Here is a 121,896-nt window from a genome sequence, read left to right as displayed (position 1 = left end):
TGCCTACATCTGGAATCAACTAAAACCCAAACAGTTGAGCACACCTGTGGAAGGGAAGACCTCCCGTAAGACTGGGCCATGTTTTCTGGAATGGAAGAAGGAAGCTTGTTGCTGGCTTGCCCTCCCTCACACTGGCAAGCTCATCTATCCTGTTGCTGAGGAATTCCTTTACTCATTTTAGTGCCCACTTTCTTCAGGATCCCAGTGTAGACAGAAGACCAGCAGCTCTCTAGGAATTCTCTGGGATTCCAGCATCAGATTGAGACTTCTAAGACGGTCTTGTGGACTGAACAACTACTGGATTCTTAGCTTTTGTGTTCAGAGACACCCATTGTTGGACTACCTGGGTCACAGTCTATAAGCCACCCTAATAAATCTCTTTTAATATATACCTATTCTTACATAGATAGATAGCTACAGGTATATTCAGATAGATAGCTATACATAAATTCTTTTGTTGTTTTTGAGACAAAGTCTCTCTGTGTAGCTCTGGCTGTCCTGGAACTCACTCTGTAAACCGGGCTAGCCATGAACTCAGAGATCCACCTGCCTGTGCCTCCTGGGTGCTGGGATTAAAGGCATGCACAACCACCTCCAGACTAGATATATTAATTTTATCAGTTATGGTCCTTTAGAAAACACTAACATAGCTATTTTCTGTTCTCCCTAAAGGTGTGTGTGTGTGTGTGTGTGTGTGTGTGTGTGTGTGTGTATAAGCACTTAGGCATACTTGTGTGGAAAGCCAAAGGACAATCTTGAGCATCATTCCTCAGAAGCCACTCACCTTGCTTTTTGAGACAGGCTCTCCCAGTGATCTGAAGCTCACTGATTGTTTAGCTAGCCAGTGAGCCTCAGGGATCCTCCTGTCTCCACTTTCCCAGAGCTGGGATCACAAGTTTAAATTACCATTCCAATCGGTTTCTATTGCTGTGATGAAACACCATGACCAAAAGCAAGTTGGGAAGCAAAGGGTTTATTTGCGTACACTTCCACACCATACTCCATCACTGAAGGAAGTCAGGACAGGGACTCAAACAGGACAGGAACCTGGAGGCTGGAGCTGATGCAGAGGCCATGGAGAGGTGCTGCTTACTGGCTTGTTCCCCATGGCTTGCTCAGTCTGCTTTCTTATAGAACCCAGGACCACCAACCCAGGGATGGCTCCACCCACCATGGGCTAGGCTCTCCAACATCCATCACTAATTAAGACAATGTTCTACAGGCTTGCCTACAGCCCAGTCTTATGGAGGCATTTTCTCAACTAGGGTTCTGTCCTCTCAGATGGTTCTAGCCTATGTCACGTTGACATAAAATTAGCCAGCACATTAGCCCCTTGTCAACTTTACACACAACACTTTTAAAACATAACCTTTACTTTTTTTACTCATCCCCAAGATCTCAGATTAATATATGTAAAATAATGTAAAACATATTATTACAAACTTAAAAGTTCCACAGTCTTTACCAGTTCAAACACTTTAAAAGTTCAGTCTCAGCCGGCACAGTGGCACACACCTTTAATCTCAGCACTCGGGAGACAGAGGCAAGTGGATGTTTCTGCCAGGGCTGTTACACAGAGAAACCATGTCTTGAAATAAAGAAAAAAATATTCAAAGTCTCTTTTAAAATCCAAAATCTCTTTAAAAAATTCAAAGTCAACTGTGGGCTCCTATAAAATAAAAAATAAGTTAAATACTTTCATACTTCAAGAGGGAAGAATCAGGGCACAGTAACAATCCAAACAAGCAAAACCACATTTCAATAGTGTAAAGAATCCAATGTACAATATTTGGGATTTATTATACTCACGATCTTCTGGGCACTCCAAAGTGCTTGGGTTAGTTCTCTAGTTCACGGTCTGCAGCACACACAGCCTGTCTTCTAAGCTCTGCTGGCTCCACTCCACATTGCTGCTGGTCTTGCCAGTCATCCATGTTACTGGCATCTCCAAAATGCTGAGGTCTTCTGAGCTTTCTCCAACAGCTTCTCCTGGGCTCTCTTCAGGGACTCCAGTTCTGCCACACAGTGCCAAGCCTCAGCTGCTCTCCATGATCCCTTCATGCCTTCAAAACCAGTAACACCTGGATGGCTCTTACACTACGAAGTTCAGCTGCCAGTACAAGATATAACCTTGGCCACCTCTGAACACAGTTTACATATGCTGACCCGGAGGAAACACTTCCCAGAAGACTTCACCTCAACGATGCTGGTCTTTTCTCAATCACTGCTGATTCTTCAGCCCCAGCTGAGCAGCATCCATTGTCCCAGCAAAGCAAAGGTTTCACTTTAGTGGTTCTGGTCTCCTGTTAATCACAGCTGATTCTTCAGCCCCAGCTGACCAGACACCACAGATGCTTCACACAAATGGCCCTGTAGAGTCTTTGCTTCCCTCAGAAACTTCACAAGCCAGGCCTCCACCATCTGCACTGCTCTCAACATTCTTATCTTCCAAGCTCCTCAGAACAGCTCACTGAGCTCTCAATACTCAGTGGCATTTCTAGTCCAAAGTTGCAAAGTCCTTCCACAATCCTCCCCAAAGCAGCGTGGTCAAGTCTGTCCCAGCAATACCAGGTAATATCCTAGTACCAACTTGTCTTAGTCAGGGTTTCTGTTGCTGTGATGAAACACCGTGACCAAGGCACTTGGGGAGAAAAGGGTTTATTTGGCTTATACTTCCCTATCACTCACTGTCCATCACTGAAGGAAGTCAGGACAGGGACTCAAACAGGGCAGGAACCTGGAGGCTGGAGCTGATGCAGAGGCCATGGAGGAGTGCTGCTTACTGGCTTGCTCCCCATGGCTTGCTCAGCCTGCTTTCTTATAGAACCCAGGACCACCAGCCCGGGGGTGGCCCCACCCACAGTGGACTGGGCCCTCCCCCATTGATGACTAAATGAGAAAATGCCCCACAGGCTTGCCTACAGCCCAGTCTTATGGAGACAGTTTTCTCAATTGGGATTCCCTCCTCTCAGACGATTCTAGCCTGTGTCAAGTCGACATAAATCAGCCAGCACAGCTACCATGCCTGACTTTATGTGATTCCGAGGCTCCCGTGCTGGCTGTGTATCAGCTGAGTCACCTCCTTACTCTTGCGTTTTCGTTTTCTACTGGTATAGTTTGAGACTCATTTCTTTAACCCTGCAACCTGTTCTTCTCCCATTCTGAGTTCTTTTTCAGAATTCTACCCACACAAGTTCTCCAAGGACGTTTCTTCACTTCTGTGCAGTGTGTTTTCTTCCGGCCCGGTTCTTTGTCTGTCTTTTGTCGACATCCCCCATCGTCATGCCTGACCTAGCAGTCCAGGTCACATCTGCTAGCTGAGGTACATGGAACAGGGTCAGGGAGCAGTCAATGCAATTGTGCTCAGATGCAGGGGTGGTCCCAGAGCTGCAAGTTGTCCAGCATCTTCCTGCTGCCTTGACCTGACCAGGGCAGGCCACTGGAGCTGCTTGTGGGCCACTGAGATGGCTGGATTCAGTCCCTTAAGCGCAGCGCCCTGGGTCCCGTGTGACCCCTCCCACCTGCCTCCCCTGAATTCTGTGTGAGCATGTGTGCAGAATGTGGCTGGTGGAGTTTGAAGGAGGTATGGGGTCTGGGAGCAGAGGGCTTCTCGGGCTGGGGATGGGCGGGAGGAGGCACCAGGGTGCACAGCTGCCAGATTCACCTGAGCCCAGCACTCACCCTCGAAGGAAAGGGAGAGCGACCCTGGGTGGATGCACAGAGACAGTCCTGGGAAGCCCTTCATTCTCCTGGCTCTGCACTGCCCTGACCCTGCCAAGCTTCAAAGGGAGCATTTTCAGTATATGAAAATCCCTACTGCCAAAGTTATCACCTCCAAAAAGCTTTCTGCTAGGGAGAATTTTGTCAGTTTTTAGACAGAGGCATCATGCATCCAACATCACCACATCTTTTGGTTTTTATTAGAGATTCATACTTTAGTTGTTCTTCAAATCAATCATTGTAATGTGCTAGGTGATGGTTTGGATTTGGTTGTCTTTGTCCTAATAAATTACTAAGTTTGGAAAAAAACCCACCGAGGTGACTTTTCCTTAGCTTATGTGAGGACACTGTCTACATAGCGCAGACCTGCTCTCATGTTATGGAACCACCCCATGGAAGGCTGAGAGGAGAAAATGCCATCCCATGGAACTGTGGCTCACCTTTGAGGGGAGAAATGAACTGGACTTTGGAATTTGTCATTCAAAGCTGGTAAACATAGCCTGGCCAAGTCATGCCTCCATGAGGAATGTCAGCCGTCACAGCCGGCCAGCTCCACTCAGCCGCAGAAGAAAGATGGCCTGTCGATTTGTGTTAGCACAGATAAGCCATTTAATTTAATTCTAAAAATGACTATCGGGTGCTTAAAAGAGCAAAAAGAAATAACAAACAAGCCTTCTCGTGTTATTTTCCCCCAGGCAGTTAACTGAAGGACTTAGCGAGATTGTGAACTTAATTAACTCTGGCCATGTGGAAGCTGTCCTCAGCAGCATGAGGAGGCCGCACTCGGTGCAGGCACCAATTCCTTAATGCCTACTCCAGCAGCTTCTCTAGGGGTCTTTGGGTCTTTGGGGAATCCTGCCTCGGGCACAGCCTGATGTTGCATTCTTCCCAGCTCCACTCTCAGGTTCCTGAGTTCTGGCTCTGCCTGCCGCGGTGAAACCCAAATGCACAGGCGTCAGTCCCCAACCTCAAGGCTTCTTGTGAGCCACGTACTTGGGAAATGCCACCCTGTTTCTTTAAACTCGTAACTTGTGAGACTCAGTCTTCTGCGTGGAGAAACATAGCTCAGCTTTATCTGGGAGCTTCCAACATGCAGTCCAGGGTCCAGTCTTCATTCACCAGGGAGCCGTCTGACTCCCAGAGCCGGGCAGTGACAGTGCCCCCAGGCTGGCCCTCTGCAACTGTCAGCTTGGATAGGCACTTCATTATCTCACTAACTTTAAAATGATGCTTGGAGTTCCTTGATGTCAGCAGGGATGGCACACCTTAGAGTCACTGTGAACACCACAGTAGTGGATATAGATGTTCTTGGGGACACACAGGGTTCCTGCAAGTCTGTGACCACCAGAGGTCACACAATCACTGATGCTGGTCTTGTTTGTTGGAGACGGGGTTTCTTTGTGTAGCCCTGGCTGTCCTGGAACTCACTCTGTAGACCAGGCTGGCCTTGAACTCAGAGATCCACCTGCCTCTGCCTCCCGAGCGCTGGGATTAAGGTCGTGTGCCGCCGAAACCCGGCTACAGCTCTCCTTTTGAGATGGAGTCTTACTAAGTTACCCAAATTGGCCTTGAACTTTCCACTATTCTACCTCAGTCTCCTTGGAAGTCGGGGTACAGGCTTGGGACACCAGGGCCAGAGCACAAAGACACTCCACTCAACTCACGGCCCTGTTACTCCTCGGTTCCTCTGTGGGATCAGGAAAAGTTTCTGGGTTTGTTCCAAAAGGAGAACATAAGCATGCCGTCTTCCCCATACTGTTCTCCAGCACCTCACCTCAGGATAAGACCTGACTTAGAGATAGGATCTTTTCAAATGTGAGACAATGAAGGTCAAACTGGAGCAAGACAGCTAGAGGCTGATGTCCTTATGACGGTAGAGGACACAGGCCCCAGGGAGACAGACAGACACGGGATGATGGAGGCAGAGCCTGGAGTGCCACAAGCCCAGAGGGTCCACAACCTCTGGAAGTAGGAAGAGGATCCTGCCTGGGGCCTCCAGTGGTGCTTGGTCCTTACCATCCTTTTTTTTTCAAGACAGGGTTTCTCTGTGAAACAGTCCTGGCTGTCTTGGATGGAACTCGTTCTGTAGACCAGGCTGGCCTTGAACTCAAAGAGATCTGCCTGCCTCTGCCTCTTAAGTCCTGGCTCTTCCCATCCCTTAGTAGGCTCTCAGCCTTTGGAATAGGGAGAGGCCACATTCTTGTTGCTTTGATTCCACAATGGGTGGACCTTTCTGTGGCAGCCCCAGGATATCTGTGCAGGAAGGAGGCATTGGAGGCTTTTGAGCTGGTCCCTGTGGGAGACGAAGGGTGTGGTACAGGTACAGATTGCGGGGCAGAAGATGGGCACCAAGAGATTCCCCCTGGGAAGCCTGCATGCCACCTGGGTGCCACCTAAGTGCCAGATGCCAGGTGGGATTTGCCGCTGCTAGTCCCTTGTGTTCGCCCTGAGTCTGGTTGCTCCCCCTGGGGCCCAATCCCAAACCCAGTCTGAGCTGTCAGAGAATCTTGGCTGGCAAGCTGAACATTTGTATTAGGCAGCATCACATTCCGATGCGTTGTATCTACCAAGAGCGAAGGAGAATAGCAGCACCCCGCGCGCGTTGTAAGGGCTCTCCCCTGGGAGTCTTCCCAGTTCTGTCTCCTGGAGCAGCCAGAGCTCTGGCTACAAATGAGCCGTTTTCTGCCCAAACGACATGGATTCTTCTACACTGGCTGTGCAGCCAACTTATAATTGAATTAATGAAAGAAACAGACTCATTCAGTCTTATTCAATTCTATTTGTTTGATTATTACTATTTAAAACATGATTGTGGCCTGAGAGAGAGGGGGAGAGAGAGAGAGAGAGAGAGGAGGGGGAGGGAGCGAGGGAGAGGGAGGGAGAGAGAAAGTATGTGAGGCAGCCAGGCAGGGTGGAAGGAACCCAGTTAGAGCATGGAAACCTGTACCCCATGTTCCCTGTGACTGTGGCCACCTCATACACAGTCATTCTCTTCCTCTGGGCCTCTGCTTAGCCAGCCATAAAGTGTGGTCAGATGTCCTCAATGCTACTTCGATGGATATAGAGAACTGAATCTCACATCAGTGTAAACGATGTCCTTTTTCTTCTCTTCCTCCTTTTCCCCCTCTCTTGCTGGCTTTAGTGCTGCTCACAATGGTATTAGATGTTATTCTGAGCCCAAGATTTATGGTTGAAGAATCAAAACACATGCATGCCACATGTCACCATGAATTCAAGATTCGAAAGCTGGTCCCAGCAGGGAACGTCTCTGGGACAGACAGGGTCTAGACAAGCAAGTACATCCTGTTATAATTTTAAAAAATGGCGGGAAGGAGTCACACCATCCAACAGGGCCCACATGGGAGGTTTATTGAGGGGAGGGAAGTGAAGGGGCAGAGAAGGGGGCAGAGACTGGTCCCTGGGGACAAGAGCAAAGGAAGAGAAAGAGACAGGAGGTGGGCAAGGCCCGCCTTTTATAAGGAAACGTAGCACACACGCATAGGGGGTGCTCATAGTGGCTGCAGCTGAGGACATATCCTGTCAGGTCCCTAAGGGCAGGCCAGTACAGATGCCTAAATGCTAACACATCCTGCTGGCCATGGGCAGTACTGATAACAGCAAAACCATAAAGCGCTAAGCTCTACAGCAGACCCTCCCACACATTCTTTCTCCATCTTTGGCTTGAACCGTCCCTGAGCATTCCTGGGCAGGTAGGTGTCGGAGAAGTGTGTACCCATTTGTGAGTAGGTGAGGACTGTAAGACATGAGTGTACCTCACAAAGCAGGTGCTCTACTATGCCTGTGCCATAGCAGATGGAGAGCCTCAGCCCAGGGACATGGATGCCTTGGCCCCTGCCTTACCCCCCACACCACCCCCATCCCCTACAGGCCAGGAAGATGCTGAGGAACACAGGTGTGGGGTTTGCCAAGGTTTGAGAATATTTTTTTGGTGAGATCCTATATGGCTATAGCGTGGTGACCTCACCTGACTACTAATTTGCCCAGTGGGTACACACCAAGACAGTTCCATGTCTATGAACCTGCAATGTTTGCTGGGTGAAGGCACGGGCTATGTTTAGCCACTAAATGATGCCAGTATCAACCCCCCACCAGGTGAACATCAGACCTGTGGACTTCTTCCTGTCCTCCCATGAGAACTCTGGGAAGATTTAGACCAGAAGGAGGTGTTCCTGTGGTTGGTGGGTAGTGAGGGTCGCCTGTTGAGAATGATAAAATGAAGCCCACAGCTTCTCACAGCTCCAGGAGGGGAGGTACTCAGGGGCGATGTGCTGAGGTCCCAGCTTTGGAAGGAGGACAGGGACATGTGTCTTGTGTCTCCCCCATAGTAAGAGAGCATCGTGGTGTACCTCTGGACTCTTCCTCCAAGAGGTCCGGAGCCTGGACTGTGGAACTTGGCTCACAGCAGGTCAGTGGGAGGTGTCCTGCTGTTTGCTGGCCCTTGTAGCAGCTTCCTTCCTGAATCTGGTGTCCTGAGCAGGGGGAGGTAGCGACAGCTCCTCTCCTGGAAAGAAACCTGTTAGGAAAAGGACTGCTAGGCCCATGGCCCCTCTGAAGTTTGGACTGCTCAGCTAAAATAGGTGTGGACAGGGCTGTGACAGATGGGGGCTCTGCTGTATAGAAACCACTCTTTCCTGCTGACCCTATGGAAGGGCACAGGGAGCCAACAGTGGCCCATAGTTCTACCTCTTTGAAACCAGCAGAGGGGTCAGAGGGCCTCTGTGTGGGCAGAGCTAGCTGCTTTCAGTAGCCAGCAGAGAGCGGTAAGTTCTGATGTGTCACGAGGGCTAAGGGACAGCCAGTTTTCAGTCTACTTCCTCCTAGCAAGGAACAAGCTGCTCTCACTGCTCTTAGTTAGGAAGCATGGCTGCTAAGGCCAGTTTGGTAGCCCTGGAATGGGGGTTTAGGGTAGTAGCCATAACCAGAGCCTTACCACAAGCACACTTACCTCCAGCTGCCCGGCCTGTGGTGACTGGTCAACGTTCATGGGTGCCAGTGACTTCAAATAGAATAAGATGAGCCACTGTGTCGTGAGGTCACTGTCTGTGAAGACATTGGCTATGTTCATACAACTCTCCTGCCTTCTATCTTAGAAACTCTGGCTTTCAGCTGAAAATGCAGCTGCCCAGTGATAGGCCACATTTTCCAGCTCTGACCACCAGGGGTGATTAACAGAGGCAAACAACTCCAAAGGCCAGTGCCTCCATGCCTATCTTCCTCCCTCGCCAACTGGGCAACAACATTGGGAGGCCAGCCCTCCTGGACTACAAGAGTGGACACATCCTAGCAAAGACATCTGGAAGCGTCCCCTAAAATTCAAGACATTAAGAGTGTTTGACTTTGCTAGCCGTGAAGCATGGCCTCCACTCTGTGCTGCAGCTCAAACACTGTAGCCACAGATGATCTCAGACAACAGGTATGGCTGTGTGCCAATAAAACTTTATTTATAAAACAAGTGAGGGGCCGGAGGGATCATTTGATGATGCCCACTGCAGAAATGGCAGAACAACAAGAGACTCACTTCCCAGGCTGAGACCCATGCCCCACGACTGCCAACCTGGTCCTCAGGAAGAAAGGTGCAGAGGTGTTGTTCACTTAGGTCTGTCTATCCATGTGATCTCTTCCCATTGCTTTGTTACCAGAGCACAAGGGGCCACCCTCTGAGTTTGCCTTCCATTATGGTGAGGTTGAGCGGGTGAGCGAGGGGCAGCTGGGCTGGGAGGCCTGAACCTGCTAGGAGGACAGGGTGCTTGGCATGAGGATGCACCTGTCCTCAGCACTGAATAGCTGAGTTTCTTTCCATGTGGGTTATGTACAGGGACTTAGCACATGCGTGGAGGCTGTCCTCGCAGTCAGTTGGGGAACACTGTAGAAAAGGCACGTGATTTGGCATGGGTGTGCGCTGTCCTCAGATGTCCTCCCTCAGGCAGAGCTGCCTGTTCCAGGAAAGTCTGGTTCCTAACTCAGACTGAAGCTGCTGCTCCCAGGCCTCCTCTGCTGTCCCAGGTGACAGGGCCCAGCCCTGAGGTGTGCAGGGCCCACGTTGCTCTGGGTCTGTGGGGGTGGGCGAGAAGTTTCCATCCTGGCTCCAGTCCAGGATCTTCTGAGTGCTAGAATACTCAAGAGTCTGAGGGCCCGAGTGTGTGGAGGTGGGGTGGGGCAGAGGTCAGTGCCTGGTGTGTTTGATCCAGTTTCGGATCATCCACTTCTGTCCCGAGCAGCGCTGCACCACCAACCGCAGCCCAAAGTTGGCATCTTTAGACATCTCTACCTCCAGACACCGGCCCGTGTCTCGGCTCACGATGGGGCCACTCTGTAGGACAGGAGAAACAGAGTCAGAAGGGAGTCCAGGATGCACTCCCGGCAAGGGCTGATCCAAGCCCCACTCTGGTTCTTGCACTATCACCATGGAGACCTAGGTACCTGCCTCCTTGGATTATGTGCATTTCCCCCTCCTGCTTCTGCCGGGCTAGCAGCTCTGCTCAATGCCCTGGGTTTCGAAGAGGTTCCAAGAACATATCTAGGGCCTCCAAGACTGTCCTTTTTCTAGGTGCCCTTTGGTCCCCTTAATTATTTGGTATCTCTGTGGTTCCCAAAATTCATGGGCCCTGGCTCAAGCCTGGTGACTTTGGAGCCATCTCTAGCATGTTCTTCCACGCTGGCCCTGCCTGTCCACCGGGCCAGCCTCCCGAGAACCTTAGACTCTCAGTGGCTTAGTAAACAACAGCAGCAGCTTATTCCTACAGCCAGAGCAGCTAGAGCCCACCTCTTCCCACAAATTGCCCAGAGTGACGGAACAACTCCCAAGGATCCCCTGTGTGGGAACCCTGGAGGCTAGGGGCCAGGAGAAAGTCAGAGGATGGGTGATCCGTAGAGGCTAATGCTGAGTGGATCGGGGTATACAGGAAGGGATGGTAAGGGGGCTGGACCTGGATCAGGGCCCAGAGACCCAGAGGAACGGGGCTTGAGGGGGCAGCAGGGCAATGGTCAGCTTCAGAGCCCCGAGGAGCTCTAGTGGTCAGGGCTAGTCTCACGCTCTCCTCTGCCTGAGCCTCTCTCTTCCCGTGTAACTCAAGTCCAGCTTCACAACTTTCTGAGCCACAGGACATGAGGTGACCAATCTTGACTATCAACCCGATGTGATTGAGAAGTGCCTAGGGTGGTAAAGCATACCTCTGGGTGTGTCTGGGAAGGTGTTTGCAGAGAGGTAACTAGACAAGGGCAGCCAGCACACACCCCACGGGCTGGGGGTCCAGATGGAATAACAGATGGAAAGGAGGAAGCCAGCCAGTATAGGCTCCCTCCCTTCCTCCCTTCACGATCTTAGCTGCCCTGTTCTGCCGCTATGGTGAACCCCGCGAAACCATGAACCAAAGTAAGTCTTTCCCTTCAGCTGTCTCTCTCGGTATTTGCTACAGCCATGAAGTCTGACTTCCCAGGGCTGTTATTAGCCCCGTCCACTGACCTGGGTGAAGTCCCACAGCCTCTGTGTGGGCCTGGCTACATCCTCACACTTCTTCAGGGCGGGCATGCGCCCCCGGCCGTCATCTACCAGACACTTGGAGTCCGGCAGAAAGGCGGTAGAGCCCAGGGGGCCCAGCTGCAGGAGCCCATCAGCACTGTAGCGCACCAGCTGGGGAGACAGCGGGAGTGGTGAACAGAACTGAGGCTCGAGGTCAAGGTACCCTATCCTGTCTATGCCCAGCTTTCACCAACACCCCAGCCCACACCTTTCCTCTCTAGTAGGAGAACGTGGTGCTGCTGTGACCTTGTAGGTGCTCAGGCCCCACTAGCACACGTTTGCTCATCTTGGACCAGGTGCCAGCCAGGGGCTGAGCCACAAGTGTTGACGAGGCTGGAGGGGCAGCATTAAGAACTCCACCGATGTCCCCTTTTGCCCCCAGTCAGAGGCCACCGTGCTGAAAACCCACTGGGAGAGGTCAGTCCAGAAAGCTTAACTCTCCCAGAAGCCACCACAGTGGGTGGCATGGAGGACAGCAGTCTCCCACTCACTGGGCCATTGTGTCAAAGCAGGCACCTTGCAGCCTGAAATTAAGAAGCATCCAGCAGACACTGGCTCTCTCTGTCCATGTTGGAGGCAGCAAACCCATGGGCTCACAGAACTCCAGGTCTGCCCAGATGGATGTTTATGAATGAGGCTCAGGCTCAGAGAAGATAGGTCTCCCGAGCTCAGCACTTGCTGGGGAGATGTCATTATCGACAGCATAGAATGGCATTCACTTGTGGCTGGGAGCAGCCACCTAGAGGGATGAACAACACTAGCCCTGAGCTGCACGAGGCATTTAGTCTGGCAATCCTTTCTCTGAGTGATCCAGGCTCGCAAGCACAAGGCAGGGCTCACCTAACAAGAACGGAGTGGAAAATACAAATTTTTCCCTCCATCATATCTAGACCAGGTGACACCTCACCATGACTTCTATTAATCCACAAGACCACCCAAGAAAACACATGCCGCCTCTGTCCCATTTAACTGATGAGTAAACCAAGGCATAGGGACAGTTCATGTCTTGCCAAGGCCCATTTGACTTAATGGTACCAGCTGCCTTCAGAGTCCTAAACTGCTCCAGTCTCTTCTGAACTTCTCCCCAACATCACAGGGACTCTCCATGACCCCGTCCCATGCCCAACCCCTCCCTTTACTATGAGGTCTAGGTGCTGCCTACCTGTGAGGACATGCCATGGCAGGGGTAGAGGATGGCCCGGTCATCGTCTTCTGCCCCCTGGTCCAAGCAATAGCCACTGGCTTTGCTGTTTCTCACCTAGATCCAGAAGCAACAGAGAAACTGCAGGTCACTGAGGAGGGTCCCGGGGCCTGAGGGAAAGCATCCAGGAACTCTCCCACCCTGTCTCCCACTAAGGAGCAGAGGCAGCCATGTTGTAGCTGTCTGTGGGCTGCTTGCAATGAGACAGGTATGACGTTTATATCCAACATTCCTCCCTTGGGATAAAATCCTGGGGGATTGGCATCTGCCTGGGGCAGGGCAGCAGGTATGGTGTGTGAGGGTGCCTGGAGAGGAGGTGGAAAAGATGAACGGGTAAGGCAACTGGGGCTCTCTAGGCAGCCTGGGAAGAGACGACTGTGCTTGTCACATAGACGTGTTCTGTGAGTGTGTGGAGAGTTAGCTGGCCCCCAGCAGGGGAGGCTGGATTTGGTCACTAGAATGGCTTGTGTTACTAGCTTGGGGACATCCCTGGGTTAGCATCTTCCTCCTGTGCAGATGCAGAGACTATTCTGCCTCTAATACACTTTGGCCAAGGACTGCAGTCAAAGTGGCTGTGTATAGCCCTGACTGAGCTCAGGAGACAGTAACAGGTTCTCCCAAAGCACACACTTGGAATGCTCACTCCAGTCCCCAGCTGGTGGAGGGGTGACAGGATCCAACCAACAGCCAGCTGATCTCTATGTAACAAGCACAGGGCACCCACTCTGCAGCCCCCAGGAACAGTGGTGACCTCACACTCTGACCTAGGAGAATTATGTTCTGTTTCAACCCACTGGGTTTCAGGCCGTGGAGTTTGCAATAAGTCAATCACAGAGCACACAGCCCCGAAAAGGACCCATGGGCCTGACCCTAGGACGGGAGAAATCCGAGGGTCACAGCATCTAGAGTTGGGTATGGACCCTACAGCAGGCAGAAGTAGGAAGAACACCACAAAAGACAGAACAGTTGCTTCCCTTTCCACCTGCACTTCCGGGAAAGCTCCGTGCCCAGTGTCTGCACCTGACTAAGGGGTGACGAAGCTCCAGGCATTGATGGGTCTACAAGGACTGCCCACCAGGCCCCTTGACCCTACCCTGGGTGCTGTCCCAGGGCAGTATGTCTACCACCTCCCTGCAGGGAAGCTGGACTGTCCTCATGCAGTTGAGAAGCTGGGACAGGAGGGAGATGCTGTCTTTGGGGATGCCCTCCCCTCTTCCTGCCTGTTCTGTGCTGGGACACCTGATTCCAGACTTGGGCCAAGGTAGGAACACAGTGCCTTCTCCGGCTTTAGAGAGGGCTCTGTGTGCAGCTGTGCACTCTGGAACTCAGGGTGACACATGGGTCTCGGTACGGCTGGTGTGCCAGCACTCAAGTACACACGCTTCTGCACATGCTTATAATGTATGCACTGTGGTGTGCACCAATGTGTGCATGTCCATGCTTGCTGGAAGCTTGTGCACATGGGTGAAAGTGAGTGTTGAACACAGTGACAGTGTGCACTCGTGTGTGTGTGTGTGTGTGTGTGTGTGTGTGTGTGTGTGTGCCTGTATATGCACGTGAGTGAATGAGCACATACAAAAGCTCATGTATTCACACATGTACGGATGCACATTCCTGTTTAATAATGCATTCATGTGTCTTGATATGAGTGCATGTGAATATATACACAGATGTGTGCAGATGTGTGAATACGTGTGATGGGCATGCGAGTTTATGCATATGTCAGCACGTGTGTGATTGCATGTCTGCATACACATGTGTAAACACGTGTGAATGTCTGTTTATACGTGTGTGTGTGTATATATATACACAGGCCTATCTATTCGGGTATATTTCTTTTAAAAAAATGTATTTTTGCCAGACACAGTGCTGCACAGCTTTAATCCCAGCAGGAGGATCTCTGTGAGTCTGATACCAGTATGGTATGCACTGAGATGTCTACAGAAAAGCCAGAGACACTGCCTCAAAAAAAAACACAAAAACTAATTAATTGCCTAGCGTTTATTTTGTGTGTGGCTGCGCACTGGCCATGGTGTGCATGTGGAAGTCAGAGGACAACTTGGGGGAGTTGGTCTGCTCCTACCATGTAGGTTCCAGGGATCAAACTCAAGCCATCAGCCTTGGCAGCAAGCATCGTCACCTGCTGAGCCATCTCAAAGACCCACTCACTTGGGTATATTGCCACACGCGAACGTGTAGGTATGTTTCCATGTGAACGCACTAGTGTTGCTGCTCACGAACACGAGCATACCCATGTCATTTGAATACACGCTTATGCAGGTGGACTTCTGGTGTTAGGACACGGGATGCTGGGGTACGGGATCCCGGGGTACAGGTGCCGGGGTGCTGGGCAGAAAGCCCACCACCCCAGCAGGGCCCTGGTGCAGAGGCGGTACCTCTCCGTACGTGAGGGTGTTGTTGTAGACCCTCATCTCAGGGTACACGTTCTCCAGGTACCATTTAAAGCTGCGGCATTTTAACTTCTGGCGCAGGGCCAGCCTCTCAGACACGTCGCCGAAGTCCACTCCTGGGTTCTGTGGGGCACAAGCATGCAGGAGAGTGTAAGTGCCGCAGATCCATGCTACCCTAGGGTTAGGTCTTTCTCCATGTCAGGGATTCCAGGGACCTGGGTTCCCTACCCTTAAGAGTGGCCCTGGTTGCAGCCTTGGGCCACCATGTCCTCATCTTGGCCTCCTGAGGGATCTGGCTGTGGGGACAGACTTGGCCTGTCCACACCTGCCCTGCTTTGGGGAAGAGACCCGAGCACTGTTCTTCTGCCTGATCTGTGCCTCCGCTTCAGCGACACTCATAACGGGGCCCTGGACTCAGTTTGACTTCTGGGGGGTTGTCACCATGACTGAGCCCCAGACACAGAAGCTCAGTGAGCTACAGGGCAACCACACTTGGTAGGATGTTATGTGTTAGCGCTCGGAAGGCTCAGGAGGGGATCGTGGGTTCTGTGAATTCATGTGTCTCCACCCGGGCTGTGCAGACACAGCAACTCTGCTGAGTTCGAGGTCTTTCCAGTGAATTGTGGAGCTTGAGTTGCTGTGGGGCCTAGAACCCTGTGTGGGCCCTGAGCCATCAGGTGGCTTGGGAACTTCTGCCCCATCCAGGGCCTGCTGAAGCACCATCTCCCCATAGGTCTAAGGGTAGAGCAGGCTCAGGCCTGGGCTGGTTTGAGTCCTGTCACTTTTCACATGTGGCCATGGAACAGTCTCTTACCCTCACTATGCCTCAGTTTCCCGACTTACAAGTGATACTAGATATATGTATTGCCTTATTTTGAGGATTAAGTTAGTTGGAGTACTTCTGACTGACCCTAGGATCACAGGCCATACAAAGGCAAATCACATGAGGGACATGCTTCCCTCCAGCTTGACTGAGAGGCTCTGGGGCTGGTGAGCCTCACGTGTGGCCCGGGACTGGCTGTGATTCCTATGTTCCTTTCCAATGTCAACAGAGATACAGTTGTATATTCTCCAAATCACCCTGTGGTACAGACAATGGAATCCTTAGGCTTTTGTCTCTATTGGGGTCCTGATCCATGAGGCTGGAGGGAAGCCTGGAAGGGGGCCTTGCAGGTCCTGGGTTAAGGTGGTCAGTCCTGTGCATTTCAGCAGGGTGGTAAGGGATGAGGGTGGTCTGGTCAGTCTGGTCCACATGATTATCCAAATGCCAGGTGTGCTGCCTTAGTGGCAATGAGCCAATTTAAGAGGATGAAGAGAGACATTTAGAAAGGTTAAGTAGGCCAGGTGTGGTGAGGCACATCTGTGATCCCAGCACAAAGGAGGAAGAGGCCAACTGGAGCTGCAGAATGAGAACCATTTAAAATGAATGTATAAATGCAAGAAAGCACACATGTGCCCTGAATCAGGATATAAGACCTGGTTCTGACTATGGGACAATGGAAAAAAAGGGAGTCTGTTTCCAAGAGGCTGGACCAGCTGGAGAAAGAACACTGGGGTGAGGCTTAGCGGACCTTTACTTACAACCTTTGGTGGCCACTTGTAGCCTGGAACAGTTACCTATGGTGAGGGGAAGGGTGTGGTCACTGTGGCTGGTCCAGTGAGAAGAAGCCCTTTCCTACAGGACCCACCATGCAGGGGAGGCTGCCCAGATGTGGCCCTGTGTTCCAGAGTCCCTTACTTCAATTCCCTCCCCAGGGTCTTCGAGCTTCCCTGGATCTGTCCACCCCTCCCGGTACCCCGCCTTACCGTCATAGGAATATTCCAGGCCATGTACACGTGGGACTTGAAATCGTCCATCCACACCTCGGCAGCCCTCAGCGCGTTACGTTTGGCATAGTAGTCAATGTCGTTGTTGTATGGCTTCTTGGTGCGCTCAATGTGGGCTACTCGGGAGCAGGGGAGTACCTCCATGCTGCCGCCACACTGCCACACCTGGGGTGAGAGGATTGGACCTGGTGAGAGGCCGAGAGGGCCACTTGACATGCCAGGTAACCCAGCATACCATGGGAGGACACCTGGTCCACTCAAGTCTGGACACTGGGTTTGTTAGAGGAAGGTTCTAAGAAGGAGTCATGAACTATGGGCTGTATCCACCAGGTCTTGGGCAAGAGGCTGCCTCCCCTTTGGGATTTCCTGTCATGTCTGATTTCTCTTCCACGTTGTATGACTGTGGATTTGGATCCTATCTACCCCACTCAGCGCTCTGGGTAGGGACTCAACCACCTCCCTAGCCCAGCTTGCCAGACAACCTATAGTTACCCAATGGCAACTGAATTGAAGCCCCCACCCCCGACCCAGGCTCACTTTTAGATACTTTCTTCCCAGTGTGTGGTGCTGTCTTGATAGCCTGTGAAAATACTAAGAGAAGGAACTGGGCTACAGCAAGTCAGTCACTAGGAGTAAAGCCTGCTTCCTGCTGCACTCTGCTTCCCATCAGCCATGATGTGAGCACCCACCTCAGGTTCCCGCCATCACAGACACACCTGCTTCTGCGGCCACACCTTCCCAGCCATGGGGGACTGAGACTCTAAAATCGCACACCCAAATAAATGTTTCCTCATGTAAGCAGTTGCTGGCGGGTGCTTTAGTCACAGTGACGTGACGAGAACACACGCAGCCTCTGGTACTGTAAGCAAACACACGATCCCAGCAGAAAGCAGAGTAGCTTGCTTCCTCAGCAAACAAACACCGAAGCCCCTCACCATCTGCGGTTCTGCAGTAAGAATGAATTTCACACTCTGGTTCCCAAGCACAGGCTTGCTCCAGTCATTTCGATTATGTTTAGCTCTCCCCAGCTATCCGGCAAATCTCCACGATCATCTCAAGCTGAGCGAGCAAGTGGCTCATTTTTTATGTTGCCCTCTCTCTGCCCAGGAACGGGGTGTTCGACCAAGTGTTGTTTGGAGTGTACTGGGTAAGAGCTACAACACGCCGGCATGGTGAGTAGGCCAGAGAAGATGCAGACTGGGGGAGGAGCTCGCTCTCGGCCTGTCCCTGGGACTGATTGCATCATGTCAACATTTTGAACTGGGTCTTGTACCCTTAGATCCCCAGATCCTGGTGCAGACACAGACCTTGTGGTTTCTCAGCATCCACAACTGTGAGCTGGTTTCTAGGTCTACCTGGGTCTTGCTGGTCTGTTTCTCTGGAGAACTCTGGCCAATCCCCTTTTGTCCTACGCCAGTCCTCCCACTTCCATCAAAATAGTGTTCTGTGACACACACAAACACATGACATCACATGAACTCAATCACAACAGATGCAATGGGATTGTTTTGCTTGTTTTTCAGGGCAGAGTTTCTCTGTGTAACAACCCTGGCTGTCCTTGAACTCTCTTTGTGGACCAGAATCTCAAATTCACAGAGATCCTTCTGCCTCTGCCTCCCCAGTGCTGGGATTGAAAGTATGTGTCACCACGCCCGACACAATGGGATTATTTTTAACCACTGCCAAGTGTCACCGACACAATGACAATGCCCGAGAGAAGTAACTTCAAGGAGAAGTACAGTCACCACCCATGGCCTCAGACGTTGCAATGCCTCCATGGCTGTGGGCCTGAGGTGAGGCTGAGCAGCAAGGTGGGAGCCGTGCTGACTGCCTCATGGACAGGGAGACACGGGAAGGAGCCCAGGGCAGCTGTGCCTCCTGCCAAGGGTCTGTGTCCTGTGACCTGCTTCCTCCAGCATGGTCCCGCCTCCTGGACAGCTGGGGACCAAGCCCTCAGTATACAAACCTGTGGGGGGACATTTCATTTTCAAACCATGACATAGGAGTGAAAACGAGAGGATAGCCAAGGAAATTCTAGACGGATAATGAGGACACATTCAGTTGCTAGACGTAAAGTATTTTATAAAACAATGAGGGAATGGCTGAAAGTAGGAAGCTCAAAATAGACACGACATATATATGGACACACACATATACACACCAACACACACACATACCACATACACACACACACACACACACACACACACACACACATATATGTACATACCACTCACACACCAACACACATAGCACACACTGACCCCTATGCATACATACCAACACACACTTGCATGCACACAGAGAGAGAGTACATAACAGGGGCTGCTGTCCTTGTAAAGAAGGATGGAGGGACCTCTGTTTTACAACAGTGTGTAACAGGACCTCACTTCTTTACAAGCACTCACTGCACGCTGACCACGCTCTTAGGGTGGAAACGGTGTTTAAAGGGCTGCCAGCTTCCAGTTGTCCCTCCAGAAAACACCAGGAAAAGCCCCGTGCCCAGAGGAAGGCCAGGTACAGCAGGAAGGGGCTTGCCAACCACACGGGAGCTGATGTCAGAAGAGGGCACCAGATCTCATTACAGGTGGCTGTGAGCCACCATGTGGTTGCTGGGAATTGAACTCAGGACCTCTGGTAGAGTAGTCAGTGCTCTTAACCTCTGAGCCATCTCTCCAGCCCTACACATCACGATTTCATAAAGGGAATAAAACAGTGGGTAAGAAAGTGGGCAAGCGCCTGCCACAGCCACCGTCAGCTCCCACCACACTTAATACTCACACGGCCCCAGGAGTTGGTTCTCATGTGCTCCTCTACAATGCATGGGGAAACTGAGGCTGAGACAGTGGTGCAGCATATGAGCAAGCACAGGCAAGCCTGAATGCAAGTCTTGGGGTTCTCAGAAGACACAGTGCCCATGACGCTGCTTCCATGCCTGAGGCAGCGGCTACGCGCCATCCTCTTCCCCGAGGCAACGCCTGCTTCCCACAGCTGGGGCTTGTCGACGTGTTGACAACTGGCAGGTAAGGAGGCTTGGCGGCTTGGGGTCACCCCTGTCCAACACCCAGAAAGCAAGGGACCCCTCTGCCCTGCCTCACACAGGCATTCTCCATGATGAGGGCAGCTGCGTGTCAGCCATAGTGTGGTCCAGGCTAGCTCTGCTGCCTGAGCAGTAGAGTTGCTTGGGATGTGTGGCCAGTGCTCCTGGAAAGCCCTTGGCAGCCTGCTGCAGTTAACAAGTTGGAAGCAGGCTCCTTCTAGGCCACCCTCTGAGACACCCCAATGTGAGTAGCGTCAGTGCGGCAATGACCTCAGATCTGACACACAACTCCAAGGTGCTCTCCTAGCCCTCCTCGCCTTGGACTCAGAGCAGACATGCTCTTGGGCCTCAAATCTCATCCTCAGACGCACGCCTTGTTAGTGATCATCAAATTAACTGCTCAGTTTCAACTTCCTGCCTCCTCTCCTTCCTCTTTGACTAGAATTCTGTTCTCACAAGGCCTGGAGACACAGCTCAGTGTAGAGCATTTGCATTCTCCCAAGTCTGAAGGTCCTTGGTGCCACCATGGGCTGAGGGATTTCCAAGAGGAAGGCTGGGAAAATGGGAGACTCTGGGGATGACATCTGAACAGAGAGACGGGAAGGAACAGGGGGAGCCAGCCAAGCTGCGAGGCCTGTGGGGTAAAGTGTCCCTGGTAGAGAGACTGCAGCGTAGAGGCTTTGGGGTGTGTACCTGTTCAGGATGCTGGTTTGCAGCCACAGGCCCACGCTCTGCCAGCCGTTCCCCGTTCCCGCCATCACTGACCTGTGATTAATACAATGGCCCACACAGCCTTTCTAATCAACTCAACTCAATTAGAGAAACTCTGTGGTCCCGAGGTCGATTTTCATCCCTGTGATTGTGGGGATGCCATCTGCACGTCCCCTAATGAGGAAAGTCCTGGAGCCAATTAGGGGGAAATGATTCTGTCTCGTCCATTAGGTTTAATAAAGGTCAGGACGAAATCTAACCAAGTCTGGTCTGGAAAGCCAGCTGCAGAGGGGAAACTCAAGCGCTTGCTCCTGCATAGCAAACTGCCTGCAGCTTGCAGAGCGGGACATGCTTTCCGTCCTACACAGAGAATCACGGCTGGCCAGGGCCCATCCCATGGGGACTGGCCTAAGCCTTGGAACTGATTTTTACAAGGAAGGATGAAGAACAGGGTCTCTTATTCTGTAGAGCCCCTTTCAGGAAGTGTGTTCTAGGGGCTGGAGAGATGGCTCAGTGGTTACAGAAGGACTGTGATAGGCGCAGACATCATCATCCATTTGCACAGGACACGGCTGGTGCAAGAGGAGTTTTGCCACGACTGGAGTAAACACAAGTCCCTCAACTGGTACAAAGGACCGCGGTTAATTGGAACAAACACCCTGGCCACACACACTTCCTGGCTATAAAAGCAAGCTGTTCAACTCACTTTGTGAGTCCCTGGGAGAATCCCTCCTCTGCTGTCCCCTGGATGTGATAGCAACAGGCCGAGCTGGCAACATGAAGACAAGACTGTGGTCATGGGACAGGAGAGGCAGCTCAGCAAGACTTCCCTGGAGGGACAGGGCCCAAGTGACAGAAACGAGAGAGGGGAGCAGAGGTAGCAGGCAAGTGAGAGCAGGTGGAGTTGAGACTGGAAAAAGGAAGAAAAAAAGAGAGCCATAGACGAGAAGCATGGGCCGCAGTTGCTGGAAGAACCGCAGAGAGCTACAAGCCTTAAGAGCTAAAAGATCCTGACACCCAAGGCTCGAGGGCTGTGACTCTTGTCCCTCTAGGCCAAAGGGCCCCGGCCCCAAGGCTTTCTTGGGAGCTGTATCACCAGAAGGTGACACTTTCAGCTGCTCTGCAGCTGTCTGCTGCCACTAGATACCTCGGCCAGAAGCCGAGGATCACAGAAGCTGCTAAGTGATCGGGCTGCTGGTAGTTAAGGCCCAGGGCAACAAGCCTCCATCTGGAGAGTCCAGAGCAATTCGGCCCTGCAGTTTAAGGTTAGACAAACATTTCAATTATGAGGTGTTACGTATCTCTCAGCCTCAGCGGTCAACCACACCAGAGCCCATGAATACATTAGCCGTGACAGGACAATAGGTTCTCGGAGACACCATGGCCACATCCGAGTTCTCACAGTGGGTGGGGGCATGGCTCCTGGACAGGTGGAGGCATCAGTCATCCAGTGGGGTAGGCTCTGGGACGTGTGTGTGTGTGTGTGTGTGTGTGTGTGTGTGTGTGTGTGTGTGTGTGATGGTTAATCTAGATTGTCAACTCGATAAGACAGAATCAACACGCATGCACGCGCACACACACACACACACACACACACACACACACACAAAACAACGACAACAAAACCCCAAAAACCTCTGGGCCCATCTGTGAGGAAGTTTCTGGACTGGGTTAACTGAGGAGGGACAACCCACCTTGAATGTGGGCAGCACCATCCCATCAGCTGAGGGCCCGGGCTGAATAGAAGAGAAAGTGACTGAGCACCAAGCGTCCATCTCTCTCTCCACTTCCGGACCATGGATGGACGCATGGGATCAGCTGCCCCACGCTCCTGGTGCTGTGATTTCCCTGCCGTGATAGGCTGCATTTTCAAGCCACAGGCCAAAATAAACCTTTCTTCCTGTAAGTTGTTTTTATTTGGTATTCGGTCACAGCAATGAGAAGAGATGACCAAGACTCGAGGTCTGTGCAGAGTCCTGGGATACAGCATGTGAGTCCACCAAGATCCCAAGGCCTGGGCATGGCAGCTGCCCTCACTGAAGATGGCAAAAAAAAGCCAGCTCTCCTGAGTCATCATGGAGATGGGTTCCAGACCTGGTCACCTGCCCTGCTTGCTCCTGACTGCCTTTGTTTTTATTTCCAAGTCCCCAGTAACAGCTTTCTCTCCTGAGAAAGCCACTCTACATCCACCTGCTTAAAGAATGAAGAAATGTAGAAGACCATGCCCCTCACCCCACAGGCTGTCCCCAAGAGCCACTCTGTCCCCTTCCAGTCTAAGCCACAGGCACCCTGTAAAGTGCCAGCCAGCCGTGATGGCTTGTTACCACGGCCGCGTGCACACACACACACACACACACACACACACACACACACACACACACACACGCGCGCGCGCGCGCGCGCGCGCACACCCATCTTCTGTTCTCTCTAGCTTGGATTGGTCCTGACTCCTTGTTTGTTTCCAGAGCACCCAGGCACTATGAGTGGGGATGGTGACGGACTGCAGCTGCCCAAATTCCAGGGTGCCCTGACTCTCTCTATTTGCAAGCCCCCTTTGTCCACCCATATAACAGGAGCATAGCCAGAAGGGTCAGATAGATCAACACTGATCTAGGCAAAACAGTTTCTGTGATCGCTACTGACTGCAGAGATGCCTGTTCCCTAGAAATTTCTGGAACCACACCACAGGGAGGGCTCTTGGAGGACCCATCTTACATGGATTTAGAGACAATGCTAGGGAAGACCAGAGATTCCTGTGGATTCTCTAAGAAAAAGTACCTCAGCAAGGGGCTGCCCCCACAGTTAAAGGGACCTGGAGCCACACAGGTGCCAGAGGGATCAAACTGGGTCCTTGGTGGTGTGGGGGTGAGGGTGGAGATGGGGGTGGGGAGGGGGGAGGCAGGTCACTTTGTTTCCTCTCCATAGGCCAGAGCTAGAGAAACCTGTCCAGTAGGTTCCTGGTTTGGGGGTTCCCTGGATAAGTAGAGTTTATCCCTGCAGGGGCCTTTGGAATTCAGACTCCAATCTTTAACAATGAAAACAGAGGATCTGGGGCTCAGCCTTAGGGTGGGGCAGGGAAGCAGAGCTTCTTGGCAGTGGCCTGGCTCAGAGGAATGCTGGCCTTCTTCCTGCCCAGCTCCACAGGGTTTTGTAAGGATGCTGTGTTAGCCCATCCCTTCCCTTCTCTGCCCTTACCCTTTCTTCCTTCTTCTATGACTTATTTTATTTGGCTGAAACTGTCTGTTTCAATGAAAGCTGCCATAAATGCAGTCAAAAATAAAAATAGAACATATACATTAGGCTCACTTGTGTGCCGTACACATGAGGGGCATGTGGCATACGCACCAGTGACTGCCCCCTCTTGAATTCTGTGTGCAGGTCTCTGCAAAGAATCAGATCTATCTCTGGGTGGAGCTATGCCCTTGTCTTGTCCCTTAATGGTTAATTCTGCAGAGCAGGGCAGGACCACCCCTAGGAAAGTGGATTCACTTTAAGATCATATACTTTTCCTGATGTAGAAGAAAACTCAACAGAATTACTGTTATAAAGTATTTGTTAATAATTTGTTTAGGAGACATAAAATTACACAAAGTAGAATTTAGTTAAGGGGGTGTTGACCCCCAAATGCCCCAAAGATAAGTAGTATGCTAGCCAGGCTTGTTAGAGATAACCAAATTTACAACACTAGGATGTAAATGTTCACTAAGACTCATGCCCAAAGAACGTGCCTCTGACATGCTCAAGGGGGCAGTGCTGAGCCACAACCAGTGTTCATTCCTGGCCTGCCAGAAAGTCCCCAGTTCTCTTCTTGAGAAAAGCATAAATCTGCAAGGCGGGCAAGATGAACCTAGGTAACAATTATTTGAAAAGAACAACACTGGTGCACTTAAGAAATTATTCTGGCAATATCATTGCTATCAGAATCTCCCATCTGCCCGAGTGGCCAGACTTGCAGTCTCTTTCCTGTCTCTGTTTAAATTGTTCCAAGTGTGACCTGGGGCCAGGACCTAAAAGAGATTTAAGGATGACAGCGTCTGTAAAATGCATGAGCCTTAGTTTTACTAAGTAAAGTCTTCTATTAGCAACCAGCTTGTGTTTGGCCGATAGTCCTGTTGGCCTGTCGCTTTGGTAAAGACTTTTCTTCCTCTTTAAGTGTGCAGAGAGATTTCTCAATGAAAGGGACATTCCTTCCCAGAGTTTCAGCCCCTTAGTGCACTCCCTATGAGCCTGGGGTTCTCCTGGGTTCGTCCACCTTTGTGCATTCCAACTCGAAAAGATTCATCGATTCCCTTTCTTCTTTTTATCTGGGATGCTGGTCAGAGCCTAACTATGCATTTCAACTCCCTAATGCAGGCTTTGGGCTTCCCTGAACACTTTCTAAAGTTTCCATCCTCACAGCCTGGCTGCCTGCCACCGTATGGCTGACCTTGACTTCCACGCCTGCTTATCTTCTCCATTCTCCAACAGCTGTGAAGTTCACTGCTTACCTGTCACTGTTTTTTTTTTCTGCTAAATTCTAAATCGACCTCAAGTTTTCATCCGAGTCTTCTTTGTCCTCCAGGAGGCCAAGAGCCTAGCATAGGCCTGCCACACACAGCCTCTGCCTGCCCCGAGCCTTACCAGCATAAGCAGAACCCTGACTGCCAGTCTCCAAATCCAACCTGATTTTTTTTTTCTTTTTCAGGATAAAACAAAGCATTGGACAACCGTTTTCTCTACAAAACACTCGGAACTGAAGCTTGGGATAAGGCTGAGTCCCAGGCCCTTCTGGCTTGGCCTTAGGCTGCAGCGAGGTCTTTCTCAGAGTGACAGGACTGCATGGATGCTGAGCTTGGAAGGGACTTCAGGATCTGTGGGATGCACCCGCAGTCAGCCCCAACACCTCTGAGACACCTCTGTCCTTCTATTTTTGTTTTTTTTTTTTTTTTAGCTGAGGATCGAACCCAGGGCCTTGTGCTTGCTAGGCAAGCACTCTACCACTGAGCTAAATCCCCAGCCCATTTGTTTTTGTTGTTTGTTTGTTTGGTTGGTTGGTTTTGTTTTTTCGAGACAGGGTTTCTCTGTGCAGCTTTGCGTCTTTCCTGGAACTTATTCTGTAGCCCAGGCTGGCCTCAAACTCACAGAGATCCACCTGCCTCTGCCTCCCAAGTGCTGGGATTAAAGGCGTGTGCCACCACCGCCTGGCCCTCTGTCCTTCTAGATGCACAAGAGCAATATGGCAGGGAAGCCGCTTTTCACCGCTCCCTCCTCTGCCCACCACCTCCATCTCCTTCTCAATTCTTCTCTCAGCTATGTCCTCTCTGTCTATCCTCTTCCATCCTGCAAGTCAGAGGGATCCTGGGAGAAGATATCAGGAGCCTTGGAGTGCTCCATGTCCCACTTCATGGACTGGGCGTGTACCGTCCCATCTCAGAGGTAAGGCCACACAAACCTTGGGAGCACCCATGCTGCCTCAGAGCCTTGTGCTGGCCAGTCCTTGCCTGCCACATCCTGCCTCGCTGTCTAGGATCCTGTGGCTCACTGGAGTGTTTCCCTAAACGTCTTCATTGTGGGTAGTGCCCCCACCACCTCCCTGCTTCATTTCCTACTCTGTCTTCCCCTCGGAGGGACACTCTTTCTTTTCTCTAGTCATTTCCTTCTCTAGAAGGCAGGATGTGGGAAGGCCAGCCATCCTCTCTCGCTCCCTCTGTAGCCGTAAAATCCAGCTACGAGGCGTTCAGCGTGTCTGTTGCTAATGATTCCAAGTGCCCTAGGGATACGGAGGAAAAGGCCCAGGGTAAGGGCTGTGCCCACATCTGACTCACAGGGATTGCACAAGGGCTCATGGCTGCTTAATCTCCACTCCACAACCTCTCTGCTTGACGTCAAGGTCCATGCTCTGCAGCAAGGCCCCTGTGCCCAGTTCTGCCGGTCACCTCCACTTCAGGCCGTTCCCATGCTCCCTCCACAGAGGAACTGGCACCTTCTGTGGATGCTCTGCCTTCCCCCTCTAACCGAGGCGGTAGGTATGTTGAGCTGTATCTAACATTTTCCCCACTGTGTCCACCTGGGCCCCCTGCTCTAAGGATGAGACTTTCCCAGGTAACCCCACCAGCCAGTGCGCATCACACAGGAAATGACAGTTTGGAGCATTAACAGACACACGAGCTCCATCTGCTTTGATCGGCTCACAGGCAGCTCTTCACTTTTAAAAGCGCTGGCAAGGACTCCCACTGGGCCTTCAGCTTAGCTGGGTTAACAAAATCTTCCAAGCAGCTTAGGGCCTCAGACCCACCTCCACTCCCCAGAGCATGCCAGCCCTGTGCCTACTCACCCGCATTCCCAATTCAATGTTCTCTGCGCCGTACACCTCCATGCCTGGGTCCAGCAGGCCAATGTCCCCGAAGTACTCCCTGTCCACCACAAATGAGCAGCCAATCATGGCAGGTGTCCTGGGGAAGGAGAGATACTGAGTGAGGGGTATCACCATGCTGTGGCCCAGAGCCCCCATCTGCCTGTGAGACCACAGCCGAGCCTGCCCCTTCATATTCCCATGCTGCTTGTTCCCACAGACATCGGTGTGTCCTGGGTACAGTGAGAAGCCATTTCTCCAGCTGCCATGGACCTGTCCTTGTATACCTTAGGCCCTGGCAGAACAGTACAAACCAGAGTCCAAGAACTTGGCTTTGGTTGTGTGACTCCAACAGATGACAGCGTCTTGGACACTGTTTTCCACATGTCCCTCCCTAGTCTTCCTCCTCCAGTGTCTTGTCTTGTTGGTGTGTAAAGATTTAGGGATATGTGGGGCAGTTGTGTAAGTTGTACACTATGAAAAGCTTTACTGACATCAGTCTGAGTGACAGGCTCTGACATTACAGAGCACACAGCCATGCAGCTGTAGTCAACAAACTGCCAACTGTCATGTGATATTTCAACTTAAACCCACACACTTAAAAATGGTAACAAAAAGCCTTTTGGCATTTTGTTGAAATCATGAATGGATATGGTAATTATCTAGTTACCAAAAATCCATCCATGTCAGCCAGGCAGTGGCAGCACATGTCCTTAATCTCAGCAGCACTTGGGAGGCAGAAGCAGGTGGATCTCTGAGTTCAAGGCTAGCCTGGTCTACACAGCCAGTTCCAGGACAGCCAGGGCTACACCGTGAAACCCTGTCTCTAAAAACAAAAAGCAAAAACAAAACGAATCAGTCCATCGATGCACCTACACCTGGGAAGTGGTAGCATGGAAAGGCAAAGATCAATAAAGTATCAGGCAGGGGTGGAGAGTGAGTGGCCACCATCTTCATGACACTTTGCAAGTGTGGATGGATTGGCACAGGGTGGAGTGGGCTAAGCCTGCCAGGCAGACTGAAAAAGACTGGAAAAAATGAAGAAAAGGCAGTGCCTATGTACAGACCAAAAGACACTCGTGGACTGTGAGCCACATGCCTGAGAACAAAGGCATCCCTCAGCATCCAGAGTTTAGTCTCTCCCAGACCAGGGCACTCTGAGGGACTTGTCACAGCTCCTGATGCTGAAGCCAGTGGAGGCTGCTCAGGGCTCCTGGTCCCCAGCCTTCTGCAGGCCCAAATCTTTCTAATAAAAAGAATGAAGAGCTATTGGTTTGCATCAAATTTAACTGAAGCATTCTGCTCTCACTGACTGGAAAGGCAGTAGTAAACATCATCTGAGAACACAGTGGTATTAAAAAGCAGTTGTCTTTTTATTTGTGCAAAGATACATTTTTTTCACAAAGCTAACAGTAACAAAATTTTAATAGCACTTCTGATTTTTAATAGCAAGAACTCAATTGGTTAAGATATGATCCCAGTGTACAACAGGTACATCTCTCCTCTTAATGATAACAATCCCAGGGTGATTTCCAATGGAGAGAGGTGCCAAATTCTCCATCACTAAGGCTATTATACCCAGTAATGACTTTTTATTATTGCTTGGCTTCAAAGTAAACGTAAACTCACAAGGCGACAGTACAGGCGTCAGGCGCACTGACTTTATTTGCATGAGAAATTCTCACTGTGGTGACAAGAAGAGAAGAACCAAGGGAGACCTCAAATGAGGTCTTCTCAGGTTAGGATATGTGTCCTGGTCATTATAAGGATGACCCCCACTTCTGCAGCATTCAGAGGACAGTAAGACACAGTAACAGGTCCCCAAGGGTCCTGGCCTGGGGATCTGTTTGTCCCAACCAGATCGCTTGCCTCTAACCCCGTCTTCTGGGACTTTAGGATTCATGAGGTCCTGGGTGTTTCTGTTGTACCATAAAAAGTGGGTCTCTGTGGTCTCTGTGGTTGACTGGATAAATAAAGAGTGGTTTGTGCACAGCATATAATATTATTATTTGGCCTTTACAGGAGTATATCAGGCCACCAGAAGTCAGGCCATGTCAAGGAATGGCCAGAAAGAAACTGTGGTCACATTTGGGCCCTGGTTCACAGGCTCCCTTACCTTTCCACACATCTCTCTTTCATGTCTCTCTCTTTCACTTCTGGGAGTTCTATTATTTGTGTAAAACTTGACTCCAGTATTCTATTCCAGTCACATTTTTGGAAATGGCAGAGGAGATTCTGCAGACCCACTGGAGCCATGGGGGGATGATGGGTCAGAAGCAGTATTCCCTGGCACCCGACCTGCAGATCTGTGGCTCTGAGTGGAGGTCATGAGCAGTCAGTTCAGAACCAGTGTTCAAAACTGGGGAAGTTCTGTTTTTTCTCGTTCCCAATCTGCTAAGTGATCTTGAGCTCTTCACAGAAGGCTATACAGGACGGATATAATGATGTGTGACTTTGTAGGGAGGGTGCTTTCTAATTAGGAGCTGGTCAGGTTTTTTTTGTTTTGTTTTGTTTTTTGTTTTTTAAGCTTAAAGATAATTCTGTTAAGGGCAGACAAGACCCTTAATCCCAGCACTGGGGAAGCAGAAACAGGTGGATCTCTGTGACTATGAGGCCAGCCTGGTCTATACATCAAGTTCCAGGCCATCCAAAGCTGCAGAGTGAGACCCTGTCTTAAAGTAAGGGGGTTGGGGGGAGGAACCATGCCATTTTGCCATTTGAGTTAAGCCAGCATGGCAGAGAAGCAGCCACATGGTGGGGAGGAGAGCTTCAGAGGAAGAGCTAAAAAGCCCAAAGTGTTAGGGAGAGCACACCTAGGCTTAGGCCAGTATCCGAAAGAAAGAGAAAAAAAAAGTTAGGCCTTTCTGAGTCCCTGCTCAGAAAGGTGGTGGGTGGTGGGGGACCTAACAAAACCTCATGAGTTCTGTTATAACTGCACCAGGGACAGGCTTTCCAGGAAGGAAAAGTATATTATCTCATTAAAGGGTTAATTATTCCCCCCATCTTTTTAGGATGGTGTTAGGTGAATCTGCCTCCCTGAAAGGTGGTCCCTTTAGCTAGGACATTGATTGGCTCAGTTGGTTTAATCAAGGAGATAATGGCATGTCTCCATCCACAGGCAGATTCCACTCTTTTGCTGGTCACACTTTTGAGGAATCAGCATAGATCTTCTTGCGTGAGAGGAAGTAATCTTGGTGAGGAGCAATAATCAGTCAGGTCCTCAGCTGTGAGAGAAGCCATGCATGACAGGGATTTTGTCCTTGTTTCCTGCTAACACAAAGTAGGTGCTGTCTGATGGGGGTCTGTCTTCGATTCCTGATCCTCCAAGTGAGAAGGGTGATGTGAGTCAGGATTCACCGTCATCCCAGATATTACAGAGTGAGGGAGGTTACATCCAACAGGGTTCTCCCTCCTGTTGCTCCTGATCCAACACCGTGAGGGGGGTGATACCCCACCCTCTCTCACACTCCGTGAGGGAGGTGATGTTTGACAGGGATCCCCCCTGTTGCTCCTCCTCATCCAAAACTGTGAGGGAGGTGACACCTGGCAGGGTTCTCCCCCCGCACTTCCTCATATTCCAGAGTGAGGGAGCTGATGTAGAACTGCATTCTCCCGTCTCTCCTCATGTGTCGGAGGGAGGGAGGGAGGCAATGATGAAATCCCCACCCTTGTTGCTCCTGGTACTCCAGAGTTTAGACATGAGGCCCGAGTGGATTCTCCCTGAACAATAACGCCAAGACAGTGATGCACAGCAGACGTATCAAACCACCGCCAAGGACAAATCCGTGAGGGAGGTTATTATGTCTGTCAGGATCTTCTCCCCTGTGACGGCTGGTCCTCCAGGGTGAGGGAGGCGATATCAGATAGGACTCACCTGATCAAACCATTTGGCTTGTTTCTACACTGAGTCTGTTATTCTAAAAATTGCCATTACAAGCACTTGTATGGGAGCATTTTTAAGGACTGTGTTTTCACTCATTTTGAAAAACCTGCCAGGAATAGAACGTCCAGATTATACAGGAAGTTCTTGCGTGCTAGTTCTCCAAAGTGGCTTCCACTAGCCCGGCATGAGCTTCTGTGTGCTCCACCCACTTAAAAAAAGTATTATCGATCTTCATTTCAGCCACCCTCTTGCGTCCATAGCGGTGTCTCTGCAAGGTTTCAAGTTGCATCTTTTCAACTGGAGTTTCCATCCAGCATCTTTCCAGCGGTTAGCCAGGTGACCATCTCTTTTATGTGGTGTCTGTTAACTCAGCACCATCAGTTAGCTGGTTTCTGGCAGCAAGGTTAATGGGTGATTCTAATAAACGTGTTTGGGAACCGCCATCCCACCAGACTCAGTCAGGCCAGCAAGCTCATTCCTCACTGTCTCCCCGGTATCCGGAGCCTGCCATAAACTGTAGGAGATGCCTCCCGTCGGGCCTCCGACTTCCACCGATTTCTAAAATGTCACACACAAAGCATTTATCTTGCTGCTAATTGGGATCATGAAATGAATCTCAAATGAAGAAAAATAACCTTCAGACTGTCACTTTCTGCTTCAATGAGCCCCTTGGGACCCATCTGTGAGCCTTGTGCTCAGGGAAGCTCTGTGATCTGGCCTTGCTGCAAAGCCCAGAGCCCAAGTCCCTGCTCAGCAAATCACTGCAGGCCGGCCCAACTGCAAGACTCCCAGTCCATCTCTGAGGAAACAACCATGTGGAGCTAGGAGGTATGGGGAGATGGCGCTTTGCCAACTTTGGAAGCTCCTCAGTCTTAGCATTGTGAAACCATTTCCTCTGGGATGATTTTTTTTTTCCCCTCCCTGCTCTGTGCCAAATGATTTCATCTGGATTTTACCGCCAATAGCTCTCTGCCAGGGGAGAGGCGATGAGCAAGGCACTTCAATCAACTAGTTCTACAGTCTGTAGGGTCAAGCTGCGCACCGGCCTGAAAGGCCCCCAGGAGACCCCTCCTATAGGGGAGATGGGTCCAAGGGACTGAAGTCACTCACAACATTGTAGCCGGAATGCAACATTTTCACCAGAAGGCAAGGAGGTGGTTCCACCAAGACCCACCGCCCTGGGGGGAGACAGGGTAAGGTGAGCAACAGCACCCTGGGGATGTTCACTCATTCCAATGACAGTTCTGAAACCCAGGTGGGCCCCCAGGAGAAAGTGGAGCAAGCTGCCAGATGTGAAGGTACAGAGTCCCCCAGGGGCTCATCAGAGGGTGTGGTGGGAGGGGGTGTTCTGGGGACACCCGGAAACTGCAGAGACACGGGAGTGACCACACAGGCAGGTGAAAGAAGATCGATTAAGTGGGATGATATCGAAATCCAGCAGGATGACAGATAGTGGCAGGGTCTCCCACAAACAGGCTCCCATGGCCCCTGCTAGGCAAAGCTCATAATTCTTCCGAATGAATGAGGCTCCCGGATCTCATGAAATGCTGGCATCGTGTATTTTTGAAATGTTTAAACCTCCTCTCCTTGAGTCTAAGGAACCAATGCAAACTAACGGTAAACTGTTCCACAGGGCAATGTGAGGCCAGACTACTGTCCTTACTGAACACAATCCGTAGCCAAGCGCTGCCCTCTCACACCATGCTCAGGGCTTCCCCATGGCTGCCTCCTCTGCTCTCTGCCTTTCTCTGTCATCTCTCAGTCTCTTTCCTGTCTGCCTCTGTCTCCCTCTTAGTTTCTCTCTCTCTCTATGTTCTGTCTTTGTTTATACATCTCTGACCTTTAGCCTTTATCTCTCAGTCTTTCTGTCTCTTCACTGTCTCTCAGTCTGTTTCTGTCTCGGTCTCTGTCGCTCACTTGGCCCCTCTCTGTCTTTGACATCCCCCACCCCCACCCTGGTGCCATGTCTTTTAGTCTCTCTCTCCTTCTCTGTGTCTGCCTCTCCTTCTTCCAACCTCATACAATCAGGCCACAACCTAATCTGGTCATCATTCTGGACTTGGATCTGAGCCAGCCCTGTCCCCCGGCTCTATCTTGGCAGTCCCTGCTCCTTGTAAGGGGCACATTTTTCATCTGAGGCCAGGCTGGGGCCTCTTCAAGAAAATGACCCTCCCCCTGGTCCCGAACCATCTCTGATGGCACCTCCCCACCCTCACACCGATCCTGGCTTACCTGATGGGTGCAGACTCATCACCGCGGTCCAGCCAGTCCTGAGGAGGGATGATGTACATGCACCACAGGCCCCAGTTGTAGCCGTGGGCAGCGCTGGCGTACTGCTGTACCTCAAACGTGCTGTACTTGATGTTGTCGATGGCTGGCAGGATGATGCGCCGGCGGTCCTCCCGGATCCGTGCAAGGGCGGGCTCGGCCCTGCAGAAGGCAATGGCCATGAACAAGAGCCATCCCAGAACCCTCAGCAACCCAAGGAGGGAGCGCCACTGGCCATGAGTGCAGACCCTTCAGCTGGGCCTGGTATCTAAGCTTGGTTGGCCCCCATCTGCTGTGCACAGGACCCAGTCACAGCGGACTTGGACTCCTAGAAATGGCTGCCCCTGATGCCTTGATCAAAGCCTGGGCCTTCTTGACTGGTCAGTGCTAGGCACAGGGACATCTGAATGTTCTTCATGGGTCAGCCAGGGCCCTGGGGTGTACAGAGAGATTTCTTAGCCTAACCCTACTCTCCCCTCTATCCTGTACCTGTGGTAGGTACATGCATTTGCAAGAGTTAACTGAAGACCTATTGTGGGCCACACTTGCTGTAACAGATTGCATTCATCAGAAGAAAAAAAATATCTGTGCCTCATGGTGCTTACATACACTGTACGCAATGCACAGCCTGCATAACAAGCCGTGGTTAAGGGGAATGCGGATGGTGAGGCCTGAGTAGAGGATGTGTGGGAGGTGAAACGCACTATGGGAAGCGGGAAGTGGTGAGTGGGGTGAGCTCTGCAGTTCTAGATGATATCCAGTGTGGAGTGCTCTGGGCACTGAGTGGGAGGACGCCAGGGTGAGGGGGATGGAGGTCTACACTGACGGAGCAGCTTTACCAGCCATGGGCACATTCCTAGTATGCATGGGTGGAGGGGGTCAGGATGCCATGGGAGAGACGGGCAAGAGAGGCTCTAAAGGCAGAAACAAAGGGTCAAAACAGCTGACTTTCTCTCTATGACATCAGCTGGGCAGTATCTTGGAGGTAGCAAGTAGACCTGGCCTTTGGGGTCACATTGTCTCCCACAGGACAAGGTTCTATTTGGAGGGCTGCATCCAAACTAGGGCTCACCTAATATCTGAGATTGAGGTGAGTGGTGGGCTGAGGGTCTGTGCTTTAGAGATGGAAGGATCAAGAATCGGGCAATATGGGGAGGGGCCAGCCCCTAGCCTTGTCCCTCTGGGAGCCTCTATTGACTCACCTCCTCATCCATGAATGAATGAACAAAGCATACCAGAGAGACTGCAAATGCCATGTCTGCTAACAGGTAGGATCTGCAATAAAGGCCATGCTAGGAGGATGCTGTTCGCAGATAATGGAGTTTCCAATTGAATAAAAATGAGTTATACAGGTTAAGCATTGCACTCTGACTGATAAATTCAGCTCTCTCAGGTGCCCACTATCCCTCAGGGAGCTGACAGTAGATAGCGTGCCAGTTGTTGTGTGGTGCACAGCCCACACCACAGGATGAGGTGATTCTTGTGGGAGGGTGCATGATGACACATAATGGATGATATAGGATTCAAGGAGGTGACAGAATAATGGGGAAAGACGTCATGTGGCAGTGGCAGAGGAGGGGGGCATGGGAGTACGAGGAGCAGAAGAAAGCCAGGTCTGTCAAACACCTGTTGAACACAACCAGCAACCCGGGCTGGATATTCACAGAGCCTCTCACGGTCCCCAGTGAGGACCCACCCAGGGCCAGGTCACCAGGGAACATCCAGTTGTCCATTTTGTCCCATTTTTGAGAGAGACTAAAACTCAGAGTTTCTGTATCACTTCTTCCACCTCTTTAAAAAAAAATTCAAGTTACATTTTATTTATTGTGTGTGCACACCTATGTGCATGCCATTTATTGTGTGTATACACATACATGTGCATGCCATAGTGTATGTGTGGAGGCTGGAGGACAGCTTAGAGAGACTGATTCTCTCTGTCTACCATGTGGGTCCCAGGGATCAAAGCCAGGCTTGGCAGCAAGTGTCTCTACCCTCCGAGCCATCTCACCAACCCACCAATTCTTTTAAACTGAGAAGTTGGTCATGGTGTCAACCTGGGGGTTGGATTGAGTGCTACAAAGGGACTCAGTGCGCAACTGTGTGCAACTATCTACTCGTTAGTCCAGCATGCCTCTGAGCTCCTGGCTGTTGTACAACATTTCCTTGTTCACCCTGTCCGGCCTCTCAGACAGGTGTGGCTTGGATGCAGCTTCTCTTGTACAGCCACTGTGATACCACAGGTATCTCAACATGTTCGGTACAGGGGCTTCCTGGCTGAGCCAGTGACCAGCGTTCCAACAAGGGACAGGAGGCCATGTGAAGGCCAGCAGAGGAGGAGGTGTGCAGTCACGCGCTGAGGGATGCCTGACCACCAGGAGCTGAGAGAAGGCAAGACCCTCTCTAGAGCCTCAGAGGGATACAGCCCCACAGCACCTTGATCCAGGTGCCTGAGCTGGCAGAGGACAAAACCCAGCTACCCCCAGCAGCCAGGGCTTTGGTCATGGTGTCCCCAGGGCAGTGCTATCCCAGGACACTCTTCCCTTTGCACCCTATGGTGCCCACTCTCACTTCCCACACCACATTGGCCTAAAGTGGCTTAAGGTCCCAGTTGCTCATGTGACATGCGCCTATGTGATGGCAGGTGTCACTCTGCAGTCTTGACAAGCACACAGACACTGAGTCCCGGACCACAGTCACAAGCAGGGTTTCTAACGCCCCCTTCTCCGTATGAGAAACAAAGATCACGGGTGATCACTGCCAGTCACACCCCCAGGTACAGCACACCCTGCAGAGAGTAACAGCTGGGGACCCTGGTCATCGGAGGAGGCCTTTGCCGAGTCAGGAAGCTCCCTGCTCCTCTGCCCAGCTCCTGCCCAGGGTCAGCAGGAGGGACAAACTCTTTCTTGGCAGCGTGGGACAAGGAGCCAGCTCTGGCCCCAAGCCTCTGACATGGCTTTCCCCATAGAGGTCACTTGCTAGGCAAAAGATACTGTCCTCCGAGGCATCCTTTGCTGAACAAACATGAGAAACCCCAGGACCGAAACTCGGAGGTGCTCAGCCCTTGTGGATGTCTTGAGCTTACACAGGCCTGCTCTGGTCTAAGAAGCAAGCAGGGACAGGTCCCTGCCTCCATGGACCACAGGATCCTAATCTATCCTATAGGGATAGATAGATTGCTCCTGTAATAGATGTCTTGCATACCTTCTGGCCTGTGACCACAGGATGGGGATGCTTCTTCACCTCCTGGTCACAGGGTCCCCTTGGTTTCTCATTTGAGCCCAATCCTTCCCCTGAATGAGAAGTAGTACCTAGAATTTCTTGATCTAGAATTTCCCACAAGGTCCATCCCTCTTACGCCTGATGGCTTGGCCTATCAGCAGAGACCATCTCTGGAAACCTCCAGAGCCACAGCCCCACCCAGCCTTAGGTGCTCTCTGCTCTGAATCCCCACAGGATGTCCATGTGTTCATGACCCCCAGCCCTTACCAGCCAGTGTTGAACTCCACGTGGGCATCGAAGAAGCCGACGATGGGCGCCGTGGCCACCTTCCAGCCCTGCAGCCGGGCACGGATCAGACCTTCCCGGCGGCTATTGCGAACAACCTTCACGAGGCCCGGGTACCTTTTGTGAACGTACTGGTCCAGGTTGAACTTGAGTTCCACTGAAGGGGAAAGAGACGTGTGTTGGCATGCTACGCTGGCAAGAGCCCAGGCCACGACTGGGACGTGTGAGTCCTGCTCCCAAATTGGAGTTTCAAAAGGTACTGTGAGGCCACATTAGGTGAGATCCCACATGCTGGCAAGACTATGAGAGGACAAAACCCCAGCCCTGTGAAGCTGGTACTCCAGTGGGAAAGGGAGCAAAGGGGGAACCGAGAACACCTCAGACAGACCACAGTGATAGAGGCAGTATAAGCAGCAGGACCAGCCACTGAGCTACAAACGGGAATGAAGACCCTGTGCAGATGAGGGGGCAGCCAGCAAGGTCCCTCCACACTAGGGAGCCGCTTGGTCATAATGAGATAGGACACTGATACTGCCGCAATATGGAGGGGCGGTCGCACACCAGCCACTTACAGATGGATGTGGTTCGACCGTCTTCATGAAATGCCTATGGGTGTCAAGTCCACAGAGGGACAGAAGGAAGCTGTCGGCAGCTGGGACAGGTAAAGAATTGGTTTCTGTGACAATGCATGGTGGCTGGTGCCTGTGATCCCAGAACTCAAGCAGGTGAGGCAGGAGGATCTCAGTGAGTCTGAGATCAGCTTAGGCTGTGTGATAAGTCCCAAGCTAGTCTGGGCTTCAGGATGAGGCTCAAAAGACCACACACACACACACACACACACACACACACGAGTTCTGAGGTAGAGGTGGTGGTTGGATATCCTCAATATCATTGAACCACGTACTTGAAAATGGCTAAATGAGGGAGTTTCTAGATTGGGTTAGTTGAGGTGGGAGGCCCATCCTAACTGTGGGCAGCACCACCCACAGGCAGGAGTCCTGGACTAAATAAAACAGGAGAAACTGAGCTGAGTACCAGTATTCATTTTTTCTCTGCTTTCTGAATGTGGATGTGACCAGCTGCCTCACGCTCCTTCGGCCATCCCTTCCCCATCATGATGGACTATACCCTCAAACTGTGAACCAAAATAGACCTTCCATAAGTTGATTCTGTCAGGTGTAAGTAACTAATGCTGGCCCACTGGTAGCAGCCTTGAGAAGAAGAGGCACAAGGAACTGCACCCCAACAACACAAAAACAGAGCGAAGGGTTACAGCCCGGAACCCCTTGTGTTGCTGCCAACAGAGGACGAGAGGATGCTTTCCCTGGCCGTACCTCCAGGCTGTTGCCTCAAAGCTTAGCAAGTCAACTCTATGGCTTCAAGACCCTAGTTAGAAGCCCTTGGCTGGGGCAGCCACAGGAGTCTACACACCCCAAGAGCCGGTCCACCGCTGCAAAGCTGTGCGCTCGACATTGCTGCCCTTCGCGGGCACGCGGCCCACTCACCGTTGTCACTATTATCATCCACCAAGATGACTTCCTTCAGGAGCTGGGAGGGTGTGTGGTTGACCACGCTGTGTACAGAGCGCAGGATGACGGACAGTGCCTCGTTGACGAAGATGAAGACCACAGAGATCTGGGGAAGGTCTTCGGAGTGTGTCATCTGTCGGCACCTGTGGAGGCATGGAGGTCATCAGGGGGTGCAGCAGGCAGCGGGGACTGGGGTGGTCCCTATGGGAGGCCACCCTGGCAGGTTCTAGACCCTGCAGCCAGCAGAAGAACAGCAATCAGTAGAAATCGAGAAACACTACCAGAGGAAAGAGCCAACCGTTTTTGAGGGAGACCAGCTCCCTCTTTTTCCCCCAGGGTACTCTTGAGGAAGGAGAAGTGAGAAATATGTAGCTAGGAATAGATAGAAACAGGATAGCTCGGGAGGGCATGGGTCAAAACCCATGGCCCCTTCTGTCTCTACTAAAGGGCTTTTAAAGAAACACCAAGGGGTGGAGCAAAAGACCTCCCCCCAGCACAGCCAAATGCAGACTATCCCATGGTAACCATGCACATGGGCAAGCCATCCCCTAATGCAGCCCTGCTGTGTAAAGCAAGCTCAGATCTCACTAGGAAGCTTTTGTGGACTCCCACATCGTTTCCTTTTGGAAGCTGCAGTTTCTCACATGCTGAGCCTGCGCCCATCCATTTCAGCCTTTCCTACTACAGGAGGCTTAGCTGGGCACTCCAGGAACCACTGGGTAGGGAGAGGATAGGAACTCATGAGGTCTATTGGAGGGAGCTTTGCTGCCCGGGCCTGATACTGTCCCCTAAGTGTAGTTCCAGTAGTGTCCATGGTCTCAGAGCAGGAGGAACAGGATTTGAACCCTAGATAACTGGAGAATCTTGTTCAACCAGCTCTTGTCATCCAAGGTTCATCCAGGCAGACAGTAACATTCAGCCCAGAACAGCTGGGTGCACATGTTTAACAAGGACTGCTAAATTGAGGGGAGTGTGCAGGAGCCACCTGGCTGTTGGGAACCAATGTTCTGGGGCACCACAAGAGTCCAGTGTGAAAGACTTAGGGGGGAACCTCATGCCTCTGGGCATGCTGAGGGAAGGACAAAGCAGAGAGAACCAGGGCTCTGTGGTTGGAATCCAGGACCAGAGACAGAGAGCCTTGTAGTGGGGCGAGGGTGTTGTCAAAGCCATACTTCGAAGAGCAACAAACATGGCTGACAAATACATAAAGGTGTGAAAGACAAAAACCAAGGGAGTAGAAGCAGGAGGATCAGGATGCAAGGTCATCCTTGGCTACGTTGCAAGTTCTAGCCAACCCGAGTGTGCCGGCTTAGTTTTATGTCAACTTGACACAAGCTAGAGTTATCTGAGAAGACTGAACCACAGTTGGGAAAATGTCTCCATAAGATTGGCCTGTAGGCAAGACTATGGGGTATTGTCTTGATTAATTACTGATATGAGAGGACCCAGGTCACTGTGGGTGGTGCCACTCCTGGGCTGGTGGTCCTGAGTGCTATAACAAAGCAGGCTGAGCAAACCATGGAGAGCAAGCCAGTAAGCAGCACCCCTCCACGGCCTCTGCATCAGTTCCTACCTCGAGATCCCTGCCCTGCTTGAGTTCCTGTCCCAACTTCCCTCAGTGCCGGGCTATTACCTGAAAGTGTAAGATGATATAAACTTCCCCCCACCCCCAAGTTACTTTTGGTCACAGGAACAGAAACTCTAAGGTACTGGGATATATAAGACCCCGTCCCAACCCAGGGGCTGCACAGATGGCTCAGTAGTTAAGAGCACTGGCTGTTCTTCCAGAGGACCCAGGTTCGATTCCCAGCACCCACATGGTGACTTACAACCATCTGTAACTCTAGTTCCAGGGGAGTTGACACCCTCTTCTGGCCATCAAAAATACCAGGAATGCAAGTGACGGACAGACATATACATATATGCATGCATATATGCACATATATACAGGCAAAACATCCGTACACATAAAATCCAAATAAGAAAAGGTGGGAGGGAGGGGGAGAGGGAGGGAGGCAGGTAGGTTGGTCAGGTGGCTTATACTTGCAATCCCAGTACTAAGGAGGATGAGGCAGGAGGATCACTATGAGTTTGAGGCTAGCCTGGATACATAGTGAGTTCCAGATCAACCTGGAATAGAATGAGACCCTATCTCAAAACAACAAAGAAGAAATGGATAAAAAGAGGAAATGAAACTCAGGTAATTGTGTGAAAACAAGGGATGGGACTCACTGAAAGCTGCTGGATGCTTCCTTCCTTAAAGTGGAAAAAGCTGTTCAGTTAAACACACCTACATTTGTGCTACAGGATACGCTTGGTGGGTGAACGGGTAGCAAAAGTAGACAGAGGTGGAACAACACCGGGCGTGAGGGTAGATAACACCGAGGGAAACAAAGCCGTCACAAGCCGTCATTATTAAAGTGAGGAAAGGCTGGAGAAGAGCTAGGGGGTCTGACCATGATGCAGCAGCAGCAACACACCGAAAGCACTGGGGATGGGGGCAGGAGTCTGCAGGAATTACACACGTCCCTAATGCTTCCAGAGACTGTTTTCGTTTTATTCTCAACAGCTAAAGGCACTTGACAAGTCTGATAACATGAGTTATCAACCCCAAGACCCACAAAGTGTAAGGGAAGAAATAGTTTTCGCAAGTTGTCCACTGACTTCCAGACGTGTGCTGTGGCATGCATGCCCCCCCCCAAGCCCACAAATCAACAAATAGACAAATAAATAATGTAATTTAAAATTCTGTATATGTAAGAAAAGAAAATCATAGGGGTGCACAAACAGGCGGCCTCCTCCTCTTCACAGCCACGTGGGGTTTGGGGGGGTCTCTCCTTAACTAATCACATCCATAGTAGCTCTGCTTCCAAATGAAGCGGCGGAAGTCCTGTAGGTTAATATTTCAAACTGAATTTGTGGACACAGATCAGTCTGTGACACTAGGAGCCACAACGCTCATTCCACATTCAGACTGAGTTAGAGTCCAAGGGGTTGAGTCACCTGAGAACACGGACAGCATTTGCTCACCATCTACTCTTTGTGGACTCAGCCTTTTCTCTCAAGAGTCCCCCAAATACCCGTTAGAGATGAGGACCCTTTCCCTCAGCCGCAGGGATTCAAACCCAAAGTCACCAGCGTCAGGAGAGGAGCATGGAATGGATGTCCTGTACATAGCATAGTAAAGGACTCAGCCTTCCCCAGCAGTCACCTCCTTCATGGCCAGGCTGCACACATGCCTGCGTGACGTTCAAGGGACAACCGCTGAGCAGCACCACATTGATATGGACTGCGTGTGCTTAACCATGGAGATTTCATCACTCAGACAAACGCTTCCTGACAAGAAAACCTCAGTCCATTTACCCATGGAGGGAGAAAGTTGGAACGTACAATTTCATGAACTTGCAAAGCATGTAAAACAGAAAGCATCAGCAGGCTTTCAGGAGCTGGAGCCACACAGAAGGAACCCCATAGCTCCACGGGGAAGGGGTGCAGCTGTTTTTTGCACCCTGTCTACAGGCCGCTGTGTCACTGAGTCCCTTATCCATGGTTTGCTCTTATTGTTGCTACAGTTCCTTCCTGGAGGAGGGATGTGGGAAGTAAATCATGTCTACTTCTCCTAAGGACCCAACAACAAACAGGCACAGTGCCACCAGAGTTCAGCTGGGGAAGCAATTGGGTTTTCTTACAGAGCACAGGCGAGGAGTTATTTATAGGGGTGTGAGGGCTGCCCTCAAAAGGCCACACCAGAGTCGTTAGCCAGCAGGGATGTTGATTTTCCCATAGCTTCACAGATGAAGCCTCCCCTAGTCTTCCCTGCCCTGTATATTTTAGCCCCTTCCCGAGGCCACATGCAATTAGAGTAGAATGCTATACAACAGGTGACAGGGAGACTCTAGATGCTCAGGTGACCCTCTTGTAATCATCCCTACCCCTCAAAGAGGGGATGTAAACAGTCAACAACCCCAGCTGGGATCATCTTTTGCAAGTGAGACAGTGGCTGGTTTGCTTTGGGGATAGTTATATGTACAACACTCACCCAGCCACATGGACCTCATGTCCATGTCCCTCACCCATGTCCTCTGTCAGGGTCTTCTCTCCACTAGTCCTTCATGAGAGAATGATGGTGGGCATATAGGCCAATACCATTTGAGCATCTGCAAATCACTGCCAGGTGCTGTAGAGAGGCAGTGGCTGGCTGGGTCAGGAAGGACTGTACCAATTCTCCTTTTATTTCTGGGTTAGTTGGCTGGAAGTCCATGGATTTGGCCATTGGGCACATGCCCTGTTCCAAAGAACCTTCCACCAGCAAGAACTGGTTCATTAGGGTGTGTGCTTTGAGAGTGTCCTGATTCTGGCCCTCGGCCTAGCAAGGGCAGCTGAGAGGAATAGTGCCTACCTCCCCGGTTCCTGGTCCCCGGGGCTTGGTCTCTGCTCACTGCCTTCCCTTTGCATGCTGGTTGCTTTCCCCTACTGGTTATAGCAACCTTCCTCTTAACAAGCACATTGCCTTCATTGAGAAGGCCAGGCTTTCCTCACACTCTCCATCCACTGGTCTGGGAAGTGGGCACAGGCCACTGAACTCCTGGTCACCTGCAGAAGAGCCAGGGTCTCCCAGGAGTGGAGGAGTAATGGCCCCTCCCCAGAAATATCAATGCCTGCCAAGCAGAAGCAAGAGATGGTGTGCAAGAGGAGACAATGCCCCCACTTGCTAGAACCTGGTCTCATGGTTAGAAGACCCCTAGGAAAGATGGTGGGAAATATCTTCATACTGTAATTACATCCAAGAAAGACAGAGACGGAGATAAAGACAAACTAACTAGAAAGACAGAGAGAGAAAGAGAGGCAGAGACAGAGACAGGGGGAATGCAGAGAAATAAAAACAGACAAGCAGAATAGTGTCATGCAGTCCTTTCCACCTGACAAATACAGAAACGAGTAGCTGCTGGCTCACACACCTCACATCCTTCCTCACATACACCCCTGAGTTTTTGCTATTTGTCTCATCTCCCAGCTTCCCTATCCCATTTTGAATCAAGTTGGTTTTTTTTTTTTTTTCACTAAAAAAGGTAATAGGATATCCTCTCCAGCAAGCTCAGATATGACACAGAGCTGAACCCATTCCACCCCCAGTTCTGTCCCCTCCTTAGGGGCTCTGGTGTAGGTCTGACAAATATCCTTGCTACTCTCTGTGTGTTACAGAGTTATATGTCATGTGCCCTCGAGGTACCTTGTCCCTCTTCAGACAAATGATGACTTTACAATATGGAGTCAGTGTGGTACTCTGGACTGAAGGTGTGAAGTGTTCATGAGGTAATATCTCAGGCCACCCTGTGTCCCCTCTTAACCTTGGGTTCTCTAGAGGTGCTGTGCAGGCTGAGATAATGCTCACGACTGCTCAAGACCCCAGGACTCCAGTGTCACAGAGGAAAAGAATAAACTGTACCACGGCCCCGGAGTAACTCAGTGTACATGAGCCAGAGGCTCCTCCCAACATCAATAGCATCCATCATGTCTGTCAAAGAGGAATAAACCAGATCTTAGGTTTTCTCATGGCTGGCCACACTGCCTTTCTGGCTTGCTGTGCACCAGGAGGTGGTTGCTATGTCTTGTTCCCAAACCTGGGCAGAGTGCAGTGTTGTCCCCAAGCAGAATAAAGCACCGTGTTCAACCATGAGGACGGATAGGCAGCAATCAACCAACTAGCGGAACACATGGGTTCACTGTGGACATTGTCTCCTCCCATTGTTGGAATACAGAGGGGTTTCTGCAAACCCGTGGCTGAGCATGAGCTGGATGAGGACAGTTGAGGTTGAGGCTGGGAAGTGCACTAAAGGGACCGCATGCTGCAGAGATTCCTGCTTGTGACAGGGAGATGGGGAATCCTGCCACAGAGCTGGCAGGAACAACACACTTGCCAAGGACCGGAGCACCTCTCCTCAGATGCCCAGATCACTGGTGCTAACGGAAATGCATGGGGCTGCCCCTTGGGCCCTGGAGAGATAAGCGTGGATGACAGGAAGCGAAGTGGTGGTAAGGCCCTGAGAGCCACTCACTGCGAGACAGCAGGACACATGTCTCATGCTGAGCTGAGCCTCAGCCGACAGAAAGTTGCTCATTTGGAAACAATGCCTTCATTTCTGGGAATATTGTGTGGGGAGGTTCTTAGAGGGCTGGTCCTTGGGGACAGTGTTGCTGCCACGCTTGCATGGCAGCGTCCTGCCTTGCTGTGTGTGAAACACACGCTCATCCACGCAGAGCTCACACGTGAGTTCAAAATCCTCAGCTAGGCAGCCGTCTGTGCTCCTGCCTTCCCACTGCCATCTAAGAAGCAGGGGAGTAGTGACTCCCCACGAGCCAAAAGCAAGGAGACCCTAAGGATCCAGAGTCCATCCATCCACCCATCCATGTTGCTGGAGGCAAGACTGCCCTGCAATATACCTACACATATGCATACACACACAGGTACACACACATATTTGCACAGATGAGCACACACATGTGCACACTTGCATATATGCACGTCTACACTCACACACGTATGCATAGTATTTTGCCTGGATACCCAGACACATCCCACAAAGACACCTCCAGTTGGCCTGTGACTGACCTGTGGAGGCACATACATTTTGCACAGTGTCTGTTGCTGGAGTTATGGACACACACATTCCTCAGACACACTTCCATGTGCAAAGACTAAAAGTCACCAGAACCAAAAGCTGAAGGCAAGCCCACATACTCTGCTCCCATCAGCCCTCTTCTCACAGGCCCAGAAAAGTGATACGAACTCCCTTTTGGAGACATAGAAAACACCTCAACCACATGTCAGAAGCAAGACACACAAATGTACATAGACACATGCAGGGCCCTTTCACACTGCCCACTCTCGAAGGGAGACAGGAAGGGACCTCAAGCTGGTCAGAGAGTCACTGCCTGAGAGGACTAGCCACTTGGAGACAGGCAGCCTCCGCTAGCCCCACAGGGCTGTACGTATGTCCCCTGTCCTCCAGGCAGTGACAATCTTCAAACCATTCCTGGGTCACTGGTGCTGGCAGATCTCCCAGGTCCAGGTGACACATTATGCTCTGGGCCAGCTCAGCTCTTAGTGTCCTCTGCTGACTTTCAGCAACTGTGCCAGGCTCTCTACAGGGGCTGTGGGTGCTTAGGGGGCCCTGGTCAGAGGTCACACAGCAGGAAAGGGGAAGGCTGGACCACAGGGCTATGGAGGTTGAGGGCTTACCACAGCTGATGTAATCTGTGTCCAACTCTGCCTAGGGCCAGCCCTGTGCTCTGTGGGCCCACCCCACCTCCAGTGGTCCACATTTAAGGATGCAAGAACAATCAATGGCTTTCACTGTCAGGTTAGGTTTCAGGGACAGGTCTGGAGCACCAGAGAACAGTTGATGGGTTGGCTCTTCTGCAGGGCCTTCCGGCTGTCCTGCACGCACCCCACCAGAGTGTAGACCTAGGAGGGGAGAACTGGTAAGGACTAGCTGTGCAGTCAGGACAAGGCCTTTCTGTCCACAGCTCTATGTCTAGTAACAAACCAGAGTCAGGAGTGGTGGCACATACCTGTCATCCCAGTACTTGGGAGGCTGAGGCAAGAGGATTGTGAATTTCAGGCCAGCCTGGACCACACAAGGAGACCCTCCAGAAAACCAACACCAAAAAAAAAAAAAAAAAAAAAAAAAAAACTGAAAAAATCATGGCACTACAGAACACAGGTCATAGGTCATGTCTTCAGAGAACCCCAGTTTCCCTGACATCTTCAGTGTCCACAACTCCTGCCTTCCTCATGAGCACCAAGAGCACCAGGGGATGGGGGTAGGTAGGGTTTGTCCAGTAGACAGTGCAGATCTATCTGCCAGCTTGGATCCAAGAAGCCAGCTCAGCCTTCCGTTTGCCATGCACTCAGTCTGCACTTATCGGAGCTGACAGCCAAGCTGTTCCTAGCTCAGACGATGAATATGCATGGAGACTGCAAACATGAGACAAGGGACATCATGGCTGTGGCTTCTGGGGAAGGTTGTTCGTTTTGATGACACTGTTTAATTTGGATTTACCGGCCTCCTTTCATCATCCCAGGGGCAGGCTTGGTAATCAACATCTATGTGATACACTTTGTGCCATAATTAAAGCTGCCGCTTAATTAGAAAAGCCGTCCACCCCCAGACAAAAGGAGTCCAAGCATGGTTCCGACAAGGAAGCATGAGAACTCACTGGAGTGGATGGTGCTGCCTGTGGGTGCTGGGACACTCTCACACATGTGCACACACACACACACACACCTGCAGCCCGGTTTCTGATGGTCACCTCTGCCAGTCCTGCAGGCAGGCTCTGGCCATGATGTGGGTGAAGCCCTTGAGGAAGTCACAGCAAGAAAGCTTTGAGAGAGCCTAGCCTGAGTTTGCAATGCTCAATTTCCCCACTTAGCTACCCACGGACACCTGCCACCAAACACCAGGTGTTTGTTGGCTGAGCAGGCAAGGCTCACAGACACCACTGCCATCGCAGCCCACGTGTTCGCCTTGGCGTTCTGCGCCGGACACCCTGTTGCTGACTGCACACAATAGCCTCTAAGCTTACGGCTCAATACAATCGCCATTTCTTGCCGTGGTTCTGGGGGGCAGGAATTTGGAGGCCTCCACAAAGATTCTAGGTTGGGGGCTGTCATGTTATACAGTCACATAGGGGACCCCTGAGAGGTATGGGTGTCTCTCCAAGCATCATCTAAGAGCCTACCCTCATCACCTTGCCCATCAGCCTGCACGCTGGGACGCCCCACTTACTCCTTCTTTATTTCTCAACAGCTCCACCATGTTCCTGGCTCAGTTTCCCTGGGCTGCTTCCCATCATGCTTATGCTCTGATACACATGCCTGGCACACATGCCTCACCTGAAGTGGAGCTTCTGCCTTACCACATGAAACTAGACATGAGGAGAAATGGTCCAAGAGCTGAGTGATAAGTGCTGAATACATTTGTCCTTGGTTTACTCACTGGGATGGGGAATGTCCAGCAGGGAGAGAGAGCTCCTTGTCCCTTGGCAAGACAAGTGGGTGACATTCTGATACAGGTGGACTGTCCACATCAGGACCCAATCCATACTCCCCATAATTCCTCCTCGCCCTCCCAACCTAGGTCGGGAGGCTATAAGAAAGAATATAACAGGTCTCACCAGGTTCCGTCAAAGCATGTCAGAAACCTCTGTGCAACCCCAAATTTGAAGGCAGCAGCAGCTAGCTCCCTGGGTCTGTCTCATGATGATGTAAATAATTCAACTTCTGAATTTCAGAAAATGCCCAAAAATAAAAGAATCAGGCATGAAAAATACAGGTTATTTTGGGACTTAAGAAATAGCACAGCTACCAGGATCTCCCTGGAGCTGCAGTCTCTGCTCCACACTCAGAGGAACACCCAAGCTCAGGCACCATCCTGGGAGCTGCTTCAAGCACAGCCCCCAGATAACTGTTCCAGATTCTGGGCCTTCACAGCCACCTGGGACCCTGGGCTTTGACCATCTTACTACCTAAGCCCATGCACAGAGCAAGGTGGAGGTGGAGAATGAAATCTTCAAAAGCAGCCTGAAGACCGGGACTCAGAGGAACTTGGTGGGTGGTGGGGGTGGTCCACTCCTTTTTTTCTCCATCACTGCACCCACTGCTCTGATGAGGCACCTCCCTGACCTTCTTGTTCCATCCTCTTCCTGGCCCCACCCTCCTCAGAAAGCTCCTTGACACAGTTCTAGTCTTGGGTCCACTGGGCAGTAGAAGGACTGCAAACAGACTCACCACTCATGTACCTTCACCAGGCCCCTCGAGGCACTCTGGCAGCATGCTGAACCCTGAACTCAGACATCAGGGAGCTGCTGAGAGTTTCCCTGTCTAGGCCTCCTGTCCTGGTAGTCTGTGATGGAGCCCAAGAGCAGCCAGCTTTCTGCTGCCAACTCAAAGCCTTGATGTCATGGATGCTGGGCCTGGCTAATCCTCCTACCAAGTGTTCGTTCAAGCTCAGCTCTGGTCAGGTCCCTGTGTGCTTCTGGAATGACATAATACTCAGGTACCCGAGTCCATCTGAGCATTTATGTGTGTGTGTGTGTATGTGTGTGTGTGTATCTATATCTATATATATATAGATATAGATACACACACACACAGCTACAGCTGCACTCACATAGGTAGCCCAGCCACCTCCAGCCTGCCAGCCTCTGAGTCCAATGGGAAAGGGGACTGATCCAGTGGCTGGGTGTCAAAAGGATGCATACAGCAGACATCAGAGGGGCAAAAGAGAGACAGTAAGAAAGAGTTAGAGAGATTGAGGGAGACAGAAATAAACAGAAAAAGAGAGAGACAGAAATTTAGAAAGATTGAGGGGGACAGAGAAGAGACACAAAGAGAGACAGAGGGATCAAGGGAGAGACAGAGACACAAAGCGACGGGTCCATCTGCAGCCTTGCACTCCTGGACAGCAGAATCCCACCTCCAGTCCTCAGCTGCTGAGGCCAGGCTGCTCACCTCTTGGGCCTGTAGTCGGGGATGGTCCTATCCAGGGAGATGCGGTCACTGAGCTGTGCATTGTACCCAAACTCCTCGAACTTGCCCTCGGCCTCTTGGCTATCATCCTGCAGAGTGGCAGCCACTCCTCCCTGGCCCAGGCCACCTGGCCCCTCCACCAGCCCGATGGGCTTTGCGAGGCCTGGAGAAGACAAGAAAGGACAGGTCAGCAGATGCTTGAGGTCGCTCCCAGCACATGCAGCCCAACCCCAGTGTGTTCCGGAAGAGACACAAAGCTGGCAAGGTTGTGGGAAGGTGTCACACATAAGTGAGGGCAGTGTGGCTACTCTATATGACACCAGGATGGTAAGAGTAAGTCACTGTGCATTCACAACAGAACCCCAGCATCACAGGAAGGTCCAGTAGGACCCTTCACCTCAGCCACAAGTCCTGTACCATTATCAGTTCACCATTGTAAAAGATCATTATAAAAGTTCACCAGAAGGAGATGCAGAGGCCAAGACTGTGAACTCTCTGGACTCTATGTGCACTCTTTCTTTAATCCTGAAGTTGTTATAAAGGGTAAGTCAGGGCCAGAGAGATGATGGCTCAGAGGGTGAGGGTGCTTGCCACCAAGCCTGATGACCTGAGTTCAATCCCCAGAAACCACATGGTGGAAGGAGAGAACCGACTCCTGAAAATTGTCCTCTGAGTTCCACCTGCATGCTGTGGCATACATAAGCATGCATACACACACACACACACACACACACACACACACACACACTAAACAAACAATGTAATAAAATCTAAAATAGGGTTGGGGATTTAGGTCAGTGGTAGAGCGCTTGCCTAGCAAGTGCAAGGCCCTGGGTTCGATCCTCAGCTCAAAAAAAAAATTCTAAAATAAAGAGTAAAGTTAATTAATATATAAAGATTTAATTGTAAAGAACTAAAATAAACGTTTTAGTACAAAGTCACTGTCCCCACCCTGGGCATGGGTAGTGTTTGTCTTCCAGACCAATTACAAATTGCTGCCACATACAGTTTCACTCTGAGACCACAGGTGATCACTCAGGGAGCAGAGGAAACAGGGCATTGGAGAAGGGAAGCCGGTGAAGAGGGGCAAGGTCTCTGCAGAAAGCCAGGACAGAGCCTGCTCTGCTCAGAGTCTTAGATGGGGCAGGGGCTATGGAGCCAGGGAACCCCAGCTAGGGAAGGTTCTCAGCTGTCAGTGGACATGGCTCAGAGCATTCCTCCTAGAGGGGCTGTGGTCCAGGGCAACAACCACAAGCAGAGATAGTACCCTTTGCTCGCCTTGGTGGAGATCCAGCCAGGTATTATGAGGTGTGAACCTCCATACTCCAAATAGTCAGGGGGGTTTTCTACTCAGTCCAGGCTCCTGGACCTCTGTGTGTTCTGGAACATTCCATTTTAATTGTTCAAACATAAACGTTGATGTTTGTATAGGACTGAAGGATATGCATTGAATATAAAATTGAAAAAGTATGAGACACATTACTTCACACGCTTATTTTTATCTTAATGTTGCAACATATCTAAAAATCATGCCTTAGACATGGGGCTCTCCTGGGCCAGCCCAGGCTGGCCTAGAACTCACTATGTAGCCCTGGATGGCTCCCTCCTGCCTCACCACCACATCTGGCAAAATTCTACTGTTTTTAAACATACACTTTGTGCCTTTCATTTTGAAAGGGAAAAGACAGGCAACTCCCAGGGGTAGACACGCGGCAGCTTCCAAGCAGGCAGGAGACCAGCCCTGACACCCTCAGAGCAATTGTCCTCAGATCTTGCTGCCTGGCTGGAGGGTGGCTGGGGGTGTTCAGGGGGTGCCAGTACCCAGCTTTGGGGATTCACTTATAAAAGCAAAATATACACTTGATACACTATTCAGTCAATCCAGAATACATCACCTGAGCTCGCCTGCCTGCAAACCCCACTCTTCAAAGCACTAACCTCTTGTTGGCCTGATGCATTCTTTCCATATTACAGCCAGTACGTGAGCATTGTAGCCGTGATAGCCGTATGGATCTGGTTCCTTCTTTGTGAGCCAGAGACAAGTCCCAGGGCTCCTCAGTGTGAAAAATGAGTAGAGTCTGTTTCCACCTCCGCCCACGTCCCCTCCCCTGCACCACCTTCCCCCAATTGTTCTCAACTCTGTTGTATTTTTAGCGATTCTGGTGGTTGCCCTTGTGACTTCAAGAGGAATGCTGAAGGCTCTATTTCTGAGAGCATCAACTTTCGCCATGTCCCTCGATGCCCAACGTGTAAGATAAGAGACATGCAGGCTTCTTGCCCATGGCTCCACAGTGTCCCTCAAGGGTGTTTGCAACAGCCCTATCATGCTCTGCAAACACAAGCAAGATTCCGTGAGATCTTAAAACAAGAAATGGATCCTATTTATCCTGTGAAATTACATGAACAGAACTCACTGGTGAGCCCAGCACTGAGAAACCCACCAGGATCAAAATGTCATTCCATCACTAACCAACCTCAGGCTACATAATGAAGAATTTTCAAATATCAAGGCAATGTTGATTTTTATCACCAATGTTCCAAATTCCCAGAATCACACACACACACACACACACACACACACACACACACACACACACACACACTCACACACACACACACACACACACACACACTTTGGTTGCTTTGTGTTGTATCACGACCCGCCATCTTGCTCTGGCATGGGTGTGCAAGTGTGGCAGTAACAGTGTGTGTTGGCACACGCTCTGCAGGCATGTCCACTGCCTCCTTCTCTATAGCACCCCTAGGAGGTCCGTCTATGAGGCACTTCAATGTGTAGGCACTTCAATCTGAGGCGCAGAGTCAAATAACACAGCCAAAGTCACGGTGTTAGAAAGCACATGACCACACCCAGGCAGCAAAGCTGGAAACAGTTGGTCTCCATGCTGGATGCCAGGCTCCTCACTGCAGAGCGGGGACAGGTGGTAGAATCCTAGGCAATTCTCAGCACCCTCATGGAGGGACCCTTTTACTTCCTACATAATCTGTATTGTCTTGCCCAGTCACCATCCGTGGAAACCTTCTTATGCTCAGCCTGGGTAGGCTCTCTCATTTTGTGAATTCCACATCTCCTTAGGTCTGGGACTTGCTTTTTACTTGACAGAAAAATATTACCAAATCATATTTCATGGGTATATGAAAATATGGAAAGAGCATTTTCTAAGCTATAAGGCAGTTGAAAAACGTTTTTTTCCTCCTTAGGAGTGGCAGATAACTTTGCTGGATATAGAGTTCCTAAGCTTCTCCTGCTCACCCAGTTCCAGGACAGAGTTCCAGCACAAGAAACGCTTTTCCTTCTACAGGTTTTAATTCTCATTCATACTCTCTCTGTCTGTCTCTATCTCTCTGTCATCTCTGCCTTTGTCTCTCTGTCTCTCCTCTAGCTGTCTGTCTGTCTCTCCCATCTGGAGTTTATTATGGTCATGTTCAGCCTTCAGGAAATATTTCATTCTGGGAGATGTGTTCTGTTAACTGTGAGATTATATTTCTGTCTGCCTTCCAACTTGTTCTTCTATAACTGCCTTTAACTATTTGTCTTTTTAAAAATATTTTTATATTTTATTGTATTTGTATCTATGTGTATGTGTCTATGTCTGTGTGGATGTGTACCATGTATTTGCAGGTACCAGTGGAGGCCAGAAGAGGGCATCAGATCTTCTGGAGCTGGAGTTACAGGTGGTTGTGAGTCACTGGGTATGGGTGCTGGGAACAGAGCTTGGGTTCTCTGGAAGAGCAGCAGCACCCTCACCACTGAGCCCCCCAGCCCTGGAACTTCCCTAAATGAAGATTCCTCCTCTTGCCTCTTCCTCCTGCTGATACCACTTCTTTTTTTTTTTTTTTTTTTTTTTTTTTTTTTGGTTTTTCGAGACAGGGTTTCTCTGTGTAGCTTTGCGCTTCTCCTGGAACTCACTTGGTAGTCCAGGCTGGCCTCGAACTCACAGAGATCCGCCTGGCTCTGCCTCCCGAGTGCTGGGATTAAAGGCGTGCGCCACCACCGCCCGGCCTGATACCACTTCTTTGTTTTCATTCTCTGAGACTTTTCGGACCACCAGCTTGATGCCTTGTCACATCCTCATGGCTAACTAGCCCACCTACAGAGTTCTTTCTTGTTATCTATTGTGTTCCTTATTCTCTGCTTTCTGTGGATGACACGCTGGCTTTCTGCCAGTTGCTGAGCAAGCAGACTCCTGCCCCTGGAGGTCTGTCTGTACTCACACAGCCCCAGGGCATGACCTCCTCAACTCTTTGGAGAACAGATGCAGAAACAGACCCAGTGTCACAAAACAGCCCAGACAAGGCCTCCCTCGAGCTGTTCAGTGGAGGTGGTGATCCAGGGCCCAGCCCAGCGTCCTGCTTAGGAACCTCCACTGTGATGAATCAAAGTAGACTCCCGGTCTCTGCTGGTCCAGGCCTGGCCCCCACCATCCTTCCTGGCATCTGGCCCCACAGGACACACAGCACATCTTACTTTTCTCAGAGAAGTCTTGTGTATTAACTATTTTCCTCATTGCTGGGACAAAAATCCTCACTTTAATAGCAACTTAAGGAAGGACAGATTGAGGGTGCAGTCCACCAAGGTGGCAGGAGCTTGGGATGTGGCAAATGTGTTGCTGATTAGTCAATAAATAAAACACTGATTGGCCATTGGCTAGGCAGGAAGTGTAGGCGGTCCAAGGAGGAGAATAAAGCTGGGATGTGGAAGGCTGAGTCAGAGAGACACTGCCACCCGCCATGATGACAAACAGCACGTGAAGATGCCGGTAAGCCACGAGCCATGTGGCAAGGTATAGATTAATGGAAATGGATTAATTTAAGCTGTAAGAACAGTTGGCAAGAAGCCTGCCACGGCCATACAGTTTGTAACCAATATAAGTCTCTGTGTTTACTTGGTCGGGTTTGAGCGGCTGTGGGACTGGCAGGTGAGAGAGATTTGTCCTGACTGTGGGCCAGGCAGGAAAACTCAAGCTACAAGGCAGCAGGTCACTCTGCACGCACAGTCAGGAAGCAGAGAGTGATGAACGCTGGTGCTCAGTTTGCCTTTTCCTCTTTGTTCAGTCCGGGACCCCAGTCCATGAAACGTCACCAACCATCCAGGGTGAGTCTTCTGTCTCAATTAACCTAACCTAGAAACTCTTTTACAGACAAGAGCTTTGTCTTCCGAGCAACTCTAGATCCATCTAAGTTGACAATCGGCACTAACAATCACACCTTGTTTTTAAAGTGTGCCCAAGGGCCACGGGAGGAGTTCTAGGTGGTACATGTTCATCTGCCCTTAAGGACACACCTGTTCCCTGCTATTTGCAGGACTTCTGGGGAGCCCCAACAGAAGATGTGGGAATCTGAGGAGATTCACAAATGGGTTCCACACAGACTCATCTCTGAGGGTGTTAGGCATCAAGGTGCTCTGGTCAGGGGCCTCCAGTGGAGAGGGGTCAGCATGAACAAAGCAAATCTCCAAAACCAGCCTGGGAGTGAGACCCGAAGTCAGAGCCACCTGCTTGGGCCTCAGCTCCCCTCAGTTCTCAGGAGCGGGAATCTGTGCCAGCTATACTGATTGAAAACTCCAAATTGGATTTTGCCTTTAAGGAAGGTCACTCTGGCCTCTCATCTTCCTGCATTCTCCCTGCATCAGCTCAGATCCTATTTCACAAAAAAAAAAGAAAGAAATTCTTGTAAAGAGATGGAATTGCTTGATCTCACCAGGAAATGAGGGCAGGCCTGGAAGGACACCAAGATGACCTTTCTGTGATAGAAGAGTCATGAGGCCTGTTTTACCATGTTAATAGTCTATACGGCCACCCAAGTCTGAGGCTCTGACAAAATCCATAGTGAGCTGGGCAGCCCCCTCTGCCTGGACTTCTGGACAGCAGCTGTGGAATCTTCTCTCTTACTCTCCACTGGGGCCCAGTTTTCACTGCAGGCTAAGCTCTAGGCACAGTACAGACTGGGCAAGAGGGGCACGTGGGTTTGGGGTAGATGGTAGAGGATGATGTTTCATTCCTTCCCGGTCCTCAGGATCCCCAGCTTCAATGGACAGAACAAGTGTTATACCCACAAAGCACAAGAGACCAGACCATATACACTACTGTGGGCTGAACCTCATCTTCCTAACATGTTTACCGTCAATGTGTTTAAGTCCTGATTTCAAGAGTCACGAATGTGGCCCAAAAATAGATGTGATCACAGTAAAATGAAGTCACATGGGATGAGGCTAAGCCCCAAGTCTAGCTGGTGTCCTCAGAACCAGAGGATTTGGATGTCTACCCACAGAGAAGGCCATCTGTGGGCAAGGCACAGATATAGAGTTGGGACCACAAGCCCCACATCTGGAACTTCTAGCAGCTGGAAAGGCTTCCCTGGAACCATGAGAGATGAAACTTGCAGACTCCTTGACTTCAGGGCCTGTTGTTATTTGCCACACACCACAGCCCACACCGCACACTGTCACTTGGACCTGACCCAGCTCTGCTGGCATCTGGGGGCAGAAGATTCTGGTGTGTGGACTGTTCCTCACATGGGGTAACCCAATGTGTGTCCATTCCAGGGGGCTTAGCTGCCTTGTCATTATCCTCCTGTGCAGAAGGTGGAGACATGGTTTCCTAAAGTACGACAGTTCCTGGAGAAGCTAGGATGGAGTGCTTTCTAGTGTCCAGTCCCCAACTCTCCCCTAGCTGAACAACACTGCAGCTTATGTGGCAGCTCTGATGTCATGTGACTCTAGGTGGCTGAACAATCCAAGAGCTGGCTCCCCACACTCAATCCAGGGTCATCTTCCACAGATCTGATGCCCTGCTGAAAAGATGGAGCCACTCAAGGTCCAACACCATCGTATAATGAGCCCAACCAGCCACCCAGGCACAAACGTCCTCAGTGAAGGACAGAAGGTCACCAGCACCTCATTCCAATAGGCAAAACACCAACTGAAGAGCAGTGTCTTTAGTCCCATGAGGCCAGTCAAGAAAGAGATTCCCTTGAGTAAGAAGTCAGCTTTTTGGATTAACACTCTTGGGGGATGATTACCACATTTCCTTCACTTTGGCAGGAAGACCTAGAAGGCATACGCAGAATCACCCAAGAGTCTCATCACAGAGAGAAAAATCAATATCTACAGTTTAGTGTCCCACGTTATTTCTACAAGACTATGACCACGGTGAACACAAGGGACAGATTAAGTTCGCACTTTGCCCTTTTCACTCTGCCCTAGCACTTTCCTGCCACGGAAGATTCTTTTAAAACTTCACTTGGACAGCCGTAAACGTAAAAACTCAATGTGAAACAGTTCCTTTTATTTCTTTGTCCATTTGTCAAAAAGGCATGGAGAGGGGTTAGAGTGATGGTTCAGTGACTAAGAGCATTTGCTTCCAGAGACCAGAATTTGGTTCCCAACACTCACATCAGATGGCTCACAAAGGCCTGTAACTCCAGCTCCAGGGGATCCCATGGCTTCCTCTGGCCTCTTCAGGAACCCGTATGCACACGGCATACGTGCACACCCATGTACACACATATACGCACACATATAGAAATTTGACAGAAGCCATCCCACACCAATGGGCAGGCACATGCTGTCTTCAGGAAACCTGGCAGGGGCAGGTAACTAAGCATGGTATGGACCAGGGCAGCATGTGAGCACCCACTGTGGGGGGCAACTCCATACTTGGGGTCAGTACCAGGAGACGACTGGGATGGGACAAGGCATTCTGGGCAGAGATCAGGGCATGGTGGGCTAGAGGAAGGTGTTTTTAAAACTTTAAAAGGTTGGTATGGGGAGGACAAGGGGAGGTTGGGGGGGCTTGATCCTTAGCAAAGAGCTACAGGAGGGTCTGAGCCTGGGTAGAGTAGGGAGGAGACTGTCCAGTCTCACACATGGGTAAGTCACTGAGGTGAACATGGCGGGGTCCCAGGGACTGTGCAGAGGGCAGGTGGGGAAAGTGGGATTTCCGGAGGGAGAGGGGATGGTGGTGTCAGTGAAGAGCTTGGGCAGCAGGAGAAAACAAGACATGGGAAGCAAGGGCCGAGGGGGGGGGCTTATTTTCAAGCCCCCGGGAGGCAGAGGGACTTTGCTAAATGAGGTTGGAGTCTAGTTCAACACTGAGACTTGGCTGCAGGGAAGGACAGCTCTGCTCAGAAGAGGGAGGACACTCACAGCTGCCACAGAAGTAACCGGGGCAAACATGGGATCCAGAGAGAGGTCTGGGAGGTTTATTGACAATACCCAGGACCCACCTAACTCTCCAGGTCACCAGGGTAGCAAAGCCTCACAGCTTTTACCGGTCCTTCTATTTCCTCATTTTAATTTCTATTTCATTAATTTCTACTTACTGTCTCCTCTTTATTTAATGACTGTGTGGTTTCTCTAAGACCTTAAGCAATATAATTCATTTTGACCTTAATTGTTTTTCAGTATATTAATATAAACAATAAAGTTAAATGCAGATCAGGCTGAACCTGAACAATTTTTAAATCATTTGGTTTCTGAGTATTTTATGATGTTCAATATCATGTCCCCTTCAGCTCACAGGAGACACAAGGTTATGGCTTTATATGAGCATGTGCAAATTACTGGCAACTCTCGTCTACAGATTCTCCCAGCTGTGTTCTGGGTCAAGAACATGATCTACAGGGTGGGCTTGCCTGTTGCTTGGTGCAGCCTCAGGCTTTTTTGTTGTTTTGTTTTGTTTTTTGAGACAGGGTCTCTCTACATAGTGAGTTCCAGGACAGCCATGGCTATGTAGACAAGGCTGACATTGAACTCACAGAGCTCTACCTGCCTCTGCCTCCCAAGTGCCAGGATTAAAGGAATGCACCACCACACCTGGATTGGGCTCAACTCTAAATTCTTTGGCCAGGTGGTGTAGCAGCAGTGGTGGCTGCGGTAACCGCTCACGCCTTTAATCCCAGCACTCGGGAGGCAGATACAAGTGGATCTCTGTGAGTTCAAATCAGCCTGGTCTACAGAGTGAGTTCCAGGACAGCCAGGGATACACAGAGAAACTGTTTTGAAAAAAAAAATTTTTTTGTTTTTTTACATTATTGTGTGTGTCTTGTGCACTCGTGAGCATGTATACGCACTTGCCATAGCACATGTGTGGAAGACAAGATAATTTTCAAGAGTAGGTTCTTTCCTTCCACCATGTGGGTTCTGGGGTTCAAACTCAAGCTTTAGGCTTGACAGTAAGTGCCTTTACCCGCTGAGCCATCTCGTTGGCCCTGCAGGCTCAAGTCTTGAGAACAGTCCATACATCCCTTAAAAATAAATAAATAAGTAAATAAATAAAAATAAGAGTTTTTAATGTTTGATCTGACAGAGCTGAGAAGTCTCCCTTCACTCAATTTCCAGAGATGGTTCATTTCTTCTCTTAGCTCTTCCCATGTTTTCCCTATATCTGGGGACATGGTGAAGAACACTGTAGCGTTTCCCTGGAGAATCGTATATCACCATGGTTTTGTTGGAAGCACCTTTGCCCCATTCCTTCACCTGGGTGCTGCCCTGCCCCCCAGTAGCTTTGGCACCTTTCCTGGAACTCACTCTGTAGACCAGGCTGGCCTTGAACTCACAGAGATCCACCTGGCTCTGCCTCACGATTGCTGGAATTAAAGGCATGTGCCACCACCGCCCGGCATGTGCTGCTTTTTAATGAGAGCTCTAAGTTTTCTGCAGGCACGCTTGGCTCTTGCCTAAGATCACTCACTCTCTCCACTCTCCTCTAAATAACCTCAAAGCCTGTACAGCAATGGCTGAGGGGCTTCATGCCCCTAGAGTGGCCCTGGTCCTAAATGTTGCTTCAACAGCCAGGGGCTGCAGACTCTTCAATAGGACCTTTGTTCATAGACTTCCTACTCCTGGCCTCTGAATCTAGCGCTTTTTCTTCCTTAGGTGCGGGCTACAGCCTGGGGACCTGTCAGCAACATCTGTCCACAGCACCTCTCCTTCCGTTCTCCCTCTGAATACACCTTTATCTTAACCCTCGTGGGTTATAATTTGCTGATTTAACTGTTGAGTCTGATCATGTCTTGGCCTCTTGGATGAGTCAAGAACAGAAGTCAGGGCTGGAGTTCATGCCAGTGTCTGAGCCAAGAGGCCCCCACACCCAACCCAGTTCACACTCCCAGGAGTCTGATGTACTTCATTTTCCTTGGCTTTCTACAGCCTCCTACACATGGCTAAGCCCATCATTCTCAGGATACTGTCATGGAGTAAGGGTGGGGAGCTTTCCTTATTAAATGGCTGAACTTTTGCAGCTAACTGTGAAGGAGGAGGAGGAAGGTGGTGGTGGTGGTGGTACTGTCTGGGCTGGCAGTTCCTTCCTTACCAATCCACACAGCTGCACAGGTGCCTCCAGACCCATTAGCACACAGTGAGAATCCCTTTGAACCCACTCTACATTCTCAACAGGAGCTTAGGGTTTTTCCTCCTGGCAGGGGCTGCCAGTTTGCGGTTTCACCAGGATGTATGTGGTGGATTTATTTAAATTGTCCAGATCGTGGCTGGTTTATTTTCCACGCCCCATCTTGCAGTTATTCCAGGTCTTTGGGGGTCTGCCTCTCCATGTGCCTTACTCTCATCCACACACTTGCTTTCCTCTTCCTTCCTGTACAGTGGCCCCGGCTATTTTCTCAAGAACATTTTCCAGGTACTACATCTTCTCTTTAGCAGTGTCTGATTCCCTGTGTAGTCCACCCACTGAGTCTTTAATTTTAATGGCAATATATTTCAACTTTGGAAGTTTGTATATATTTTCTTTTTCCCTTTTTGTTTTTTTAAGTGTTGAGACAAGGCCTCCCTGTAGCCTGGGCTGGCCTCAAATTTTCAACCCACCTGCCACCACATCAGGGCTCTTATATTTTTTTTTTCTAACCTATGCTTGCTCCTTCACAATATAATCTCCTCGTGATTGTTATCCCTTTAATTTTTCTAAGTATTTCAGGACAGTTGACTATCTCTCAAAGCATCCATCATCCTGTCCTGTGGGTGTGTCCCTCAGCCACACCCATCAGTTCTCAGCAATGGCTTGTTCCTCACTCACTACATGTTTCGTCACTAGACAATGGAATTCTTTTTTTTTTTTTTTTTTTTGGTTTTTTCGAGACAGGGTTTCTCTGTGTAGCTTTGCGCCTTTTCCTGGAACTCACTTGGTAGCCCAGGCTGGCCTCGAACTCACAGAGATCCTCCTGCCTCTGCCTCCCGAGTGCTGGGATTAAAGGCGTGCGCCACCACTGCCCGGCGACAATGGAATTCTTAAGCATTTTTTTGTTAAAGACAGAATCCTCAGATCTGTAATCCTCCCGCCTCAGCCTTCCAAATATTGAGATTACAGATTTCTGCCACCACACCCAGCTGGTTTCTGGAATCCTTAAACACCCTCCAGATCACTCTCATGAATGAATGAGTGCGTGAGGAGAGGAATTTTGAGTTGCTCTGTGTTCTGGGTCTTCAGGTATCACCAAGTCTCAGGTGTCACCTCCTAGCAGGTGGATTAGAGCTGGGGACACGGACCAGCCTGACACAGAAGTGAACCATGACTCCTGGGACTGGGGAGCAATCCAGTGTCTAGGTACAAATGAGCATGAGCTGCCCTGGCTGTGAGAAGCAAGTGTCCAGAGCAAGAGCCAAGAGCAGGAGCAGCTACACACTTGTACCTCTGCTTGTCCGCAAGGGAGCAGGTCACATGACCGCAGGGGGCAGTCTACTCCATGCTCAGAGCCCAGGTCCTCTCTGGTTCAGAGGCAGTGGTCTGACTTACAAGAGGCAAGCAGCCCAGTGTGAGATGCTACACAGCCTTCACTCCCGATCCAATCCAATGGTGGCACAGCCACCGAAGGCAGTGGCCTAGTGATGTGCAAAGCCAGCACTGATTCCACCTTTACAGAATAGTCATCCAAAGCTCTTTCCTTGTGACCTGGGAGGAGGGAACACAGTTCTTTAATTACGAGATCACTGGGGGGTGGCGCCATTGCCAGAGGGTGGGCGTGAGACTGTTTACACAGGGGCTGACTCAGTTGGGAAGCAGGAAGGCAGGCAAGGATGACTCAGGAGCTGAGGTGTGATTTGAATCAGTTTCCTACACACCTCCTCAAGCTGCACTCCTGAGAAAAACTATGGCAGAAACTCTAGGATAAATATGTCATTCACTGTCATGCTGGGGACTACAGGTGGTGGTGAGGACTGGGGCTGAAGGCTACACTGGGCCACTAAGATCTAACCAAATATTTCCAGCCAGAACTGGCACCAAGGGTGCCAGGCGACCTAAGATTTCAAGAGAAGCATCAATATTTAGGTTCCTATCCTGGTATAGTTTAGAAGAAATGGTTAACAGACGAATATAGAAGTCTGTGTGCCAGACTGGGTTTGGCTGGACTATGGGAAGCTGTGTGTGCCTATACAGAGGGACTTTGTGGGTATGACTGAGTCCAGCAGGTTGAGACGAGAAATCTGTTTCACTGGGAAGCTCACTGGGAAGCGGGATGGGGGCTGAATACAGCCACAGGTAGTGTGAAATCTGACACAGTGAAGAGAACGTGTGAGAACCAGGCGGTCTCTGTGGCAACACAATCCTGAGGTGGGGATGCTAGGATGGTAGTGGGTTCTTAAGACTGCAAGGGACAGGGAGAGACCAGCCCCAGAGTCTCTGCAGGAGGCACAGCTTCCAGACACTGAGGTTTTGGTTCCGTGAAACCCACTTCATTCATGGTCGTTTATTTCCACAAGCCCAAGAACAGCGGGGTCAAGCAAATGCCCACTCAGCATCATAAGTGTTCAGACCCCATATGCTGAGGGTTGCGGTCCCTCCCATGGGACTCCCAGACCTTACTACACCTGCAAACAGATGCATCGTGATTGGTGTGTATGGGAGTGGAGCACTTCCTCTAGGCCTGGCCAGCAGAGATAGTGGCTGCGGGCTGCATGGCGGCCAACACTACCACCTGTTGCCTCTGCTCCTGTGGGTCTGTGCACTTTGATGTGGGGCTAAGAGAACCCTCAGAGCAATGACTTCAGCAATGGCTTACGGAGAAAGAGCTGTGTGACGGAGTAGCAGACGACTCTGGAAGGAGCTTCGAGGATGGAAAGCAGTGTTTCAGGCCTATCCACCAGGTGTTGGTGTGTGTTGGCTGCAAAGGCTGCTTAGAAATCCGGCTTCTGCCACATCGAAGGCCTGTAGGTTCTCAGTTTAAGTATGGACATCAGCCTCTTTAAGGGGACACAGTAATGTGGTGGCATGGGTCTGCTTGCGGCAAGGCAGTGATGGGATTATAGGAGGGCTGCCTAAGCCCACAGTAAGCAGTTCCCAGCAGCTGCTTGAGGGCCCAAGTTGTATCTTAGACTATGGAGGTAACCCTCAAAGACCACAAATGTGGCCTTGTCTGCAAAGAGGGTTGCTGCTGATATCATTAAGTGGGAGTGTGGAGATGAGAGCGTTCAGGATTAAGAAGCCCTAAATCCAGTAGCCAGTGTCTTCGTGAAAGGCACAGCCAGTAGGCAGAGAAGTAAGGTGATGGCAAGCCTAGGATCCTTGGATGTCCAGGACCATCAAGAGAGAGGAAAAGCTACCCGTGCCTCCATCTTGGTGGCCTGCAGACTTGTCATTTGTTACATCAGCCCCAGGAAATAAGAAATTAAAGAAAGCGAGGAAGCTGCAGGTGAAGGGGAGGGCCAGTGGTGATGTCCGGCAGCCTCTGCTCCTCCCTGCACTTAGCCGGCAGATCCACTGTCTGCTTCATGCAGAATGGTCTCAACGGCTCTGGTGGGCCACTCACTTCCACAAAGGCCTTGCAGCCAGGAGTAAGTCTGACCGTAGGTCGTTATTGACATTCACATGGGACCTGCTGAATGCCAGTCTGAGAGACATCTCTAAAGAGTATATCCATCACTGTAACATGTGAGCTCTGCTTTTTATCCACAATCTTGTGCCGCTTTTCCTGCTTGGAACTAGGACTCAATGCTTGTGGCTGGAGCAGCTGTGAAGTGAGCATTAAGCGCAATGCATGACAGGGATTCAGATGGGCTTAGCCCTGGAAAATATCCACTTCCCTCTGGAGCCCATGTGCTACAGAAAGACCACAACATAGGGATGCTCTTCAGCTGTGGTTCTGAAGCGTACGGAGACAAAGAACTCAAGTCACATAGTCTCTGATTATCAGAGACTGAATTCTCTCCCATAGAAAGGCAAAGAAAGACAAGATCTCAGCACAGGAAAACTCAGGCTGCCAACTTATCCATGGCCCTGCCAAGAAGAACTCGGCTAGTGTCTCCTGGCCAGGCAAGAGCCCCCGCGGGAACAGAAATGCTGCCAGCTCCCGCCAAACCCCGGCAAACTTCCCTGCCCCCAGAAAAGTCAGTTCACACTTGGCCAGCCCACCTCTTCCGCACAGAGTACCTGGGCTCGTGGGTGGCTGTGATTTTCAACTTGGAAGGCTGTGTGGCTCTGGAGCTCCCTGCTTCTCTTTGAGTCACTGGTTTCCATCTGTCACCGCAGCATCAGCCAATGTTCTGAGAGAGGAAACAGCCTTGAGTACACAGGCTGCCAGCCACACGTCCATCCCAGAGGAAGAAGCAGAGGAAAAGGCCTCTGGGGAAAAGGGTGGTTGACCTTGAAAGTGAAGGTGTCGGGTATGACAACCAGGTCCAAGGGACAGCTTCCCCTAGTTGGAGTCTAAGACCACCATGATGCAGCTGACATCTCCCATGACACCCAGGGCCATCATAAGCCCAGAGAAAGGATTCATTGTTAGCTAGGATCCGATAGTGGCAGTAGGTCAAGATAACATGTGCTCATTGAAGACAACTAAGAATGTAACAAAGAATAGAACCAACTTCTAAAAAGCAACAAACAGGGCTGGAGAGGTGGCTCAGTGGGTAAGAGCACTAACTACTCTTCCAAAGGACCCAGGTTTGATTCCCAGAACCCTCATAGCAGCTCACAACCACCCCTAACTCCAGTTCTAGGGGAAATGACATCACCTTCTGGACTCTGTGGGCCCAGGCACACATTGTAATACACAGACTTACAAGTGCACCAAACACCTATAAATACATTAAAAAAAATTTAAAGTGGGCTGGAGAGATGGCTCAGAGGTTAAGAGCACTAACTGCTCTTCCAGAGGTCCTGAGTTCAATTCCCAGCACCCATATGGTGGCTCACAACCATCTGTAATGAGATCTGGCACCCTTTCCTGTCTACATAATAAATAAATAAATAAAAAAAAAAAAAAAAATTTAAAGTAATAAACATCTGATGAAGTATGTCACCCAGAGAGAAGGCAGCAGCAGTGTGGACAGGAGAGCTGGGTAGTATTTGCACTTTGTCCTGACGGGGGCTCTGAACACTATGAATCTGACATTTCAAGTGGAAGAAATCAGCAGAGTCATTTTATCTCTCCAAAGCCAGGTGAAACCTCCGTGTCCAGCCACATATGGAAACAGTTTTGGACTTAATGACCTAGAGGGTGGACTAAAGGACCAACCAGGCAAGTCCTTGGGAGCCCAGAGAAACAACCTTGGTCCCCTCCAAGGGAATCCTCTCCATCCTCAGCCTCTGCAAAACATGCCTACAATCAGATTTCATGACAGTGGCCACAGCCCGTATAACAAGGCATATAAACAGACAAGACACTGTGAGTGAGTCCTGCAAGAGCAATGGAGGCTGACTTCAGACAGCGGTCCTCATTTTACCCCTGTGTCCCAAAAGTACCAGTGGCCTCAATCTTTGTCCAGCTAGTAGAACCTCACTGTCTACAGTGGGGAAATGGCCACTATTACCTTCCAGGATCTATACAAAGCTTCCCTCGTGGTTCTGAGACCTTGGCTGCCAATCTTGTAGAGTGTGTGGATGGATCAAAAAGACTGGGGACAAAACAGGACATCCCTCCAGCACCCCTTGCTCCTCTCTCTCATGCCCCCTAAAAGTACAGACTTATTTAATGTACCTGGCTATTCATTTGGATGATCACAAAGGACAGATAATAATGACAGCCCTGGTTTGCCTCTGTGGATAATGCCTGTCTCATACTGCTTCAATTTTATCCACTCTCTCCAAATACAACAGCTCATTTCATTATAGTTAGGTCTTTTAAGATTCCCCAGGGACCTGAACTAATAATAGGTTGCCAATAGCATAGACCAATATCCTTAAATGATGAGGTCACTAACATTTTGCAGGGCATGGCAGTAACTGGGAAATGTCCTCAGAGACTATATCTGATAAATCCTCCCGTAGAGCTTCTGAACTCACATGAGAGAAAACAGGGGAGTGGGGGGGACGACTTGAAGTCCCTGGAACACAGGATCTCATAGCTCTTCCCTATATCGTAAGCCCACAAATGCCACACAGCTTCACCATACAGCAACCAGTGCCCACCACCCCAGGTTGGGTCTAATGATTATTGGCAGCAAGGACAAGGTGGTCTAGGGTGACCTCAACAGTGACACTTGAGTGAAGTGGTGGTGGACATCATAGTACAGGTATCCACCCATCTGTCCATGCATCCGTCTATTCATCTATCCAGTCACCTATATATCTATTCATCTATCAACCACTGAGCCATCCATCCATCCCACCCGACAATATTTATCTACTGCATGTCTGGCATTATCCTACCCATTTATCCACATCCTCCCTCATCTCAACTGTTATTTTCTAAATATTCATTATCATTTCTGAAGGTCAACTTGGTTTCACCAAGCCCTCTACAGGCCTCATATTTAATCTCATTGATCCCATCACAGGGAATGATAACTCACATTTCACAGACGTGGAAACCAAGGCTCAAAGAGAGACCATAACTTCCCCCAAGGTCATCCAGTTGGAATCTGGGCCCAGATCACTCCATCACCAAATAGCTGGAATGCCTCCCCTTCCATGAAGCCATCTGACTTGTCATCGAAACATCCCTCCCTTGTGGGTTTTCACACCTCTGACAGCACACCACCCTCAGAGAACAGTGGCACTGGCTACTGCTTCTCATACTTGACTGGAGGATCTCAGAGAAAGGCCAGTTTGCAGAGCTCAGCATTGCCCTTGGGCTCAGGGCACACACAGGGCTCACATCCACCACTTCCTCCCCAGCTCCTGCGGAAGCCTGAAACTCATGACTTTTGGTTACATGGAAGCATCAGAGAAGAACATCATCAGGGTGGATGAGAGGTAGCTCAGGGGTTAAGAGCACTGGTTGCTCTTGCAGAGGACCTGGGTTTGGTTTCCAGCACCCATATGACAGCTCACGATAGTCTGTAACTCCGATTCCAGGGGATCCAACACCCTCTTCTGGCCTCTGTAGGCACTGCACAAATTTGGTGCACATATACTTAAGATAAATAAATCTTTTTAAAAATTATTTTTAAAGCACAATGCCGTTGATCCTGTGGAGTTGGGTGGGAAGGTCAAGTGGTCAGTGAATGGCAGAAATGAGAGCACTGAGGAAATGGTAACCAGAACCCATGAGAGTCAGATCTTTCCTGACAAGAGACACCTCATGCCAGGCACTTCTCCCAAAGTCCCATGCATTCTTCCAGGGGTGAGCACCTACCGTCCCATTTACAGAGGAGGACATTGAGGAACACAGACATCACGCATGTAACTGAGGCTTTGCAAGCACAGGGGTGGGGCCAGCCCAACTATTCAACCTGTGGGAATCACACACTCCACTCCCGCCAATCAAGATCATCTCTATGTTCCCAGCCACCGTCAAGTGCCTGAGTGCTGGAGTACTAGCAGGTATTTCCCACAGCCTTCTCAGAATGTGTGGTAATTCCTCCTTGCATAGCCCAGACACTGCCTATGATCTTCCTACTTGAAAGTAAAATCAAGAATTGCTTGGTTTTATGAAGATTGAATTTTTTTTTTTTTTTTTTTTTTTTTTTTTGGTTTTTCGAGACAGGGTTTCTCTGTGTAGCTTTGCACCTTTCCTGGATCTCACTCTGTAGACCAGGCTGGCCTCGAACTCACAAAGATCTGCCTGCCTCTGACTCCCAAGTGCTGGGATTAAAGGTGTGCGCCACCACTGCCCTGCTGAATTGCTTGGTTTTAAATTGAGACATGCATAGAGTGACTGGCTGATTGTATACTAAAATAAAAACAGTTCCAAGCTGGACTAGATAGCTTAGTGGGTAAAGGCATTTGCTGCTAAGCCTGCCCTGAGTTTGATGCCCAGAACCCAGATGGCAAAAGGAGAGAACTACTCCCTCAAGTTGTCCTCTGACCTCCACGTGTGCACATTAGTGACCACATGCACGTGCATGTACACATACATTACACAATGCATAAATAAATGTAATTTTTAAAATAATAAAAATTTTTAAAAATCCTTCTTACTGTAATAAGTAGGAGATATGACACCCAGCTCTGACCCAACTAGGTCATGTCTCCTTGGCCAGGCTCAGTGAGGTATGGAGGTCACACCTGGATTCAAATCCCACCTCTGCCATCACTGATCTGTGAGGTCTTTTGGTTCCTGGTCTCCTCTTGAGCAACACAAGTTAAGGACCAGTGCTATTACAGGTGTCTGTGGGGACCAAGAGTACACACACACACACACACACACACACACACACACACGCATCTTTGTGTTTACAGTAGTTTGATTTTGTTTGTGTGTTTGTTTGTGCCATCTACTATTAACCTTAACCTGAGTCCTCACTCAGAACTGAGAGTAGGTAGGAGACATGGAACATGGGAAGTGAGGCTGGTTTGACCCTAAGACTTTCTCCAAAGGGGCCAGCACTCACCAGTGAGGATGCTGGGAATGGTGTCACCGAGAGTCCAGGTAGCCACCTACCCCAGCTATCCTTACCACTGAGGTCTGTTGAGTCCTTGGTTCCATCTCTCTCCATCTCAGAAAAGACCTGGTAGTGGCAGAGCCCAGCACTCTGGGGCATGAAAAACACATCAGGATTGCAGTTAGTCTGGTGTGCTCAGCAGTCCTGGGATTCTGGCCTTAAAGAGGTAGTGCCACAGCTTAAAAGCACTTATCATGGGGTTGGAGAAATGGATCAGTAGTTAAGAACACTAACTGCTCTTCCAGTAGACCAGGAGACTCTGGTTCAGTTCCCAACACCCACATGGCAGCTCACAACCATCTATAACTCTAGTTTCAGGGAAGCCTCTTCTGGCATCCACAGGCACCAGACAAGTAAATAATATATGGACATATATTTAGTTTAAAAAGCACCCATGCACATAAAATAAAAATAAAAAATTAAAGACCATACTTCCCCACCTTGTAGACTGGTAGTCTCAGTCCAATAAAAATCCAATGTTCCCACCTGAGCATATGGCACACTCTGTAACATCCCTACCTATAGGAAACATGCATTCAAACACATACTTGAAAAAACTGTCTAGCCGGGCGGTGGTGGCACACGCCTTTAATCCCAGCACTGGGGAGGCAGAGCCAGGCGGATCTCTGTGAGTTTGAGGCCAGCCTGGGCTACCAAGTGAGTTCCAGGAGAGGCGCAAAGCTACACAGAGAAACCCTGTCTTGAAAAACCAAAAAAAAAAAAAAACAAAAAAAACAAAAAAACAAAAAAAACCTGTCTAGTGTAGGGAGCTGGAGAGATGGCTCCATGTTTTAGAGCACTGGCTGTTCTTCCAGAGGACCCAGGTTCAATTCCCAGCATCCATATGGCAGCTCACAACTGTCTATAACTCCAGTTCCAGGGGATCCAACACTTTCACACAGACATACATGCAAGTAAAACATCAATAAAATAAATAAAGCTGGGTGTGGCAGCACATGCCCTTAATCCCAGCACTCAGGAGGCAGAGGCAGGCAGATCTCTGAGTTCGAGGCCAACCTAGTCTACAAAGCAAGTTCCAGGACAGCCAGAACTGTTACACAGAGAAACCATGTCTCAAAAACAAAACAAAACTGTTTAGTCAGACATGATGGTGAATGCTTTTAATCCTAGCACTTGGGAGGCAGACGCAGGCAGATTTCTGAATTGAAGGCTATCTTGGTTTACAGAGTCCCAGGACACCAGGCTACACAAAAACAATCAAAAAATTAAAAAAAAATTACAAAAATTTTAAAAACAAACAAACTGTCTAGTGCCATAGATGTACCTCTAAAGAGAGAGACTGAGGGAAGGAGAGGTAGGTAATTTACAGTTCTCAGCCCATGCCGTTTCTTGCCTCCCTGGGAAAATGGAAAATCTTAGAGGAAAGTCCAGCCCATGTTATCAGTGCCCTGCCCTACAACCTTCCAGCAGGGAGTTGTCCAAGGTGTTAGTGAGCCCTGCCTTCTTGCCCATGTCCCAATCAAGGACAGGGGCCATCAATCCTGGGCCCTCTTGTCTTATCAAATGTCCTGCAGTCCTAGTCAATATCCAATGATACTGCTTCTTTCCATCTTAAAGGCATACGCTCTCTAGCCACTGAGTACTTGGTCAGGGAGATCATCTGAGTTTGCACAACCGAGGGAGAGATGAATCAGTATCTACAGAATAAGGGACCAGTGGGATCGGGTCCCTAGTACATGAGCCTGCTTTTTGGAGCCTAGTGCCTATGGTGAGACACTTTGCACAGCCGTGGTGCAGGGAAGAGGGGTCTGGACCTGCCTCAGTCGAACGTACCAGGCTCTGCTGACTCACCATGGGAGACCTTGCCTTGGAGGAGGTGGGAATGGGGGGTGGGTTGGGGGGGAAGGCTGGGGGTGGGAGGAGGAAGGACAGAGGAATCTGTGGTTGGTATGTAAAATTAATAGAAAATCTCTTAATAAAAGAAGAGGGAAAAAAAAGACAGCAGGGACACTCAGCAGGAAGGAGCTGTCATTGGGCTCCATGGCTAGGGGGCAGGGAGTCTGGAGTGGTATCTGGGAGGTCCTGAGACAGGGCCTCATTAGTTCCCTGGCACAACACCAAGGCCTGGCACAGCATTGTGAAGAACATTTGTACTTGGCATATGTATTTTAAAACACACTACCAGCAGCTGAGGCATCCAAAGGGGTCTTGTGGGCTGGATCGAGGGCTGTGGCCTGATTTAGTCAGTCAGAGCCTCCAGGATCCATGCTGTAGGCTCCGGGTGGCCCTGACCCAGAAAGAGACGCTGTGGGGCCTGACAGTTGCTGCACATTCCTTTTATGGTCTGTGACAAAAGTTGAGAGCCACCCAAATCCCTCCTGGGCCCAAGGGTCCAGTCCCTAACACCGGGCACTCATACCAACAGGGTTGGCAATATAATACCCAATCAGCCCAGGGCCGTACACAGAGTACTCACACTGCACATAAGTATGTGGGTCACGGGGACTCTGCCCACCAGCCAGCAGGAGGGTGACCAACCATCCTCCCTACACCAACACTGTTAAACCATGATAAGGCGACACCCTGACCTGTGCTGCCTCCCTCACCAAGCATCCAAACACCCAGACTGTCTTCTTTGTTTGTTCGTTTATTTTCATCAGACTGAGAGCCACAGGGTGCTCTGGCCAGGAGCCAGACCCAGAGTTGGATGTCTCTCTCTGCCAACTCTGTCATACTGATGGCCTCAGGGAGGACAGTCAGGCTGGAGCCCTGAAGAGCACCACACTTCACTTTCCTCCCTACAGTCTTTGCAAACTGGTCAAGTTTACATTGTTCAGCAGATTCCCTGAAACTGATTCATCTTTTGAATTAACTAAATTTGTCTTTCTCTTTAAAAGTCAAGAGTATAGCCAGGTAGGTAACTTTGTTTAAAACCATTCTTTTGAAATACTTTTAAAAAATATGACCAACTTCTTTGCAAATCACACATACCTCAAACATGATGACCTAATATTTTGTGAATAATGTGTATGATTAAGCAAAAACAGGCAAGCTCACACTGGAAGATTAACTATCAACTATCATATTAACTACATCAGGATACAGTTCAAGAATGGAGTTGTGTGAGGAGATTTCTCAGTGCTTGTGAAAAAAAAATCCAAGAAACCAAGAGTCTTGTAACCTCAGTTTCTTCAAAAACACAAAGTTGTTCTTGGATTATGCTCTCATGCCCCTCCCAAGTGGATTGGATAGGAGTTAGCTCACTTCAGATGATTCATTACAACTGGCTATTGTTTGTATGCCTCTATGGAAAATCATGTCTTAGCCAAGTGCAGCTTGCCCTGAGATTGGACACTTTACTCATGTGACTCCTCTAAACCCTCAGAGTATAAACTGTCTGAGTCTCTGAATAAAGTGGGCTACTGCATGAGACTTTAGTCCACCTCATCCTTCAGCTCCATTCTCCCAGGTCCCACCCTCTTCTGGAGCAGTCAACAATCAAATTCTCAGTCAAACTCCATTTATGGTCTCCACTTCTCGATCAATGTCTCTTAGGTAAGTAATGCATTGCTACCAATGAAAGACAGCCTGCTCCAGGTGGTGGTGGCGCACACCTTTAATCCCAGCACTCGGGAGGCAGAGGCAGGTGGATCTCTATAAGTTCAAGGCCAGCCTGGTCTACAGAGTGAGTTCCAGGACAGCCAGGGCTACACAGAAAAACCCTGTCTTGGAAACAGCAACAACAACCACAACAAAAAGACAACCTACATTGTGTATTGTTTGTAAAAAAATACTAGTAAATAGAAAATTTAAAAGTAGAGCAATGACAGCCAGTCATACCCCAACACCTAAACACACACACACACACACACACACACACACACACACACACACACACACACACACACACACGGGAATGGCCTCTTGGAGGTCAATAAAGAGCCCAGCTTGGAAACTGCCACAGGCTATATATACAGTGTTGTTGTTGACTCTGACTGGGAAGTTGGAGGTCCATGCTGTGACTCAGACTCACTTGCCTGTTTACAGGTGAGGGATGCATATGTCACAGAATCCCTTCCCTACAAAACATGTAGTAAGGCTCCTGCCTACAATAGCTCCTCCAGTCCCTACAAGACTCTCACATCTACTTCACAAGTGAAGAAACTGAGGCTCAGAGAGGCAGATGATGCCCACAGGGAAGGGTAGAGCTGGAGAGGAACCCAGCTGGTCAATGGCTACACTCTTAATGAAAATAGGGGCGCTCAGCCAGTCAGGGCTTCCCTGGGGACATAGCTGGAGTTGCAGCTGTGAAGGGCTTGCCTCTGGCAGATGGTGGGATCAGGGACAGTATTCAACATCTCACAATCCATAAATCAATAAACTGGACACATAGGACACCTGAGACAAAGTCGCTGGGCCCTGTGGCTGGAGCACTGAATTTAGAAGCCCTGACTGGGGCTTGGTCAGTCACAGGCCGTGTGAACCAGAGTAACACCCTCCAGCATGGATGGAGGGACAGTTCGGCTCTTGGGTGGCCTGGGAACCCTGCTCTTCCCCTCTGCTAATCAACAACAGCATCACTGGTTAGGTGAAGCTCGTCTGGTCCAGAATATCCAAGAGAAATCATGGATGCTTTTTAAAACCAGAAGCATCATCCTAGCTAAAAGTCCAGGTTTCTGGCCTGAAGAAGTGGCTCGATGGTTAAGAGCACTTTCTGCTCTTTCAGAGAACCCAAGTTCAGTTCCTAGCATCCATATCGGGCTGCTCACAACCATCTGTAACTCCAGCTCCAGGAAATCCAAAGCCCTCTTTGGCCTCTGCAGGTATGGCGCACGCACACAATCTTAAAAAAAAAAAATCAGGCATCCCTTAGAGCATTTCTATTGTCCTCCCTTCCTAGGAATCTCCCAGAAGCTCCCAGGAGCCAAGGAGCACAGCTGATACCTGCAGACCTGACAAGCCACTGAGGAGACCAAGATGGCCTCTGCCCGCCTCCCCGAAGATACCTTATACAACACTTCTCCCCTCCCTCACTATTCACTAGGACCCTCACACCACTATAGGTCCTTTGCATCTGCTCACACCCACTCTGTTTCCCAAAATGCTCTGAGGTCACACTTTCCCTTCATTTTCCTCTCAGTTCAAATGTTTGCTGGAGAGAGTCCCTGGCTGTCCCTTTGTGTGCAGGTCCTCAGCTACACAGCACAGTGCCATACCTGGGGGCCTGACATGGATTTCTTGATTTCTCTCCAGTTGAAAAAGTGCAGAAGTGTGAGATTCAGGCATAATGAACAGAGTCCTGTCCCTGTGGAAGTTCTAAGGAAGGCACCTTGTCTTTCTCAGCTCCTGGCAGATCCCAGAATCCCTTGGCTCGAGGCCACACTGCTCTGTCTCTGCCTCTGACCTTATAAGCCACTTCCTGTGTCTTCTCTCCCATTTCCTGCATACAGGTGCCCACAGAGGCCTGATGAGGGAATCAGATCCCATGGAGCTGGAATTACAACTGGGAGCCACTTGATGTAGGCACTGGGAACCAAATTCCAGTCTCCTGGAAGAGCAGCAAGTGTTCTTTCCTGCTGAGCCATCTCCCCAACCTCCCTTTTCCTCTTCTCATAGAGACAGATGTCATTAGATTTAGCTCACCCCAGACGGCATAACCTCGTCTTCAATATCTGCAAAGACCCTCTCTCCACATAAGGCCACATTCTAAGGTTTGGGGGATGAGAATTTTGGAGGACACAGTTCAACCCATTTGACATCCCAAGTCCCTCACCCACCTACTTGCTCTGTCACTCATTCCCTTTGCAGATCACCTCTGCTGAAAGAGCTTTACCTGGGCTTGTACCCACCCTGTCCTTATGGGAGGTCACTGCTCAACCAAAGAGGTGCATGAGAAGACCACTCCCTTCCGCAGGTGGAGCCTGCTGTATTTTGAAAGTATGGAGATTTTCAGCCAAGTTTTAGCCCCTGCCAGCACGGGGTGAGTTCATAGGGCCTCTAACTTGGAGGTATCCCACAATAAGCACTCACATACTCCCCTCACACATCTCCACAGGGTGCCCTGTCCTTCACTGGTGTGCACATCCCATGGAACAAAGATCTGTTTGCTTGGTCAGCAAGGGCTTCAGAACAAGAGTCACTGATGGAACAATACTGGGATGCTCCATAGAGAAGGGGGCAGCAGAGAGAGCTTGGGAATGGTGCTAATGACCACTTTGCCACGTGCTAGATACAATGCCGTCTTCATCAAAAAAAAAAAAAAAAAAAAAAAAACCTTTGAAATGACTTGCAAAGCGAGTCTCTCCTTCTTCTGAAAAAGTTTTAAAGGAACTGTCACACTTATCTTTACAGAGTTCAAGGACCCTGCTGAGCAAGTGGGAGAATGCTGACTCTGCCTCCCTCAGTGGTCCTTACCTCTTCCTGCTGGAGGCTACACCTGCTCTTCCCTCTCAGGGCATCTTTTCTGAGACAGAGTGAGGTTGAGGTTGATGAGCTGGTCTCGAGACCCAGAGCTCACTTGCATTTCTTTGACTTTTTTTTTAAATTTTAATGTGTATGAATGTTTTAGCTGCGTGTATGTCTGTGCACCACATGCCTACAGTGCCTATGGATGCCTTGGAACTGGAGTTACAGATGGTTGTGAGTCACCATATGGGTGCTGAAAATTAAACCCTGATCCTTTGGAAGAGCAGTCGGTCCTCTTAACCACCTCAGCCCTCACCTGCCTGTCTGTGGAGGCAGATACGGTAAAGGAATTCGCAGAGGCTTACTCTATCCAGTCTCCAATGAACGAATGATAAATCATCTTTCACAGTTCTGTAGTGTATCTGTAACAGACTGAAATATGCTGATTGCAGGCCAGATTGTAAACATAATCATTCCACCCCAGTGTATCCTGAGGCCGGGGCCACCACCTGTGAGTGCTTTCCTACAAGTTGGTCCCTCCTCCCCGCCCCACATCTGTGTAGATTGCAGGCCCAGACTCAGCCAGACTAGGTGCACTGCTCACAGGGAAATGGCACGGCAGTGTGCTTCAGCTCCACGTCATACGGTTGCTTGTCATATGGAGGCTCAGGGGTCCCCATACAACTGTGGTCAGGTGCGGTCGGTATCTCTGATGAAGACGGGTATCCAGAAGACTTGTGCAGCCCATCTGGGAGGAGCAAGGTAGAACCAAATTGCTTCCAACTGAAGAAACTATAACCAAAACCATAACCAAAGCTGCTCTAAGAGTTTTGCACAGCATAGACAGAATGGCAGCCATCACACACCCTGACCTGCCCAGCGACAGAACCAGGGCCACACTCCAGTGGGACAGTCACTGTTTCACTGTCTGTCATTGTTTGTCACAAGTAGGCAGGCTGTAAAAGAGGTGGGCGGAGTCCAGCCAATCCAACCAATTGCAGCTGTTTCCTCAGCTGCCATCACTCTTGCCACTTGGGGAGGGGGGCGTGCAGGACCATATACTCTGAGAAGGGTAAAAACCAATGGGCTGGAGCTGAGGAGCAGCGAGCCATTTTGAGAAGTAAAACTTGCAGGGGAACAAGTACCCTTCTGCCTGCAATCATGTTCCCTGCAAATGGGGCATAGCCTTCATGTTTCTCCAGTGTGCCAAGTTCCAAAGGGGCCCCTTTCCAGAAGCTAAGACCCCTTCATAACCCGAGGCTCAAGAGGGATGTATGCTGGACCTGCCAACGGAGCCTGAAGCCAATCCCCAGGTCCAGTCCCACACCCTCCTCCAACTGCATCATCTTCTTGTTCTTCTGCCTGTTACCACCTGCCTTTGGTCCCCTGCATCACAGAAATGGGCCACCCCTTGTAAGGCTATCCAAGAGATAAACTCACTGTACTCGGCCGGTGTTCTAGGGATACAGCTACATTCTGAGCATATGGCCATTGGTAGGACAGAGATCTGGGGCATGTCCTGTCACACCTGACAGCAGGTGTGGATGGGGAGCTGCCATATTCCCCAGACATAGCATCAACCCATCCCGAACTCCAACACCTCGCCTCAGGCTCAGTCCTCACTACTCTGAAGCCGAAGGTTACAAGGAAAAGCCATATCATTGCTCGACATTCCTCCCAGCCTCCCCTTCCTTCCCTCTGGCCTCTACTCCAGCTCCCAAAGGCCTTTATAGATGGCAATTCATTGTGGCCAACACGAGATGGCTGGGAGGACTGGTGCTGACCAGAAGTCCCAGCCTTGCTGCCATGAAGGCAACTCAGAACTTTGACAATTGCCACAATTTTCACACCTGGCCTCCAGCCCCTCTACCTTAACCCTACATGAAACCTACTTCTAAAGCTGTGCACACTGGGATTGGGCTGCAGGGCACACTTCCTGGCAGGAAACAGACAAGAGCTGAGTAACCCAGGATTATAGCATGAGAACCATCATGCTCCTGCGGCGTGGCTCACTCCACATTCCCTGCATCCCCTTCACTCAAGCTGCTTCCTTTGAATCTCGACAGCTGTGCAACAGTATGTGACCTTCCACAACACTTTCCATTCAGCACTCTGCCAACAAGCATGGCAGTGGAATACAATGGCCTAAAATAATTTTATTCTCAGCCAAATGTGGTGGCACATGCCTCTGATCCCGGTACTCAGGAGGCAGAGACAAGAGGGTCTCTGTGACTTTGAGGCCAGCCTGGTCTACATAGAGTTCCAAGGAGGCCAGGTCTATCTATGTAGAGAGATACCATGTCTCAAAAAAAAAAAAATCAAACATTCTATTGAAAGCAATGTGTAACTCAGAGAAATGCCAATTTACTGAAATACCCATGGGTGTGCCACCCTGCCTGGGTGTCAGGCCCTAGAGACGGAACCACAGACAAAACTATTCACTTAAAGGGGACCAAAGAAGCCGGACATGGTGGCACACTCCTTTAATCCCAGCACTCAGGAGGCAGAGGGCAGGTGGATCTCTGAGAGTTCAAGGCTAGCCTGATCTACACAACAGAGAAACAAGCCAGCTGGGGCTATACAGAAGAGAGACCTTGTCTCTAAAACACCAAAAAAGGAGGAGGGGACCAAACACAGCAGTCTGCACAGGTGTGGTGGTCAGTGGGTGTGGCACACGGGCACTTGGTCAGGAGAACTAGACCAGCATCCCAGAAGAGGGCAAGCAAGCATTTACAAAGTAGACAGACACCATCTGGCCAGGACTTCTATGGCTGGCATCTGGGGCCCACACTAAGATCTTCTGGTTTGCTTTTAACTTGAATTTGTGATAATGTCAGAAATGCAGCTGTCACCACCAACTTCCTATACAACTCTGGCAAGTCACTCCACTTCCTGGCTCCTGGTTTTTCTGTCCCAACCATAAGGCCAACCACAGCTTTGAGTGGTGCCAACTGTAAGGCGTGGTGAACACACGTGGGCTGGGGCAGCACAAATTAGAGGGAATCAACAAGCACATGTCCTCTGATTTTAGAGATGACCCCTCAAGAGCAACCATCTACCCTAGCGCACCTTCCATGCCTTTTTCCTCCTCTGGTCACCAGGCACGTAGGCAAAGAGGGGACCACTTCTGAATTCAGGGCAGAGCCCAGCCCCCCAGGGTGTCAGATCCTGGGCCAAATGATTTCCTCCACCATGTGAAGCTTTCAGTAGCTGAGTACGGGGCTGGGCTTCACAGACTCACAGAGGGGCAAACCCAGTACCTACAAAAGCCTGGATTCCTACCTCCCAATCACTAGGGAAAAGGGGTTGAATTCCTGGCATCAGATTGGAAGCAGCACCAAGCCTGGAGGATTTAAATTTTACTGCTCCTGAGAGCCTGGGCCAGCTGCTCACACAGCCATGGGCACTGGGCTTTATGTGCAATTTAAGATATTCAGAGGATGAGTTTTTCCCATAAACATTTTTTTCTTGCCTCAAGCACTGGCTTTAGAAGCAATTCTCAAGCACACACGAAAGGGACTGTACACCCTTTCCCACAAAACGCTTCTTCCCAGTCCTATGAGCCTGAGTCGGCACCACACAGGGGTGCTCTGCCAGGGTCAATAAGACATGTCACGAGGTCATGGAGCCAAAGAGAATGAGGAGAATGGCATACCCACCACACTGAAACACCCCCCTGTGCCTCCTGGTTCAAAGGAAGACACCCCTCGCTCCCCAGGACTTCCTCTTTCTTGTTCATCTCCCCAGCCAGGAGGGAGTTCAAAGGGAGAGTCCAGGCAGATGTAAGCAATCGCTCCCTCCTAGTGTTTAAATGCAGTTGAGATAAGTTCCAGGTAGAAATCCTTAGGGATCAAGCCCACATCTCTAGGATCTAAAATAGAACAGGCTGTGACAGGGAGTGCACCTGGCCTCCTCCAGGAAGCTCTCGTGGCTCCCCTCCATGCCCTCCATCAGAAGCTTTGAGCCAAGCCTGGAGTGGGATAAGGATGCCTAAACTAAATGACTTCACTTAAACTGACAGCCCCTGAAAACTCTGTGCTCTCCCCCACACCCAAGGAACCCACCCGAGACCAATGCTAGACCTGGGCCCTGCTTATTTCCTAGGACAAATACTGAGTGACGACTGAGTTGAGACTCTGCTAAGCATATGAATCAGAGAGGAAGGCAAAGCTGTCTCAGCACAGAGAAAGAGGAGAAAGGGGAACTGGGGGAGGTGAGGAGAAAAGGGAAGGGATTTGCTGAGGGGAGGTGGGGAGGAAAGGCATAAAGGACAGGTGAAGAAGAGGGGGACTAGGAAAGGAAGAGAGGCAGGAAGAAACTGTCAGGGGCAGAGGAGCAGAGAGGCCAGAGGGAGGAACTTCATTCTGTCCATGTCAGCAAAGTTGAACGAGGGTCCCAGCTTTTCCTTCCACCAAATATCAGCCCCTCTTGTCCTTGGGGAACTAGAGAAGGAAACAGCTCATGAGGCCGGCTCGCCAGCATGATGTTATACAAGCTCAAATGGTGCCAATGTTTTTATATAATCCTCTGGTTCACCCCATAAAACAGACCATAACACCCTGGCAAATACACTTCAATAAAGCTCCGTGCTATTACAGGGCCCAGCGTCTTCCAGAAGATGAATCACACTGGCGGCGTGGCCAAGCCACTGCTCCAACTCAACTTTCTTCCTCTGTGCCTTCAGCTGAATGGCTGACTGAGAAGCCACAGAGCTGGTCAGGACTACCGTGGGTTCTAGGAGCTCCGTGGGTGGTGAGAAAGCCCTCGGGAAGTTAGGGTTTAGTTATCAAGAGGACACGTGAGCTGCCTGTGTCCCCAGATGGCACCTGGTCCCTCGAGGCTGTGCTCAGAGGTATGCCTGGGACCCAGTTCTCTCAGGAGTCCCCAGGTAACACCTTTCGCAGCAAGCAGGCAATGCATGACCTGAGCCCTGCTGAAGACGCCCAGCAGGCTGTAGTCACTGCCTGCTGAAGACAGTTCCCAGCACTTGCAGAAAGAGGTTTGCTGGGGCTGCCTCTGCCAAAAGCCACAAAGAACTGGAGAAGCCTGCTGGTGTTGTAGGCTTGCACCAACTGTCTCCTTCCTGAAACCTAACGGACCTGTCCTTGGGGACAGAGATGGTGCATTCATCTTGCACCCAACATGTAATTATTTTATTCCCAACAGCTACCCCCATCTACTGTGACCTGCCGTGACCTAGCTGAGCGCCCCCTCAGCCCCCCACCCCCGCTTTCCTCATGAAAAAGCAAAGAGGCCACCAGAAGCAGACACTTTCATGCCTCAGGGGTTCCTAGGCACTGTGACCTCAGTCCATGTGAGCACTTGGCTCCTACACATCCCTGCCAGACACTTGAATCCATCTGTCAACACAGCACCAGTGGTCTCTCACACTTCCACAACAAAACTTTCTGCGGGAGCCCTGGGCATCCTTGAAAAAGGGCTATCCAGGCCACAGGGCACAACTTCAATGGAAAGGAACCTCTCTGCCCTGCAGTGAGGAGGATGGGATCAGTCACTTTAGAGGGGCAGCAGTCACGCCCTCCTCCCGTTTCTCCAGGGAGAGAGGAGTGAGTCCAATCTAAACCCACGACTTGGAAAGATTCCCTGGGTCCTTGCTGTGGACCTAGGTGTCACCCCCACCCTCACAGCTCTGTAAGGTACCCCTGGTCCCTGGCTGTGAACCTAGGCACTGTTGGAACCTGTCATGGTGGATCTGGGCATTGCCTGAGCCCCTCACTGCCCCTGGCGCGCCTTAGAGGCTCTTCCTTGAGAAGTTCGACTTCTCTTGGGTAGTAAGTTTGGAGTCATTGTAGGGGAGGCAGGGGACAGTTCCCAAGTGTTCACAGGAGGAGTGGATGGTGCGGTCACCCTATTACTGCCCTCTGCCAATGAAGGCCTCCCAGACTTCCTGATACCTCCTATATTCCTCTGCAGGACCCAGAGTAGCTTCTACCCTGGACCCTGGAAGATACTGTGGGATGGATGTGAGCAGCCACTCCTAGACACAGTAATGTCCTGACACAGGACCCTGCCTCCCTTCCATCCCGGAGCACCCAGGACTCACCATTCAGCTGGTTGTAGACCACCTCCTCCAGATGGTCCAAGCGCTGCAGGATGGCCTCGCGGTCGGCCAGAGCACTCGCCTTGGAGAGCCGATTGCGCATCCGGCGGTCGGCTCCTCGCACGACCTGCACCAGCGCCTCAGAACGGTCCTGCAGGCGGCAGTACACCGAAAAGAGGATGATGCCCACGAACACCAGGATGTTGACCGTCAGCAAAGTTTTGATCTTCCTGGCCACCGCCATGAGCGCGGCTCGGACCGGGCCGCCTCACCCTCCGGGCATCCCCGGGGCCCCGGGGCCGCAGGAGCCTGAGCGCGGCCGGCCCCGATGGGGACCATGGGCCGGGCAAGGGCGGGCGCTGTTCTTTCAGCACCGACACGCGGGCTCCACGCTCCAGGCCGCCGCGACCCGCCCTTCCTCTCCAGCGCGCAGAAACCGCCCGGGGCTGCGGGCACAGGGCACCGCCCGCATAGTCAGCAGGGCCCGCCCGCCGGGAGCTTCCTGGGCCAGGAGGCGGCGCGAGGCCTTGGCTGCTGCGTCCCTCTCCTGCGCGCCCTGCTCGCTCCTGCGCGCCCGGCTCCTGCGCGCCCCGCTCCTGCGCGCCCGGCTCCTGCGCGCCCCGAAACCACGGCGCCGGTGCGCAGTGACGCGGCCTGAGCTCATCAGCATGCACGCGGCGCCCGCTGCCCCGCCCGCCGCCCCAAACCGATCCCGCGCGCCACCCCTGGCCAGGATAGGCCCGCCAGGAGCGAGGCCCAGAGCGCGGTACCACGCAGAGCCTCGGACCTCCCTCCACACCCGAGGCTTATCTAGGGCGATAAAACACACACTTGATCCCTATAGACACGAAGCCTTAGGGAACGCCGGTCAGGACTGTGCTGTGGGCGCACACCGGGGTGTGGTGAGGTGCCTTTGTGCGCAAAGGAGTGAGTCAGAGCCACCTTGATTTGCCTGTGGCCAAACCTAATCTGATTGGCCGCCCTCGTCTGGGACGGAGGGATTAGAAAGAGTAGAGGAGGCTGGAGACTTGAGCAATCCTACTGCAGCATCAGGACCAAACAAATAAAAGAAAAGCAAATCTTAACCAGGCTCCCCAAGCCCTCAGAGCTCGGGTGCACGCTCGGCCGGAAGAAAAACAGCAACAAACGCCGGCCTCCCCAGCTCTAATTTAGCCCCACACAGGCAGTTGTGGATAAGACCGCTGGAATCAGGAGAGATGACGGAAGTCACACAGCATGGGTTGTTAGCCGGGATCGCAGGATGGGAGCTTCTGTCTGCCTGGTTACCAGTGTATCCACAGTGCCTGGAACGATTCCTGACACGTAGCTGGTGCTTAGCAAATATTTACTGAATGAATAAATGATGGAGCATTTATTAGGAGCTTACTTTGTGGTGGGTCTTTCACACAGAAAGACAAGGTCTCTGGGACTTTGTAGCTCTTGTGCATGCATGTACCTGTTATGTGTGCCTCTACCCACGTGGGTGCATGCATATTTTTGTGTCCACTGTGTGCGCATGTGCCCATATATCTGCGTATGTACCTGTGTTTGTGCATGGGTATGCATATGTGTTCATGTATATGTACTTGTGTTTGTGTGCATGTGTTTCTGTGTTCATGAGTCTCCTTTGTTAGTGAATGTGCACATGTACAAAGGGTGTATGACATGTCTCTACATGTTTGTGCATATATGTGGTATGTCTTCACGGTGTATATGCACGAGTAGCATGTGACATGTCTGTATGTGTGTGTTTATGTATGCATGCATGTGCTGTGTCCTTATGATTACGCATGTGTGCAATATGTGATGTGTGTGTATTTGTATGTACCTATGTGTTCATGAGTGTGCAACTTCTGTGTATGCATGTGTGTGTTGTGTCTTTCATGTGTGTCCATGTTGTATCTGTTCACATTCGGGGGGGAGTGTGGTTCTGGCTCCTAGTTCAGGCTCTCTCCTCCACACTGTCTTTTCCACAGGCCAACGTGTCCTGTGTAGCTTGGGGACATTCTACCTCTTAGTGGGAGTGTCAGGAATGAAAGTCACACTGCTCCTTTCCTGACTTTCACAGAAAATATGCCACCGCAGGGATTCAGGGAACACGATCAGGGAGGCCCCAACCACTGGGACTGAGGCCAGCACGTCACAGTCACTCACCATAGATCATGCCTACCGAGATGGAGCCGGCACACCTCACACTTCAGGAGTCTTGGACAGCAGGGTGACTCACAGACACTGGTCCTTTTCCATGAATTGTCATTCCTATGTCCCTCATTTGATGTAATGTGCTGTTCTGTGTGTGGCACCCCAGGGTCTGAGATGTTCACAAGTCTGCAAGGGCAGCCTTGGAACCACAGAACAGAACTCACACAGCTCTGTGCATAGGCACCGCTCTGAGCTGGGATGGCTACTAACCGCCTATTTCTAACAGTCATTGGACGGAGGTTGAAATGGGTATAGCCTAACTTTCCACCAGAGAAAACTGAGGCTCCAAGGAGAATGTATCCGTGGCCAAGGTCATGCTGGCAGGGAAGCTTTGGTCTGGATTTAAGCCCAGACAACTTGGCTCCAGAATCAAATTTATTAGCCACTGATGTTCAAATAAAAAAATCAAAAACTTTTCATTATATGTTTATAGAAAGTGATATGAATGCAGTTCATGTGAATACCCAGCAGCAGGTCCTGAGTCAGTATTTGGCTGGATTCCATTGGCAGTGTGAGCACACAGAACCCGGGGGTGAGCGAGAGGAGACTCGTTTGAAGGTCCAACCTGGGTTTATTGGCTTTGGAAGAGCTGCAGAGTGCTTGGTGTTGAATGCAGCCCGGGGTCACAGGGCATGCAAAGGCAGCACTGTTGGGGAGCAGAGAGCCCTGTTTGAGACATAACGCATGGAAATGCATTTGTCCCCCAGTGTCCTCTTCCACTGTCTCCCTTGATACCAGCTCTGTCCTTGGTGTCCCTGCTTCAGTAAGCAATGCCTCCTGAGTCCCTGAGGCTCTGTGGGCCACAGTGACCACTGCACATGGAGACATCACAACAGGTCATGGGAGCCACAGTCACTCTCTGGGTGCAGGGTGCAGGAAGAAAGGGCAGTGGGAATTCGGGGTGCACTTAGAGAGGCACTGGGGTCATCTTTCAGGGAGACGGGGCACTGTGGGGTGCTCAGCCTCCGTCATCTCCCACAATTTTGCCCTGAATACCTCTCCGCAGACCAGCTCCCTGCTGAGCCGCACACAGAAGTTGAGTCACTAGCTGAGCTCTTGTAGGTCATGGAGAGAAAGGAGTTCCCACTGTTTGCCCACACCACACCCATGACAGACCAGAGCTAACATGGGAATGCTGTCCACTTCTGTCAGCTCTTCCATGGGTGTGCACAAGCCTATATTCCATGTGAATATCTCTAGACTTAAGGGTGGACACTAGTGGGGAGCCTTGGGTCTCCCACCAAGCTTCCCATGGGCTTGCGCTTGTTTTGGTGGTATCTCACTGAGGTTTGGAAGAAGCAGATGTGTGAACATGAGCTGAGGTCCCCGACTCAGGCCAGATGTCACACAGGTCATGGAGGATGTGTGTGCCACTCAGGTGAGGCAGAAGCTCCAGGCTGGGCCCTGCCTTCGCCACAGCCCCTGTCACAGCTGAGCCCCACCCAGAGCCACCCTTAATCTTTCCCTACAATGCTGCCCTTTCTCCCAAGGGAGGCTGGGATGGGAAGAAAGCTACTAACTCCACTGAGAATTACACCAAAATACTCACAGCCCAACCTACATGGGCCACAAGAGAGCAGTGTTCTGGATCTGTGAGCTGATTAAAAAAGCAGAAGGGGCCTTGCCCGACACAGCTGGGCACATGTGTGTCAGGACTCTGTACCTGTGGTGTGTGGGTGGCTGCAGAACCTAGTCAGGTGGGCTGACCATATATGTTGAAACAGCTTATGCCTCGCAGCAGCTCCCTCCCGCTACTAGAGCAACCACACACCCAGACTTGAGGCCAGTACGGATATTCATTAGTGTATTATTAGCACATCAGAATGGCTAATAGGTACCAAAAATGTCTGTAGACAGAAACACACAAACCAGAGTCACGTATGGCAGGTTGATGAAAAGGCTATACCAGAGACATGAAGGAACCTGAGTTTCCACCAGAGCGATCATCTCATGAGCACGATAGAGATGACTCCTGAGGATACTGAGAACCCACACACAGAGACACACACCCAAGGACTGCCCCGCTCAAGACATCACTTCAGCTCTTGGATCCAGATATGCCTAGAGCTCTCCATTCATTGCACAACTTCTGGTTATATAAATCAATATATTTCCTCTTTTGATTAATCTGGTTTGGGCTTAGTCTCTGTTGTTTACTAATAAAATCTGCCTTACTAACTCCAAATCCAATTTAGCCAGAATGTCAGCAGAGGGTGGGGAGTAGAGGGAGGAATCTTTCTTCTGAGATCTCCCCAGGCATCAGAGAAGGACTTTCATGGAATTTGCAAGGATTATAAGGCCCCACTGCCTAGACAGGCAGCCAGGCTCAGCATGCAGGACATATTGGGAGACTGAGAACAGCAGAGTAGGAACAGGCCAAGCTGGCTCTCCCAGGCCACCTTTCTCTGTCTGCATAATGATATTCACATTGTCTCCCTCCATCTCCCCTCCTGGAAATCTTTCCAACCCCGGTTTCTTCACAGAACTCCCCAAAGATAAGCCACAAAGCACAGCTGTCGTAAGGAAGATTCATAGCCGGACTGTGTACGTGTGGTGCTCGCAGACACTGCACCCGGTGCCATCTTTTCATTTTATTTAGTACCTAGGAGCAAGCTGGTCCCGAATCACATTTATGCATTCTTCATAAATCAGCTGGCTTGGAGCAGCAGCACCTGCCTTGGTGTCCTTGGCCTGCTCTCAGAGTGGGTGGCAAGTGCCCGGGACAACATGCCCAGTTCAGAGCTTTGCTCTCATACCAGGGGATCAGTGATCAGGGGTGTCTGGGAGAAAGAGCTTTAGTGAACAGGGATTTCTGCTAACATCTTCACCTAAGGGTTACAGGACTCTCTCATTGTCTGCATCCACATGGCGCAGATACAGCGTCCTAGAGCCCGAAGCTTCCTGAAGCTCATAGAAACTGGCCCTGCAAGCCAGCATCTTTCTCTGTGCTTGGGGACCCCAGGTACTACTGTTTGCCATCCAGGGCTGCTCTTCAGCATCAGATTCCAGCCCCTGAGGTGAGGCACTCACTGTGTGCTCCATGCTCTTCAGCACCAGATTCCAGCCCCTGGAGGCACTCACTGTGTGCTCCATGATCTCTATCATCAGATTCCAGTCCCTGGAGGCACTCACTGTGTGCTCCATGCTCTCTATCATCAGATTCCAGCCTCTGAGGCACTCACTGTGTGCTCCATGCTCTCTATCATCAGATTCCAGCCTCTGAGGCACTCACTGTGTGCTCCATGCCTCCAGCATCAGATTCTAGCCCCTGAGGCACTCACTGTGTGCTCCATGCTCTCTATCATCAGATTCTAGCCCCTGAGGCACTCACTGTGTGCTCCATGCTCTATCATCAGATTCCAGCCTCTGAGGCACTCACTGTGTGCTCCATGCTCTATCATCAGATTCCAGCCTCTGAGGCACTCACTGTGTGCTCCATGCCCCTGGAGGCATTACTGTGGGCTCTGTGCCCCTGGAGGCACTCACTGTGTGCTCCATGCCCTTGGAGGCATTACTGTGGGCTCTGTGCCCCTGGAGGCACTCACTGTGTGCTCTGTGCCTGTTTATAGAGAAGCACAAGGGGTCTTTGAATTTCATGGTGACTTTATTGTGTCTTATAGCTCTCAAAGAGGCCTGGGCATCTTCCTATGAAGGAACCTAAGGCCCGTTGGGGCCAGAAGGACCACACCCTGTACCTTGCCCCTTATTAGGAACCAAGGGTTGGGCTAGGGACCAAGGGACTGACTGTGTTCTGAGAATGATTTTGACATTTGTGTAGAAACAGAGGATTGTGTCCTGAATGCTGGACCCTTCCCTGGCTGGGACAAAGGGTCACCAGTCTGTCTGCATACATGGGCTACATAGTGAGTTTGAAGACAGCTTGAGCTTCATGAGACCCTGTCTGGAAGGAAGGAAGGGAAGGAGAGGGGAAGGAGAGCGGGAGGAATAAAGAAAAGGAGGAAGAGAAGGGGGGAGGGGGGAGGAACAGGGGTGGCTTAACGTGTTCTATCAAACCACAAGACAAATATAATGGAGGATACCACTTTGCTACGCTATCTTCACTCTATGAATTAATTTTTAGGGGAAAAATCCGAGGTTTTTTTTGTACCATCAAAGGAAAACATTTTTAAAGATATATTTCCTATGCTGTGTGTGGTGGACACGCCTTTAGTCCCAGCACTTGGGAGGCAGAGACAGGTGGATCTCTGTGAGTCCAAGGTTAGTCTGATCCAGACCAGCCAGAACTATATAGTAAGACCCTGTCTTAAAAAAATAAAAATAGAGCCGGGCGGTGGTGGCGCACGCCTTTAATCCCAGCACTCAGGAGGCAGAGGCAGGCGGATCTCTGTGAGTTCGAGGCCAGCCTGGTCTACAAAGCGAGTTCCAGGAAAGGCACAAAGCTACACAGAGAAACCCTGTCTCGAAAAACCAAAAAAAAATATATATATATATTTTATTTGTGTGCGTATTCATGCACCTTTGTGTGTAGGTACCCAGAGAAGCCAGAAGAGGGCATTGGATCTCCTAGAGCTAAAGTTATAGGTAGCCTGACATGGGTGCTGGGAACTGAACTTAGGTCCTCTGAAAGAGCAGCAAGTGCTCTTAACTGAGTTGTGTCTCCACCCCCAAAGGAAAGCATTTTTATTTTATTTTATTTTATCTTGGTTTTTCGAGACAGGGTTTCTCTGTGTAGCTTTGCGCCTTTCCTGGAACTCACTTGGTAGCCTAGGCTGGCCTCGAACTCACAGAGATCCGCCTGGCTCTGCCTCCCGAGTGCTGGGATTAAAGGCGTGAGCCACCACCGCCCGGCCAAAGGAAAGCATTTTTATACTTCCTTTATCTTCCACCCAGTGGGGCTCGATGGAACCAAATTGGTGCATTGGAGGTAAGACTAGACCCATCCAGGGTCCCACCTTGGCTTGATAGACCCTTAGCTACACATAAGGACACGACACAAACCCTTGAAGACACGTGAGCCCTCCTGTCACGGTTCTCATTGGAATGGGCCAATCTGGGTTTTCACATGCTGAGGCTCTGTTGAAGTGACTTACAGATATTCTCTGAGGTGCCCTAGTCCTCTGAGCCACTATATGTAAAGTTGTTTTGCTCACAAATAAAAACACAAGGAGACTGATTTCTTTTGTCTTAACCCTTCATTGATTTCTGATATTTTATTGGTTGGTCACCTGTGAGGTACACTAACCTGACTGAAGAAAATAGGTAGAATGTGGGCAAGGCTGGGAACACTGTTACCATTACCATGCAGAGTCCACATCCTGAGCAGACACCAGAATGGACCCGATCATACATGTCCTCTCCAGGATTCATGAGCTAATGCTACAGCCACCTCACCTGGCTTACTGTTGTAAACCATTAGAATGGCCTGTCACAATCTTATTTTTTTTTTAATGCAGAGGATAAAGGGATTATTCTGTGGTTAAGAGCATCTGCTGCTCTTGCAGAGGACCAAAGTTATTCAGTTCCTAGCACTGACATTGGGTGACTCACAATAACTCTACCTCTAACTTGAGCTGCAGGGCTTCCAACACCCTTCTGGCCTCCACAGGTACCTGCATTCGTATACACGCATGCATGGACACACAAGCGCATGCGCACACACACATACACACACAATATTTTTAATCTAAAAAAAAATGTGCATGGTATCAGGCGCCTGCGCCAGGACTGTGTGCTGTTCAAATTCCACCAGTACTGGCCTGGGCCTTTGCCAACTTTTACTACTATATAATTTAATCTAATTGATCAATTAAATCCAAATAATTTTTAAACAACTCATAATAACAGTTATATAATTTCAGTACTACATATAATTTTCTTAACAACTTTATCAAAGGAAATTGCTCATGAGGCTGTGCCGTCTGCCTCGTGGGATCTGTCGCCTCCAGCGTTCTTTCTTAGGTGCTAAGAGCATCCCAGAAGGGGAGGAACCCCATAGGAAGAAGGCATCTTGTTGGCGGTCAGACGCGCGCCCTCCCCCCCCCCCCCCCCCCCCCCCCCCGTTGGTCATCTTTCAGCACCAAGGGACTCACTGGGACCCCACAGGAAAATAATGGTTCTCTTGAGTTACATGCCAACTTACCCTACAGCTGCGCTGGGTAAGGACAGCTGCTCAGACAACATTAGAGGCATGAAGGGAGCATCTGCCTTTGCTCATGTGACTGTCGTGGGTCCTGTGTGTTCAGTGAGTGGCTCTGCTGATCCCTCTGGGATGTCTAACCATAGCTAAGATGCCCCCATCCTCCTCCTGCAGGCTGGCTGGACTCACTGTACCCAGACCGAAGAACACGTGTGCTACAATCAGCTTTCTACCACTGTGACACAATACCTGAGACGCAGAACCTACAAGGAAGAAAGGCTGGTTTGGCTCGTGATTTCAGAGACTTCATTCCACGCCTGCTTTGTCCGGGTGCTTTGGACCAGCGGGGAGCAGCACGTGATGGAAGGAGAATAGGGCAGAGGAAGTTGCCCACCTCACAGCCGGCAGGAAGCAGAACAGAAAGAAAAAAGAAGCAAAGATCTGAGTACCAAGGCTTTAACACAGGCGCTCTTGAAGTCAATTTGCGTTCTTGCTGCCGCCATCCCTGGTCTATAGACATCACAGCATCAGAGGGAGGAACCTGAAAATCCCAGTCGGAGAGCTGGGAGGCAAGGCCCACTCCCCGGGGATGGGTGCCTTCAGCCTGCCAAGGTCTTCAGCTGCAGGCGACAAGAACTGACCTGAGCAAGTAGAGTGGAAACCGGGTTTATGGGTGGGTACGGTGCGTCCTCTGAGAGGAAACAAAGACCAGACTTGAAAATGACAGAAAATGAGATCAGGAAGCCAGACACAGCAACAGGAAGTGGAAGGCCTGGGCTGGGCGTGGCCCTTCTGGGCACTGGTCACACCGTGCAGGTTCAGACAGGCTGGTCAGCTTCTCTTTGGCTTCATGTGTCTGAAGGGTTAGGGTGCCCACAGAGCAGGAAACAGACAGCCCAGAGAGAACAGGGCGTGTGACGGCAGGAAAGGAACCAGCAACCTCTACATCTGGCCCTGTGGCCCCAGCGGCCCCGAGGAACTCTCCACCGTGGCGCATTCCATGAAGAACACCTCAGCTGATGGCTCCACTAATCAAGATCCACAGAGGACAGAAGACAGCTTCGCAGTGGAGTGGGGTCCCTGGGCAGCTCTGCAGTCCTGGGCATCTTCATGCCATTGGCATGTCTTGTCCAACGGCAGCTCCTACCACCTCACACTGACTGTGGCAGGTACCTTGCCCCCATTTCACAGGCGTTACAGGTTTAAGGTTCCCGAAAACTCACATGATACGGTCCTGCCCTGCACCCCACCAGCGCCTCAGAATGTGACCTCATTGTGAATATCCTTAGCTTCATCAGTTAGGACAAAGTTGTTCTGGAGTGGGGTGCCCTAATCCAATGATGAACAGCCTCGTAGAGGAGGGAACTCCGGGCACAAAAACCCACAGAAGAAAATGGGAGGACACAGAGAAGACCACACACACACACACACACACACACACACACACACACACAGGCCCAGAAGTAGCCTCGGGAGGACCTGATGACCTCTGATTTCTGTTATTGAACCTTGACCTCTGGTGTCATTGTGGCCGCTCTGGGAGTCAGGACCAGCAGAGAAGCGCTCCGGGCTTAGACACAAACTGTTAAGGCACACAGAGGGCCTGGCCCACCAATCAGAAGCAGGAGATTGTAGGCCAGCCTGTCACCTCCTGCTGGGAGGCTGTCTGGGAGCCTGTGTAGTGGGCAGAGGAGGAGGGCTGACGTCAGAGTGAAGCAACCCAGGAGAACAGCCAGGAATGGGGAGTCACAAAGTAGGGTCCCACCAGACATGCTGGTGTCTCAGAAGCAGCATCCGAATAGGTAAAACGGGGTGCAAGGCAGAGTCCCTGTGGGCCAGGGCAGCATGGGAACTGGGCAGGTCCTAGAAGTAAGCCTGGCTTCTGGCTTTGTGTGTGCATCCATGTTTGCCTGAATATATATGTGCCTGCATGCATGTTTTTTATGTGTGTATCTGCATATATGTGCTGACATGTATGTGTGTCTGTGCATGTACCTGCATGTATATGCTTACATGTGTGTTTTTGTGTGTGCATGTATCTATTCCTGCATATATAAGTTCCTGCATGCGTGTGCCAGCATGTATGCCCCTGTACACATATATGCCTATATATATATATATATTATTATATGAATGTATTCCTTTGCTTTTGTGGTTGTATTTATATCCTTTCATATACACACACTTAGTATGGGTATATGTGCACGAGCATGCCTGCATGTGTATGCCCATGATGTATATATGCTTGCATGTATGCTTCTGCATACATTGTGTGCCTACATGTGCATTCCAACCTTGTGTACCTGAATTAGTGAGCTTGCATATGTGTACACCTGTATGTATATTCTTTTGTGTGTGTGTGTGCCTACGGGTATGTATTTTCATGTGTATCTGAGCTTGTATGTTCCTACATGTGTGCATACCTTTATGTGTGCATTTTCGTGTGTGTACTGGCAAGTGTGTCTTTATATATGTGACTGTGTGTGTGACTAGTCATGCATATATATACAGTATGTTGTGCCATGTGCATGTCTGTGTGTGTACATGTGTGTGTGTGTGTGTGTGTGTTCAGTCATGTGTTGTACAAAAAAAAATGATGTTTCAGTCAACAGCAAATTACATACATAGCAGTGGACCCATGATCACATCACCTAATGATGTCATAACCATCTTAGTTTGTCTACACACACTGTCTATTCACAACGCGATGAAATTGCTTGATAATGCATTTTTTGGAACATAGCCGGTGCTGGGTAGTGTTTGTCACTTGGGAAGAGAGAATCTCCACTAAAGAATTCCCTCCAGCAGACTGGCCTACGGGCATGTCTGCGGGGTGTTTTCTTAATTGATGATTGATGAGGGAACTTTGGAATTAACGTGTGCAAACAGGAATAACAGCATCTTGCTACCAGCGGCCTCAATGGATGCCAGCCATCATTACTGTTGATCAAAGAGGGAGCTGAGCTCCACACGCTCAGCTGCTTATGCTTCATCCTCTTCCCTTCAGGCCTCCTGTTGGCTCCATGTTCTGCCTCAGAATTCCATGACCAAGGCCCAAAGAGGGGCATTTACTCCCTACAGGGCCTAGCAATGGAGAGCCATCTGTGACTCTGTCTCCTTCATTGTCCCCTTGAAGGTATAGAAATGGGATCTCAGAGTGCCTGGTGCTGGTGGTGAAATTCCCAAGATTTCTACTTAAATGCCGCAACAAAGTTTTCATTAATTCTCCATAAGTGTAAATGTTCCCACAGGCACCAATTAAAGTCTTCTGTGGAGCCGAGTTTTCCCAAACAAGCACCATTTTAATTTGAATATCAAACACTTTGCACAGCAGGGCTGCTGAGATTCCCACAGAGCCGGGCCCTGAGAGGGAGAGTGGCTTCCCTGGCCCTGTTGCCACCATCTAGGTTTCTCTTCCTTTGGGGTCCTTCTTACCATCTCGATAACCCCCTCCCGCCTTCTCTAGGAAAGTGCCCCAAGACCCAGAATTCTCCAGGCCTTGGAAATGTGGGTGCATGTATGTGGGGGGGGTGGGGGTTGGAGCTGGGAAGCTGCAGCCTTGACCAGCCTTCTAGGAACTCACAGTGAAGGGGTCTCAGGGGCGCCTGCTTTCAGTCTGTCTGTCCATTACCCCGTTTATCACAAAAGGCTTTCCTCCATTTCCAGTAGATAAACCTTTTGCCCATCAACACTTCTTCAAAAATTCAAGTTAATTGTCAATAGCTATAAACTTTTTTTTGTTTTGTTTTTTTTTTGAGACAGGGTTTCTCTGTGTAATTTTTTTGTTTGTTTTTTGGTTTTTTTTTTTTTTTTTTTTTTTTTGGTGCCTGTCCTGGATCTCACTCTGTAGCCCAGGCTGGCCTCGAACTCACAGAGATCTGCCTGGCTCTGCCTCCCAAGTGCTGGGATTAAAAGTGTGTGCCACCACTGCCCGGCTAATATCTATAAACTTTTTTGTGTGTACATCGTATATATCATATACATGCATGTGCATTTGCATGTGTGTGTACAAGCAGGTAGAGGTCAAGGGTAAACATAAAGTATCTTCCTCTATTACTCTCCACCTTATACTTTGAGACAGGGTCTCTCCTTGTACCCAGTGCTCACCAACTTGCTAGACCAGATTACCAATGAGCCCCAGGAATCCGCGTGTCTCCCCAGTGCTGGGGTTACAAATCTGTGCCTCCATGCCTTGCTGGGGATCCAGGTTCTCAGGCCTTAGTGGCAAGCACTTTACCGAGTGAACCATCTCCCCAGCCCCAGTATCTGTGTGTCTCAGCAGTTCCCACCGAAAATACCTCTGGTTTCCCTGTAAGTTTCAGCAAATAGTGCTGAGCAAGCAGTGCTGCTCTAAAAGAACTATGTGGAAATTGAGTTTGCAGCAATTCCTGTTCAGCCCACTTTGGCCATTTGTTTTTCCTCCCTTCCATGTGATCAGATTTGGGGTAGTGTTTGTAGAGGTCCCGGACTTATCTTCAGATCTCCTAGACTGGTAGCAGTGTAACACCAGTATCAGCATCTTCAGAAGCATCATCATCAACATCAACACCATCAGTGTCATCATCATATTATCATTATCACCATCATCTCCATAACCTCCAATGCTGCTGGTACCATCATCTCAGTACCGTTATCACCAACATCATCACTGTCATCATCATATTGTCATTATCACCATCATCTCCATCATCTCCATAACCTCCATTGCTGCTGGTACCACCATCTCAGTACCGTTATCACCAACACCATCACTGTCATCATCATATTGTCATTATCATCATCATCTCCATTATCTCCATAACCTCCATTGCTGCTGGTACCACCATCTCAGTACCGTTATCACCAACACCATCATCACTGTCATCATCATCACCATCACCATTGTTATTGACATTTCTTTCTTTTTCTTTTTTTGGTTTGTTTCTGTTTTTTGGTTTTTTGAGACTCAGTCTCCCTACATAGCCCTGGCTGTCCTGTAACTCACCATACTCACTATGTAGATCAGGATGGGCAGGATTTGAACTCACAGAGATCTGTCTGCCTCTGCCTCTGCCTCCCAAGTGCTGGGATTAAAGGCATGTGCCACTACACCTGGTCTTCGTCACTCTTGTTTCCATCACCATCCTCATCTATCACCATCATCACCCATCATCACCATCACCATCATCACCCATCACCCAACATCACCATCACCCATCACCACCATCATCACCCATCACTGTCCATCATCACCAACACCATGATTATCATCACATCTACACAATGGAGTCTCTCTTTCATCAGATTCATTTGGGTAACTCTGGCTCCATGAGAGTTCTCTCAACATATCTCATATTATCAGCCCATATAAGTACATTTCAGTCAGAGCTGAGGCATGAACAGGGTGAGTGCAAGCGGGTTGGGAACCCATTGTTAATAATGTCCAGCAGGCACAGTTCTGAAGATATTGATAAAACTCAATCACACACTGTGTCCAGCTTTGCCTGTGTGTCTAGCTGGGAAAGAATGGCCATGCCATTTCTTTTTCTTTTTTTTTTTTTTTCAGAGCTGAGGACCGAACCCAGGGCCTTGTGCTTGCTAGGCAAGCGCTCTACCACTGAGCTAAATCCCCAACCCCCCATGCCATTTCTTATACTCATGTCACATCTATTACTTGGCTAGCAAGCATCCATTTCCTCCTCGTCTTGAACTGTGAGATTTCTTTGAGGATCCACTTACTTTAAACCCACTGGTAGAGAAAACGACAACCAATTCCCAGCTCCAAGAACGTTCTATGTATCACAGCCCATTAACATAGTTCTTGCCCAGATATTGGCTTTTGGGAAAACCACAGCCCAAGCCAGGTCATGACTTACTTCCTGGCCTTTTTTTTTTTTTTTTTTTTTTTTTTTTTTTGGTTTTTCGAGACAGGGTTTCTCTGTGTAGCTTTGTGCCTTTCCTGGAACTCACTTGGTAGCCCAGGCTGGCCTCGAACTCACAGAGATCCGCCTGGCTCTGCCTCCCGAGTGCTGGGATTAAAGGCGTGCGCCACCACCCGCCCGGCCCTGGCCTTTTTTAGAAGATGCCAAATGCACTCTTTTACCATTAGTTTTGCGTGCCATGTGGAATACGGGTAAGGAGTTCCTGGGTCTGTCTTCCCTAGCAACAGAAAGCTGGACTGGGGAGCTATTAGCAGGAGACAGCTGAGATCTGGGGAGGCCTTCTAGCCTGTGGCAGCTGTGCCTGAGGCATCTGTGCAACCCAAGTGCTTGCTCTGATGTGTTTGGCTGAGCTCTGCCACATACGATCAAAACAGTCTTGGCACATTCATCTTCTGTGGAGGACTTTTCTGGGAAAGTCCCCACCAGGCTGACTTCTGCAGCACTTGACCATCACTTAAACAACTGCTCAGCTTCAATCTCCTTCTCCCTGAAGCGGGATGAATTTTCCCACCTCTATCAGCTAAGGCACAGGCTGTGTCAGCCAAATAGCCTCTCTGGAATCAGCAGGATGGGATGCTCAGAGGACTGGGCGCTCCCTGTCCAGCAGCCTAGCCCTGGGTTTGGAGCACTTGGAAACAGAATGACCCATGTTCTCCCTCTCTGGGCACCTATCTCCTCAATAGACCTAACCTTTGAGAGTCTGATATAAGCAAACAGTGTCTTCTGGGCTTGGTCTGAGACTAGTCATTGGTCCCTTGAGAATCGGGCCTGACAGCATCTGGCCTATTCAGACATCTTGTCCCATCCCTGGAGCCAACTGCTCAGGAATGCCTCTGAAGAGCCCTGGGCTCCTTGTCTATACTATGGGCAAGCAAGTCCTCCAGGCTCCTGAGTCTTTTGTGGTCTTGTTTCATCTACAGCTCCTCTGCCAAGAAGCCCTGCCTGACACTCTTCCCCAGCATATATTGAGCAGTGTTGTGGTTTGGCTATGGTTTCCATGCATCCCCCATGTTTACTGAGGCGGTGGGACCTGGGAGAATGTAGCTGATGAATGAGGTGAACTGAAGTCTCATGCAATAGCCAACTTTATTCCGAGCATCAGACAATTTATAGTCTGGGGGTTAAAAGGAGTCACATGAGTGAAGTGTGCAATCTCAGGGCAAGGCGCACATGGCAGACAGCACGTAACTGAAATATGTTTTTCCATAGAGGTACATAAACAAACAACAATAGCCAGATGAAATGAATAATGTGAAGTGAACTCACTCCTATCCGCTGCACCTGCGAGGAGCACGGAAGCATAATCCAAGAACGGTTTTGTGTTTTTTGAGAAAACAGAAGTCACAAGACTCTTGTCTTGGTGTCTTGGAGTTTTCCCACAAGCACTGAGAATCCTCCTCATACAACTCCATTCTTGGACTGTGTTCTGACACCCCAAACTTCATGTTCTGCAAGCTTGGTCCCCAATCTAAGGTGGCATTGAGGTGGTAGGAACTTTAAGAGGCAGGATCTAATGGAAAGTGATTGAGCCAGCACCGTAGTCTTGGGCCTGCAGAACTACGAGCTACATAAACTGTTTTTTGTCATGAAGTGCTCTGCCTGGAGTGTTTTGTTACAGCAAGAGACGATAAAGTAAGATACCAAGTCATAAAGTACAAGAAAGTCTTCTCTCCCATCTCTCCTTCACTACAAAAGCGTCCATCTCACATTCGTTTCTCACTATCCAGTGACTCAAACAAGCATTTGCTTTTCTTGTCTGTAAAGTCAGCACAATCTGAAGGTGAGACGCTCCAGGCGTAGCTCAGGGGTAGAGCACTTGAAGGGACTCTAGCCTGAGCATGGCAAACATGGCTCTGGCAGGCCTTGCCCTTCTCCCCCATTCCCTCTGCCTTGCTAAAACACCATTAGACTACTTTCCTAAAGCTAGCCACCAAGGTCCATTCCCTTATTTGGCCACTTCCTCCTCCTGAGGCTGACTACGAAGGTCCAGCTATCAAAGTATTGAAGTCCAGCAATCAAAAGCCCCCTCTAGCTCACCTAATTAACATGCCCAAGTAAAATGAAACACCTCATCCTAACACAGGGTTTTCTCTTTTCCCTTTATAAACCACCATTTGCCAGTGGGCCCCGTCTGTCTCCTCTCTATCCAGAGGTAATCCTTCGTCCCCCTCCCTGCAGGACAGATATCCCTTCCGCTCTCCCTTGTCCCTTCTCTCACCTCTCCCTTGTTCCCTTCCCCTTCTCCTTCATCCTCAATCTCCCATCTTTGTCCTTTATCCCTGCCCTCTGTCCCTCTGGGACAAATAGATCTCCTTTGTGCTGAGAACTTGGTCTTGGGGTGTCTGTGCTGACTCTGAGGTTCCCTACAACACTTGTCTAGCCCAAGACCCCCGGTTTGATTTATAGCTTCATAACTAATTAAAGGTGCTTTCGATTAAAATATCCAATGAAAAAATATTCGAGAAATAGGAAGTGTCCAATCCAGGCAAGTCACACACCCCACTGCTTCAGGATCCTTTTATCTGTTCCTGTTTCTGCCCTTTCCATCTGTGAGCAGCCCACTGGGAGGAGCTTCCCCCGTGTGCCCAGCATTCCACTGTCTCAAGTGATCCTTAAGCTGCTTGATGTCTCTTCAGTGAAAGTTGACCACAAGAAAGTAAGTATGAGGGAATATGGGGAGAGGTGATATATACACACACACACACACACACACACACATACACACACACACACACACACAGAGTTCCTCCTTCTCATTAATACTTTCTGGATATCAGACACTATAGCAGCCCAGAACTGAAAATCATTCTGAATTTCTGCATTTCTAAGCACCAGGGAGAAGGGCTAGAGCCTCTCTGGATGGAAGGATTTATCTCCAGGTTGGTCCTGCCTGTGGAGTGTCATTCTTCACTGGACCTCGGAATTCCAAGGACACTCTACCTCTCATTCATTATGTGACATACTCTGAGCCCCTTCCATCTGGCCATGGGCTAGACATGGGCTATGGCAGCTTCACATCTTTTCTCCACAAACCTACAGCTGTGGTCGGAGGACCAGGTTGTTCTTGTGATTTGCTGGACACGGAAGCCCCAGTCCCAGCCCTGGGCTCCTTTTCACAGCAGTCTTACTTTATCTGCACCTGCCTCCTATGTTTTCAATCTACACAGAACCTGTGAGCTGCACATGTTCCTCAAGGGTACCCGTCACAACCTTCCTCACACAGTGCCACAATCTCTCAAACGAATGGGACAGGTATCATCATAGCAGTGTCTGGATAATTGCTGGCACCAAAGACAAATAGGCCCACAGACCCTGTGAATGGCTAGAAACAGAATTAAAAGAGCCAGCATCCCAAGGTGAGCCTCCTGTCCAGTCATGGATGGGAAAGAGCCCTCTGACCCCAAGTGTCATATTTCTAGTTCCCAAACCAGAAACAGAGCCCACCACTGCCTCAAATACACCAGGGGCATGGCAAAACTTTCCACCTATTGCTCTTTCCCCACTCCTCTCTGCTATCCCCAGTCCCCAGCCCTAGACTTGGCTTCTGGTAGAAGATGCTGGAAGGGATGGTGCCCTCAATTCAGTCTAGCCATATGCTCCTTCTCAAAGGCGCGTTTCTCAAGTGGATGGATTTAAAGCCCCTCGCTTCCTGCCAACATTACATGCTTCTCTTTTCCAGCAGGCTGGTCCAAATGCTTCCTCCCCTGTCTTCCCAACATGGGGGAGGAAGGCAGTCAGAATAGATGAATAAGACAGGTCTTCCTGAATACTCTCCTCCTCCGCAGGATGGGCCTGGAGATAAGATGAGGCTGCCAGAAACTGACTTTTCAATCTGGGTCCCTGAGGGGAACTGTCATGCTCCAGGCCATGGCTGCTCAGCATGTAGTCATCAGGACTTGTTCCTGAGCTATAGTTGGGATCCACCCAGACTCTGCAGGGACTCTGTTGAGCTTTCCCTGCCCAGCTCCAGGAGAGTCTTCAAAGAGCAAACTGCTCCCTCGGAAAGCACTCCACCAAGGCGCATTTGTAGGGACAGCTCCCCTTTGGCTCTGCTTGAAAAGCAGGAGCCAGAACTGTCCAGAGCAAAGCACACTGAGTCCTGACCTCAGACACAGTGTGGAAGAGGATGTGTCTCCAAGCAAAGAGGGGCCTCCCTCACTGGAACCTCCACAATGACAGGAGCAGGGAATGGCCTGGGCTTCTGTAGGTCGGAGACACTGCCTGGCTTGGGGGCCCCCAGAAGTGTCCTTGGCAGCGTCTCTTCGCATTTTACCACTTCTAGCAACCCACTGTGACTTCTCCGCCAGGCCAGCCAGAGCTCTCCTTTTGTGGGTCCACAACAGGAGCAATGATGAGCCTCTCTGGGGATATCCTGGGAGTTCTGGACAGAGTTACACAGAGCAGGGGGTCCATTGGGAGCAAAAGCCAACCTGAGGAACAAATTCAGTGAACTCAGCGCCCCTAGAGCCCTGCAGCCAGCTCTGCCCTCCTGCCCTCCACCCACAGCATCTTCAGTGACCACTTGCAGCAGAGCTGCTCACAGGTGGGTCTTTCCTCAGGACTGTAATATGCGCCCCATCTATCCAGAGCTTCTCCCCTTGCCTATGTCTCTGAAGGCAATTGCCCCATGCTCAAGAACAAACTGTTCATGTGCAAACAGAGTGAGGGTGGATCCCTTAACCTAGCCACGGGAATCTGCCAGGCGCTTGCGTCCCTCCTATCTATCTCACTTGCACCAATGGCCTCATGAGCCACTACTAGCCAGGTCATTTTCACACTGACAGTCAATGTTTCATCAGTTTTAACTATAAATGTGAAATGCAGCTTCAGAAAATGTGGCTAGTTCCCATGGTCTCTGCTGCAGTCTGGATGTCACTGCAGGGTCCCCCAGAGGTTCATGTGCTTGATGGAGCAAGTTCTTAAGTGGTGGAAGACACAGAAAGACAGAAAGCTGACTGCCCATCCTACCCTCACCTTCCACTCCTGAACCCCAGGGACATCTGAAGAGACAGAGGCAGAGGAGAGGAGAGGCGCTCCCAGCCCTGCGTGCATGTTCCAGCCTCCGTGAGTCGGTTCTAGCATTTCAGCCCACCATCTGGTACTCTGCTTGGATCTGCAGTGTTTACTTTCTGAAACTCTGCAGTCATGGGGTCTGAGATGGGAAGCGACTGTGTGTGGAAAACTGCGCTTCCTCTCATATGTTCCAGTGGCACAGAACAGCTTGCTTTCTGTACTTTAAAAACAAACCAGAAAGAAAAAATGAAAAAGGCTTTCCAAGCCCTTTCCCCACTGAGGCGGAAAGCTTGGAGACTCCAGAATATGGTTGTCTCTGAAAGGTGGGTCACCTGGTGCCTGGTGTGATGGGGAGGTGTCAGCAGGTACAGAAAAAAGCATCAGGTGCATTGTCCCATTAAGGTACCATCTGAAACTCTTCTCTTCTGGGACTCTACAGACAAGCTGGATGAGTGCTGGGACGTGACACCTGTGTTGTAGAGTAGTGAGCTCTGGGAACCTGAAGAATGCGCCAGTGGGTCTTCAGCTCCTGCAGGGAAGCCTGAACACTTCCTAGTTCTCTGCCCCAAGTATCTGCACTGTCTGTGGGGTGCAATGAAAATCTTGTGATGTATAACAAAGACCCCAGCTTTAGTGATGTAGGATGGAACTGAGAACACCGACCCTGTAAGCTCTGCTCTCCATTACACATCTTGCTACTCTCTCCCTCTGCCAACCTCATCCTCACCTGCTTCCTCCATGGTACATCCCTGGAAGCTCCCAGACCCATACATGAGTCAGGAACTCTGAGCCATGCCTGCATCTTGTCCTCTTTCTGTACCCAGACAGTGGTAGACCCCAGTGTGGGCTGTACAGAATGAGGACCCTTGTCAGCATCTCTTGTAGTGGGTGTAAGCCCCATGGAGGAGAACATCCAGCACCTAGTGCCCGTGAGAGAGACAGACATAGAGGAGGCAATGTGAACCAGCGGATACCTCCAGCTGAATGCCTATGGGGGCTACCAAGATCGGTGGCTGTGGGTGTGGCTATGTTGCCTTTCAGTTCTCTGGTCCCAAGTTCTGAGACCCCAGGACTCTGGTTGGCCTCTTTTGGGTCAGGGTCATCAAGGTCACTTCCAGTATCAGGAAATCAGGGCTGCATGAGAACCTGGTGCCTCCAAGTAGAAAGAACCAGAGGAACAGACTTGTTTCATGAAAGATGAAAACTATTCTGATTAAAGAGGTCACACTGAGCTGGGCAGTAGTGGTGCACACCTTTAATCCCAGCGCTTGGGAGGCAGAGGCAGGCAGAACTCTGTGAATTCAAAGCTAGCCTGATCTACACAGAGAGTTACAGGACAGCCAGGGCTACACAAAGAAACCCTGTCCCGCCCCCCAAAAAAAACAAACAAACAAACAAACAAAGTCACATTGGCCAGAGAAAGGCCAGTTGTATACAGAAGAAAAGAGACAGCCCCTCTTAGCATTGGTTAATGCTCCAGATTCAGAACAGCCACATGGCCGTCTCAGATAAAGATGCTCCAGGCCTGCAGAGAGCCTAACTAACAGTTAGGCACCGTTAGGTCTACACAGGTCTCTTCTCTACAATGTGGAATCTCTGTCCTAACTGCCTGCCCTCAGCACCACAGTCTACTAGAGCTGTTTGTGGTCATGTCTCTTGCCAAAGTGACATGTATTCTGTCTTCAGAGGGCACCAAAGGGGCAGAAGGCCCTCAGATGTGTAGCCACTGGGAAGGGTCCACCTATAGGTCTCAGCAGGTCCCTTATCAGCTCCAAATCTCTCCAAATGGCAGATCTTACTAGTGTGTCCCCTAGGAGCTGTCTCTGTTGGTGCTGGGCAGCAGATCTTCTGTGGGTCCAGAATCCCCTAAATTATCCATGAGGCCAGCTATCATGGATAGAAGCAGGCCCAGTCTATTCACCTAAATCTAACAGATGGGTGCAGGCCCAGTATACTCACCTAGCTATCATGGGTGGAAACAGGTCTAGTGTACTCACCCAGCTATCATGGATGGCAGTGGGCCCCCGTGTACTCAACCAGTCCCACCATCCTTTCCCTGAAAAGCTAATCCACCCTGTGAGACACCTATGAGTATCTAGTGATACCGTGAGACACTCATTAGCATCTAGAAGCCCAGACTGCTTTTAGAACAGACCGGTATCTCCAAACGCCATGCAGCCTGACCCTGCTGCCTGTCCATTCTCACTCGCTCCACTCTTCCCTTCTCACTTCCCACTCCTGTCCTCTAGCCTCCTCTCTCGTCTTAGGGCCTTTGTACACAGTGTTCCTGTGTTCAGCATTCTGAATCCCCTTGACGTTCCCTTCCATGAGCTGACGGCTGCTCATCCTTTACATCTCAGCCTTTCTCACTCCCAGAATGCATCAGGACTCTTGTTCTTCTCCTAACGGTCTCAAGTAGCACTTACCAATGTTCATAGCAATATGAATATGGGCATGCTTTTTTGATTGCTAGCTTCCCAATGGTCAAAAAGTGTGTGATATTCTGATGACATTCTGACAATAACGTTTGCTTTGAGTCAGAGGGCAGAGCTAGCCATTAGCTGACCAAAATTAACCATAGAGGTCTTGGATTGAGGACAGATAGGAGACAGGAAGTAGAAAGGAGGGACTGAGAGAGGATCTCAGCCCTTTTGGATGGTGGAACTGACGAGGTGGGAGGTCACTGGTGGCTTCTCTTCAGCTTCTCTGATCATTCAGATTCTTACCCCAATATCTGACTCCCGATTTTTTTATTGATAAAGAGTAATTGGATAAACACTTCAAAAAAGCCCTGGAGGGCCTGGCGGTGGTGGTGCACGTCTTTAATCCCAGCACTCGGGAGGTAGAGGCAGGTGGATCTCTGTGAGTTCGAGGCCAGCCTGGGCTACCAAGTGAGTTCCAAGAAAGGTGCAAAGCTACACAGAGAAACCCTGTCTCGAAAAACAAAAACAAAAACAAAACAAAAAAAAAGCCCTGGAGAAGAGAGATCTGTCCAAAGCACAGGCTCACTGAGATGGAGGGAGGGCAAAACCTGTGCAGCCCTGCCCACACCCCAGACACTGCCACCTGCAAGTGTCCCCTTCTGAAGCTCAGTTCTCTGTCCTCGTCATGGCTGTCTCTGACTCTCCTTGGGGTGATCTCGGAGGCCTGGTCTAGAGGAAAAGGAAGGATGTCAGACACCGGTCCTTCACCAGGACAAAGCAGCTTAGTTTTATCTTTGAGCTTTGACCGTTCATGCTGTTGACCTTCCCTTTCAAAGACAGAGGATGCTGCAGCAGTGGGTCCTAATAAGCATGCTCATGGGCTTGACTCAGCCTGCCATGAAGGAGAAACCCTGCCTCCTTGTCTTCCAGCCTTTTATTCAGTACTTGGTATGAAGGATGAGATGAGGGAGGTGCGGTGCCAAGGGCACCCTCAGGGGATCCCTTGAATGCTGTCACCACTCCAGAAGCAGAAACCCAGGCTCAGGAAGATCTGTAGAGGGAGGACGCTGGGCAGGCTCTTCCCTCCCCTGGGGTGAAAACAGGAAGGGAAGGCCCAGGCAAGCTTCCTGGGTTCCCTTTCTTGTCCCTCAGCCAGGCACTGGGTTTAGCTGGTGTGTTAGACACTTGCTTCATTGTCTATTCAGAGCGCAGTGGTCCCCGCTCCCCTTGGTCTCTTCTAGGAGTCACCTTAACTCCCAGCACCCAGAGTTTGGTGAAACTGACCTACTATCTGCTTCCAGAGCAAACATCTGTCGTCATTCTGGCCAGCTAGCACATTCTATCCTATTCCACAGACTGACTCAGGAGGGTAGCAGGTTCAAGCTAGGCAAGATGGTATTCAAGTCCCAGATTTTATTGAAAGAGGGGTTCCTGGAGGCCAGCTCATGGAGATCCAGGCCATGGGTGACACACTCGAAAGAGGACAATGGTGAAGGAAGGAGAAGGGGACCTTGAAAATGTTATTGAAGCACCTGAATACAGCTATGCCTGGGGCTTTCTGTACTTAATTTTTCAGTCATGGGAAGCCTTCCTAGAAGATTCTGTATAAATTGCATTTCTGTCCATTAAAAATGAAATAGGGAAATCAATAAAGAAAGGATAGTGCCAGATATGGTGGCTTGTGCCTGTGATCCTAGCACATAGGAGGCTGAGGCAGGGGGACTGTCATGAGTTTGTTGCCTGAGCCACACTGTGAAACTGTATCTTGGGACTATCCAATAGGGCCAGCCCATGTCCCTGAAGTGGCAATCTGTTTCCTGTCTGGACTTGATTAACTATTATAGACTTGATCCTTAGAACTGACCACCTAGCTCTCTGAGGCCAGCACACTTAGTATGTATAAAACCTGAGTTTGATCCCCAGGATAGCACAGACCAGGCATGGTGATGCACACTGGTGACCTAAGCACTCAGAAGGTAGACACAGTAGGTTCAAGACCATCTTCAGCTATGGAAAGTTTGAGGACAGCCTCAACTGTATGAGAGCTGTCTCAAGAGAATTAAAAAAAAAAAAAAAGAAGGGAGGGAGGGAGGGGAGGGGAGAGGGAGGAACAGAATGAAAAGAAAAGAAAATGTGCTCTCACAAGGGATCTGGTCATCTTGAACCTTAAAGAAGAGACTAGTGCTGGATAAAAAAAGCCTAGAAATGTGCCTGGCAGGGCTTGGGCTGGGCACAGGGGCTGGGAGACCAGCACTGTCAGTGGGTAGGAAATAATGCCTCAAGTTGCGAGGCCAGGTGCTGGCACATGCTGCCTTCTCCTCGGTCTTTCGTGTGGATGTCTGGATTCAGAAACAAGCCATTTGTGATATTTAGTGGGTGACACCTTGAAGAAGGTCCTGACCACCTACCCATCTGTCCTCTTCAAGGTCATCTCAGGGCAGACATCAGATACCCCTAGCAGAGGGCTCTGGAGCCTCTACGCTCTAGAGGGTGGTCCTGCTAGACCCTCACTGGGCCTGTAGGCCATGTATCCTATATTCTCATGTAACAGCTGCAGAGGCCTCCTCCACGGCCTGTCAACCTCCAACAGACAGCTTGGCAGCTTTCTCTGCAAACATGACACTCCTCTTGGAGTAACCGCATGACATCAGGAACCAGTGGCAAGTTCAGTCTGGTGACCCTTGAGACAGGGCCCAGCAGGGCTGTTGTCTGAAACTCCTCACCCCAGTGGAATTTCAGAGCGCAGCCCAGATGGTTGGACAATCAGCTGCTGGCACCACATCCCTCTTATAAGGGTACCACACTCCTCCAAGGGCTCAGAGTTTCTGCAGTGAGCAAGAGACAAGACGCTCTTGCAAATTGCAAGGTAAATACGAGATTATTTCCCTCCTCAAATTATGGGTAATTACATCTGGACTGAGTGTACTAATTACAAAGTTGCTGGTGCCATCACTGGCTCCACGTTTACTCAGCAAGCCTGCCCCTGCATGGGGAAGCAGGAGTCACACGTAGAAGGAACCCTGGCTGACCCCTCTTTCTTCAGCCCTTGCAGAAGGCTCCTAGGATGCCTGCTCTAGCTGTCCTCAGATCCTGCTGGGGATCTATCAGACCTGAACTCCACTCTGGCATTGCCCTTGATTGCTGCTTAGCACCTGGGTGATACCATCTCAAGGTTTCATTGCAAAAATGAGCGCAATAAAGTGTGGGCGTTGCGGGGCTAAAGGAACAGCATTAGCCTTAGAGCTGAGAGTTGGCCCAGGGTACACGATGGCAGATACATGTCACCATGTGTCAATCTACCACACAGTGCATGACACAGAGCAATCCTTCTGTGATCCTTGTGAGAACATCCACTTTGGCTCATAACCACACATCATTATGTCTACCAATGGTGACATTTCCTCTCACACAACGAGTTAATAGTAGGGTTGCTGTGCTTTCTGCTCTGTTTCCTCTCTACAGATAAAGTGTGGTGCTTTTTAAAGTCAACCTGAATTGTCCATTTTCACACCAAAGCCCCTCAGGCTGTATCTCCTACCTACCTGCTCCCTTTTGCAGATGGCAGGGTCCCTGCTCTGTGCACGAAGACGTTTCTCCTGGATCTGTCAGAGTCTGCAGTCATCAGCTGTCTACTGAATCCATCTCCATTTCCTCACAAAACCCAGCGTGGTCTGATGTTTAGTGTGTCTGTAGCTCAACCGTAAATAATGACATTTGCCTGATGCCCTGAAATGAGATTATGCATTATAGTCTGAGCCCCAAGGCATGAAAGGAAATATCTCTGGGGAGTTTCTGGGAAAGCTTTGTCCTGACATAAAAATTGCTCCCTTTCTCTTCTTTTGATTTTGAATGTCTATGTGATGGTTAGGGTGTGGCAGCCATTTTCTATCTCCCTAAAAACAGTGACCAGGAAGCAAGTCTGAGTTCTCATTGACATCCTCCAGCAGCTCTTTGAGCCCCATATTGCCTGTCTGTCCCACATTTGCTTAAGTAATTGTACTTGGGTTTCTGTTTGGTGCAGCTGAACTTAATCTCAAATAAGATCAACCCCCTTAGATCCGTCAACCATGAATCACAGAAGATAGCCTTAAATCCATGCCTTGGCCAATGCACCCCAGTTACTCAGGCTTCATGCCAAGTACTCAGAAGTACCAAGTTATCCAGAACCCACAAAGAAAGCCTGGCTTCCAGCAATGGGAGCTCTCCACGGAGCTGAGGGTGGAGGTATGTGGGTGGGGATCTCAGGAGGTCCTCAGCCAGTTCACGAGAGGGAAGAAGTCACCTAATGCCTGGTTCAAGGTTCCTACTCCTCGGTTGACCAGTTCGGAGATGCCAGGCTTCTTAACATCAGAAGCAGAATCGGAGAGGCCATACCCAAGCCCCAAAGCTGCCTCTCCTCTGTAGGCACCCAGTGAGTGCAAATGGCACCAGCAGATGGGTGCCAAGCCCTGCTTCCTCTTAATCTGCTTAATTTAAACAAAAAGGAACTTCACATTTTCTTAGAATATTTTGCCTCTCAACACCCTGCTGGGCCCCAGAACACATCCTGAGTCTCTGGCTCAGCCTTCTTGGCCCAGGGGACAGATCTTTTTTAGAGCAGCCTACAGGGGACTTGACCTTAACACTTGGAGGCCAGTTCTGCAAAGGTGACTTCACTAAAGTGTCCAGCTGTAGACGAGGCTCCAAGGATGCTTCTTGAAGAAGGAAGGACCTCCCATCTCCTTCAGGAGGTCACTGGCAGGTGGCCTCAGCCACTCCATGGCTTTGGAGAAAGGTTTCCCACAGCCCAGAATGGTACTACCCTCCACCACCCTCCCCTAGCCATTAGGACAGAAGTCACAGTCAGGAAGCCAGAATTCTGCTTGCTGGCTCAACATTAACCATGAAACCCTGAGCCTCTGCATCTTGCTCTCAGAAATGTAGTTGCTTCCATTCGAATGGTGTCTACAGGGGCTGGAGAGATGGCTCAGTGAGGCCCTGGGTTCAGTTCCCAGTCCCTGAACTTACAGCCATTGGTAACTCCAGTTCTAAAGGACCTAACACCCTTTTCTGAACTTGGAGAGCACCAGGCATGCACATGGTACACATACATGCACAGAGGCAAAAACATTCATGCACATAAAATAAAAAATAACTCTAAAAATGTTTTAAAAGAATGCTGTCTGCAGTAGTCAGGGCTCATGCAGTAGCTTCAGACTGCAGACATCTCAACTAGGAACAGCATAAATCAGAAAAAAAAAAAAGGATGAAGAACAAAAAAAGGGGGGGACGTACTAGTGCTCAGGGATAGTGTGAACTTCAGGCCAAGATCCAGGAGGGTGGTGATATATTGTGTACTCTAATAAAATTTGCCTAAAGATCAGAGAACAGAACAAGCCACTAGATTAAACATAGAGGCCAGGCAATGGTGGCACACATCTTTAATCCTAGCACTCATGAGGCAGAGATCCGTCTGGGTATCTGTGAGTTCAAAACTACACTGGACTACAGGAGATTGATTCAGTCTAAGAGAGAAAATACAGCCAGGCAGTGGTAGCACACACCTTTAATCCCAGTACTTGGGAATCACATGCCTTTAATCCCAGGAAGTGATGGCTGGGTGGAGAACGGTATATAAGGCATGAGGAGACAGGTACTAAAGGCTTTTCAGCTAGAGGCTTTTTCACCTGGAGCCTTTCAGGTGAGGACTCAGAGGATTTCAGTCAAAGGATTCGTGGAGTTGGTGAGGTGAGATGTGGCAGTGGCTTGTTCCTCTGTCTCTCTGATCTTTCATACCCCAATATCAGGCTCCAGGTTTTTTATTATGAGACCATTTAGCAATTCGAGTTACACAGGAGCTTAGCCAGTGCCGTCAAGATTAAGCCTCATTCTCCTGGCTGATGCCTCATAGCTGACTGTCTCCAGATTCCTTGCCTGTGAGAAGATGGTGCCAGCTGTCCAGACTTCTAACAGCTCCAAGCACTTGGCTCAGAGAGCAGTCTCTTCTCCTCTTCACGTGTACAGTGGATTAACTTTCTGTTGCTGTGACCAGATGCCTGAGAGAAGGAATGTGAGAGGGAGAACTGCTGAGTTGGTTCACAGTTTCAGAGGCTTGGGCCAAGGTTGCTCTTAACCATGAAGCCATCTCTCCAGCCCTTTCTGTGGCATTCTTAAAGCCACTGTAGAGTACCCCCTCCACCAAAGTGGCCAATAATAAAAGCAGGCAAGCTACACAGCTTACACAGCGGTCCAAGGCTGTGAGCAGGGCCTTGGCCCTTCACGGTCAGAGTGTCAACATCCCCAGTTGCTGCCCGCGAAGTCACAAAGCATCTCTGCTGAGGAAAAGGGCTAGCAAGCCACCGGCACCTGAAATCCCCACTTTGGGCAGGGACCTCATGGGTCCCCGGAGCACAGCCCAGAAGCACTGGTCACTCCTGCAGAGGGAGGAAGAAGGAAATTTACCCAGCTCGTGCCACGAGGTGGCATCACCTTCAGAGAGCACTGGGCAGTTGATGGGCACAAACTCTACTCGTTAGGTAACAACCTTGGATCTGGACTGGGTGTGAAATCACAAATACCCCTCCCTGTATACGCACCACTAGAACAAAAACCCGACTGACTGTCCTAGAGCAATGGGGGCAGGTGAGCTGCTTTCTCCAGGGGTTCTGAATGCAGCTGCTCGGACAGGAAGTTTATGCCCAGCAAAGTGCTTCCTGGGATGACATCCAGTGCCCCAGTGGCCCATATCCACATCACCTATGACCTCCTGTGTCTATTTCCGGGATGGAGACCATTTCTGTAGCCCTGCCACACACTCTGCCTGCGTCCCTCCGCTGGGGCTGCCTGGCCAGTCCCACTCACCAGCTGTCTGTGGAGCCCCAGGATTGGCTGAGCCATTTGGTAGGTCAAGGAGTCCAGTAGCCCTGGTTGCCTCAGCAACAAGCAGGATCACTCCAGCTCCACAACTCCTGTGCTGTTCTGCGAGACACAGCCCAGTGATGGAAAGGGGGAAGGGAAAAGCCACAGAAGGCCACCAGCGAGGAGGACAGGGATCCACACTACTCTGAGGAAGCCTTCTGGTGTGTTCAGCCACACTGTACTAGTCACTCTGTCCCCAAAAGCCCAAAGCTGAAGAGGCTTCCAGTGGGTGTGAGCCACCTTCCAGTCACCTTCCCTGCATGTCCAGCTTATCCAAATTCTACCCTCTGTAGCCACAGGAGGCCAAACTAGAGCCCATACATGCAGCATGCTGAGGGCTGGAGAGGCAGCTTCAGTCAGTGTATATCTGCTGCATGAGTGGGTACCTGCACATGCATGGATACAATACATAAACATGTGCAGTGTGTGCACACATGAACACATGCATATATACATGCATATGCATGCATACATATGTGCACACACAAATGCATGTTCATACACACATGCACAGGATGCTCTTACATATACATGCATATACACACTTATCCACACACATCTTCACACCTATACATGCATTTGCACATGGAGTTCTTGCACCATCCCACTTTCATTTTTTTTTTTGTTTTTTGTTTTTGTTGTTGTTGTTGTTGTTTTTCAAGATAGAGTTTCTCTGTGTAGTTTTGGTGCCTGTCCTGGATCTCGCTCTGTACACCAGGCTAGCCTCGAACTCACAGAGATCCGCCTGCCTCTGCCTCTGGGTACTGGGATTAAAAGCATGTGACACCACTGCCTCACTCAAGATTTATTTTTATCTGTTGTATATAAGTGTTTTTCCGCGTATATGAATGTGCACAGCGTGTGTGCCTGGTACCAGTGGAAACCAAAAAAGAGTATTGGATCCCTTGAAAATGGAATTATAGACAGTTATGAGCTGCCATGTGTCTGCTGAATATCAAACCTGGGTCCTAAGTCCTGTTACCTGCTGAGTCATCTCTCCAGCTCTTATTTTTTAGACAGGGTCTCAGTGTGTAGGCCAGGCTAGTCTTGAGCTCTGAGAACTCCACCTGCTTCAGCCTCTCAAGCACTGATATTAAAGGTATGTTCTACTATGTCCTTTATTTATGTATATGTGTGAGTGAGTGTCACATATGCAAGGGTATCTGTGGAGGCCAGAGAGGGCATCAGATTCCCTAGAGCTGAAGTTACAGGTGGTTGAAAGCCACCGGATATTGGGAACTGAACTGGGGTCTTCTGGAAGAGCAGCAAGTGCTCTTAACCGCTGAGCCATCTCTCCAGCCCTTTTGTTGTTATTATTTGCTGATTTTAAGCCTACAGCACTGAGTATTCCCAGGCAGTCTCCCATTCAAGTACTACCCTGCTTAGTTCCTGAGGTCAGATGAGATTGGGCATGTTCAGGGTGGTATAGTTGTATAGCTGTTTTGTGTTTTGTTTTGTTTTTTGTGTTTTTTTGTTTTCAAGACAAGCTTTATGTAGCCCAGGCTTGCCTCAAAAAATCTCTATGTAGATGAAGATGACCCTGATCTTTGTTTTTTGTGTTTCTGGCTGTTGTTTTTTTTTTTCCATTTGTTTGTTGAGACAAGGTCACAGTACATAGCCCTGGCTGTCCTGGACCTCACTGTGTATACCAATCTGACCTTGAAGTCACAGAAAGCCATCTGCTTCTGCCTCCAGAGTACAGGAATTAAAGGCACCCAGTTGTTTTGTTTATTTTTACTTTATTAAAATTCAAACACCAAATAATAACAGTGATTCTTTGGTGAAATACATTTCCACATTCAATTACAACTGAAACCATTGGTTCAGTTGTAGCTTAGGCTGGCCTGAAACTTGTTGATGATGAACATGTTTTTGTATTTATTACATGTATTTACTTGCTTGGATGTGGAATATACCTATCACATTAGTCCTCTGGAAGTCAGGAGACAGCCTGTGGAAGCTGGTGTTCTCCTCTTCCCAGGAATCACACTCAGGAAAAAGTGCCTTTACCCCCTGAGCCAGGTCACCAACCCTACCCTGAATTTCTGCTCCTCCTTTCTCCATGTTCAGCTTGCTCAGATTACATGAACCACCAAATGATGCTGGGGGAGGGGTCAAACCTAGAGTTTCATGCATGCTAGGCAAACTCTCTATCCGCTGAGCCAGCCCTCACACACAAAAGAAACAGCTAATCTATGTATCCAATTACCAATATAATCACAACCCTGAATCCATTAGCGTGACTGTTCCACGAATACATGACTTGCTGTGTGGGAAACAGGGGCGAGATTCATGATTGCAGTCAAGCTAGCGCTGGGAATTTTTATTTTTACTTTATTCAAAATTCAAACACCAAATAATAACAGTGATTCTTTGGTGAAATACATTTCCACATTCAATTACAACTGAAACCATTGGTTCAGTGACGCTCCCAGGCAGCCTGCCAAAAGCTGCTCTGCAGGACTGAGGAAGAGCCACCTCCAGTGAATGTGTCACTCTGGAGAAGAGGCCTCCAATGTCAGAGACAGCAAAAGCTTGTGGTCCTGGTGATGCAAGTCTAGCACTGTGGCCTAAGGACCCACAGTAAGCTCAGCCTTGTCTTCTAGTTCCCTTTGCAGGATATGGAACATTCTGAACACACTCTGATCACCTTCCTGAGGAACAGAGCTTGGAAGACCCTGGCAGTTCATGTTCCTTACAGCCAAACATCCTCTTGGGCTCCACTCCAGGGCCATGGCCCTGCTCACGAGGTCTCAGTGCTCCATGAAAAGATTCCAATGTCCTTTGGATCCCAGTGAAGCAATGACCCTTCTCTGGGGCTCCAGCCTGCTGGGAGATCCTGAGGATCACACTGTGGTTCTACAGTGCCAGCAAGGGTGGCTTCTGACTCAGGGTGAGGGATACAGTTTGCTCCAAGAGTAACAGGAATCTGCAAGGGTTTTACTGACCACAGATGTGGTCTAGCATCTGGTGAGAAGCCAGCACCAGTCCATCTGACCAACTCCATCACAGGCTGTGTGTCTATCACAGGACAACTGACCAAACACAAGCAGAACCAAGAGGCAACTGTGTGGAGATGTACACATGACAAGGAAGTGAGGCCCCTCTAGCAGCCCTGTGAAGTGCCATTATCACTCAACTAAGCAACAGCACCCCAGCCACATCCTGACTGAGACTCCAGAGGGGACCTCCTTCATGGTGTCTTGGGGGCTGTGGGCTTTGGGTGATGGACTATATTTAGTTGTGATGACTCTTGGCCATTCACAAGATTGTTTTCTTCAAGGTAATTCGTGGTGTGTGTGTGTGTGTGTGTGTGTGTGTGTGTGTGTGTGTGTGTGTGTGTGTGTATGGTTTTTCGAGACAGGGTTTCTCTGTGTAATAGCTCTGGCTGTCCTGGAACTTGCTCTGTAGACCAGACTGGTCTCAAACTCACAGAGATCTGCCTGTCTCTGCCTCCTCAGTGCTGGGATTAAAGATGTGTGCCACCACACCTGGTTAATAAATATGTATTTTAAACTTTTAAAATGAATATATAAATAAAAATACAGAAAGAGCTCAATGATAGATCATTTACCTTGTGCCTATAAGGCCCCAAGTTCAACCTTAGCACCAAAAAAAAATTAAAACAAGAAAACAAAAACAGAAACCTCTTGTTCCTAACTCAGACATCTGCCCTGACCAGTCTATGGCATTTCTTTACATGCCTTACAGACATATGCATGTGCACACACACTTACACATACATGTATATACTGTGATTTTTGCCCCAAATAAATCCACATGGCTTATGCTCCACTGTGACCTGCTGTCGATACCCAGCCTATGGCCTTTCCCTTCATTGTATTCCCTCTCAGTAATCAGATCATTTTCAAGTTTGCTACACTGATCTAAACATCCTTCTGGATAGCCATACTGTGGAAAGCGGTGCCCATCCAGAACCCCACTGCCTTCACTAAGGTCACAAAGCTCTTCCAACCGGGCAGAATCCTCGAGAATGGGTTTGTCCCTTAGGACATTAGTCTCAGTGCCTGGCCTTGCCCGGTTATTTCCTGAGGCACTATTTAGGCTGCTCTCCTCTTTTGGACACTTTCAAGAATCTGGACACCAGGGGCTGGAGACACAGCTCAGTAGTTAAGAGTGTGTCCTGCTCTTACAGAGGATCTGGTTTTGTGTCTGGCTATCAACAGCGGGCCCCTCACAAATGCCTGTAACTCCAGCTCCAGAGGACTTGATGCCCTCTCCTGGTCTCTTCGGGTACCTGCACATGTGGCATATACTCACACACACAATAAAGGGTTTTGGGATTTCAAGTGAAGACTTTACATTCATATACTTCCTACCTTGAACTGGGCATCTTGAGGTCGAGCACAGCAATGGCCTCTGGTTCCTGACAGCCAGAACAGAGCCATGCTGCTTGTAGGCAGTGATGACCTGCCTTCTACCATCCAGCTGTCACACTCAAAACCAACCTTCACCATGAGCTCCTCCTCAGCCCTTCAACAAAGGTTTTGATACCTGTTTAAAGTCCTTTCCTGAAGCCATATCATTGGCATTTGCTGAATTATATTGTTCTGATTCTTAGACTGCCCTGTTACCTATCACTGATAGATAAAATATTGCACCAAAGAAATGAGGGTGACCGAAAATGGTTTTGCTTTAGCTGAGTGATCAGTGAATCTCCAGGTCAGACAATCTTCCACCTATACAAGGAAAATAAAGGTTGAGTTGAGACCCAAGTCCTCAGCCTCAGGGCCTGTGATCTGCCTTTGTTTGCACTCGGGAGGCAGAGTCAGGTGGCTCTCTGAGTTTGAGGCCAGCCTGGTCTACAGTGAGCTCCAGGACAGCCAGGGCTACACAGAGAAACCCTGTCTCAAAAAACCAATAAAAGAAAGGGGGGAGGGAGGGAGGGAGGAAAAGAAACATAGGTCTTTGTAATTAAGGGTGTCTAGGTGAGACCATCCTGAATTTAGGGTGGATCTTAGATCTAGTAACCTCTCTTTATGAGTGAATAGAGAGTAGCAGGGTGTGGTGGTGCATGACATTGATCCCAGCATTCCAGAGGTAGAGACAAGTAGATCTCTGTGAGTTCCAGGGCAACCAGGATTACATAGAGAGAAACCATGTCTCAAAAGAATGTGAAGAGAGGCTTAGACTGGCACACGCACATACACACACACACACACACACACACACACACACACACACACACACACACACCCGAGCTGTGGAGACAAAGGTGGAGGCTGAATCTGGAGACCTGGGATCCTGGCAGCACCAGTGGGTGAGAAAAGCCTACAGCACACACAGGCTGAAGAGGAGCCAGGCCAATGGCCTCTAGCTGAGAAGATGAGTTCCTGCTGCCTTGTTCTTGTTAACAGCAGCTCCAGGAAGTGAACATAAGGGGGAAACAGCCACACTGTTCCTCACCAGCTGGCTGGGGCCTCCTGCTCCACCCAGATAGGAATTGTGGGAAGCAAGAAGATGCTCTTCCCATGCTGACAGTTCTGGGACCTAAGTGCCCCCTGGCCTAGGGGCTGGACTGGCAGACCTAGAGGCTCACAACTTCAGGCCCTGGGAGCTAGGGGCTTGTTGCTACAGCTTTAGAAGCCAAAAAGCTCCCTGGTCTCAGCTTGGAGGCTATAGCTCTGGGCTTTACCAACCAGAAGCCCTGGAACTTGGCAGCTACTATAATCCCTAGCTTCCAGCAGCAGTGAATGCAGCAGCAGCAGCAACAGGCAGCTTTTACCAATATTGCACCTCCTGGATGGGCTTCAGTTTCCAGGACACTTGGATCCACAGTGACTAGTTTTACAGCTCTTGTGCCAGACTCGGAGTAAGTGGAAGTGACTGCTGGAGTTCACTGGGCTGTTGGAACAGTCGTGGCTGGGACAGGACCTTCAGGAGCCAGAGCTGTGCTTTGGCAGCGAGCTCCTGTGATCAACACATCGCTTCTTAGAGGCTTGAATGCAATGTTCAAGGCAGTCAGCTTGTCTTTTTAGGGGGGTGGACATGGATTGAGGCAGAGTGTCACTGGCTGGCCTTGAAACTCACTTTGTAAACCAGGCTGGCTTTGAACTCAGAGATCCATATGCCTCTGCTAAAGGCATGTGCCATCAGGCCTGACTCAGCCAGCTTGTCTTATAAAGGCAGTCTAGCCAGATGATAGGCTGGTAGTCCTCCACTGCGGCAGCAGGATAGCAGGGACAGGTCTAACAATTATGGAGTCAAACTGCCCTGGTCCCCAACATCTTTGTTTAACTTAAAGGAAAAATAAATATTTTAAAGTGAGTACTTACAGTAAACGCCTATCCCTTACATTAGTGGTGCTTTAGATGTATACACTAAAGAGCTGGGTCATTTTATATCTTGATGTAAAGATCTAAAATAATGGGGTTGGGGATTTAGCTCAGTGGTAGAGCGCTTGTCTGGCAAGTGCAAGGCCCTGAGTTCAGTCCTCAGCTCCCGGGGGGAAAAAATCTAAAATAAGTTTTAGGCAAAGGTGTACAAAGGTCCCAGGCAGAGACCAGCTTGAGCGATGAAGCAGGAAGTCCTAGCCATTATTCAATATAGAAGAGGAAGACATAGTTCAAGTCCTCGAGGATCTGGGCCGAGTTCCATGTGCTGAGGGAGTTGCTGGAGAGATTTCAGCGAAGAAAGGATAGCCCTTGCTGCTCCGGTGGGTGGGTATGAGTGAGGGGCTTCTTACACCCCTCCACCCAGAGTGCTGACCAGAAGGGCCACAGCTGCTTCCCAAAAACCACAGATGTGATGGGAGCTGCTGGCACTCCTCAAAGCAGACAACTGAGCCGGAGAAACAAAGCTTTGGCTGTTCGCTGAAGCAGCAGAAGGCAGGCAATACCAGCACCGATGCCGCACAATGCCTGCAAATGAGACTTCCAGGAGGCTGAGATTGAAAAAAAAAAAAAAAAGACAACAGAGAGTCCAAATCAAGACCGTGCTCTTGGTGGTTTTGCTTGCAAAACTATTTTCAAGTTGCTGTCTCTTCCCAGGTGGCCTCACAATGTCCGCCCAACTGGAGGAGTGGGACCTGCCAGGCTGGTCATTCTGGAAAACCAGTCACCATGTTAATTGCTTCATAATGGACTACATGTTGATGTATGGAAACAGTCTGTGATTCAGGCAACTGCCCTGTGTCCACAGTAGAGATTTGATTACTTTTTTTTTTATCACTAAATTAAATTCCTTCTCCTGTTTGTCTTGTTACGTTAAATCTCTTCAAATCTTAATAGACTGCAATTTCTGCCTGCAGCTCAGCCTCAGATAACATGTCTGTAATTTGTAGGGTCCAGGGCCAGAGGTGCCGAAGAAGCCAGGCAGATGTACAGAGTGCTAAAAATAGGAAGGTGCTGGAGAAGCCGCTGGCCAGGAGGTTGGATGCAGAGCAGAGGCTTCCACACCAAGGCACTTCTTGTGCCCAAGCCACTACACACCTGCCTTCCCATGCTGTGTGTGAGGGACCTCCCAGGAGGGGCGCAGCTGGTTCCTGTAGATCAAGGCAGGGCTCCTACCTTCTCCCTCAGACCGGCTCCAATCTTGCTTTCAGCCCTGTGCACTACTGAGCCTGCCAGTCAGGCTGCCTCCCTTTCCCCAGTACATCCCCTGTGAGGATGCTCCCGGAAGGTCAACTGCCTCTAAGAACAGAGTTCAGGCATCTCCCAAGTCCAGCTGGTCATGAGCTCCCTGCAGATATAGCAGGTAGACTTATCTATAGTGTTGACTTTAACAGGGTGAGGGAGAACTGTGATGAATCCTGGAAATATTGTTAGACACTTATCCAGGGATCCTCGGAAGACAGTTCATAACATCCCCAAAGTACAGGGTCAGCCAGGTGTGGTGGTACACACCTTTAATTCCAGCACTTGGGAGGCAGACCCAGGTGGACTTCTGAATTCAAGGCCAGTCTGATCTACATAGTGAGTTGCAGGCCATAAGGACGACATAGTGAGACCCTGTTAAAATAAAAATAATGCAGGGTCATCCACCAACGGCCTGTTGTGAGTGTGTGACGGGCCTATGAACCACATGTCTATCATCTGATCCTGAGCTGCAGGATCCATAGGTGCTGGCAGCTTCTTCTAGCTGAGTCTCAATGAAGCAAGACTGGGCTGGTCTCCCAGGCTGGGTGCCTCAGCTCAATGTTGGTTTCTACTCACATGGGTGACCACTGCAGCTGAGCCATAATCATCACCGTGACATCTATTCACAGCTCAGTACTAGAATGTGCCTGACTGGACAGGGGTCCAGGAGGTACCAAGTAGGCAAGATCCAGAGCCCAGGTGTGTGGTGATATTGTGTTCCCCAAAATATTGTGCACCCTAATAAACTTATCTGGGGTCAGAGAACAGAACAGTCACTAGATATAGAGGCCAGAAAATGGTGGCACACATGCCTTTAATCCTAGCATTCCAGAGGCAGAGATCCATCTGGATCTCTGTGAGTTCAAAGCCACACTGGAAACAGCTAGGCATGGTGACTCACGCCTTTAATCCCAGGAAGTAAAGCAGAAAGGTATATAAGGCATGAAAACCAGGAACTAGGGCTGGTTAAGCTTTTAGGCTTTTTTTTTTTTTTTTTTTTTTTTTTTTTTTTTGGTTTTCCGAGACAGGGTTTCTCTGTGTAGCTTTGCGCCTTTCCTGGAACTCACTTGGTAGTCCAGGCTGGCCTCGAACTCACAGAGATCCGCCTGGCTCTGCCTCCCAAGTGCTGGGATTAAAGGCGTGCGCCACCACCGCCCGGCAGCTTTTAGGCTTTTGAGCAGCAATTCAGCTGGGATCCATTTGGATGAGGACTCAGAGGCTTCCAGTCTGAGGAAACAGGATCAGCTGAGGAACTGGCGAGGTGAGGTGACTGTGGCTTGTTCTGCTTCTCTGATCTTCCAGCATTCACCCCAATACCAGGCTTCAGGTTTGCTTTTATTAATAAGACCTTTTAAGTTTCGTGCTACACAGGTGGGTGACAAAGACATCCAGCAATGTGAACAAAAGCCACAGACTTCCAGCAGGAAAATCCAAGGTGACACAGAGGGAGATGACTCGGGGACCACAGACTGACCATGTCCCAGGTGACTGACAGGAGACCCTGAAATGGGGAAGGAACCTTGGAGAGGGAAGAAGAGGCAGGGTCAGCAGCGGCTTGTGGCAGCCAGAAGAGTCACCATGCCACCTCTGTAGGCTGAAGTGTCATAGGATGGCAACATTGCCCTGGGCTTCTCATGGGCTATGAGAGCTATGAGGAGAGTTTCTCTGAGGGAACCTCAGCGTCACTAATAGACCACAAGTCAAGAGGCATCAGAAAACAGGAGCACTCAGGTGTGGCCCCGAGCATAGATGCTGCCCTCTCCAAGGACCTATCTGCCTTCATTAAGACTGTCTAGGATAGCCAGGTGGTGGTGGTGCATGCCTTTAATCCCATCACTCGGGAGGCAGAGGCAGGCTGATCTCTGTGAGTTTGAAGCCAGCCTGGTCTACAGAGCGAGTTCCAGGACAACCAGGACTGTTTCACAGAGAAACCCTGTCTCAAAAAACAAAAACAAACAAATAAACAAAACACTCTCTAGGAGAAAGTGATAACATGGTGTGATCAAAATAAAGTAAATAGATAAAGAACAAGAAGCTATCAGGGACATTTAGACTTTGCTGGGCAGGCCTGGGCTTCCCAGGCAAAGCCAGAGAGGTCTTCCCTGTAAGCCTGTTTCTCAAGGCTACCATGTGATTTACCCAAGAACTTGAGGTCTGCTGGGATTTTTGTTTGTTGAAATACAGGATGGGGCTCAGCATTAAGCTAAATGTTGGCATCCTGTGGTGTGTGGTGACTGCAGCTTGCTATGGACCGCTGGGTTGGGGTACTAGTCTTTATTCAGAGCCTTGTAAGAGAGGGGCAGTGGGAATAGCCTTCCTCGGGGTGCATACATTGGGGGATACATGATAAACCAACTAAGATCCACCTAACTCTGGGGAGATGACTCAGTCTGTAAAGTGTCTGTCACAAAAGCATAAGGACCCGTGTTTAGATTCCCAGAACCCACATAAAAAGTCAGATGAGGGGATACATGCCTGAATCTTTAATGCTGGAGAGACACAGACAGGAGGATCCCTGGAGTTTGCTGGCCAGTCTAGAGGACTACACAGAGGAATTCTGCCTTGAAAACACACACACACGGGCACGGGCACAAGGGCACACACATGGGCACACACGGGCACACACACACACACACACACACACACACACACGCACACACACACACACACACACACATGTTGCTGTTCTCCATCCTAGGACAGCAAAGCTCTGCCAAGCAGGCAAGCATTGCCTCATTCAGCTTGCTTTTGCAAGTAAGTAGCAGGAGATAACTAATATGAATGAGCATTCTGCCCATCAAGGGAGGGGCACACTGGGAAGACTGAATGTCTGGGGAAAGTTCCTCTCCCAGATGCTCCGGTAGGACCTGGAATCAGAGAGATTTTCTTATCTGAGTCCTCTCACCATCTGTGCTGTGTGGTCTGAGCCCTGCAGCCACACCACCTCCTGCCAGGTAGAACAGTGACTGGCTACAGAGACCCCCATGCTGAGCACGCTGGGGCCCTGCTCTGCATTTGAGGGGGATTACGGGAGATTTGTTTGTGTTTGATCTCTTGCCCAGCAGTCGATAAAATGTAATTAATTTTAAAACAAGATTCACAGCTCTGTCCTGCACACTGGGATGCACTTGGTGAGTAAAGAGATGCTTGCACGGGCTCTGCTAGAAGCAGGGTGTATGCGTGGCAGGCCTTGCTTCTACCTACGTAAGAACAAGGCCAGAGCTTCCTTTCTGCAGCTGCCAAGTTAATGCAGTGTCCACTGGGGTAGCAGTTCTCCAGCCAGGGGGGTGGGGGGTCACAGATACCTGTGAAGCCCCAGGAAAGAGTAGGATGTGGGTCAGGGAAACTGCAGAATGACATTGTGGTGTGTGGATGGGGCTTGAGATCTGATCTCTGATGTACTCAAAGTCAGCCAGGTTCACAGATGGATTCAAACGAATGGGACAAGCGACTTGGGAGGCATGCTGGCAGCCGACTGAACTGCTGGAGAAGGGCAGGAGTCTTGAGAGGAGAGTTCCTAAGGAGGGCACCAGCATGCCACTGGGCTCTTGAGACTCGGAGCTGTGGTTAGAAAGCCATGTTTTGTCATCCTAGGGCTAAGAGCCACAGACTAAGACAATCAGCAGAGCCACTGATCATCACAGCTATGGACCTTAAAAATAAAGGGAAACAAAACTTCTTGGCTTTGAAATACAACAGAAAAAAAATGGGATTTAAAACTGGTACATATTTAATAACATTTAAACCAGTAGTGTGGGGTGCACCTGATGCCAACCAGGGTGGGGCTTAAGCCCCAGGCTTCAGACTTTTACTTACGTGGACAGAGACTATACCACTGCTTACCCACCCAGACGTCTGCTGGGATTTACTGAGGTCCAGCCAAGTACAGTGATAGAAAGACTGATCAAAACATCTGTCATTCTCAGGAGAGTTGATTAGGCATCAGTAATGGCACACAGCTCTAGGGCCTCAAAGTCCCAGCAAAATTTCACACCTGCCTCTGTGGTCCAGTCATGAGGTCATGAACAGTGTCCTGGTCTCCTGCAACATCCACCACCCCATACCAGAAGGAGGTGGATCCTCAGACTGACAACCATGGAGCTGTGCTGCTACACCCTGAAGCCTCCTAAGACTAATTGATTGGGTGCTAACGGAAGGAATCTGAGTTTGGGTCAAAAGTAAGAAGCAGCTGCATCCTTCTGGCCAGCCCTTTGGCTCAAGGTATACCATCCAAACTGGCCCTCTCTGCTCTAAGCCACAATCCTGTCTCAGGCCCCCAGAAAGGGTTAAACAAGAACAAGACAGACCTTTCCACATCAAGCATAGCTTAAAAGCATGAGGAAGCATAGAGAGCACTCTAGTTTTGGGGCTTCCTGAACCTTGAGTATGAAGCTTCCAATCCCATTGGCTACAGAAAGTTCTGCTTTTCTCTTCCTACTTCTGAAGCCCAGCCACATCCCATCTGAGTCTCTGATCTCACAGAACATGAAACCAAGTCCCCAAGGAGAGCTACCATCCCTCTTACTGAGGGCGCTGGCTTCCCCGGGAATGGGGTAAGGGTTGAGGTGGCAGGCCTTCCTGACCCAGCCAGGGTGGGGACCGTTGACATGATGGGGCCATTGTGCCTTTGATGAGGCTCACTCTCAATGACAAGGATGATGGGGCAGCCATTTTCAACATCACAGTCCCTAAAACCCCATGGAGATTCTCCTGCTGGATTGACAGAGGTAGCACCCCAGAAACTGAGAAGAGCCTGCATGACAGACTGAGACAACAGCTTGGTGCTTCAGGACTCTGACCTCTGCCCGCCCCATGAGCTTAGAAAGTGACCTCAAGCCCCTGATGAGATCCCAGCCATGACCTTAATTCCAGCTTGCAGAGTCCCTAGTAAAGGGCTCACTTATGCCTAGTCTCTGACTGTGGACACTGGAGACGAGAAATGTGAGTGATTTTGAGGCTTCAAAACATGTGATCTGTACCTAATACCAAATGAGGGCCGTTCCCTGAAGAACCCCATATACTCCTGGTCCTCAAGGATTCACAGCCGGGAAACAAAACCAAAGAAACAGTCTGTAGAACCCCAGGGTAGTGGAAAACAAGCTGGACACAGAGCACAGAAGGGATATGGGGCATGGAATCTGGAAGAGGACCCAGATGGGATCTGCTAGAGGGAAGTCTGGCCCAGCCCACTCAGGCTGAGCCCAAAATGATGTCAGGGCTACTCCAGCAAGGGCTCTGGGTGGGCAGTAGACAGGCTATAAGCTTCAGGGCCCGGGAGCAGGGCTCAGGGAAGCTGAGGGACATCTGAGCAGATCTGTGGGCCAGGGCCAGCAGGGAATGGGTCTGCAAGCACCATGCTAATGCTCACTTTCTGACCCACACATATCCTTGCACACTCCAAACAATGTTCCAGGCCTATGGGAAATAAAGTCACCTCCCTGTTATAGAAGTCACATTTGTCCTCAGGTGTCAGGGACATGCCAGCTTCCCCTTCCTCTGCAGAGCCACTAATGTCAAAGGGATGATGAAGGCTCTACCTCCGCGGACTAGCATTAAGGAGGAAAGAATCACCCTTGCGAAGGAACCGTGACTTTATGAAGACGCATTGCTGAGGTGAAGTGCATTGGAGCAGAAAGGCCAAGCCGTGATGGATGAATCCAGTCCTAGGTGGGTGGGGCTTGGAAGGGAGCACCAGCCACCAGATGCAGAGCAGACAGTCTGGGCTGGACATCTGGGGAAGGTGCTGGATGTTGATGTCCCCATGTTGATAGAGATGAAAGGTGGAAAGGGCCATCTCAGAGACATTGGAAGGGGACATGCAGACCAGGTCAGGCCACCTCAGAGAAGCAAGGTGGTTAAAAGGCAGCTGGTGCCAACAAGTGGTGGGGACAATGTAGCTCTGCAGATGGAAGTGAGTGGGTATGATAGCAAAGGCCAGAGCTGGACTCTCTACTGGCAGATGCATGCAGAGAACTTATTCTCATGGGGACAAGATGCCATCAGAGTATCTGCAGAAGAATCTGCCATGCAGC

The 121,896-nt window shown here is 50.0% G+C and overlaps 1 protein-coding gene across 2 annotated transcripts; it reads right to left on the bottom strand.

The window, feature by feature from the left end:
* Nucleotides 1-9,157: 9,157 nt before the first annotated feature.
* Nucleotides 9,158-80,269, bottom strand: Galnt9 (polypeptide N-acetylgalactosaminyltransferase 9). 2 transcript variants are annotated; one of them, XM_052754878.1, is made up of 12 exons: nucleotides 79,717-79,831; nucleotides 62,890-63,002; nucleotides 48,479-48,659; nucleotides 37,942-38,108; nucleotides 36,419-36,593; nucleotides 32,897-33,094; nucleotides 26,764-26,881; nucleotides 16,679-16,864; nucleotides 14,858-14,995; nucleotides 12,423-12,518; nucleotides 11,204-11,371; nucleotides 9,158-10,051 (listed from the first exon to the last, which is right to left on the bottom strand). In XM_052754878.1, exons 4-12 carry the CDS (start codon nucleotides 38,096-38,098, stop codon nucleotides 9,905-9,907), a joined length of 1,383 nt encoding a protein of 460 aa, XP_052610838.1. In that variant the 5' UTR covers nucleotides 38,099-38,108; nucleotides 48,479-48,659; nucleotides 62,890-63,002; nucleotides 79,717-79,831; the 3' UTR covers nucleotides 9,158-9,904. The 2 variants fall into 2 exon arrangements, with proteins under 2 accessions (XP_052610838.1, XP_052610837.1); XM_052754877.1 differs by lacking the exon at nucleotides 62,890-63,002 and having other exon boundaries at nucleotides 79,717-80,269.
* Between the last annotated feature and the right edge of the window lie 41,627 nt (nucleotides 80,270-121,896).

The sequence above is a fragment of the Peromyscus californicus genome, unplaced genomic scaffold (assembly GCF_007827085.1).
Source record: "Peromyscus californicus insignis strain IS unplaced genomic scaffold, ASM782708v3 Scaffold_2__1_contigs__length_46816999, whole genome shotgun sequence".
Lineage (NCBI taxonomy): Eukaryota > Metazoa > Chordata > Mammalia > Rodentia > Cricetidae > Peromyscus > Peromyscus californicus.
This window is presented reverse-complemented; position numbering and strand designations above follow the sequence as displayed.

Coding starts and splice junctions, on each gene's coding strand:
- Galnt9 (XM_052754877.1), bottom strand. CDS start 79,957: ATGGCGGTGGCCAGGAAGATCAAAACTTTGCTGACGGTCAACATCCTG. Junction 48,660..79,716: donor GGTCTACAACCAGCTGAATG/GTGAGTCCTGGG, acceptor TGTCTTCTCCAG/GCCTCGCAAAGCCCATCGGG. Junction 38,109..48,478: donor CCCGACTACAGGCCCAAGAG/GTGAGCAGCCTG, acceptor ATGCCTCCACAG/GTGCCGACAGATGACACACT.